The sequence below is a fragment of the Ailuropoda melanoleuca genome, chromosome 5 (genome assembly GCF_002007445.2).
Source record: "Ailuropoda melanoleuca isolate Jingjing chromosome 5, ASM200744v2, whole genome shotgun sequence".
NCBI lineage: Eukaryota > Metazoa > Chordata > Mammalia > Carnivora > Ursidae > Ailuropoda > Ailuropoda melanoleuca.
The window spans coordinates 12,591,437-12,692,625 of NC_048222.1; the positions used below are offsets into that span (position 1 = coordinate 12,591,437).

A 101,189-nucleotide genomic window follows, 5' to 3' on the forward strand; every position below is an offset into this window, starting at 1 on the left:
AGGAGCCTGATGTGGGGCTCGATCCCAGAACGCCGGGACCATGCCCTGAGCCGAAGGCAGACGCTTAACCGCTGTGCCACCCAGGCGCCCCGATTATATCTAAGTCTTTGATGGAATCCGCTCTCTCTCTCTCTCTCTCTCTCTCTCACACACACACACACACACACACACACACACACACACACACACCAGCCCAGATGAGAGTCTCAATAGATTCATTCATCACACTCTATCATATACATTAAAAAGAAGAATCAGGGTATTGGTCAAGAGTTTCAGTCTCTTAAGCCAGAATTCGAACCTTCATTCAGATTATAAATCTGCTGCTGCTGATGATGATAGTTTTTAGAAGGTTTTGGAACAAAAACAGAAATTTTCATTAAAATGCCCTTCAAGGGGCTCCTGGGTGGCTCAGTTGGCTAAGTGTCCAGCTCTCGGCTTCAGCTCAGGTCATGATCTCTGGGTCGTGGGATGAAGCCCTGCCTCCTGCTCTGGGGAGTCAGCTTAAGGTTCTCTCTCCCTCTGCCCCTCCCCTTGCTCACTTTCTCGCTCCCTCTCAAATCAATAAATCTTTTTAAAAAAGTGAAAAATGCACTTTAAAATAATTTTCCCTTTGAAAGAGAATCCTGGTCATACTTGTTCTAAAACCCGACACCCCATTTCTCAGGAAGAGGGTCATGCTAATTAGATCTGAGCCCCTTGGTTTGACAATAATTAGTTACCATTAAAAACAAATTTCATTAAGTCCTTCTCCAAAGTTCTGAACCCTCATTTCTATTAGTTAGTTAATGATTGTACACGGTATTAGGGACCCACTTGGAAACGCCAGAGGGAATGTGAGAGTCATTTGGCTCATGCTCACTTGGCTTCTGCAGTGAGTCGCTGGGAGGCACCTAGGCCCCAGGTTCAAGCCCCGTGGCTCCTGCAGGTAACTCCCTCAGCGGGCAGCACGAGCCCATTGATTCCTCCGCCCCTGCCCCTCTCCACTTCAGGGCAAACGTTACCCCCATATCCTGGGGCTGTGTCACCCTTGTTTCCATGCCAGGCTTCACCTCACATACTCAGCCTGCCCCTGGCCCATGAGGCAAACCGCCCATGCCCACAAAGCCCGCTTGCTTTGGAGCTGGCTACCCGGAACGGCTAAGCCAACATCAGCCATTCCCTTGTTCATGAGTGAATCCAAAGCCCTCTAAAAATAAAAAGGAATGGAAATCCTGTGGAAAACCAGAAGGCATGAGAAGGATCGGTTGTAAGTGGTGAGAGAATGACAAGTAATCATAACCAAGTGTTGTGTCTCAGGATTTTTTTTAAAGATTTTATTTATTTATTTGACACACAGAGAGAGAAAACAAGTGGGTAGAGGGGCAGAAGGAGAAGCAGGCTGCCCGCTGAGCAGAGAGCCTGACGTTGGACTCGATCCCAGGACCCCAGGATCATAACCTGAGCCGAAGGCAGACGCTTAACCGACTGAGCCACCGAGGTGCCCCATGTCTCAAGATTTAGAATCCAAGAATCTCAGGACTGGGTGGAACCTTAAAGGTTATCATGTTAGGTAAGGTAACTACAAGCTGCTAAAACAAACCCAGAAATCTCAATAATTTCAAAGAAGAGTAAATGCACACGGGAGGTAGGGAAAGGTGGTTCGGTGGATATCTAGGAAGAAGAGAAAACAGACCGATAAGCCACCAGCCAAGCTGGACGATCGTTCCCTGGGACACTTTCATTCGTCCCCATAATCACCTATAAGCGGATGGCATACCTGTCTTTGAACTCCTGCAGGCAGGGGCGCCTCATCCCTACCTGGAAACCAGGGAGTATGCTCAGGGCCCAAACGAGCAAGTGAAGGATATGACAGTAGGGCAGGTCCCGCCTGTGGCTGGATAGCTTTCCACACCCTGTAGCAGAAGAGAGAGAGATTCACCGACCGGGTTTCATTCTGACCTGACCGAGTATTGTCAGAATGGCAGGCTCCGCAATTTTAACTTTGAAAGCCAGTCCAGTTTTCTTCTGGAAGGTGCAACAGAATCAAGACGTAAAGACCTAGAGCACTTTTCGAGTATTTAAGGCTGAGTGAATAACCCCAGATCCTTGGTAAAAATCACTGCATAATCAATTCCTGGGTACTCCGTTGTTTGCAGGAATGCTGGGATGCTTTGTAACCTGTAAAGGTCTAGACGCAGGTCAACAATGGCTACTGCTAATTTGTATCAACAGGTAAGTATTCATTCAGATTGCTCGTGTAATAGGTTTACTAGTGAATTCACTATTCCTTGAGAAGACTGAAGAGAAAATCGCGAGTGCGCACACACATACACACACACACACGCACACACACACTAGCATGAACTGCCTATTCACGTCCACATCTGTAGACACAGACTTCTCCTCCGGGCTCCCAAACGCTGTGCAGCAGCCCTAAGCTCATGGACCCTGATTCCCCGTACAGGTGACTGTAACTAAATGTGATTCTCTTGCAACACCTGTCACCTTCTTGCGGACTGATGTGCAATGCGGGACCTGCTCATTCCTGCCACCGACTCTTGCATGCTGAAGACAGGGGAACCCGAGGAAGTGGGGTGGGGGGAGTGTTAACCATGGTGAGCAGCAGGATATAAAAATGCAGCAAAGGGCTTCGGGGTAAAGAAGGAAGAGGGTGTCTGAGCATCACCTGCACTCATAACATGCTTTTTCAGTCCTACGTCAGGGGAAGCCTCTAAATCTCATGGCAGAGAGCCCATTTTCTAGAGGGCATTCGTAGCCAGCCGTCATGGGGCAGAGGGCCACAGCAGTGCATATATGAGAGCAGAGTCGGGTCTCTGACTTCCCTGCGTGCCGCAAACGTGCACAGAGGCTTAACAGAGACAGGCGTAGTGAGGACTTCGGAAATACAGCAGAGGCAGCACTGGGGTGGGGGGTGGGCATTACAGAAAGGGCAGCAGAAGTGGGAGCCCCCCAGGGCTGTGACCTCTGTGGCAAGCGAGACTGGGTGTGCTGCAAGCTTGGGGCTGTGTCTCCCAGAGGCCACCAGTGGGAAGGGAGAGCGCTGAGAGCAGGTGCAGGAAAAGACCCGAGGCTGTCATGCTCCAGGTTGGTCTCTGCTGTCTCCTGTAGGACTTAAAGAAAGGTGCCACACTAGGGAAAGGTAACGGTCTTAATGGGGATTTCAGTGAAGCAACTTACTCTCAATGATGGGGATGTGTCCGTTTGCAGCACACTACTGAGAGATTTTTCTCCCCTTAAAAACAACAACGGGGGCGTCTGGGTGACTCAGTCAGTTAAGCCTCCGGCTCTTGGTTTCAGCTCAGGTCATGATCTCAGGTTTCTGGGATCGAGCCCCACATGGGGCTCTGTGCTCAGCAGCGGGGGGCGGGGGATCTGCTTGAGGTTCTCCCTCTCCTTCTGCCCCTCCCCCCACTTATTCTATCTCTCTCACTCTCTCTCTAACAAATACATAAATCTTTATAAACAATAACAACAATAAACTTGACTCCAGCATTTATTTCTCTAGCTTGCCATGTGGTATATTTCATACGACCAGAAACACCTTTGCATGCTCTCCGAGGCTAAAGACTGCTTCAAAGATCTCAGTAATATTGAATACAACTAAATGAGGGAATGCATTTTTTTTTTTGCCCACAAGAATTTGTACAACAGGAAAGCAGAAAAAAATTTTTTAATGAGTTCAGAGCATTTTAACACATTCCGGGTAAACTACTAACAGCTTTATGCCATAGGGCAGGTAGAAACCAACATGCCCATTTTACAAATGGGAAACAAAAAACCCAGAAAAGACTTTCCCAAAGCCAAATGGCACAGTGTGCAGGAGAAATGAGGTGACAGGTAGCCCAGAGCCCGCTGCAGACAAGACCTCAAAATGTTTTCTGATGATGATAGGAAATTAAGGGGCCTCTGAATCAAGGCTGAAAAAATTGTCAACTCCCCTAACTTTCTTTATTGACTCTCTAGACACTGACTTTATCTCAGAGAGATGCTTCAGAGCACAAGAAAGGACTTGCTGACCAGCAATGAAATTGAATCAGTAACCAAAAAATTCCCCAAAAACAGAAGTCCAGGACCAGATGGCTTCACGGGTGAATGCTACCAAACATTTAAAGAAGAGTTAATAACCATTCTTCTTAAACTATTCCAAAAAATGTAAGAGGAAGGAAAACTTCCAAATTCATTCTATGAGACCAGTCTCACCCTGAAACCAAAGTCAGATAAAGACACCACAAAAAAAGAAAACCACAGGCTAATATCTCTGATGAATATAGATGAAAAATCCTCAACAAAATATTAGCAAGGTTAATCCAACAATATATTTAAAAATCATACACCACAATCAAGTGGGATTTATCCCTTGGATGCAAGCGTGGTTCAATATTTACAAAACAATCAACACGATACGTCACGTCAATAAGAAAAAGGATAAAAGCCATATGTTCACTTCAGTAGATGCAGAAAAGCATTTGACAAAGTACAACATTCATTCATGATAAAAACCCTCAACAAAGTAGGTCTAGAGGGAATATACCACAACATAATAAAGGCCTTGTAAGAAAAACCCACAGCCAACATCATCCTCAATGGTGAAAAACTGAGAGCTCTTCCCCTACGATCAGGAACAAGACAAGGATGCCCACTCTCACCACTTTTATTCAACATGGTACTGGGAGTCCTAGCCACAGCAATCAGACAAGAAAAAGAAACAAAGACCATCTAAATTGGTAAGGAAGAAGTAAAACTCACTATTTGCAGATGACATGATACTCTATATAGAACACCCTAAAGACACTAGCAAAAGACTTCTAGAACTGATGAATGAATTCAGTAAAGTTGCAGGATACAAAATCAATGTACAGAAATATGTTGCATTCCTGTCTCTCGGAACATCTCAGAAAGTGAAATTAAGACAACGATCCCATTTACAATTGCACCAAAAAAAATATCTAGGAATAAACTTAACCAAAGAGGTGAAAGTCTTGCACTCTGAAAATTTTAAAACACTGAAGTTCAAGACGATGCAAAGAAAGGGAAAGACATTCCACGCTTACAGGTTAGAAGAGCAAATATTGTTAAAATACCCATAACACTCAAAACAACGTACAGATGTAATGCAATCCCTATCAAAACACCAACAGAATTTTTCACAGAAATAGAACAATCCTAAAATTTGTATGGAACCACAAAAGACCCCAAATAGCCAAAGCAATCTTGAAAAAGAAAAACAAAACTAGAGGAATCACAATTCCAGATATCAAGTTATATTACAAAGTGGTAGGAATTAAAACAGTATGGTACTGGCATAAAAACGGACACATAGATCAATGGAATAGAGGAGAAAACCCAGAAATAAACCCACAGTTATATGGTCAATTAATGTTCGACAAAGGAGGATTGATTATCCAATGGGAAAAAGACAGTGTCCTCAACAAACGGTGTTGGGAAAACTGGACAGCCTCATGCAAATGAATGAAACTTGCCCACATTCCCACACCACACACAAAAATAAACTCACCATGCATTAAAGACCTAAATATGAGACCTGAAACCATAAAAATCCTAGAAGAGAGCCCAGGCAGAAATGTCTTGGACATCAGCCGTAGCCACAGTTTTCTAGATATGTCTCCTGAGGCAATGGAAACAAAAACAAAGATACACTTTGGGGACTACATCAAAATAAAATACTTCTGCACAGGGAAGGAAACAATAAAACTAAAGGGCAATTTACTGAATGGGAGCAGATATTTGCAAATGACATATTGAGTAAAGAGTTAGTTTCTAAAATATACAAAGAACTGATACAGCTCAACACCCAAGAAACAAATGAAGACATTTCTCCAGAGAAGACATCCAGATGGCCAAAGGCATATGAAAAGATGCTCCATGTCACTCATCATCAGGAAAATGCACTCAAAACTACGATGAGGTAGCACCTCACACCTGCCAGCACGGCTAAAATCAGCAATGCGAGCAACAACAGGTGTTGGCGAGGATGTGGAGAGAAAGGAACCCTCTCGTGCTGTTGGTGGGAGTGCGAACTGAAGCAGTCATTGTGGAAAACAGTATGGAGTTTCCTCAAGAAGTTAAAGATAGAGCTGCCCTACCATCCCGTAATCACACTAGTGGGTATTTACCCAAAAAGTGCAAAAATACTAATTCAAAGGGATACATGCAGTCTGATGTTTATGGCAGCATTATCTACAAGAGCCAAGATATGGAAGCAGCCCAAGGGTCCATTGATAGATGAATGGGCAAAGAAGATGATAAATATAGATTTAGTTATATAAAGATTTAGATATACACACACACAATTTTCTTACACAGTACATATATACATATATACACACTGATGTATATGTAATATTTATATATGTACATATGTATATATAAATCATTGTCCACAATAGATAAATTGTGGAAGGAGCCGAGATGCCCTTCAGCAGATGACTGGATTAAGAAGATGTGGTCCATATATACAATGGAATAATACTCAGCCATCAGAAAGAAAGATTACCCAGCATTTGCAGCAACATGGACAGGACTGAGGAGATTATGCTAAATGAAATAAGTCAAGCTGAGAAAGACAATTATCATATGGTTTCACTCATTTATGGAACATAAGAAATAACAGGGAGATCGGTAGGAGACGGAAGGGAAGAATGAAGGAGGGGGTAAACAGAAGGGGGAATGAACCACGAGAGACTATGGACTCTGGGAAGCAAACTGAGAGGTTCAGAGGGAAGGGGGTGGGGATTGGGATAGGCCGGTGATGGGTAGTAAGGAGGGCACGTATTGCATGGAGCACTGGGTGTTATATGCAAATAATGAATCATGGAACTTTACATTAAAAACTACGGATATACTGTATGGTGACTAACATAACATAATAAAAAATTATTATTAAAAAAAACAGTGTTTCTGAAGATATCTAAAATTTGTTATTTTAAATGTTTATTAATAATCAATACATTAATAATAAAAATAAATTAAAAAATAAATCAAATTATATGTATAAATCAAATTATATATATAATTTGACATTTTGGTTTCTAAATATGTATATATGTATACATAAATATAAACACACATATATAAATATATACAATTTTCTTACACAAACACTATATATATATACACATTATATATAAATACATATAATAATATATAAAAACATATAATATATGTATATAGAATACATTTATATAAATATATATAATATATATAAATATTATTCAGCCATAAAAAAAGAATGAAATCTTGCCATTTGCAAGAATATAGATGAAGCTAGAGTATAATGCTAAGTGAAATAAATCAGTCAGAGAAAGACAAATACCATATGATTTCACTCATACGTGGAATTTAAGAAACAAAACAAATGAGCAAAGGGGAAAAAAGAGAGAGAGAGGCAAACCAAGAAACAGACTCTTTAGAGAACAACTTGATAGTTACAGCAGGGAGGTGGGTGGGGGATGGTGAACGTAGGTGATGGGGATTAAGGAAGGCATTTGTCATGATGAAATAATAAATAAAATAAAATAAAATAAAACAAAACAAAATAAAATAAGAAAGACTTGCTATTACGTAAAAAATGAGCATGGCGCTAACATGCACTTAGAAAGGGACCTTTGAGTGGGAAGGATGGGGTGGCTGGGTGATGGACATTGGGGAGGGTATGTGTTGAAAAGAAAAAAAAAGGGACCTTTCTGATTATTTTACAGATAGAGAGACTGAGGCAGAGAAGGCGAATGGCCGCTTCTGCACACAGCAGCAGCATGTGGCAGAGCCAGACAGGACCTCGGCTCTGATTCCTCCCCCAACCCCTCACCCCCACCTCCGCCCAGGTGGAGGGACTCAGAGCTGAACCCATCCTCGAAGCCCCGCATTTTCGACAGAAAACAGACAGGCAGGACTAATGGCTGTTTTGGTTAACATCCGTGTCATATCTGCTCACACTCCGCTAGGAGATCGTCTCACTGACGTTTTGATTTCTAAAATGTCAAAACATGTAAAGGATCGTGAAGTTCAAATTAAATCTCAGGCGAGTTGGAGAAAATTGTCAGTTTTAAAAAGAGAAGACAGAAAGAAATAAGGAGATAAAAAAAAACCCACCCCACTTAGTGCCACTCACATGTGACAGCAGGAACCACCATGGGCAGGGCTCTGTGTTCGGTGACAAGATCGGGAAGTCCCCCCCCAAAAAAGGCCTCCAGTCGCCCCCAGCCACCACCCAAGCACTGGTGAAGAAAATTACCAACGAGGCTCTGGGAAAGGTTTGTACAGGATGTGGGGAAGGAGAGTCCTGGAAATGACATCTGTATCATGGGAACATTCGGGAACATTCAAGTGAGGGTGTAAGACAAGGTGGGGATAACTCTCCTTCCCAAAGTTTCTTCTTTGCTTGTTTTTGCTTTGCGGGGTCCGGCGAAGGCACACCAAAAAGGAGAGATGAGAATCCCAGAGAACAAATCCGTAAATCTTTTGTGTATTGAAAAAAACTAATAGACTAACAAGAAGAATGTGGACACTCTGTGATCAGGGTGTGTGTTCAGCTCTGTTTCCGCAGAGAGCACGGCATCTTCTCTTTCAAGAGCACAAAAGGCCGATCAGGGTGTGGAGCTGATGGCCCCTTGGTGGCAGGAGAAGACCAATGGGGTGACCAGTGGGGGTGCCTCCCAAAGTGGGGGAGGGCACAGGAGGTGACTTGTCTAAAGACGGTGGGCAGGGCCGCTGCGGACTTCTACCCGTCTTCCATTCTCAGGTCAGTTTGAAGCTAGAAATGGGTCCTTTTCTGCCTGAAAAAGAAAACAGGTATGGGGAGTAAAATCTCAACAAAATGCAAGATCTGGGATACAGAGAGTCCCCCGTTCTAAGGTGCAAATTACTTCCTCTGCTCTGGGCGTCCCTTTGTCTCCCGTGGAGTCACCGTGGGATCCGCCTTTTATGTGGGACAAAGAGCAATTCCTGTGATGAGTTACAAGAGCCTTGAAATTCTACTGATGAGTCCTTATGGGAGCAAAAAGAAGACACCAAATTTCTACTGACGGTGCGTCCCTCAAATTTAGGGATGTCTGTGGTCCTTATTTCTATGCTGCGTAAAAAGAAGCATCAGGGAGAGCAAGCAACACGGCTATGGGCCCGTGACCATGGATGGACACACCCGAGGCATTCTCTTAGCGCTGCCCTGACACCTTAACTTCTAGAGTTCTCTGGGCTGCACACCTACACTCACTTTGAAAGTAGCCCGGAGTCCTCTGTTCAGGTTATCACACTGGAATCTTAATAAGAGGATTTTCTTTTCTTTTTTTTTTTTCTTTAATGATTTCATCTATGTATTTGATACAGAGAAAGAACACAAGCAGGGGGAGCAGGAGAGGGAGAGAGACAAGCACACTCCCCGCTGAGCTGGGCGCCCGATGGGGGACTCAATCCCAGGACCCTGAGATCATGACCTGAGCCAAAGACAGACGCCCACTGAGCCACCCAGGTGTGCCGTAAGAGGATTTTTCATTTCACTCGTGTTCAGAACACTTTATCATGGAGTTAGTCACTGGGGCAAGAACAGCAGGTTTTTCTGAGAAAAGTCTCAGCAGCTGGGCAGTGTTTCTTACAACGGTCAATGGTGCCTCTCCATTCCTACCTGGGAGGCCTGGCATTCTCCGTTGCTATGGAGATTTGCAGTGGGGTTACGCAAGTGCCCCAGCTTGTGCTTTCACTCTGGAATTTGAAATAAGACTCTGTATTCTGATCTAGGCCTTGGATGTCACACAGCTCTACATAAATGAAGAGAAGTGGTAAGCTGGGCGCCTAGGCTTATTCCTCAGATCTTTCCATTCACGTTCCCCCAGCTCATTGATTTCCAGCAACAAAATCCACAAGTTTCTTTGATCAGGATGATTCAGAAGACAGCAACATGAGTAACTGGCCTCCGTCACTAGCAGGTTACGGGATAATTCCCTGCCTTCAACCTGAACTCCCATTTTCATCCAAACTTGGGCTCCTAAGCACAACTTCATGATGACCATGGCATATGATCTGCACCGGAAGTGTCATGGGATAAGAAATGAGAAAACAGGGGCGCCTGGGCGGCTCAGTCGCGGAAGTGTCTGCCTTTGGCTCAGGTTATGATCTCAGGGTCCTGGGATCAAGCCCCGTGTCTGGCTCCCTGCTCATCGAGGAGCCTGCTTCTCCCTCTCCCTCTGCTTGCTGCTCCCCCTGCTTGTGCTCTCTGTCTCTCTCTCTCTCTGTCAAATAAAATCTTTAAAAAAAAAAGAAAGAAATGAGAAAACAGGGCTCCCCTACACTATTTCTCACACAAAGCTCCGCAGCCCAAAGCATCTGTCTTCATAGTTACTCAACTAATACCGAGTGAATGGCTTCAACTGGCAGAGAACCAAGTCCAATAGGTTATGTGACTCACAGCTCAGCCTTAGAGAAGCAGGAGCTCATATCCTTGTGCCTCAATTAACAAAAGAAAGATACAGGATGAAAGAAACACAAGCTATCTGAAACACATTTGGAAAATACTGACAGGTATAAAGCAAAGCAATTAAAATTACCTTACTCTAAGATCTGTCAGTACCGGTGAACATCTACTCGAACTTATCCACTCGAACTCTCTTTCTGATTCCCCCCCAGCAGTTGAAATTGTACTGAATACATAAATTTATTTCTTATTTCCTTTTAACATTATAAGAAGAATATTCCCTCTATTACCAGAGAAACGCTGTGGGCACGACATTTTTCTCATTCATCGTTTTGCCTTCGTCCTCCTGTGATAGATTCATTCACCACAGTTTAAATGCTTTTGTTTCAAAGTTTCATTAGGTTCTGATTAAGTAAAGTGATGCTCTGGGCTTGCTGAGTTTCATGCGAGTTTGTTTTAAAATCTTATGAATAAGATGGATGGGAAAGGACCATACACACACACACACACACACACACACACACACACACACACACACACACGGGAGGTTCAAAGGGCAAGCAGCTGACTTTGACAGGGAAGAATCCTCCCTTCTGACTGGAAAAAGTGCCAGAATGTCGGGCTGGCAAACACAGAGCCAAAGAGACCGTGGAGGGATTATTGAGAAAATCAAATTTACTGCTGATCTAGAGGCCAGATTATACGTCTACTACGTATAATCAGGTCCAGGAATCTCTAGTTAGAGGTAAGCACGGTCGGGAGGCGGTTAGTCCTCTGTGTTGCTAAAGAAACCCAGGAAAGTGAAAGGATTTCTGAAATTCAAGGTTAACACAAGCCCGTGTTCCCTCCAAGCCCAGACATGGGGAGTAACGGGGTTAGATGTACAATTGCTAACAGTGTAAATGGTTAGTAAGTTTAATTAGACTTTTCTATTTCTTGAATTCTGATCGAATCACTGAGTCAGAAGTTGTTATGGGTTGAATCGTGTTCACCCCAAATTCACATTGACATCCTAGCTCCCGGACCTCAGAATGTGACTGTATTTGGAGATAGGGCTGTTGCAGACGTCTTTAGTTAAGATGAGGTTATACGGGCGAGGGTGGGTCCTGACCACTATGACCCGGGGTCTTCATGAAAAGCGGAAATTTGGACACAGAAACAGATGCACAGGGAAGCAGCAGGTGCAGATCGGAGTTACATAGTCACAAGTCCGAGAACACGCTAGAAGCTGGGGGAGCCTGGAATGCACACTTCCCTGGTACCCCAGAGGGAGCATGGCCCTTCTGACACCTTGATTTCAGACACCCGGCTTCCAAAACTGTTGTCGCATCCGCTGTTTGTGGTCCTTTGTCACGGAGCCCCAGGAATACTGAAGGAATCCTGAAAGTGACTTCATTCACCCAGCTTCCTATTGAATGCGGATCTCCCTCCCCGTATGCATAGACACTCACTTCAGCAGGCCTCCACGGGACACTAGGAGGGATGCGGAGGCCACCGTTCTTCCTCGGGGCAACACATTCAGTTACTGAAAAGTTGCAATTATGTCATCGTGCAGGATAGCATGCTTTTGCACCATAATTATCAGCAAGACAGCTGACATTCAGTTGTGCCTTTTCTATTTCTTACATAAAGTTCTTCTTAACAGTCGATACGAGGGTGATTTATAGAAAAGTGTGTATGAATCTACAGCTTAGCCTATAACCCAGGCACCCTCATTTGCTCAGAGGCCACAAAAGTACTAGGGCTTTCGATGGAGGCTCTGGCATCCCTAATACAAACTAAAAAAGGCTAGAGCTCACTTCCCACTCTCCGCTGGGGCTCGCAGAGCCTGCTGCCCGACGCAGTGCCCACGAAGAACAAATCAATGGTAACAGGCTGGCCGACTGAGTCAGAAAGCACAGCGCATGAGGCAGGGCACAGCATCTTCCTCTCTGGCTACAAAAGAACAGGCAAGGAAACAGCGCTGTGAGTCATAGAGGAACGCCAGCAATGGAAAAATCCCCCTGAAGTGGTCAAGGGGAATGGTGATACGTTCCATGACAGTCTTTATTTCCAACCAGCCACATTTCTGAAAGGATTGAGAGCTAGACTCCTGCCATCTCCCCTTCAAGCCTTTGGACAGCAGCATTGTTGAGTTCACACCAGCCGCCCCAGGGAGAAACAGCTGGAGCCATGGGGCGGACCAACTCTTAGAGCTAAGAGTCGGTGCCTGGAGGCTGCATGACTCATGATCTGAGATCAATGCTTTAGGAAGAAGTGGCAAGCAGATTTCATTTCCAGAATGCCTGGCTCGGGTTGCTGATGAGAAATCCTGTCACTACTCTGTAATATGGCCTCCCGCCAATACCCAGTGACGAAATCAAGCCACCTCCTAGTGGGAAGCAAGTCGGGCCTATTAAGGATGTCCCAAGCCCCTCTCCCCTGGGTGCGCCCAGACCCCTTGTCTCACACACACACCTTCAGTATAATTCAGCAAATGTTTCACTGAGTGGTGTCCACTCTGGGTAAACCCCATGCTAGGAGCTGTAGACGCTACGAAAAGAAGACCCAATGCCCTGAAGGAGCTCGGGGGGTGGGGTGCGGGGGGAGCAAGACAATTACTCCATCTTCACTTGCTGACGTCACTCATCAGTTCATAGGCTGACATTTCTAATTCTCCTTCGTAGGGGAGGCAGAGGGACCCGAGTTCAGACCTGGTACCAGTGTTTGCTTGCTGCGGAACACAAGGCCAAATTCCAGGAGGGATTTCGCCCAATTTGACAAACTGATTTGGAAATTCCTAAGAAAAGCAAAGGATCAGGACTGGCTGAGACAACTGGAAAGGGGACAGCCAAGGTTAGGGGTCTTTACTGCAAGATATCAGATTAATGGCTGTGTAGAGCTGTCGTGATTAACACAAAGTGGTCAAGGGGGTATCACAGCAGAACTGAATGAGTAGAACAGCGATGCCCGAGAGAAATCCAGCCAGAAACACACAGCAGTGTGAGAGCTTGTGATGGGACAGACGTGGCATTACCAACCAATCGGAAATCACGGACTCTTTGAAAAACTGGTGGTCCAAGAAAAAAACTAATTTCATCCCCCAAATACTGCAGTTTTTTCTCCTTTGAGCCCAGGAGGGGGTTGCACTTCCCTGTCTCCTCGGAAGTTAGACCCAGGCACGTAGCTTGCTTTGGCTACTGAAATGTGATCAGAAGACATTTGTGTCACCTTCAAGCACGGCCCTAAGTGCCGCATTCACCCCCTTCCTGCAGGGATCCCAGAGGCCCCTGTCTAGATAAGCCCCCATCAGCCTGGGTCCCTGAGCAGCTGTAATGAGCAGAGACTCTGCCCATCTGCAGTGGACAACAGGGTAAATGAGACATAAATTTGGGATTATACCTCTGGAATTTGGGATTGTTTCTTTAGCATAACCTAGCCTCTCCTAATACAAAAATAAACCCAAAATTAAACTCATGGTGATTAGGGGCACCCGGGTGGCTCAGTGGATTAAGCAGCTGACTCTTGATTTCAGCTCAGGTCATGATCTCAGGGTTGTGAGATCGAGCCCCGTGTTGGGCTCCATGCTCAGTGGGAGTCTGCTGGAGATTCTCGTTCTCTCTCTCTCCCTCGCCCCCCAACTCACTCTCTCTCTCTCTCTCTCAAATAAATAAATACATCTCTTAAAAGAAAAAAAAACCCTCGTAGGGATTAAATGCCTGGATGTGGAAATTTTCAATTTTTTAGAAAAGGATACAGGCAAAGATCTTTGCGATCACAGAGTATAGGAAGACTGTGTTAAAGTTTTTGAGAATTATAAACCATCAAGGAAAAGATCAATGTATTTGACTGCATCCAATTCAAAATCCTCTGTTCACCAATAAACACCACACACTGAACAGATGAGCCGCAGACTGGAAAGGATACTTGCCGTGTGTGTAACTGCTGAAAGATGAGTGTGGAACATATATAAAAACAGCCTGAAGATCAATAAAGAAAAGACAAACAAGCCAGCAGAGAAAAAATGGGCAAAAATATGGAAAGACAAGAAACACAGGAGAACTGCCGAAATCATTTAATCCTTGAAGAAATGCACAATGACGCGATTTAAACCGTTTCACACAGTCGGTTTAGCAGAAATTAAAATCTTGCAAATACCTAGGGCTGTCAAGGATGTAAGGAAAAGCTGCACTGAAGAGCAATTTGGACAAATCTAGTGACGCTGAGGACATGCATAGTTTTCAAAACAAGAATGATCATTGTCCTCAGCGCACTTCCTAGGAACCCTTGCACTTTTGCGCAAGGTGAAATGTAGTGGGGAACATGCTTTGCAAGCTTGTTTTTAATGAGCAATTAGAAACGATTCGAATACCCACCATCAGTGGAGTAGATGAGTAATATGTAATACATAGGATGAAATATACACCGCTACTTGCATCCATGTGCATAAAACTCAAAACCACAACTTGAAACAACAGAAACAGTTAAGTCGCCAAAAGTCACGTGGCGTGTGTGCCATTTATACAAAGTGTGAAAATAGGTGCACTTAAATAGATATGTATGCAAGTAACACGTGGTAAGGATGTGGAAACCTGCATGGGGGTGATGACTGTAGTCAGAGAGAGCAGGTAATGGGGTCAGGAACATAGGTTTCTGATGCACACGTATTGTTTTAATTATTAAGGAAAATTGAAACTAATACAGCACAAATTTAGACTGGGTTGAGATTGGATTGAGTTGGAAGGGGGTTACAGATGATCATCGTGCTGTTCTCTATTTTTCCCCTGATGGAACACTTTTTTTTCCCCATGACTTCCCAAGACCTCCTATGAGCAAATGACAAGATAAACCTCGGAACGCTGTTTTACTCACCACCCCACACTCATGTTAATAAGCTTAATATTGGTAAATCCTAATTCTAACATTTCTGTACCTCTTTTGAATAAGCCAGTCTCTTAAGACAGAGGTTCTCAGGGACACCTGGGTGGCACAGCGGTTAAGCGTCTGCCTTCGGCTCAGGCCGTGATCCCAGCTCCCACATCAGGCTCCTCCGCTATGAGCCTGCTTCTTCCTCTCCCACTCTCCCTGCTTGTGTTCCCTCTCTTGCTGGCTGTCTCTATCTCTGTTGAATAAATGAATAGAAAATCTTTAAAAAAAAAAAAAAAGACAGAGGTTCTCAAAGGTGGCTACACGTGGGAATCTTTGGGGTCCCTGGGTCCCAAACCCGGAGGTTCTGATCACAAGCATACCTTGGAGATACTGCAGATTCAGTTCCAGAACAGCCTCCCCCCCAAGTAAAACGAATTTCACAATAAAGAGAATCAAATGAATTTTCTGGTTCCCCAGTGCATATAAAAGTCATTTACACTCTACGGCAGATTATTAAGTGTGCAAGAGCATGATGCTAAGAAATGCTAACCATCCTCTGTGCTTTCAGCAAGTTGCAATCTTTCTGCTGACGGAAGGTCTTGCGTACATGTTGCTGGCTGCTGACCGGTCAGGGTGATTGTTGCTGAAGGTGGGGGTTGCTGCTAACCAGACCACATCCTGTCTTTAAGACAATCATGAAGTTTGCCTCATCAATTAACTCTGACCTTCATGAATGATTTCTCTGTAGCTTGTGATGCTGTTTGATAGCATTTTACCCAGAGTAGAACTTCTTTCAGAATCGGAGTCAATTCTCTCAAACCCTGCCACTGCTCGATCAACTGAGTTTATGTCATATTCTAAATCCGTCGTTGTCATTCCAACAGTCTTCACGGCATCATCACCAGGAGTAGCTCCCATCTCAGGAAGCCACTTTCTTTTCTCATCCATAACAAGCCTTTTCTCGTGAAGTTTGAACATGCGAGGGCAGCAGCTCAGTCCCATCTCCAGGCTCCACTTCTGACTCTAGTTCTCTTGCTGTTTCCACTTCCTCCATTGACATCCTGAAACCCTCAAAGTCATCCGTGAGGGTGGGAATCAACTTCTTCCAAACTCCTGTTCATGTTGATATTTTGACCTCTTCTCATAAATCACAAATGCTCTTACTGGCATCTAGAATGGCAAATGCTTTCCAGAAAGTTTTCAATTGACTTCCCCCAGATCCATCAGAGGAATCGCTGTCTATGGTAGCTGTAGCCTTATGAAATGAATTTCTTAAATAATGAGACTTGAAGGTTGAAATGACTCTTGATCCGTGGGCTGCAGAATGGATGTTGTGTCAGCAGGCATGAGAACAACATTCATCTTGGTGTTCATCTCTATGAGAGCTCTTGGTGACCAGGTGCATTGTAGATGAGCAGTCATATTTTGAAAGGAGTCTTTTTTCCTGAGGTAGGTCTCAACAGTGGGCTTAAAAGAGTCAACCATGTTGTAAATAGATGTGCTGTCATCAGGCTTTGTTGTTCCATTTACAGAGCACAGACAGGGTTGATCTAGCTTCGTTCTTAAGGGCCCGAGGATTTTCAGAATAGTGAATGAGCATTGGCTTCAGCTTTAAGTCAGCATCTGCGTTAGCCCGTTAACAAGAGAGTCAGCCTGTCCTTTGACGCCAGGCATTGACGTCTCCTCTCCAGCTATGGAAGTCCTATGTGGCATCTTCCAATAGAAGGCTGTTTCATCTACATTGAAAATCTGCTGTTTAGTGCAGCTACCTTCATGAACTCTCTCAGCTCGATCTTCTGGAGAACCTGCTGCAGCTTCCCATCAGCACTTGCTGCCTCACCTTCACTTGGTATTATAGAGATGCTTTCTTTCCTTATACCTCATGAACCACCTCTGCCAGCTTCAGGCTTTCCTTCTGCAGCCTCCTCACCTCTCTCAGCCTTCAGAGAACTGAAGAGAGTCAGCCTGGCTCTGGATTAGACTTTGGCTTAAGGGAAGGCTGTGGCTGGTTTGATCTTCTGTCCAGACCGCTCAAACCATCTCCATATCAACAGTAGGCCTGTTTTGCTTTCTTACCATGTGTGTGTTCACTGGAGTAGTGCTTATAATTTCCTTCAAGAACCTTTCCTCTGCATTCACAGCTTGGCTAACTGTTTGACACAAGAGGCCTAGCTTCCAGCCCATCCTGGCTTTTGACATGCCTTCCTCGTTGAGCTTAACCATTTCTAGCTTTTGACTTAAAGGAAGAAACATGCAACATTTCCTTTCACTTGAACATTTAGAGCCAATGTACAGTTATTAACTGGCCTCATTTCAATATTGTTGTGTCTCAGGGACTAGGGAGGCCCAAGGAGGGAGAGAGACAGGAAACAGAGGAGCAGTCAGAACATACGCAACATTAATCGATTCAGTTTGCCATCTTACATGGGTGTGCTTTGTGGCTCCCCGAAACACTTACAATAGTAACATCAAAGATGACTAATCACAGATCATTATAATGGATATAATCATGGGACATGAGACATGACCCAGAGATATGAAGTGAGCAAATGCTGTTCAGATATGGTGCTAATAGTCTTGCTGGATACAGGGAGGACACAAACTTTGAATTTGTGAAAGACACAGTATTTTCAAAGCGCAGTAAAGTGAAGCACAATAGAATGAGGAATGCTTGTAAACTGACCTGGGGTGTGGCCAGGGGATTAAGAGAGTTCAAAGCTTCCAGGTGATTCTAAGTGCAACCAATGTGGAGAACACGTGCTTTAGGAGAAATGGTGGGAAGAACTCAGGTTCTAGAATCCGTGAGGTTCTCCAGAACAATGCAGATAATAACACTTATTTTGAGGGGCTGTTAGAAGAATTAAAGAAGCATGATGTGTATAAATTACCCAGCACAGTACTGGATTTATAGCAGTAGTAAGTAGTTTTTCTCCTTAAGATTGACAAAATTCTGATGCATTTTTTGGAACTGAAAATTTGTTACTGTCCTGGTTGATCTTACAAGAAATGAACACCAAGCAGATTGCTCAGATCCCTGGAGTGGGCTGAGCGTCTTAACACCATCCTCCGCCCTGTGCCCTAGTCTTCCCTCTCTCCTCCTCCTCCTTCCCCCTGACTACGCTGTGAAACAGCCTGTAATCCTGCGGCTCTCTCAGCCTATCTTACCCAAGCGTGCTCGGAATTTTGAAAAGCCACAATTGCATGTTTATACTCAAAAAATAGCCCTTCAGCCAACCACTTGGTCTGCTGGACTCCCAATATTTCTTCTTAACTGGTATCATTATCTCAATGTGACAAATAACACCATGGAAGCAATGAAAGGAAAACGCTTTTTTCTTTCTTCTTTTTTTACGTCTTTTACAATAGAGGGAAGGATGCCATATTACAAAGCCGCAATCTTTTAAACTACCTTGCTCATGGATGAGACTTTTCTTGACTTCAGAAGATGGGACTCTATTTTGAAGGCCTACTGTTACTCGTTCGGCATACCATGTATTACAAAAACAATATTATACACTGACTATTTTCAAAACTCCTTATTTTCTCAAATCCCTTCTTGTATATATGTGAGAAGAGACAGATGAGGAGTCTAGAGATCTGAGTGATAAGGAACTATACACACAGTAGCTCTCAGGCGGTTTTGCTGACCAGACCACATTCTGTGCCTCCAGCAAATGTTTAGTGTGTCTACCATACTCTTGATGTGTTGGAGATAAAGCAGTGCATAAGGCATAGCCTCTATTCACAAGACACTTAAAAGACATTTTTGAAGAATAAATATAGGCTTAAAAAGATAATTCATGGGACGCCTGGGTGGTGGAGTCAGTTGAGTGTTCAAGTCTTGGTTTCTGCTCAAGTCATGATCTCAGTGTCCTGAGATNGGAGCCCTGCAGCGGGCTCGGCACTCAGCATGGAGTCTGCTTGAAATTCTCTCTCCCTCTCTCTCTGCCCCTCCTGCTTGTGCTCTCTCTCTCTCAAATAATAACTAAGTCTTAAAAAAAAAAGACATCTCATAATACAAGACAGTTAAAGTTGATCACCTGGAGAGATGATACCTGTGAGAATCCTGTGGAAAGAGAGATCAAGCTGCATGGTGGACTGAGGAGATCATTGGGGCAGGGAACAGCGCTTGATCTGGACATTAAAGGATGGATGGTCTGGCAGCCCAGAGGTTTGGCTCCAAAGCCATTCATCCCTTCCTCATTGCTTCTAGATCCCTGATTATGTTTGGACCGCAATGTGCCCATTCTGGAAAATAAGTCATGCCTTACGGTAATCCTGTTGTCTTTGCAGTTGATGGATCTAGGGATGGGTTTAGGGTACAGTTTTGCTCCAATTCTGGGAAATATCATGTTGCTGTCTGCCCCACTCCCTTTCTTGCTTGCTTGGATCCCTGTCCTATGAAGACACGATTCTGAAAGCTGAATCAGCCCTCTTGTGAACATTATTGGGGGCATCACCAAGACAATGAAGGTAGTAGAATTCAAGGATGAATAAGTCTGGGTCACTGGTGATGTTACAGAGCCCTTCTGTCAACTTTGGGACTGCTCACCTCCAAATTTTCCCTTATGTGAAATAATTCTGCCTTTATTACTTAAAATGCTTTAGTTGGCTACTCTATTACCCATAGAGGAGGCTCAGGAATTGCAAGGCAAAAAACAAGAGCTATTAGCATGTTTGGGAGATGATGAACCAACAAATTTGACCAGGTAAACTACAGAGCTTGATAAAAGCAATAAACACTCAAATCTAGTGAGAAAAAGCATGAGATTCAGAACCAGATAGACCTGGGGTCCAATCCTGGCTTCATCATTTATGATCTATGTGACCATAGCAAGTTCTCCCACTTCTCTGCATCTAGAGTTCACATCTGTAAAATGGACATACTTATTTATACCTTTCAGTGAGTGTTATTGGGTTAAACACTTATAAATAGCAGGGACTCTATAAATGCTAACATCATTATTATTAGAAGAAAAAAATTGAAAAGTTAGGTTGAAGCCAAAATATGGAAGGCTTTGACTGCCAGGCTGAAGGAAACNCTTTCAGTGAGTGTTATTGGGTTAAACACTTATAAATAGCAGGGACTCTATAAATGCTAACATCATTATTATAAGAAAAAAATTGAAAAGTTAGGTTGAAGCCAAAATATGGAAGGCTTTGACTGCCAGGCTGAAGGAAATCCTTTACTGATAATAGGAAATACTTGAAGGCTTGCATTTTATACATAAGTATATTAAAATATGTATTTATTTTTAGTATTAATGCTAGCCAGATTAATTTGTCCTCACACTGAAGGCCTATGGACCACAGTTCCTAGTATACAATACAAAATGTCCAGTTTTCAACAGAACTGCCAAAATTCACATGCAGAGAAATAGATATTTGAATGCCTCTGTATCTATTAAAGAAATTGAATCGATAATGAATAACCTTCCAAAAACAGAAGGCACCAGGCTTATATGGTTTTCTGGTTATTCTACCAAACATTTTAAAAAGAAATTATACCAACTATCCACAATCCCATCCAGAAAACAGAAGCAGAAGGCATATTTCTTCACTCTTTCTATGAGGCCAACACTGCTCTAATGCCAAAACCAGATAAAAGGTATTATGAGAAAGAAAAACTACAGACTAATAACTCTCATGAACATAGCTGCAAAAATCCTCAACAAAATATTAATAAATCAAATCCAATGATGTATACAACTATATACCACAACCAAGTGGGATTTATTGCAAGTATACAAGGTTGGTTCAACAACCTTGAAAAATCAATCAGTGTAATCCACCACATCAACGAGCTAAAGAAGAAAAAACATATGACCATATCAACTGATTCTGAAAATGCATTTGACAAGATCCAATACCCATTCATGATAAAAACTCAGCAAAGTAGGAAAGGGGAGAATTACCTCAAGTTGATGGGGACCATCTATTAAACTCTTCATAGCAACATACCTAATGTTGAAAGACTGAATGCCTTCTCCCAGAAATGAAGAACCATAAACATAGTCAACTCATCTTTGACAAAGGAGCAAAGGCAATTCAATAGAGAAAGTCTTCAACAAATGGTTCTGAAATAAATAGATGTCCATCTACAAAAAAAACCCCAAAACAAACAAACAAACAAAAAAACTACCTAGAGACCTTAAAACTTTCACAAAAAGTAACTTAAAATGGGTCATAGGTCTCAATGTAAACCACTAAACTGTAAAATTTCTTGAAGCAAACAAAGAAGAAAAATCTAGGTGATCTTGGATTTGGTGGTGAGTTTTTAGATACAATACCAAAACCACAATCTATGAAAGAAGCCATTGACAAATTGTGCTTTGTTCAAATTAAAACCTTAAGCTCTGAAAAAGACAAGCCACAATCTGGGAGAAAGTATTTGCAAAACACATGTGTGATAAAGGGCATGTATCCAAAATATAGAAAGCAGTTCAAACCTATGCAGTTCAAACCCATGTTGTTCAAGGGCCAAGAGTGACATTATTGTGTTATAAATATCTGAAACACCCTCTCAGAAGAAGGTGGCAGAGGGAAAGATGGCAACATAAGATACTTAGGAAACAGCGTCAGTAAGAATAAACCGAAAGGGGGACGCCTGGGTGACACAATCGGTTAAGCTGCTTGCTCTTGATTTTGGCTCAGGTCATAATCTCAGGGTCCTGGAATCAAGTCCCCTGTCAAGCTCTATGCTCTGCAGGGAGCCTGCTTAAGGATTCTCTCTCTCCCTCTGCCCCTCCCCCAGCTCTCTAATAAATAAATACATAAATCTTTTAAAAAAAGAAAAGAATAAAGCAAAAGGAACTGTGCAAGATTAAGGTATGTGGTTAATTCATGAAGTTATACCCCACNAGGGAGCCTGCTTAAGGATTCTCTCTCTCCCTCTGCCCCTCCCCCAGCTCTCTAATAAATAAATACATAAATCTTTTAAAAAAAGAAAAGAATAAAGCAAAAGGAACTGTGCAAGATTAAGGTATGTGGTTAATTCATGAAGTTATACCCCATGGGGATATGGATTAACCATTCGGATACTGATACACATGTGTACTAGAACTGAACAATGAAGCACAGGGATGGTGGATGGTGGTGGCCAGATTTCTAACCCCTGAAATGGGATTTCAGTGTTGAGCAAAGAAAGGAGACCGGAATGACCCCCGTGGTGATGGATTGGCGTTGGAGACTACAGTATGAGTTCGTGTTTAACTTAATGTACAGATGGTTACATATAGAAATATTTATAGATTTGTGTATATAGAAAGGTTAGTATACCTACATGTATTTCCTTGCTCTGTCAGCTGAGGGGGCTTAGACGCTAACAACACCCCAGTCACGATACCATGGTTAGTACTTCTGGCTTGGTTTCCAGTATCAGTCTCCAGTAAAAAGAAACCAGGTTCTCTGGAGAACGGTTGATGTTAGGACTGGGACAGGAAATAGCCAAGATGAGCCTGGACCATCTTGTAAGGCCAGGAAGTAAGGAAGTGCTCAAAAGCCAAACCAACCAAAAATCCACAATGAAGGGGGTATGTCAAAGGGAAACAGGAGCCAACTCAAAGGATTCCCAACAGCCGAAAATGGAGCAATTTGAGAAACTAAATAAATAAAGTTGCATTGGATTATAACCCAAATTATAAAATACACATCCACAAGTCCATACTGAAATAACTAAATGATTGGATAAACAAATGAAGAAGAGACAGATCTCCCACAAAGAAAAAAACTCAAATAATTGATGTAGATATTCCACCCTACAGGCGCCAGAGCCCAACTCCTGCTCCTTGAGTGCGAGCTGCCCCGAGTACTGCCTTCCAAACAGGACAACAAGGAAAGAAGGAAAAAGAGTAACTGTACAGCTGAGAAATCCGACACAGAAATCTCAGCTATGTAATCAAGGTTAATATCAGCTAGGATAAGTCATATTGAAAGTATGTACCACTATGTGACGTGGTGACGATGGCACTTTCTCTCCGTGGTCTTCCACCCAAATGCCCATAACCCCAAGTCTAATCGTGAGGGAAACATCAGACAAATCCCAGTTGAAGGACATTGTACAAAACCGCTCAAACTCTTAAAACTGTCGAGGTCTCCTTAACACTACAAATGACCCTCACACAATACGAGGGTTAGGAACACCAATCCCCTGCATTGACAGAAGTCTGCGTATAGCTTTTGACTCCCCCAAAACTTAAGTGCTAATAGCCTACTGTTGACCAGAAGCCCTATCAATAATATAAACAACCAGTTAATACATATTTTGAAGATTTGGTTTATTTATAATATTTGAGAGAGAGGGTGTGTGTGAGCTGGGGGAGGGGCAGAGGCAGAGGGAGAGAAAGAATCTTAAGAAGACTCCACGCTGAGTGCGGAGCCTGACTTGGGGCCCGATCTCACAACCTGAGATCATGATCTGAGCAGAAATTAAGAGTCAGTTGCTTGACTGAGCTCTCCAGGCGCCCCAACACATATTTTGTATGTTATATATACTAGATACCGTATTCTCAATGAAGTAAGCTGGAGAAAAGAAAATGTTGTGAAGAAAACCATAAGGAGGAGGGACGCCTAGCTGGCCCAGGCAGTAGAGCATGCGACTCTTGATCTCAGGGTCATGAGTTCAAGCTCCACGTTGGGCATGGAGCTTAGTTTTTTAAAAAAGAAAAGAAAAAAAAGGAGAGGAAAGAAAACCACATGTAAGAGAAAATACATTTAGAGTAATGTACCATATTTATCGGAAAAAAATCCACATGTAAGTGTACCTGCATGGTTCAGACCTGAATGATTGGTTCAAGGCTCAACTGTATTTGTCAGTCTCCTTCAAATTGTCACGGTCATCAAAAACAAAGAAATTCTGAGGACCTGCCACAGCCAGCAGACACCTACGGAGACGTGACCACTGACTGCACTAATTTGAATGGGTTTCTGGAAGAGGAAAAGGACATTAGGGTCAAACTAAAGAATATTACTAAAGAATTAGGGCAAAAGTAAATGCACATGAATTGTAGTTAATAATAAGATAGCAATACTGGCTCATTAATTGTAACAAGTATACCATATTAACATTAGATATGAAGAGAGGAACCTGGGTGTAGTGTATATGGGAATTCTCTAGATTAAATCATTTACATTTTTCTGTAAATTTAAAGCTCTTCTAAAATAAAAAAAGTTGATTTAAGAAGTATTTACTTGGGAAGCCTGGGTAGCTCAGTAGGTTAAGCATCTGCCTTCAGCTCAGGTCATGATCTCAGGGTCCTGGGATCGAGTCCCACATCAGGCTCCTTGCTCAGCAGGGAGCCTGCTTCTCCCTCTCCCTTTCTCTCTGCACCTCCACCCAGACCATTCTCACTCTCTCTCTCTCAAATAAATAAATAAAATCTTAAAAAAGAGAGAAATACTAACTTACTGCTGTTTGAAAGCATGGCAATACACATCTCTCAGAGTCTCCATCCCAAATCAACAAAAAGCTAGATTCTAAGGACCAGAGGTCAGCCAGTCATAGAGAAATAAGGTTAGGAGTTGAAGTGCACTATTTAAGTTATTAACATAATCAACAGAAAAATCACCAAAAGCATAACAAAGAAAACTGGAGAGAGATCAAGTGAAACGTTATGTGAGTTAAATACTTCCCCTCTTAGAGAAGGGAATCAAGTACTGTGTAAGGGAGATTTTTTTTTTNTGAAGTGCACTATTTAAGTTATTAACATAATCAACAGAAAAATCACCAAAAGCATAACAAAGAAAACTGGAGAGAGATCAAGTGAAACATTATGTGAGTTAAATACTTCCCCTCTTAGAGAAGGGAATCAAGTACTGTGTAAGGGAGATTTTTTTTAAATTTTTTAATAGTTAAAAGGCAATACTTCTAGAGAGTAGAGCTGAGTTCTGGAAGAGAAAACATTTATTTTTCACGTTGTAGCACCTCGCAGTTAGCCGCTAGCTGAGGATAATCGGGTTGCTGTTTACAACTGGCTGAAATAACGCACTGAAGGCAGTTTGCCCCAAGTGTGGCACACGGCGCAGGCTCAGTAAATCCCACACGGGCTTGGCATCGCGGGGCTTCCAGAAACGTAGGCTACAGGAGGAGGCACCGGGGCTCAGAGTCCGTAGGGACTTTAATTCACAAGCACAAGGTAACTTAAGAAGTGCAGGAAACAACTTTATTGCTCCATAGACTACACCTCTTCACCTTTAGCACCGCGTGACGCGGAGCATGTTATAATTCCCCAACCCAAGGGGAAGCTGAATTGGCTGGTGTCAGTGTCACTGTCAGATACTTTCAGAGGCAACAGACTCCAGTCTCACATTTACCTGCATAATTGAAAGCAAATGATGCCTGACAAATGCTTAATTATTTCTGAATTTTATATGAGAACAATGTCAGCCTCGTGCAAAACAGAGTTTGACGAATAACTTGGCCATGGCGAACCTTTGAAAAGAAAAATACTGGCTTTGATGATCTGAGATTTTCAGATTATGAGGTCATTCATCATCGCATGTTATGTCTCATTTCTGCCAGAGAGTTATTTTATACCCTTAGGGCCGTAACATGTTTATTAGACTGAAGTTTAAAAAGAAAATGATTTCTGCTCATAGCGATTCAAATTTTATTGAAAATAATTTCTAAATCAGCAATCATTTTTCCTTCTCTCCATTAAATATAAGAAAGAGGAGGCTTTCAAAACAAAAACCCAGCCGGGCTATCCTGCACATTTTCCACGTTCTAATATAGAGAGAGTAACACCCACTGATAAAGAATCTTTCCCTTTGGTGGGATTGCTAGTGAGGATGGGTGTGTCTCTTGTGATTCTGGACTCCAAGTGAACCCACCCAAGCATCAGGCAGAATCAGTCCCGGGTACCGTGTGTGTTTTTGAAATGTTTTAACCCTCGTTGTGTGATATATACACTTCGACCGCATTCTAAGAGAAAGTTCTCAAATTTCTAGAACCCGTAAGAGCTCTTTTGCCATCACCTCAGCTAACAAATACGGTGAGCATTCATTTTATCAAAAGCTGCCCTTAAGCCTGCAGTAGGGCCAAGTGGCAGAAGCAGCAAGGAGAAGAAGGAATGTCAAAAAGAAACAAGTTTGGGGCCCCTGGGTGGCTCAGTCGGTTAAGCATCTGTCTTTGGCTCAGGTCATGATCTCAGGGTCCTGGGATGGAGCCCCGCATCCAGCTCCCTGCTCCGTGGGGAGTCTGCTTCTCCCTCTGCCTGCCACTCCCCCTGCTTGTGCTCTCTCTCTCTCTGTCAAATAAATAAATAAAATTAAAAAAGAAGAAGAAGGAGAAGCAAGTTCATTCATTTAACAGAAGCTGGGAAAGGCTTGAGAATTAGAGGCACCAGCTACCTCTGGAGATGGGGGTACAGACTGGTTGAACATTGGCACAGAGGATATTAGCCTCCGGGACACTCCTGTCTCTTCTCCTGGCCCACCAAAGGCCAGAGGCTCACTTTCTAGAGGGCTTGCAACAGAGAGGGCCTGTCCCCAGAGACACCAGGAGTCCCCGAGGGTAGAGATGGGGAGTCCTACTGAAAACAGAGGGATGAAATAAGTGATAGGTTCTATACTGAAAAGGAAGTCTGACACCCTCGTCCCCTAGCTTGGCTTCCAAATCACAGGCAGCCAGGATCATCCTCTGTGGAGAAACTCATTAACATAAAAGACCCACCGAGAGTGAGAACTGAACACTGGCCAGTAAAACAGAAGAACTTTCCCCAGAGGCCCATCAGTGACAAGCCCCAGCCATGCATACAATTTCCAACCAGCTCCTCGAGCTCCTCACTAACCTGAAAAGACAGTTGAGGAAGGTTCTCCACAAAGACAGAGTCCAGAATAAACTGACGAAATTAACACGAAAGAAACAAGACAATGCAGGGGAGCAAAGGCAGACATAAAAACTCTAGAATTAAGATTCTCACTAAAGTAAGATAAGATCCTGTGTTTGTGAAGTGAGAAGAGAATATTACTTAAAACATTCAGAGAACAAGAAAGCACTCTAAGAAATTTAAAATGATGGCAGATACTATAAAATTAAAGAGAAAAGCTGATACGTAAAATTGAGGACGATTCTCGGGAATCAGATCAAAACTGAAAGAGACAAGAAATAGGAAAGAATAAGCAAATCAGAAGAACTGCCAAGAAGATTCCGCAGGAGTTCAAAAAACCAGAAGAGAAAAATGAAGGGGAGGATATTTCATTAAATACAATTCAAGAGCAAGGCACCTGGGTGGCTCAGTCGGTTAAGTGTCTGCCTCTGGCTCAGGTCATGATCCCAGGGTCCTGGGATGGAGCCCCGCATCGGGCTCCCTGCTCAGCAGGAAGCCTGCTTCTCCTTCTTCCTCTGCTGCTCCCCCTGCTTGCTCTCTCTCTCTCTGACAAATAAATAAATAAAACTCTTTAAAATTAAAAATAAATAAATAAATAAATAAATGATTCAAGGGCATTTCTGGAACCAAAGAAATGAATTTCTATGTGGAAAAGGCCTACTGAGCACCCAGCACAATGAATGGAAAGAAGCCGTGTAACAGTTGTTCATGGTGAAATTTCAGAACAGGACAAAATGAAGATCCTAACAGTTTCCACAACGGAAACTGTTAAGATCGCATACAAAGACTCCGAGACTAGAATGCTGTAGAACTTCTCCATAGAAAACTGGGGGTTACAAGGTGCAGAAGCAATGAGGGAAAATGATTTCTTTTTTTTTTTTTTAATTTAAATCCAAGTTAGTTAACATATAGTGTATGTTTGGTTTCAGAAGTAGAATTCAGTGATTCATCACTTACATACAACACCCAGGGCTCATGGGACAAGTGCCCATCATTAGGGCCCATCCCCCTTCTAGCCCCTCCTCCATCCACCTCCTCTCCAGCAACTCTCAGTTTGTTCTCTTAACTATAGAGTCTCTTGTGGTTTGCCTCCCTCTCTGTTTTTATCTCATTTTATTTTGAGGGAGAATGATTTCTAAACAAGTTGTGAATCAAGCCTACAGCTAGAATAGAGAGATTTTTCAAACACACAAGGTCTTAAGATTTTTACCTCTTATGCTTTTTTTTTTTTCTCCTGCAAGCTGCTGGAGAATGTGCTCCCCCCACTCCAAAATAAATAAAGCGAGAAAAAGATGGCATGCAATTCAGAAACAGAGAATCCCCAGGATGAAAGCAAGTCCCTGCAGATGAGCTGGGCAGAAAACAACCAATCGGGATTGCATGGAGACGACGAAGGGCTCCAGGAGGGCAAACTGGAAAATTAGGTGCCATGTTTGATGGGAAGGAAAGGTCTTTCCTGAGTCAGAGACTCTCGGGATGATTCAGTGGTAAGTACAGAGAAATGGAAGTAAGTTCTTAAATGAGGCAATTAACTCCAGGGAAAATTAAAATAAGAAAATTAGAGGCCTGCGTGGTTCAGTCGGCTGAGCGGCTCAGGTCATGATCCCAGGGTCTTGGGATCGAGTCCCACGTCAGGCTTCTTGCTCAGTGGGGAGTCTGCTTTTCCCTTTCTCTCTCCCTCTGTCTCTCCCCCTGCATGTGTGCTCACTCTCTCTCAAATAAATAAATAAAATCTTCTAAAAAATTAAAATAAGAAAGAAAATGGTGGTGGTTGACAGGGGCTGAGAGGTGGGGGAAACAGGCAGTTGGTGTTCAATGGGCATAAAGTTCCAGTTCTATAGGATGGGTAAGTGCTGGAGATCCACTGTACAACATGAGGCCTGTCGCTCACAACTCAGTATCATTAGGAGTAGATCTCATGTCAAGTAAGGAGGGGACAGATATGTTTATTAGCTGGAGCGTGGAGATGGTTTCACAGGTATACACACATCTCCAAATTCACCCAACTGCATTTATTAAATATGTCCAGGGTTTTTTTTACATATCAGTTATACTTCAAGAAAAGCTGTTAAAAAGAGAAAATGTATTCACAATACACTAGAACCTCAGCTATGAATAATACTGTGCAGTCATTCACAATCTAAGCCCTGAATATTTATTTTACCAAAACTTGCGATAGAACTACATTGAGAAGTAAAGAGTGGGTGTGTGTGTGTGTGTGTGTGTGGTGGTGGTGGTGGTGGTGGAGGGTAAATAATAAGAAACGAAATCCTCACTTTCCACGACAGAAAATGAGTAAAATTGAAAAAAATAAAGAATTATCATATAAGTACAGTTTTCCGAAATATGGAAGTAAAGAGTTAAAGAGATTTTTGAGTAGGAAGTGTTTGCCCTTCAAGGATCAGGAAGGATGGGTCTGGGGCATCTGTTTCTTGTTATATGACCTTAAGCATTTAGCTTTTGATGCCATGAACATGTTTAACTGATAAAAACAGAAGTTTTTTTTTTTTTAAAGTTATCAGTCCCTTTGAGAAAACAGCTCCATCACAGTCACAGTGGTAAAAGCCAAATGTGTGAGATTTGATGTGAGCAAGAGGATGATGGGTGGTGAGGACGTGGGAATGGGGAGGGGGAAGAGAACCAATCATGGGACTTGAGGTCCAGGCACAGCAGGACCAGGGCATCAGAAGAGCATCTCCTCGGATCTAAGAATGATTCCAGATCCTGAGGACGTCGGACCACAGAGTATCCCTATACAACATGCCTCCAAGACTATTGCAACTATCCAGGTAAGGGGGTAAATGAAGGTGGTGCGTATTTACAAAGACTGTCTCCATGGTCTGTCTTTAATTAGGCTCCTCTGAGCCCTCTGCTCAACTCAGCCCCACTTGGGATTTCCTCTCGGTCTTTGTAGAATCCATTTGGAACAAGAAAAATCACCTACCTTTGGTGTCTGTCCAGCTTTATTATCTTATCACTCTGGCCTGCTTTCAGCAAGAATTATTTTGAGCAGGTCTAACAAGAATCCCCTTTACCACTGATGTCTCCTCTAAGTAACTTTCTATCCACTGACCCCCATCCGGCTCCTTGGATAGAAATCCCCACTTGTACTTGTGGAGCCAGAGTTGAGGTCAGCGTATCTCCCCCACTACAAGACCCCATTCCATGGGTCCTTCCCCCATCCAGGGGCTCCCCCCACTTGATCATGTTTGAACAAGTGTCATTGAATAATTTTTTCCTTAACAGTTAGAAAAATATTTTTTCGGGGCGCCTGGGTGGCGCAGTCGTTAAGCGTCTGCCTTCGGCTCAGGGCGTGATCCCAGCGTTCTGGGATCGAGCCCCCACATCAGGCTCCTGTGCTAGGAGCCTGCTTTCCTCTCCCACTCGCCCTGCTTGTGTTCCCTCTCTCGCTGGCTGTCTCTCTCTCTGTCGAATAAATAAATAAAATCTTTAAAAAATATATTTTTTCTGTAAGAATGTGGAAAGAAAAAATCAATGTAAGAGTCTGCAGATTCTGATGATTTATCACACACGTACTGACCTCTTCCCTTAATACCCTCTTCCTTTTCCTAAAGACGACTGCTGTCTGCTTGTGTGTGATAAGGCTCTTAGTGTTTGTTGTATGGATAAGTTGGCAGTACTCACTCCACTGCTTTGATCTTTCTGCTCCAGAACAAAGAAGGATGTTGAATAATTCCGATGATCATCTCCTATCTTCATGACAAATTTTTGCAGCTAGACGTAGCTTCTAGGAATACAATAAGCTCCATCCAGCTGTGTATATTTTTGCCCATAATTTGATAATGCATATGGAAAAAAGAAGTTGACTGATACTGACTATCAGAAAGTGTAGGGTAAAAAGCAAGCTTAGACCTCAAACACCTTGCTTGGAACACGGCTCCAGCACTTGTGATGGGACTCCTTCGATCACTTCTCAGGCCGTACGTTTTACTATCTGTAAAATAAGGCAGCTGGACTGTGTGATCTCCAAAATCTTTGCAGCCCTAACATTCAATGATCAAAAACTGAAATCTGGTATGTGTTTTTCAAAATTTGGAACAGTGAGTTCCATTCTTTGAGAATTAACTATGGAAGTTTCGTAGGCTCAAAAAATAGCCAGTAGTTCATTATTCTGCTGGGGACCTCCTTCTGCATATATTTCGATATTTCCCTACTTGTAATATAAAGATTGATGCTGACAGAGGGCATAGAGCCAGAGTTTCAATGTGTCTTTCCACACAACTCTGATAAGAATATAAATTGCTTAATTTGGAAACCAGTGGTATTATCAACATTTTACTGTGTCTGCTACTTGAAGCCTGTTCCTTTCCTCCTGTGCATTTTGGCATCCCACTTGGACCCACTGCCAAATTATGACTTTCTTCTCGACTGTCTTTTTAATTCACACACTGGCTCAGTGATTTACATCTGCAGTCAGATTCCACATGACTGTTTTATCAGTTCTCTAGTGAAAATTTCATAAAATGTGCCCCCACAAAATACTAATTCCATGAAATATTAATCGATGTTTGAGAAAAGGGTTGATGGTTTCTTAAGTTTGAGAAAACATTGGATTAAACCACTAAACAGGCTTCTTTAACGGGCTGTCTTACCGGAACTTTACTGTGCTGATGCTCAGCGAGGATCTTTAGGAGGAAGACAGAGTCCACGCGGCTGAAACACACACAGCCACGAAGCCATCTCTTCTTGAGCCATCTACTCGGACTTGTTCCACATCATGCATTCTGGAATTCACAGCTTTAATATGATACTCTATCCAAACGCCGTGATTGTCTGTATATTTTTTCACTGAAGCATGACATGCATGGACTCTGTCGAAGAGTCAAGGAATATCTATTCTACGCATACTAGGTAGTCAACGATATCAGTTAAATAATGAGTCTAAGTATTGGATCAAAAAATCCGACAACATTCCCACTTGGAATATAAAGCTATAGGTAAGGAAGAGGACTAAGTCATTGGCAGCGTGGTCTTCCTCCTTGGCTCCGAGGACAGAAGTTAGTATTCTTGGCCTTCTGGTGCCATTCACTCTACCCTCCCCCACAACAGCAGAAAAAGCCACAAGATTATAGTACGTTTTGCTCCCTTTCAACTGGTGGTTAGAGTTTGTCAAATTACAGGCTGGAAATAGTTTTATAATTTTAAAAACTCTAACCAAAGATAAAACTTGTAATAACAACAAATTTAACCACAGAAATGCATTGCTGTAGCTGAAACATCTTGAAAAAACCACAGCAAACAGAAGCATGGTCAACAATCCGTCCTTTGTGAAGCTCCAGTAATCTGCTGCTTAGTAAGGGTAAGCACTGTGAAGGAGGAACCAATCATCTCCAAGACAAGCAGCTGAATCCATTATTGTATGAGAAGTCAGAAATGGAGTTTGTTAGAGGTCACAAAAATATTTTGAAACAGTTCTTAAATGGGTAATTACCAACAGGCAAAAGACTGATGTGGTTCTCCTTCATAAATCTGTTTCATAAAATGTGAAGACTCGGGGTGTGTGTGTGTGTGTGGTCTACACGCACATGCACACATGCAGGAGGTGTGGACGATGACAGTGGGGAGCACTACGTTCTTCCATAAGTGGCATTAAAGGAATCAAAGAAAATAAGAAAGAAGGAAGAGTGCTGGAGGTTCTGGCTCAGGACATAACAAAAACAGATGTTCGTTTGTTGACTAGAGATGTTATTTAGCATGAAAAATAATATTTCATAGCTAGAGTGTCATTTGATCCAATTAAAATTCCATGTTGGGAGATAAGTTTTCTTATCTATAAATACAGAACAATAAAAATCTTCATTTATGCTAAACTATGGAGAAAGAATTTGAGATGAAGCCGGCTTTCGGAATTACCTTGCCATAGTCCAGTACACATCTGTTAGCCGGGGTAATTCACGACTGGCTCAACCAAACTGGAATTGTATTGGCAAGGATTAAGGCGAGATGTTAAGTTTAGAATCACGCAGCACACATTTTACTTAAGAATAATGCTTATTAAAAGCTTTGCAAATATATCTAAAGACTACAGAATTTATTACGTGGGCTGACGGAAGCCCTGGGTGCATTCCACTTGCCACTCAAGGGATGGAAAACTCTAAAAACGGGAGGGCGCATACAGAAAAGTTCCAAAATAGTATCATGACTAGGAAAATACTGTGAACTTTGTGGAAGAATCCACTGCCTGGAAAGGATTTTAGAAGCGAGGAAATGGTCAGACAATAAACGAGAGGTATTCTGGCCAAACAGGATGACTCTGAAGATAAACTGAGGAGTGCACTAATTCTTAGAAAAACAAGAAAATAGAGCTAGCTGAAATGAAGCGGTCAAGAAGATCTGACGAAGACTGAGGCAAAGGACTATGGAGTCTTAAGGGAAATGATAAGTAGGCCCAACATGATTGGAAGATAACCAGAGAGTTGGTGAAGTAACTTAAGCCAGAGAGTTATCATGTGTTTCTGACAAGTAGTTAAATATCCAGGTGGTATCTTGAAGGTTTGAGGCTAGTCAAGCACATTATTTACAAGTTTTCCAAAACATTACTTCACAGAAGATTTGGGTTTCTTCCTTCTCTGAGATTATAGAAAGTATCTCAGGAGATGAAAGATTGTTATCCATTTCAGTGTATTTTATTTCTTCAATAATCGAAGGACTCATGATGCCTTCCAACCTTAAGATTCGCTGAAGCTTTAGACACGTATGCGCTCCTATGTGTCTAAGTCCTCCACAGCATACTTACCAACAGGCAACTGGACCACCCCCTCCTGAAATCTTCCAGTGAGCGAGAAGTTAGTTCTCACAGAATAACACATTCTAAATCTTTGGGAAATGAAATAACCAATTCAAGCAAGGATCATCCTTGGATGCTAAGACCATCAGGTAGAAATTGTCAAGGAAGATGATATTTGCACGATGCCCAAGTATCCCCCGCCCCCACAGATAAGGGGGAAATGAGAGGCCTGGATGTCACCACCTTAACTGACTGACCAGACAGCACTTCGAATGGTGGAGCGGACTTTCAATCACACCTCCCAATATGATGTAATACCAAGTACACAGCACCACCTAAGAAAAATCCTTGCCCCAAATCTGAATGCAATCAAAATCCTCTATCTAACTTCTGGTTTACAGGAAATACAAGGGACAGAAGAAGAATGTCTGACCATTTCCTCACCACCATGCGGAAACAGACATCCAGAACGTGGGATATTGTACAAGCTAACGGGCCTCCTTTCTTCAAGCAGTCAACATCACGGGGAAAATGAAGTGGGGAGACTGTTCCAGCATAAAAAGGAGTAAAATACATAATAACCAAATACAACGTGTGAATCTTGATTAGCGCCTGGCTTGTGTTTTGTGCTTTGAGCTATAAAAGATATTTTGGGACTAGAAAAATTTAATGAGACTGCATATTAAACAATCAGAGAAGTATTTTTGTCTTAGATATGAGAATGATATTTTAGTCAAATAAGAGGACGTCTCTTATTTTTAGTGGGAGAGAGAAAAAAATATGGCAGAAGGTTAAGTGCCAACTCGAAGAGGTGAGCGTACTAGTGATAATTATGCAATTCTCTGAACTTTTTCTTCCTGAGCAAAGCCTGACAAGCCTTTTTTTCAATAGAGTAATCTTCATCTGCTTCTGTCTGTGTTCATCTAACCATGCTAATGCCACCTTCCAGCTCTCGGCTCTGTGAACACACATCCTCCAATGTCTGCGGCTCTCTTTCCTGGGGCTTTGGCTGCACCAGTGCAGTCCCTTTGCTGACTCCTCTACCACTAATTCAAAGTTAGAACTTCACCGAGCTCAACCTTGAACCTCTGCTCTCTCCCACTCTCCATTTCTCCACTTTCTTGGCTTCTGTTTGCTATTGAAACACCAAAGACTCTCAAACGTAGGTGTTCTGGCTAGACACTGATCTGTGGGAAATGGATCTGAACACTGCAAAACAAAACAAAACAAAACAAAACAAAACTTTCTTACCCAAAGCACTAAACTTCATGGGAAAACCAAGATCTGACATGACCCACGAAGTCACAGCACACTCTTCTCTCTTATAAAATTCCCACCATCTCAGTTTAAGGGAAAATGTTAATATGGTGCAAATCTAATAAACTGGCTGATTAAAAATGCTTGTCGAGTGATTGTTCCAGGTAAGTGAATGTTTTCATTAAATCAAGCTTCAACCACTTTTAAAAATACATTCCCACATAGCCCTACTTAGTATACACCGTGTGCAGGGCATAATTTAACTTCTGATTTTTTTTTTTATTCCTAAAGTTAAAGCACCTTCATGGCAAAAGCCATAAATATCTGTCTACTGAGCATTCCTGAGATTTAGGTTTTACCACAAATTTACGGGACATAAGCAATTGAGTGGCATCTGTATTGCCTCTAGGACTCACTTGGAATTCATACAAACTTCAACATCCAGCTATCCACATACTTCTTTTTAAAAAAAAAAATCTTTTACACAAAAGTAAACCTGTCAGGGTGGACCCAATTCTAAGCTCCCCCACAGAAGAGTAAAAATTCATAAATCGTTAAGAGGCCGAGAAGTAAACACCTAACCAGCAGAGATGTGGAAAATACCACAAACTCAGGCTTCAAGAGCCAATGGTGAAACTTTTTCCCTTGTTCCCTTCCTTGTTTTGTTTTTGTTTTTGTTTTTGTTTTTAAGCGTAAGGCCTTTCAGAGGTGGGATGGGTTAGATCAACTTTGTCGGAAAGTTCTGGAATCTTCACGTGTATGATTTAAAAAAAGGCACTAGCTTCATCAGTGATTCTGAAAGCTCAGGTTTGCAATTATCTAACATTAACAGAAATCCAAAGTAATAACTGAATCACAACAGTGAGTCAGAGAAATCAAACTTCTGGTGTCGAAACAATAATTTAATGGACAAACAAAATATTATCACAGTGAATAAAATTTTGAAGCATTGTCCTGTTTTCATTCAACAGCATAAAGAGTTTTCTGTTGTCTTACATTTAGAACTCTTTAAAACCAAATTAATTTACTGGCAACTAAAAAAAAAAGACTATCACGATATACAAAGAAACACAAATTTAGCACTGCAGACATTATACAAATAAGCAAAATACACAGTACCCACATCCAGAGCTTTCTAGAAATCTCATCATATAACTCACCAATTCATTTGATGTTACATGTCAGACAAAATGAACATTTTTTTAAAAACCTTATAAATATATAAACTCAAACCACAAAACACCTCCTAAACATTATATTTACTCTAAGTACAAATGGATTTTTGGAAACTGCATTCACAATGCTATCTAACCTAGATTTGATGAAATTATAAATGTATTTAGCTCTAACTTGGGGCTTACATTCATCGGACCACACCCCAGGTATGGTTTCCCATCATACTCACCTTGGGCGTACATATTCTCCAAGTCAGGAGTTATACGATTACAGTCAAACTGCTATTCTAAAAATAAGCGTCAATTCTTCCTGAAGAAAGAGATCAGGCTGGTCCACAGCTGTGTCACACAACAAATGTTTCATCACAAACGAGTTGAAGTCATCTTGGTAATGCCCTCTTCTAAGGGTAATAAATATTTTAATGTTAATCATCAGTAATGGGTTTTAGGAACTGAAAAGCTATTTTTTTTTTTTGGCCCAGTTTCTGTGGACATTCTATTCCCTCAAACCTAAAATTTGCTAAACAATTTCTTCTCGTAAATATATACATTCAACTTCCCCTACATCATGAAAAGGAGTTCATTAACTCAAGTCACATAGCTTATGCTTTTATTTGAAATAAATTATGTAAGAATGTGAATCCATGCCACAAGGGACTTAAAAACAAGAGGAAGAGCAACAGGTCGAGTTGAGCTCTGCCACCTCTGTCTGACTGCCCCAGAGGGTCCTCTCAAGCAGCACATTGGCTCTGTGTGTCTCTTGCCCATCGCTCTGTTGGGCCAAATGTGACCCCATTTTGCATAGAAGCCTAAACCGTTCCGTTCTGGTACGATTCAGTACAGTACAGCAAGAATACTTAGGTTCTTAGCACTTCCATCTGTGAGCTAGAACATCTCAATAATTGTTTCTGGGTTTCCACTGCCACGATTTACCCCAAACTGTTACAGGATTAAGTTAAATAAGTCCCTAGTAGAATCTGAAATACAATGGGGGAAAAAAATCCTCATATGTTTCTAACAACTAATTGAAGAAAAACCTCATTCAGGATAAGGGGTGGGGCTTGTTGAACAAGGTGGTTAATGAAACTCAACTGAACTGTTTTAGGGCAAGACTCAAATGAAGATTTCCATGAACTGTAACTGCTCTGTGAGAATTTCAAAGATGGAGGAGAGAAGAAAATAAATATGGAGGAAATGGTCTCAAAGACAAGTGGCCATATTCTGTCATGAAGTTTGCTTTGATGCACATTCCACAGTATGTTTAATTCTCTTTAGAAATGTGGCAAAATGGGTATTTAATTGAAACCACACAAGGGCATGAGGCCGAGCTTCCTCTTGGTGAAGGAGCATGTGTGGAGGGAAGAAGCACCTCACTTGGGCAGCAGACCACAGACAGTGGCGTTAACTTGCGAGAGAACACCTGAAGAGGATTCAGGGGAGAGCCAACAACGGGGTATGGGAGGGGGCGCAGGATGAGTGTATGAGGGGGTGTGGGAGGGGGTGCAGGGATGAGGGTATGGGGGTGTGGGAGGAGGATGTGGGGGGGATGTGGGAGGGGGTGCAGGGAACGGGCAGGTCACACTTTTCAAGATGTGTCTTGGAACAGCTTTCCCCTTGTGTCCACCCTCCATCATAGATTACCAAGGATTAGAGGAACCAGTTCACCCCTAACCTTCCACAAAGGCCCCTACCACAACCCACCCACCCCCTGGAGCCTGTGCAGCAGGGTTAAGTGAAAGCCCTTTCTGTGGGAAGACTCACAGGAACAGCATTTTTGCACCTTTGCTAACACCTAAGTAGAAATGGACATTTTTTCTGTCCAGCGTACAGGAAAACCAATTGAGTCAAAATCTTGATGGAAAACAGACCACAAACATTTGGCCAATCGGCTTTGCTCATGTCATGGACCCTAGTCACGGAGAATATAAAATAAGTAAACGATAAATCACCTAACTTCAAAGACGGTAATGTGTGTCAAATTTCTTAGTCTGCATATTAATTAAGAAGAAGGTGCCACACAGTCTAGAAATTCGTGACAAACGCACTGGCAGAAACCATACACCATGAGGATAACGAGGCTCGAAGGGACGAGGCTGACAAAGACGACCCCAAGGGTGACTTTCTTAGACACCAGTAAGTAGATCCCTAAGGGCAAGGAGCTGAAGTACAGCAAACCTAGCAGCCAAACCAACACGCGGATAGACGTCTGAAAGAGCAGGGACGTGCACTTCCACACGGTCCAGTTGTGCGACACGGTGGTAACAGAGTCGAAACTCGCGGGCCGATAAAATTCCACCACGGGAGTGGAGCTCAGGGACGGGGAGCTCTCCCTCTGCACCTCCATGATGGTTATGACCAGGCAGTTGGACGAAGTGTGAGAAGGACTGACGAGAGACGCCAGCCTCTTGGGGGTCAGCAGCAGCTCGGTAGGGTTTTCCGGCAGGCCCTTCTTGCCTTTGCCCCCACAAGTCAAGTTCACCAGGATGTTGCTGTCATCGGGCAGGCTACTGACTTCCTCATCCGGCAGGCAGGTCTCAAACCTGCAGAAAGGACAGACGATGACGCCTTGCGGGGAGTCCCCAAAGTCAATGATCTTGTAGAGGCATTTGGCACAAACCCTGTGACAACACTCCAGCACTTTGGGCTTCCTCTGTTTCAGATTATACCGGTTGTAACAGATCTTACACTCGAGTTCGTCGGACACCTGAGCCTCGGCCGCCTCGTCTGGTGACTGGCTGGCCATCGTGAGTCGCGTCCAAGGCCTCCCACCACAGGCGACTCGCTGAAGAACGACTTCGATTAAGGCGTCCCTCTGAATATCACATCATCCAAATCGGGCGGTGAGGCAAAAAGGCAGGACAGGGAGTGACAGAAACCAGAGATCTTCCAGGCATTTTCAGCTTCTACATTGACTCCGTCTCAAACACATGTTTAAAAAGGCCACCGGAAGGGTCTGCAAAGGAAAAAAGAGATTCTAATATCGTGAACAGTTCACGGAAATGTGCTTCATGGAATTTTCTGAGCTCCAGGGGTTAGAAGCAATAGGTTTAAAGGTGAGAGGCCCAGGATGGAAAAGGGTTGTCTCCACGCTTAGCTTTCTCAATCCACAAATATGATAGTAAAGGAGGAATGAAGATTCCTACTGGTGTGAACGCATTCTAGAGCACCACGAGTAGGACTAGATATAGAGACTTTCTCTCTGAGACTGGTAACGAATTCTGGCCTCTTTGAAAACAGAATGGGTCACATATCAGAAACAGATACATTTGCAATCAAATTCCATTCAACATAGACTGATTAATTCAGATTATCAACAGTGTAAATATCAGTTAGCTAAATACCCCAATTCCTTAGGAATACAGAAAAGAAGGAAAATGTTAAGGATAAGGAAGAAGAAGGAAGCAGATGACACCTGACAGCCAAGTCTAACTCTCAACAAACAGAAGTGAACACACACAACACGCGCACAGTCACGTCTCCAAGCACGAAGAATCGCGCATGCATGCCTATCAGGTAGGGGCACTGCAAGTTCACCTACTTGCCTACTTGATTTCCTGTAAACTCTCTCTCTGCAGTGAACGGAAAGCATAATACAGTCAACAGCACTTCCTGTTGCCATCAGGTGTCGTCACTGGCTTTGCTCCAAAGGCTGAGGGTTGATTCCAGGGGCATGGTCCATCCCCAGTTATTAGTACTAATGAAGGGGGAGCACAGTATGGGATATCTCCACATCATCTGTATTTGGCCTTGATGTGGATTTTTTAGTAATAGATTTGTCTTAAATTATGCTTTGCTTGGGAAAATATTAAAATGTATTTGAATTTCTGAGCGCAGCCCCAAGCACTGCAGCAGAAGGCTGCCACGGCAGCTCTGAGAAGTACAGCATAACAGTGCTGGGGTCAACTTTGCTGTGGGTCATCCTGTGTAACAGGGAAGAGGCAGTGGGTGGCTCAATGTGAAATATTGGAAATTATGAATATCTGGCTTGGGGACTTCAGCTGATTTTTTAATTGACTTCATATACTACAAGAATGCATAATGGGTATCAGTTGCAAAACATTGCTGGGGGGAAAAGGAAGTTAATCAATAAATAGAATCTCTAGTGTCAACCAAAACATGTAGATAGAGTTTTTGAAAATAGAGTGTATTGGGGCACCTGGGTGGCTCAGTCAGTTCGGAGTCTGCCTTCAGCTCAGGTCATGATCCTGGGACCCTGGGATGGAGCCCCGCATCAGGCTCCCTGCTCAGCGGGGAGCCTGCTTCTCCCTCTCCCTCTGCCTCTGCCTGCCGCTCTGCCTACTTGTGCTCTCTCTTTGTCAAATAAATAAGTAAAATCTTTTAAAAAAATAAAATAGGTTAATTATATATGAATGCATGTATTTCAGAACTGCTATCATAAGGCCAATTTCTGTATATCTGCTCTTACACACCCAAAAAGGATATACAGACATGGACATCAACTCTTCTGTGCCTTTTCCTTCCATGTGCCCCAAATGTTTTCTTCATTCCTGATCCTGTTCATGAAACATGTGCCCATATGGCCACAAAATGTGACTGTATCTTGCCCACAGTCCTACAAAGCTGACTTCTTATTCTCCTGTGGGATGAACATCTATCTCCAGGAGGTGAGTCACGGACCAAGAAGGGGTTCTATCCCTGCCTCCAATCCCAGTCCACGCCACCTTCCCAGAATGGGCCTGGGCCCTGGGCGGGTTACTGCACACCCACTTCCTGGACAGCTCCCACTCCTCAGGCCCCTGGTGGTCACGCGCAGACCCAAGACGCATCCAAACGGAATGTTCTGTTCTCTTTGCAGCTACCCTCCCACCCAGTCTTAACGCCTAGTCAAATCCAGACATCCTGAAACTGATGGGAAGGGTAGAATTCACAGCAGCAATCGCCTCTACTGCCTGCCATCAAAAGGATGGGTGTACGTGAAGGTGTGTGAAAAAGGAAAAGACAGTATGTGAACATATCCATAAAGACATCCAGAAAAGAGAGAGTAAAATATGCACAGAAGATAAATAAGCAAAATTATATCAGAAGCATAGAAAGTTAGAATATGCATCTAGAAACACCAACAGAAGGCTTATGTGTAGGGGCGCCTGGGTGGCTCAGTCGGTTAAGTGTCCAACTCTTGATTTCAGCTCAGGTCATGACCTTGGGGTTGTGGGATTGAGCCCTGTGTTGGGCTCTGTGCTCAGCAGTGAGTCTGCCCGAGATTCTTTCCCTCTGCCCCTCCCCACATGCGTGCACATGCACGCACGCACACTCTTTCTCCAATAAATAAATAAATCTTGAAAAAAAAAAGACCCCTACTTTAATTCTAAGACTAACTCCAGCAAACCCACTCCACCAGCTTGAAATACTTCAAGTCCTGCCTGTGAGAGAGGCCCTTCTGGACAGGACTGACTGACAGCCTTGAGCTTTGGTACATCCCTAGAAATGCAGCCAGCACAAGTGTTTCTTCCTGGAATGGCATAAAACAGCACGGTGATTGTTCCTCTCGGGAAGGCTGGGTACCAACTGCGAGAGTTCTTAAAAAATAGATACTTCATCTGTCTCATTGTGACTCTTAAGGTCCCTCAAAGGACTCAATTAATAACCTAAAATCTATAACTTCATAGGGTTGCCATGAGTCAGAGTTATCTGGTCCTCTAAACGCTGTGTGTTCCCACCCTCCCTTCATTCCTAACAAAAGCCCTGGACAACAACTGTGATGCGGAGTAAATGAAACAAGACCCAAAAGAGCACATACGCAATGATTCCCCACCTGGAAAGCTCAAAATCCAGGGAAAACTAAGCTGTGCAGATGTGAGTTTAGGTAGTGAAACTAAGGTGAAAACCCAGGAAGTTAGTACCATAAAAGTTGGGATCGCTGATGACTTTGAGGTCGTGGGGCAAGCAGGGTGGGGAGGGCACTGGCTGACAGACCAACGGCGCTCTGCTGCCTGACCTGGACCGTACTCAGGAGTGTTAGGGTTGTGATATACCACAGGGCGATATGTTTTTCTGTGTTATCTACCACAGTAAAAAAAAAAAATTGTTTAAAGTGTTATCTATCACAGTAAAAAATAAAAAAAGAAGGGAATGACAGGGGAGAGGAGGATTTAGGAGTGGAGGGGAGGGAAAGTCGAGGGGACAGGAAGGGAGGGAAAAGAAATCTCTGGCTAAATATTTTAGGTATTTTTTATAGCCTGAATTTTTCTGTCAGGTATTTTGGATCAACTTATCTTTTCCGCTATGGTCTGTAATTCCATTAATTTTTTTTTCCTACAGAATAGAAGTGTCACTTATTAATCACCTAAATATCCAGGCACTACTGTAAGTCAGTATTAAATGGATGGAATCTTTAAGATGAGGGCATCTGGCACATGCATTCCTTGATGAGAGCAACTGCTAAAGGTCCGTCTCAGCGGGCACAGGGGATAAATCTGGCACGTTAAAACTGCCTCCAAAATAAATATGTGTGATTACCTGAGACAATGGATGTGTTAACTGTTACTGTGGTAAACGTTTTGCAATATATCCAGGTATTGAATCACGTTGTCCACCTTAAACTTACACAATGTTAGAAGTCAATTACATTTCAATAAAGCTGGGGGAAAATATAAAAGGTTTTCTTTTCCTAGAAAAACCCATGTTCAAATATATGAAGTTGATATTCCTTATTCATCACACTTAACAGGTGTTCATCCTCTTGTGAAACATCTGGGGTAAGACTAGACGCGTAAATAATTACCTATTATAAATCTTGGCAATATCGGACAAATGTTTACTTTCCCTGCCCTAAATGTACGGTACTTACTGTTTGACTCAAATCCATTTCCTTCACTACTTAATTCCTTTGATATTAAAGACGCAAACTTGGCTTGTACTTGAAGCAAAGCCCTCCAGTGGACACCTGTTGTTTTTGTCTACCTAGGATCTTTTGTTTCACCTTGAGACCCAACTGCTCCCCCTTCTGCCACCACGTCTCTGGGGAAGTGTTCTCCCACTCACTCAAGCCATGCAACTGTGCTTGCATTGTCTACCAGCCGCAGTACCCCCCCCTTCTCTCCAAAGGTGTGACTCTGTGACCCAGGCCTGACTCATCCCAGTATGCCATCAATCCCCTGCTCACGGGGATTAGTCAGGGTGGGCAGGTGACTCAGACCAGAGTCAACGCTCTTCCCTAGGACTTTGTTATGTGAAACCAAGGGAGGAAAGAACATGCCAGGAGCCAAGGAGCACAGACCAGAAAAAGATGTTTCAAGGAACTGTCATGCCATCAAGAGAGAGAATAAAGCCAAAAATAAAAAGAGACATACAGGAAAGCAGAAAGCAGAGATACAGACAGACACCTGCTCATCGCTGCCCTGGACCTGTGTGAAGGCTCCCGGAAGCCAATAAATACCCTTTTTTGCTTATGCTAATTTTTTGGTTGGATTTCTGCTACTTACTCACAACCCAAAGAGCCCTGGACACAGTTACTATGCTATATTTGATTTGAGAATTTATGGTTTTAGATTGAGGTTCCTCCTTACTAGTACAGAAATTATAAATAGTAAAATCGAATAAATGTACTTTTAAAATTTCGTGTGTGTGTGTGTACATGCACATATACATATTCAAATTAATAAATATGCAAATGTCATCATAACTATCATTGTTTATTTATCAGTAGCACGTGTGTGTATGTGTGTGTGTGTTTATTTGGTTAATGTCTCCACCTCACTCCCTCCACCAATACCAGCCTTAATGCTGCCCTCTTCCCCCAGCACCACATAGTAACTACCTGGTATGTTTCTTCCATATGTATTTCCATGGACACTCCATGTGATTACATGTACATGTAATTACATAGAGGGGCGCCTGGGTGGCTCAGTCATTAAGCGTCTGCCTTCGGCTCAGGTCATGATCCCAGGGTCCTGGGATTGAGCCCCACATCAGGCTCCCTGCTAAGCAGGAAGTCTGCTTCTCCCTCTCCCACTCCCCCCGCTGGTGTTCTGTTTCTCACTGTGTCTCTCTCTGTCCAATAAATTAAAAAATCTTTTAAAAAAAAAGGCACATAGAAGCACAATTTTCCATTGTTTTCTGACTACTATTGAATACCCAAGTTTTCTGCATCTTGCCTTTCCCATTCAACAGTGGCTCATGGCAAGCTCTCAATTCAACTAATAAGAGCCTTAAATTCCTTATTCAATGAACGCATATCTCACCATTTGGATATATTGTAATACAGCCAACCATTCCTCTCTTAGCAAATATTCATTTATCCCCATTTCTCCCCAACACAAACATCACGGCAGAGTACAACCTTGCGACACCCTTACATATGGGTGTTTTTATTTCTTTAAGAGACAAGGAGTGGAATTCCAGAGTCAGACAGATATTATCCTGATTTATGTTGCCAGACTGCTCTCCAACCGGGGTATAACACAGACTTTGATCTGTAGTAATAAGAGGACTTTTTTCCCCCAACAGCAATGGATGTTAGTGGACTATAAAGTTTTGCCCATCTGACAGGTGACAAACCATGGTTTGGACTCGAGTACCTTCTCACGGATCGGCTTTCTGTGTTTGCTCCTCTCTGAACTACACTTTCTTATTTTTTTTCTGCTTATTTTTTCTACTGGATTGCTGGGCTTTTCTGGTCAATTCGTAAATGTTCTTTGTCACAAGACATACTAAACTCTGTCCTCTGTATTGCAAACACTTCCTCAAATGTTTCCATTTATTGGCTTTGTTTAATATCTTCTGAAATGCAGAATATCTTACTCTTTGGACAGTCATATGTTTATCCTTCTCTTGTAGTTTCTAGGTCTCCAATCTTAATATTGCTCCTAATATTATGCGTGCGGTTATTTTCTTACAAAGTTTGTCTTGCTTTATTTTTAACTTGTTTTCAGCTTTATATACGGTTTCAGATACAATCCTAATTTTATTTTCTTCCAAATTTGGACATTTATCTTTGGCAAGGAAATAACCCATTTCTTCTGGTTTTTCAAGTTTGTTGCCATAGCGTTGAATACAGTTATCTCTGCTGTCTTTTTTGATCCGTTCCTGCCTCTCTGATTACATGTTTATTCTTATTTCTGGTCTCGTAAATTTTTTACTCTTTATTTCCTAATCAAACACATAAATCTTTGTATCTATTTTGTTGTTTCAAGGAACTATTATATGTATTTGTCCTTTACATTATTTTTTGTTTTATTAACTTTGGCTTTTATCTTTATTATTCCCTCTTTCTAATTTATGTTTAGTTTTGTCATTCTTTTTTCTCACTTCATAATAAGGGTATACTTTGTCTTTATTCTTTTTTTTTTTTTACTCTTAAATAATGAAAACATCTAAGGGCTGTAAAATTTCCACTAGCAGCAACTTTCACTGTATTCCACGGCTTTTACAATAAATTGTGTTCCTTTGATTGATTTCTAGATATCTTGTAAATTGACTTTTGTTTTCTCCTTTGATGCTAAGGTTGCAAAGAATGTTTTTAAGTTTCCAAATAGTAAAGGTTCATTTTACTACCTTCTGTTAATTATTTCTAATATTACTGGATTAGGATCAGAGAATAGGATCTATTAAAATCCCTTTTCCTTTTAAACTGCTAAGGTCTTCTTTGTGGTCAAGTATATGGTAAGTTTTGTAAGTGACCCAGAAAATGAATATTCTGTATTGAAGGGATCTAAAGTGTCACATATCCATTGAATCCAATTCTTTTTATTTGTTCAATTTCTCCATCTTAGGGTTCTATACAAGGTTAATACAGGTTGAGACAAGCAAGAGATGTTTATTAAATTGTCTCACCATAACAATATTTGCATTTCTAATACTTTTGCTTTCTAGATTCAGTGGCTATGTTATCCTATATACACAGGTTTATTTACCTCCCTCAAACTGTGCCTTTTGAAAAGTATTATGTAATGTCTTTCCTTATCCTATTTATGCCTTAACTTACACCTGTCTAACCTTCATATTGCCAGTTCTTCTGTCTCTGTCTTTGCCTGGGATCTTTGTCCATCCTTTCATGTTGGCGTGTAAGTATATCATTTTGTTTCAAGTGCTCTTTAGAAACACCACATAACTGGGTTTTGCTTATTAACTCAGTCTAACAGTATCAAATGTTTCATGGGGGAAATTTTAGTTCATTTTCATTTAATGCCAAGACTGTTATATTTGAACTTATCCTTTCCTTCCCACTTGCGTTAGTTGATTCATTTAGAAAAATTTCCTCTGCTATTATCTCCCCTCGCCTTGTGGTGTTTATGATGAACTTCTTGTCTGGATGCTTTTTGTTTGATACTCTTTCTTGAGTATTTTGATTAGAGAATAGGTGATGGCGGTTCTGATTCTAATAGAGCAGCAAATTTCTTTTACCCTGACAGGGAAACGGCAGCTTGGGTATGTACGTGGCTTTCAGGCCGCTGACTTTTTGTCTCCATGGTCTACAGAAGTTACTCTACCATTTCTAGCACCTGTGTCATCCCTGAGAAATCTGGGGCTGATCTGATACTGCTTAATGGTAGGCAATTTGTTCTCTCTGCCGGGAAGCTTCTAAGATTTTGCTTTTTATTCTTAAGAGTACAAGCACTTCCTCAGTATCTACGGAGATGTCTTTTTTCATAAATCTTGGCCGGAACTTGACGAGCCATTTGAATTTATAGACTCAAGTCCTGATTCGTAAGTTCAGAAAATTTGTTTCTTATATTTATTTAATTATTGCCTTTCCTCCATCCCTTTCTTTTCCTCCTTCTGGCTTTCCTGTTTTTCACCTGTTCCATTTCCTAGATCCCTTTTCTCTTGTGATTCCCATCCCTTAATATTTTTGTTCCGTGCTTTCAGATTCTTTCACTTGACTGACCAGGCTACTAATTCAAGTCTCAGGATTGATCATCACCTCCTTTAATTCACTGACTGAAACACTGGATTGAAAAATCATGCATTTCATCTCTAGGAAGTCTTTTTGTGCTGCATTTAAAACTCCTTTTTTTTTTTTTTAAACTCTCATTATTTTTTGTCAGGTTGTCATCTGTCTTCAGCTTCTGCTCTATCCCATTAACCATGTGTTCCCTCTGTTCTCGCGGACTGTCTTCTCTTTGGCTGTGGTGCCATTACCGGAGCCATTACTTCTCTTTGTCCTATCCCTGGGGCTCGGGTCTGATTGTTGGAGGACCCATGTGGCTGCACTTCTATAAGCAGTGGGAGCAAGGGGGTCTCTATTCCTGTACAGCCACTCCTGTAGCAGTATGACAGGAGGCAGGCACCAGGGCCCTGCCAAGGCACCGGGAGGGAGGACTTTATGCTCCTGAGTCCCCTCATACCCTCCCAGCCTCCCAAACAGGGAGGACTTAGCCCAAGTGTTGGTTTTCTCCTTGGTCTCTTATGGGACACACACACACAGTCACACACATACAACGGAGTGAGGGAGATCTTCCATCTTCTCCCAGGAGTCCCTCAGCCTCTGTAGATCAAGCTCTATATCGTACCCCAAGCATTCTGATTCTCCCTCAGGACTCATCAGATGCCCGTCGTTATTGCCAGCCTAGCCCAGGCCAGGAAGGAAGCCCCCACCTGTCCCCTTTCACCCTCAACTTCCACACAGCTCAGGGCTCCACCTGTACTGAGAGCTGAGCTGGCTCCAGGAATGGTCTGGGTCAGGAGAGGCGGAGTAGAATCGAGAATGGCAGGATAGTGGCCATTTTACCTTGCTATCTCCCCAGAATCCTCGACCAACTACAACTCCTGGATTTCTTTTTCAAATACTTATCCAGTTGGGAAATGTGGGGAATTTGTGATAAAAGCTTAATTGGGGGGAAACATGGCAGTCCTCATCACGTTCGGCGACTACTATGTAAAGATACTATCAAACTGACATTCATCTCTAAGTTCGTAACTATTTTTTAAATTCAGTTTTTTAAAAAAACTTCTCCCTTCTGCATATTCTTTTGTTTTCTTTCATCTCTAGCAAACTGCCTTACCCCAAGAACACATACACTTGACAGCCAAGAGTATCAGAATCCTTTTACTTTTTCCTTGGCTGTCCTGCCTAAATAATACCGTTCAAGTTCTACTTTTTATTTCAGAGAGTTGTATTAGCACATGCCAGTTATATCAAAAAGCTACTAGATAAGAATTCTTCATATTTTTCTATTTCAAATATTCACATATACTTTCAAAAACTTAAGAAGACTGTTTGTGGTCTTTACTGTTTGGGTCTTGGACTATTTTCGGTCTTCTTTCCCAACTTGTAATGATATAACACTTCCATTTCAATTTTAAATTTATTAGTAGACCATTTTACCTGACTATCCTTTGCCCCTCCCCCACCACGTGTAGTAGATTGTTTGCACGCAAATAGGGCTGTAATTATTCTCCACAGCCCTTTGCAATGTAACGTTTCCTTCATCCCATCAACAGGTGGAGGAAGCTGCTTCCCTACCCCTGAAATCTAGGCTGGCCTTATGATTTGCTTTGACTAACAAAATAAAGTTGAGTGACTTTGTGAGAGTTCTGAACCCTGACCTCGGGGCACCTTGTGGCTTCTGCTCTTGCCCTCTTGGAACCGGCATGGCTGCGTGAAGAAGTCCAGGCGAGTCTCCCCGAAGAGGGGAAGCCCAGACAAAAGCCAACACCAACACCAACACCAACATCAGTCATGTGAGTGAGACCATCATGGAGCAACCAGCCTCTGTTGAACTACCAGGGATTAGAGCCATGTGCATGACTGACCCAAGACAGATCAGCCGAAGAATCATCCCTACTGACCCCAGCAGAATATACTGGTCCACGGAATCATGAGCAAGTAAAATGGCTGGTATATTAAGCCACCATGTTTTGAAGTGGTTTGCTTCACACTAATAGATAACCAACATGTCATGCGAAACTATCCCTTTCTGACCTAATTCAGAACTGATCTCTGTCCAAAGAAATGATCTTCCTCCTTTATCGTGACCATCACTCCTACCTAGAAGATTTACTTTTTCACGTGATCCAAAGCTCCCTAACCTGTGGCTCTTGCAGTTTTTGTTTGTGTTCAAAAACTCTTGGTCAAAATACAGTTCTTATGTTTTTTCTATATATAAACTTTTATAATTGTTATTATCAGAGTTTCCGGTTATTAGTATATGTGCTGCGGAAGCGAGTGCATAGTTTCTGCTAATTGAAAGAATCTCTCTAAGAAGCTTAAAAATTTTAGAAATATTGCATAACCTTTCTAACAGTGAAGGACAATGATAATTCCCATTTAATAGATGTGCAATTGCCCATCGAAGTTAAGTGTTTTTTCCAAGATTCCATTAAGTCAGGACAAAGGAAGCTCAGAAAACAAGTTGTCACTGTGACCCTATTTTTTGCCTATCCAGGGCTTTGTCCTGTGTATCACTCTACTGTCTGTACGAGTTACTTTTCCATGGCTCAGGGTGAGCTTAGGTTCTTCAAAGTGTTTCTCACACGGGTCTCATTTAGCCTAATCACGCTCCCAGAGTCCATCAACCATTTTAATTTGGCACCAACAGGACAGGTTATATTTTTTCCCCTTATGAAACAGAAACAACTGCCAAGTTTCAACTCTCATTTCCTGGATTCTCCTCCCATCCTGGAAAATAAATATTATTAACATTGCTTTCTACATGATGAGTCGAGATATTTTCAAGGGCTCTCTAACAAAAACAAAACAAAACAAAACAAAAAAAAACTGATACAATCTAAGGGATCCTCCTTTCCATGATATGGTTTCTGTTTTTAGAGTTGGTGCTAACGATTTCCTTCCGCCTTTAATTTCTTCTTTTGCAAATTGAGCCTCACTCTTCAAACATTGTCACTTCATGAGCATTGCTTCTTATGACAGCCTAATAATTCTATCCCAAACATATAGGAAAGATTTGGGCACTAGAACAACATTCTTCTTTGTGAATGATCAAGGGAGAAACATTGGGGGTTTTTTTTAATATATATTTATTTATTTGAGAGAGAGAGACCGAGAGGGGGAAACAAACAGACTTGCCGATGAGCGCAGAGCCTGACACGGGGCTCCATCCCAGGACCCTGAGATCATGACCTGAGCCAAAATCAGGAGTTGGACGCTTAACCAACTGAGCCACCCAGGTGCCCCCAAAGCATTGGTTTTTAAGCTCAGGTAATGACAAATGACACACCCTTGCCATCTCTCTAATACCAAATCTCTCATTCACAAAAACCCAATCTTAGTGTCTGTGGTACTTGAATCTCGAATTAAGCTGAAACGACACATGCAGCATCTACCCTCAAGAAAGTCCAGCTTTGGGGTGTCTGGGTGGCTCAGTCAGTTAAGCAACTGCCTTCGGCTCAGGTCATGATTCCAGGGTCCTGGGATTGAGCCCCAGGTGGGGCTCCCTGCTCAGTGGGGAGCCCGCTTCTCCTTCTCCATCTACCACTCCCCCTGTTGTGCTCTCTCTCAAATAAATTAAAGAAAAACTTTAAAAAAAAGTCCAGTTTTTTCATCTAGAGATTTGTAACTTGGCTTCCAATTAAAGTTTGAAAAACTCTCATTACCATTAATAATTATGAATCACCAATATGTTGGTCTCAGCCCCAGTTATAGTTCTCCCTTGGGAAACATTAGCAATATTTGAACTTTCTTATTATAGCATAATAGTCTCAGAGTTCAGGTTTTTGCTATTACGCCTTTTCATTAAAAACAATCTTTATTGTTGTAATAAAAGGCTATAACTTAGAAAACTCTACAAGAATAAGCTCAACAGATGGTAAGCATTCATTCTTAAAGGACCAACAGCTGACTCTAAATGAATTTAACCTGCAACACCAATAACACTTAATGGTTGTTTGGCGGCATACCGAGAATTCCAGAAACTTCCCTCAAAGTTTAAAACTCTTATTTTACCCCTCCTCCAAGACCAAGCCATTTAATTTGACAGGGAATCATAATCTAATATGATACAGCCAAATTAACGATCTAGAATTCCAGGCTATGAATTTTGTATCAGAAGCCACTATTTATACATATGGAGAGATTAATGATGCATTCTTTGATGCTTACGATCTTACGATGCTAGGCTTTCAAACCAATGAATGTCCAGCAACAAGGGGGAAACACAGGTACTCCCCAGCCCATGCATAGTTATCTACGTCTGCAACCTCAGGGCCCTGGATGTGTAGGAAGGAGCATGACCATCACTCTCAGGCAGTCTGAAATGGAAACACATAGGAATCTGGAAGCAGGAGACCTGGGTCTGTGGGCTGGCCCTGATATTGATTGGTTATGTGATCTCGGGCTAAGAGATCACGAACACTGCCTCACAGGGTTTTCATGAGGATTCAATGAAATCATAGAGGCGTAAATATTTTGCGTAAATAAGCACCATATGGATGCTATTAGAAATTGAGAAACAATGTATCAATTGATATTTTTAAAGTACTTCAGTTTTCTAAACTGGTCATACGTAAAAGACTCTCCATTGAATGCAGTACCAAAAGGTACACAGGTTTTCAGCCTCTAGATAGAGCAAACTGCAAGTAAAGCATAATCTTTTGCAATTTTGCAATTCATAATATTCTCCACTACCTGATGAATTGCGAGAGAAATCTCATTACATTTTCCTTATTTCTTCTATCTACATGGGGCATTAACAGATAATGAATAAGTCTTATAAGTTTAGATTGTTTGCTTTGTACCTTCCTCTTCACTTGGAAGGACCAAAGAGATTATTTAAGAAGATCAAGGGTTATTAAGAATACAGGCTGCAAATTACATTATTAAAAGTGACTGAATCCTCTCCCATTAAACAGATCTCTTTGCTATTAATGCTTTCCTCCATAATTTCCATTGGCTAAGGCTTAGTAAAACTCTCTAACCATATCAAGAAAGAATAAAATGTCTAAAGAAACTGACATAGGTGATTTGTACCATTTCTACAATTTCAAACTTAGGTGGAAGTAGCTTCATTATTGTGAAACCAATTCCACCAAATGAAACTAATATCTCACACACACACACACACACACACACTCAGCAAATATCCCCTCTTCTTCCAAACCAATGTAACTACCTTTTATATATCTACTTGTCAAAAAGCAGTACAGTTATACTCCTGAAACCATTCTGAAAATCAAAGACTTCCGATTTATTTTTATCAGTGTATTAGTCATTGATGGAAAAGTTGTATCAACTGCTATGGAAACTCACTCAAAGGAGCAACAGTTGGATTTAATTCTTGACAGACTCATGATCTAGCTCCTTTCGTCACTATCTCTTTCATTTAATCATTCAACAAGTGTTCTCCTAATGCCTATTTTGTGTCAGGCAGGTTGCTGGATGCTGGGGATCCAAAGACAAATACGATGAGATTTCTGAAAACAGAAGCTGATTATAAAGGTAAATGGATCCTTTTCTGCCATCTTGTTTCACCTCTCAAGAGCTTTCTGCCCAAAAGACCACCCTTTTCCTCCTGAAACCCTCTCCTCTCGTTGCTTCAGCGATGTAGTGCCGTTCCAGCTCTTTCTCAATGTTCTCTGCCAGCTCCTCTTCTGTCAAATCTCTAAATGCTGGAGCATCCTAGCACTTGGCCTTGAGCCACTGTTCCTTCTCTGTTTGCAATCTTTCCCTTGGATTGTCTCATCTACTCCAACGCTTTAAATACCATCTGACAACTCCCCCAGTTTTGTATCTGCAGCTCATACCTTTCTTCTGAGTTCCAGACTGCCTACTGGACAGTATTCTTATATTGTATTCTTATAAATACTTCAAATTTGGGGCACTTGGGTACTCCAGTCAGTTAAGCATCTAACTCTTGATTTCAGCCCAGGTGCTCATCTCAGGGTCATGAGATCACGCCCCAAGTGGGGCTCCACACTCAGCATGGAAGCTACTTGACTTTCTCCCTCTTCCACTGTACCCCACCCCCGCTTTCACACTCTCTCTCTCTAAAATAAATAAATAAATAAATATTTAAAAAATATATTTCAAATTTAATGTAAGTCTAAGACCAGTCTTAGTCTTCACCTCTGGCTCCCACCCAACACAGTTTCCCCATCATAACAATGGCACCACCATTCTCTTAGTTTTCCAGGCCAAAAATAACTCCCAGCTAGGAGTCATTTTGATTCTACACTGTGTCTCACCCTCACATCCAATCCATTAGCAAGTCAAGTCAACTCTGCTTCTAAAGTGTGCCTCTAATCTTCCACCTGCATTTGACCTTTGACCTTGTCCACTACAAAACTGCCTCTTAACTAATCTTCTCACCTCTAAGCTTGCCCCACTTCAAACCCTTTTCTTCGCAATAGCCAAAGTGAGCTTCTAAAAATATAAGTTAGAGGGATACCTGGGTGTCTCCATCAGGTAAGCAGCTGCCTTCGGCTCAGGTCATGATCTCAGGGTCCTGGGGTTGAGCCCCGCATCAGGCTCCCTGCTCAGTGGGGAGTCTGTTTCTCCCTCTCCTTCTGCCCCTCCCCCTGCTTGTGCATTCTCTCTCTCTCTCAAATAAATAAAATCTTTAAATATATATATATACATAAATTAGGTTATATCTGTTGCCTGTTCGATAGTTTTCTGTTAAGTACAGATTAAAATCCAAACTCCATATAGCAAGGCACTATGGTGTGGCCTCGGCCTTCCATCCAGTCCCTCCTTGAACCACTGTCCACACTGCCTTCTTATCACATATGCCTTTGTTAAGTTCCGTGAACAGCTCAAGCTTTTTCCTGCTTTAGGCTATGTCCTTGATGTGCAATGTCCTTGACAAGCTCATTCTCTCTTACAGATCTCAACTTCAGTATAGTCTTCAAGGAGCACCTCCCTATTTACCTCATTTTTAAAATTCCTTACCATTTATTTTCTATTATAGCACTGTTTTCTTTCTTCGACAATCTTCCACAAGCCCAATTTAACTAATTAATTTGTTTGTCTGCCCTCAATCTCTATTACTGGAATATAATTTCTAAGAATACAAGAGTCTTTGATACGTTGTTTACCACTATAGCACAAGCACCTATCAGAAGCCAGCACAGAGTCACTACTTGCCAAATAAATAAATAATGCTGAATGATCTCCAAGATTCCTCCACTCTCCATCCACCCGTGATAGTGCACCACACCCTGCGAGGGTGTGACAAAGTCAGCACTTTGTCTGATATTCTTGAATGCTATACATTTTTAATCTAGATTTTTAAATTATAAATCTAATACCCCATCATTTCCATAAAGAAATATTGAATCTGATCAGCTGAATTTCCCAAAAAAATCTTTAACTATAAAATATGTATGTCAAAATATTCATAAACCATTGCATCTGGGGAGCCCTTAAAATATGTTGAACGAACGAATGAATTCTTCTCTTTTTCTTCATCACTGAAAATCTGCAGTTTTCATATCTATTTGGTTACTATCAGCTTCAGGTGTAGGCTCATCAAAGATATGCATAAACACAATCTATAGAATACAATTCCTTTAGGATTGTTTCTCTGTAAATGTCTAGACATCAACCTGAGAAGGTATACGTTGTTTTTAAGACTTTATAATTTTCTCTAAATGTATCCTTATATACTTAGCAAAATAGTCATCACTACTATATCTAAATATAGCTTTCTCAAAATTATTATAGACACAAGAAAACTCAGAAAGATGTTATTTTCATAATATTACTTTAAAATAAAAACAAAGCGACGAAAATATTTTTCCTTTTCATCTCCCCCCACAGTGTTTTGCTCACTTCCCATAACTCTAAAGAATGTACCATCTCTTCCTCAATATTAAGAAAAACGTTTACAATATCTCCTAAAAGGGAATATATTTATAGTTACCGAAGTCCAAGCTCTGACTCAGCAAAATGAGAACAATCCAAGTAATGAAATGCTTCAAATAATAATGGGCAAAAAGGTTTATAAAGGGGGAAAAAATCACTTTCTAAATCCTACCACATTTACTATATGTCTTAATCCAAGATTGACAAGGAGAAACTGAACCATAGTTAGATTTTATTGCATTTATTTGCCCTGAATGGCTTTTCTCAAGAGGCCTTTCAGACTCAATCTTAATGAACGTGTCACTCTGCAACACGGCTGCATAATGCAGCATTACGGACTGACATACACTCGATGGTGGAGATTAGGGTACAGTGCAAACCTGCAATGTTTTTTTAATGACATAAAAGTGATAGTTGTACAGGAAAAGCAGCACACTGTTAGGGAAGATAGTTTTATATTTATTACATATTAAGGTTAAGCTTTTGTCTTGTGTGACTGACATATAAAACACTCATATTCTCGAAAGGCAAACCCAGAAGAGCTCTGTTTTCTTTCTTATCAGCCCAGAAAATAATTGGCTTAGGGAAGCTTTTAAGTTATGAAAAAAATAAATTCCTCTTAATTTTATGGTTGAGAGAAAAATATAGTTCAGCTGCTGATGTCCCTGAAGGTAGTCAGAATTAAGTCTGGAAAATCTTCATGGAAAGGAGGGAAAGGGGTAGTGGGACAAGATATGTCAAAGACAGAAGTAATGTCATAGAGTAGTCTAAAGCAAAGGACAGCCAGTAGAGAGTGGGCCAGAGCAGACGGGATGTACTGTAAGATGAAAATAAATAGCTATTAACAACAAGAGTGAAGAGGGGAAGCAAAAAGAAGCAAGGATGTATGCAACCATGAAGTGAATGCTTAGTCTCAGAGACGAGAGGCTCAAAGAAAAGGACAGATTAAAACCTCTAAAAAGAAAGAAAAGAAAGATCCCAGCACACTCAAGGAAAGAGAAGTTCCCCAACATCCGTCCTACTCATTCCTCCAATATAACACACAGCCGGGCCACCTTAGCACAACCTGGCTGATACTAACTTTATCAACTTTTCCAATAAAGCCAAACTCGACAGTCGAAGATGGACTGTCTGTATGTCAAGTGTATCCCTTATATAACTGACTGTGTAATGGCTGAAAATGAGAAACTGGGGCAGAAGTATCGAGCGACTCTAAGGATTGCAAAGGAGTACCGAGTACACACAAAGGAAGCAGATGACTGCTTGGTACAGAGAGAAACTCAACACAAGTGATACACTGTGGCCACAGTTGCCCCGGACCTTACGGGAAGGATCCAGAAGATCCCTGGCTTTCCCATCATGGACATTTCTAACCATAGGTAGAACACTGAGCAAATGCTAGTTGATTAAGGAGCCCCTCGGTTCTAATTCTTAATAGCATACCTCTGCCTTCTTTTACCAACTTTCCCTATTCTGCTTCCTACAGCAATATGCTATAGCATGAATTATTATTCCACTTACTTGTTTGATTTGTTATGAGCTGAGTATGCTTAAATATACTCACTTTCTGATGTTGTCTTGAAATTAATATTTCATATCATTTTAAAATTTGTTGCATCTTTTTATAAATCAGATGACTGCTCACAAATTAAATTAAATTAAAATAAATAGCCACTGAAATAACTTTCAGAAAGCTTTAAACTGTCTTCAAATCAAGAAATCAATCCTTTCTGCACCTGTACCAAAAACAATAAGATACCTAGGAATAAATCTAACTAGAGAGATAAAAGATCTGTACTCTGAAAACTATAGAACACTTATGAAAGAAATTGAACACAAAGAAATTGAAAAGCATTCCATGCTCATGGATTAGAAAAACAAACACTGGCCATCAGGGAAATTCAAATCAAAACCACACTGAGATACCACCTTACGCCAGTTTACAATGGCAAAAATAGACAAGGCAAGAAACAACAATTGTTGGAGAGGATGTGGAGAAAGGGGATCCCTCCTACATTGTTGGTGGGAATGCAAGTTGGTACAGCCACTCCAGAAAACAGTGTGGAGGTCCCTTAAAAAGCTAAAAATTGAGCTACCCTATGACCTAGCCATTGCACTACTGGGTGTTTACCCCAAAGATACAGACGTAGTGAAAAGAAGGGCCATATGCACCCCAATGTTCATAGCAGCAATGTCCACAATAGCTAAATCGTGGAAGAAGCCGAGATGCCCTTCAACAGATGACTGGATTAAGAAATTGTGGTCCATATATACAATGGAATATTACTCAGCTATCAGAAAGAACGAATTCTCAACATTTGCTGCAACATGGACGGCACTGGAGGAGATAATGCTAAGTGAAATAAGTCAAGCAGAGAAAAACAATTATCATATGATTTCTCTCATCTATGGAATATAAGAACTAGGAAGATTGGTAGGGGAAGAAAGGGATAAAGAAAGGGGGGTAATCAGAAGGGGGAATGAAGCATGAGAGACTATGGACTCTGAGAAACAAACTGAGGGCTTCAGAGGGGAAGGGGGTGGGGGAATGGGATAGACTAGTGATGGGTAGTAAGGAGGGCACGTATTGCATGGTGCACTGGGTGTTATACGCAACTAATGAAGCATCGAACTTTACATCGGAAACCGGGGATGTACTGTATGGTGACTAACATAATATAATAAAAAAACATTAAAAAAAAGAAAAAAAAGAAAAACAAACACTGGTAAAATATCTGTACTACCCAAAGCAATCTACACTTTTAATGCAATCCCTATCAAAATACCACCAGCATTTTTCACAGAGCAAGCAAACAATCCTAAAATTTGTATGGAACCGCAGAAGACCCCAAAGAGCCAAAGCAATCTTGAAAAAGAAAAACAAAACTGGAGGCATCACAATTCCAGACTTCAAGTTATATTACAAAGCTGTAGTCATCAAGACAATATGGTACTGGCACAAAACAGACACATAGATCAATGGAACAGAATAGAGAACTCAGAAATGGACCCACAACTCTATGGTCAACTAATCTTTGACAAAGTAGCAAAGAATATTCAACAGAAAAAAGACAGTCTCTTCAACAAATGGTGTTGGGAAAACCAGATAGCAACAAGCAGAAGAATGAAACTGGACCACTTTCTTACACCATACACAAGAATAAATTCAAAATCGATGAAAGACCAAAATGTGACAAAGGAAACCATCAAAATCCTAGAGGAAAACAAAGGCAGGAAGTAAACTGTGTTCTAAGATCTCAGCCATAGCAACTTCTTACTAGATATGTCATCAGAGGCATGGGAAACAAAAGCAAAAATGAAACATTGGGACTTCATAAGATAAAAAGCTTCTGCGCAGTGAAGGAAACAATCGACAAAACTAAAAGGCAGCCTATGGAATGTGAGAATATAAATACAAATGACATATATGATAAAAAGTTAGTATCAAAACATATGAAGAACTTATCGAACTCAACACCCAAAAAATAAATAATCCAGTTAAGAAATGGGCAGAAGACAGGAATAGATACTTTTCCGAAAAAGACATCTAGGTGACTAACAGACATGTGAAAAATGCTCAACATCACCCATCATCAGAGAAATACAAATCAAAACCACAATAAGATATCACCTCATACCTGTCAGAATGGCTGAAATTAACACACAAGAAACAACAGGTGTTGGTAAGGATGCAGAGAAAGGGGAACCCTCTTACACTGTTGGTGGGAATGCAAACTGGTGCCGCCACTCTGGAGACCAGTATGGAGGTTCCCCAAAAAGTTAAAAAATAGAACTACCCTACGATCCAGCAATTGCACTGCTAGGTATTTACCCAAAGAAGACAAAAATATTAATTCAAAGGGATATATGCACCCTGATGATTACAGCAACATTATCAACTATAGCCAAACTATGGAGAGAGCCCAAACATCCATCAAATGATGAATAAATAAATAACATTTTGTATATACACGACGGATTATCACTCAGCCATCAAAAAGAATGAAATCTTGCCATTTACAGTGATGTGGGTGGAGCTAGAGGGTATGATGCTAAGTGAAATAAGCCAGTCAGAGAAAAACAAATACCATATGATCTCACTCATATGCAGAATTTAAGAAAGAAAACAGAAGAACATATGGGAGGTGGGGAAGGAGAGAAGGAAATAAACCATAAGAGACTCTTAACAATACAGAACAAACTGAGGGTTAAAGGAAGTGGGTAGGGGATGGGCCAGCTGGGCGATGGGCATTAGGGAGGGCACTTGTGATGAGCACTGGGTGTTGTATGTAAGTGATGAATCACTGAATTCTACTCCAGAAATCAATATTGCACTGTATGTTAACCACCTAAAATATAAATTAAAAAAAAAAACAAATATAAAATAAAGCCATCTTCAAAATCTTTTCACTAATCAACCAGCAGCCAGGGGCTCCATGAGTAACACAAGTACATTTAAAAAGTATCTCAAGAACATGATGTGCTTTCTTCCCTTGGATTTTATTTTTATTTATTAGAAAAAGTCAAAGCTTGGGGCGCCTGGGTGGCACAGCGGTTAAGCGTCTGCCTTCGGCTCAGGGCGTGATCCCGGCGTTATGGGATCGAGCCCCACATCAGGCTCCTCCGCTGGAAGCCTGCTTCTTCCTCTCCCACTCCCCCTGCTTGTGTTCCCTCTCTCGCTGGCTGTCTCTATCTCTGTCAAATAAATAAATAAAATCTTTAAAAAAAAAAAAAAAGAAAGAAAAAGTCAAAGCTGAAGCATCTTATATTCCACAATAAATACAGAAATAGAAACATCAGAGCTCAGAATGAGACGCTGGAGTCTAAAAGTCATCTGCATGTGGGGAGTAACTGAACTCATGAAAATAAGACGGGCAAACCATGAGCTTCCCAAGGAAGTTAGGGTAACTTAGAAAGAGAAAAATGCTGAGAATATATAAACAAGATCTGGGAACATTGTTATCGGGCTAGGAAAAGAGAAGAGACAAAAAGAATCATGAAGAAGATGAGAAGAAAAAAAGGCCATCTGTAAATCCAAGGAAAGAAAGGGAGAAGGGAAGCATCAAAGCAGCAAGGCTGCCAATTGGACAAATGCTTAGAGGAGACCACACATGAACATAAACATCGAAGAAGACAGGCTACGGTGGGTCTGCGGTGGAAGTATGGCCAGGTCACACAGAGAAAGCATGGATAATGAATTTGAAGAGCTCAAGTAACGGAGAAAAGAAGCAAGGAAGAACATTATCAGAGCCAATTGAGCTGAGTGAAATATGGATAATAAATCAGGAGAGAGTTTTTTGGTATGTACCAAAACTTAAGCTTTTCAAATATGTCCTTTTGTCCCCTACTTGGCACTAATGAGAAAACATATGGTATTAAATTCAATTTCACATTGTAGGCTAATGAAATAATGTTGCTTTTTGAACTTTTAAATGTCGATCTGGCTCAACAACAGTGACCTAGTCATGATAAAAACAAGTACGTTAACCTAGATAAAAATATGTAAAACTGCACAAAAGAATCTCATTTTTGAGTTTAAAACACATTCAATGTTTTCCTTACCTAATAAAACTGAAAACTGTAACATCCTGGATTTTACAGCGGCAGAAAGAGGCCACTGTGCACGCACAGTGCACGCACGTGCACAGACGGGGCTCTCGCTGCACTGCTGAAGCCTGTGGGCGCACACAGATAAGACATCTGCCCACTGCCCTTCTGAAGTGAGCATGCCCCACCCCCTACACTCCAGCTGCCTTGCTAAAGCCAGCAGGCATGTGCAATCCACACAGCAGCCACCTCCCGTGCACCTAGCCCTGGAGGCCAAGAGGGCTGGTGTTCCAGAGCTCCACAGCAATGTAACAATTGGACAGATGGACAGACGGCTCTTGGCAGGCCACCCCCTCCAGGCACTACTACACAGATGACAGAAGGAAACACGACCCCAATCTTCCTGAGAAAAAAAGGCCTATTTAATCAGCCTGGAGCTTCAGCCTGAGGGACAGGCTTCAAGCTTCCCAAACATCTAGAGGCTAAGCATACACAGGGAGCGTAAGCCGGGAGACACCATCCTTGCACACACCTTTGGCCTTGCTACGGCTATGATTATGGCCCCACAGCACTGTATGTACTTCCAACTGTAAGAGCTGCTGTCTGAGGGTCTGGCTTCTAGTCAGCCTGAAACTAGGTGTTAAACAAGATTCCTCCCCTTGGATCTCTGGCAGGTCTTGGCACATCCACATCAATGAGGCCAAACCAGGCCGTTTAGACAGTCACAAAGGTTTGAAAGACAACCAGGAGCTAGGGCAGGTTTGAACAAGAAGGCCACTCCTTCAAGACTGGGAGAGGAAGCTGTTACACCTAATACATAGAAACAAACACAGAGAGTCAAGCAAAATGAAAAGATAGAGAAACATGTTCCAAACTAAAAAACAAGACAAAACCTCAGAAAAAGACCTAAATGATACAGAGATCAGAAATCTATTCCTGATAATTCAAAATGATGGTCATAAAGATGCTTGCTGAACTTGGGAGAAGAATGGATGAACACAATAAGAACTTCAACGAAAAGACAGAAAGCATAAGAAAGTACCAAACGGAGGTCACAGAGCTGAAGAATACAGTAACTGAACTGAAAAATACATCAGACAGGTTCAACAGAAGGCTGGATGAAGCAGAAAATGGATCAGTGAGCTGGAAGATAAAGCAATGGAACTTACCCAGATAAAGCACCCAAAAGAAAAAAAGAATTTTCAAAAATGAAGATAACTTAAGGGATCTCTGCAACATCAAGTGGAATAATAGTCACATATCAGGGTCCCAGAAAAAGAAAATGGGGGAGTAAACTTATGTGAAGAAATAATGATGGAAAATTCCCCTAACCCAGGGTAGGAAACAGACCTCCAGATCCAAGAATCCCAAAGAGTTCCAAATAAGAGAAACCCAAAGAGAGCCACACCAAGACATACCATAACTCGAATATCAGAAGTTAAAGATAAAGAGAGAATCTTAGGGGTGCCTGGGTAGCACAGTCGTTAAGCATCTGCCTTCGGCTCAGGGTGTGATCCCAGTGTTCTGGGATCGAGCCCCACATCAGGCTCCTCCGCTAAGAGCCTGCTTCTTCCTCTCCCACTCCCCCTGCTTGTGTTCCCTCTCTCGCTGGCTGTCTCTGTCAAATAAATAAATAAAATCTTAAAAAAAAAAAAAGCGAGAGAGAATCTTAAAAGCAGTAAGAGAAAGAAAAATTGTTATGTACAAGGAAAACCCCATAAGGCTATCAGGAGATGTTTCCACAGAAACTTTGCAGGCCAGAAAAGGGTGGCATGACAGATTCAAAGTGCAAAATGAATACATTTCCAACCAAGAATATGCTAACCAGCAGGGCTCTCATTCAGATTTGAAGGAGAGGAAGAGTTTTCCAGACAAGCAAGAGCTAAAGGAGTTCATCACTACTAACCCAGCCTTACAAGAAATATTAAAGGGACTTCTTTATGCTAAAAAGAAATGACACTAATTAATAACAAGAAAACATACAAAGGTAAAAATCTCACTGGAAAAGGTAAATATATAGTAAAGGTAGTATATTAATTAAATAAGTATAATCCACTAAATAAATTAAGTAAGTATAATTAACTAAAACTACAATAATTAGTTAAGGGTTCCATAAAATAAAAATATGTAAAAAATGACATCAAAAGCATAAGACATACTGGGGGGACTAAAATGTAGTGTTTGGGGGTGTTCAAATTTCAGTTGAACTCAAAACAGACTGTTATATACCTAGGAAGTTATAAGTGAACTTTACTGTAAACCACAAAGCAAAAACTTATAGTAAATACACAAAAGAAAAAATGGGAAAGAAATTGAAATGTAATACCAAAGGAAGTCATCAAACCACAAAGGAAGAGAGGAGACAGGAACAGAGAAGAACTACGCAAACAGCCAGAAAACAATTAACAAAATGGCAATAAGTATATACCTATCAATAATTACCTTAGATGAAATGGACTAAATTCTCCAATCAAAAAACATGGAATGGCTAAATGAAAGATAAAACTAGATCTGTCTATATTCTGCCTACGAGAGACTTACTTCAGAAGGACACACAAAGACTGAAAGTGAAGGCATTAAAAAAAAAAATACACCACAAAAATGGAAATGAAATGAGCCCTATATAGCTACATTCATATCAGACAAAATAAACTTTAAAGCAAAGACTGTAACAAAAGACAAAGAAGGGCACTTCATAATGTTAAAGGGATCAATCCAGCAAGAAGATACAACATTTATAAATATATACGCACCCAACATAGAAGCACCAAAATGTATAAAATATATAAAGCAAATATTAAAAGGTAATAAAGAATATTAGGAAATTTTAACACCATCTTACTACATCAATGGGTAGATCATCCAGACATAAAATCAATAAGGAAACTATGGCTTTGAATGACATATTAGACCAGATGGACTTAACAGATAATATACAGAACATTCAACCAAAGCAGAAGAATGCACATTCTTCTCAAATGCACATGGAACATTCTCTAGGATAGCGCACATGTTAGACCATATTACAAGTCTCAATAAATTCAAGAAGATTGAAATCAGATCAAGCATCTTTTCTCATCACAATGGTATGAACCTAGAAATCAATTATAAGAAGAAAACTGGAAAAACTACAAATACGTGGAGATTAAACAACATTTTATAGAACAACTACTAGGTCATAGAAGAAATCAAAGGAGAAATCAAAAAATACCTAGAGACAAATGAAAAAGAAATACAACATACCAAAATCGATGGGATGCTGCAAAAGTGGTTCTCAGCAGGAAGTTCATAGCAATACAAGACTGCCTCAAGAGACAATAGAAGTCTCAACAATTTACCCTTACACCTAAAAAATATCAAAAAATAAGAAAAGATAATGCTCAAAGTTAGTAAATGGGGGGAAATAAATAAAAATACAGATCAAAACAGAAATAAATAAAGACTAAAAAAAAAAATAGAACAGATCACTGAAGCTAAGAACTGGTTCTTTGAAAAGATTAACAAATTTAACAAACCTTTAGCTACACTCACCAAGAAAAAAAGAGGATTCAAATAAATAAAATGAGAAATGAAAAAGATGTTACAACTCACACACAAAAATATAAAGGATCATAAGAGACCTGTGAAAAAACAATTATATACCAGAAAACTGAACAGCCTAGAAGAAATAGATAAATTCCTAGATTTACAATCTTCCACGACTAATTCATGAAGAAACAAAAAAATCTGAATAGACCAATTACTAGTAAGGAGATTGAATCAGTAATCAAAAAACCTCAAAAGCAAAAGTCCAAGGCCAGATGGCTTCAGTAATGAATTCTACTAATCATTCAAAGATTTAATACCTATCCTTCTCAAACTCTTCCAAAAAACTGATGAGGAGGGAAAGCTTCCAAACTCATTTTATGAGGTCAGGATACCAAAACCAGACAAGGACACCACGCATGTGCACACAGACATATACACACACACAGACACACACACACACACACTTACAGGCCAATATCCCTAATGAACATACATGTAAAACTTCTCAACAAAATACCATCCAACTGAATTCAACAATACATTATTAGGATCATATACCATAATCAAGTGGGATTTACTCCAGCAATGCAAGGATGGTTCAACATCTGCAAATCAATGGGATATGCCACATTAACAAAATTAAAGATAAGTATCATATAATCATCTCAATAGATACAAAAAAAAGCACTTGACAAAGTTTAACATTGATTTACAATAAAAACTCTCAACAAAATGGGTATAGAAGGAAAATGCCTAAAGTCATAAATGACAGAACCACAGTTAGTATCACACTCAATAGTGAAAAGTTGAAAGTTTTCCTCTAAGATTATGAATAAAACAAGGATACCCATTACCCCCACTGTTATTCACCATGGTGTTCAAAGTCTTAGCCACAACAATTAGGCAAGAAAAAGAAATAAAAGGCATAGAAATTGTAAAGGAAGAAGTAAAACTGTCACTATTTGTAGTGATGACATGGCACTATAGATAGAAAACGCTATAGACTCCATCAAAAAAAACTGTTAGAATAAATGAATTCAGTAAGTTTGCAGGATACAAAATTAATATACAAATATGTACTGCATTTCTATACACTAATAATGAACTATCAGAAAAAGAAGTCAAGAAAACAATCCCATTTATAATCACATCAAAAAGAATAGAGAGCCCATAAATAAACCCACGCTTATGTGGACAATTAATTTATGACAAAGAAGGCAAGAATATACAATATGTAAAGCACAGTGTCTTCAACAAATGATGTTAGGAAAACCAGACCACCACATGCAAAAGAATGAAACTGGGCCACTATATTACACTATACATACAAAAATCAACTCAAATATAGATTAAAGACGGGAATGTAAGACCTGAAACCATAAAATTCCTAGAATAAAACCTAGGCAGAAAGCTCCTTGATATTGGTCTTATGATGTTTGGAGATCTGACTCCAAAGGCAAGAAAAAGGCAAGCAAACATAAATTAGACTACATCAAACTAAAAAACTTCTGCATGGTGAAGGAAACCATCAAAAAATGAAAAGGCAACCTACTGAATGAGAGAAGATATTTGCAAATCACGTATCTGATAAGGGGTTAATACCCAAAATATATTAAAAAAACTCATATGACCTAATAGTAAAAGAAAACAAAAAAGCCCAAAGAATCCAATTTAAAAATGGGCAGAAGATATGAATAGACATTTTCCCAAAGAAGACATATGGCCAACAGACACATGAAAAGATGCTCAGTATCACCCATCATCAGGGAAAGGCAAATCAAAACCACAATGAGACATCACCTCACACCTGTCAAAATGGCTGATATCATAAAGACAAGAAATACCAAGTGTTGGTGAGGATGTGGAGAAAATGGAATACTTGCACACTGTTGGTGGGAATGCAAACTGGTGCAGTCACTATGGAAACAGTATGGAGGTTCTTCAAAAAATTAAAAATAGAGCTACCATAGGATCCAGCAATTTCACTGCTGGATATCTAGCTGAAAAAAAATGAAAACACTAATTCAAAAAGATACATGCACTCCTATGTTCACTGTAGCATGATTTACAATAGCTAAGATATGGAAACAATCTATGTGCCTGTCCATGGATGAATGAATAAAGATGTGATATATACATATACAGTGTAATACTACTCAGCTATAAAAAAGAATGAGATGTTACCATTTGTGACATCATGGATGGACCTTGAGGGAATTTGCTAAGTGAAATAAGACAGACAAATACCACATGATTTCACTTATATTGGACTTAACAAAGGAAACAAATAAAACAAAACAAAACCCAGACTCATAGATACAGAGATAGGTGGCTGCCAGAGGGGAAAGGTGTTGAGGATGTGGGTGAACTGGGTGAAGGGGATTAAGAAGTACAAACTTTCAGTTATGGAATAAATAAGTCATGCGGATGTAATGGACAGCATGGGGAATATAGTCAATAACACTGTTATTAGCTTGAAAAGTGACAGACGGTAACAAGACTCATTGTAATGACAATTTTTGCAATGGACACAAATGTCAAATCACTATGTTATACACCTGAAACTAACATAGTATTTTAATTATACTCCAATTAAAAAAAAAAAAAAAACTACAACTGAGACGTGGTTCTCCTGTGTGTCTACAGGGCCTAAGTCTAGGAAGACTGAAATATCAAATACGTTTAATATCCATAATTTCACGACGATACTTAAACCAAAATGATCACCTCTGGAAGATGCTGAGAAACCAACTCCTTATTCCGAAAAAGATAATAAATAAAGGGAAAGACTCGAGCATTTATCCTGCCTTTCCTTTACAAACAGTTCCTTAGAGTAATCAATAATTGATGAGGTGAAATTCTTCTTTATGGAAGCACTTCAATTAATAAACAAAGAATGATAGAATTGTTATATTATTTTGCAACCCCTAATAAAGTAATTGGTGTAGGTCAGGAGTTGGCAAATAATGGCTAGCAGGCCAAATGTAAGATGGTAAATAAAGTTTTATAGGAACACAGCCATGCCCATCATTTACATTTGCCTAAAGCTGCTGGCCCACTCCAATGACATAGACCATATGGTCTGCAAAGCTGAAAACAGTCACTACCCACCCCTTTCCAGAAAAAGTCTGCTAATGCCTGATCTTGACAAGAGTTATCAATGGTGGCTAAAACCACTAGGCAAGATGCAGATGAGAACATTTATAATGGAGGGATCGGGCTGACAACACCTGTGCTCACTGGTCAAACTTTACCCCACAAAGGTGGGGGACAAGGTATTATGTGCCCCTGATGCCATGCATTAGAAAGCGCATGCCCCACCCTCTGAAGTCTTCTTGACAAAAAATTAAAGATCCGATCAAAACTCTGGTTCTAATTACCAGTTTATAGGAAATATAGCAAATAGAAAAACAAATTAAACTACACCGTGGGGATACAATTAGTAAAAATTCACACTGCGGGAAATTCTACAGGCAAAAGATCTGGCTGCTTCAATAAATAAACTGCGAGGAAGAGTAAGAGGTGAACCGAAAGATTAAGACGTCCTGAGAGATCTGAACCCACAACTGTACAGTCAATTCATCTTTGACAAAGCAGGAAAGAATAGCTAAAGGAAAAAAGACAGTCTCTTCAACAAATGGTGTTGGGAAAACCAGACACCAACATGCAGAAGAATGAAACTGGAACACTTTCTTACACCATACACAAAAATAGATTCAAAGTGGATTATAGACCCTGAACGTGAGACATAAAACCATAAAAAAATCCTAGAGGAAAACATAGGCAGTAACCTCTTTGACATCAGCCATAGCAACTTCTTTCTAGATATGTGTCCTGAGGCAAGGGAAATAAAAGCAAAAATAAACTATTGGGACTACATCAAAATAAAAAGCTTCTGCACAGTGAAGGAAACAATCAACAAAACTAAAAGGCAGCCTATGGAATGGGAGAATATATTTGCAAATGACATATCTGATAAAGTGTTAGTATCCAAAACATATAAAGAACTTAAGAAAACTCTCAACACTCCAAGAACAAATAATCCAATTAAAAAATGAGACGACATGAATGGACATTTTTCCAAAGAAGCCAACAGACACATGAAAAGATGCTCAACATCACTCAGCATCAGGGAAATACAAACCAAAACCACAGTGAGACATCACCTCACACCTGTCAGAATGGCTAAAATAAACATAAGAAACAACAGGTGTTGGCGAGGATGTGGAGAAAGTGAACCCTCTTGCATGGTGGGTGGGAGTGCAGGCTGGTGCAGCCACTCCGGAGAACAGAATGGAGGTTCCCCAAAATGTTAAAAATAGAGCTACCCTAGTATCCAGCAACTGTACTACTAGGAATTTACTCAAAGGATGCAAAAATACTAATTCAAAGGGGTACATGCACCCCCATGTTTACCCCAGCATTATCTGCAAGAGCCAAACTATGGAAACAGCCCAAGTGTCCAACGACTGATGAACAGATAAAGAAGATGTGGTGTATACACACAATGGAATACTGCTCAGCCATCAAAAGGAATGAAATCTTGCCGTTTGCAGCAACACGGATGGAGTGAGAGAGTATAATGCTAAGTGAAATAAGCCAGTCAAAGAAAGACAAATACCTTATGCTTGCACTCATATGTGGAATTTAAGAAACAAAACAAACGAGCAAAGGGGATAAAAGAGAGAGGGGCAAACCAAGAAACAGACTCTTAACTCTAGAGAACAACCTGATGGTTACCAGAAGGGGGTGGGTGGGGGGAAGGGCTAAGCAGGTGATGGGGATTAAGGAACGCACTTGTGATGAGCACGGGGTGATGTATGGAAGCGTTGGATCACTACATTGTACACCTGAAACTAATAATACACTGTATGTTAACTAACTGGAATTTAAATAAAAACTTAAAAAGAGAGGTGCCTGGGTGGCTTAAGCATCTGCCTTTGGCTCAGGTCATGATCTCAGCATCCTGGGATCAAGCCCCTGCATTGGGCTCCCTGCTCTGTGGGGAGTCTGCTTCTCCCTCTGCCTCTGTTCCTCCCTGCAGCTTGTTCTCTCTCTCTCTCTCTCTCTCTGTCTCTCATACATGTGCACACATGCTCACTCTTTCTCCAATAAATAAAAATCTTAAAAAAAAAAAACTTAAAAGAAAAAAAAAGTCCTAAGAGATTTATCAACTAAATCATGTACAGCCCTTATCTGGATTCCGATTCTATCATACCAACTGGACAAAAAATTTACAAGACAATGAAAAATCTGAATACTAATCCGATATTTGATAGCAATGGGAACTACTACACTGCTTCCTGGTGTGTTAACAGTGTTGTGATTAGACTTTTTTAAAAGGCAGTTCTCTTTACTGTTTTAAAGACACATACTGATGTACTCGGAGATGAAATAATATGACACCTGGGCTTTGTGTAAAACAATCCAGTGGGGGAAGGGACATATAAATGAAGCAAGATTGACCATATGTTCATCATTGTTAAGGCTGAGTAATTAGCAAAAAGGGATTCATTCTGCCATTTTTTCTACTTTTGAATATGTTTAAACTTTTTCATAATAAAAAGATAAATTAATACAATTAACAAAGCTTTCTGTTTTTACTTCCAACATATGTGTTCATGGGTGTTTCGTTTCTCCCCTTGTCCATCTGCCATGTAGATCTGTTCATACCAAATAGTTACTGAATACTTACTATATCATGGCCCCTGTGTTAGGTGCTGGCAATGGTCTTCCCTTCAAGGGATCTACAATGGAGAGATGGAGCCACTCAGCTACCACACTACTGAGGATAAATGCTGCAAGAGAAGGACCCAAAGTATTCTAAGAGAACAAGGCAAAGGAAGAGACCTACACATTTCTGTGTTCCTCATTCTTACCCCTAAATATTATCTGGTAATAGTCTATCCTGATTTTCTACTTTCCTCGCCTAAGGAATAAACTGCCCTTCTCTGAGTGGCCCTGACTTACCCCATCCTATAACCCAGAGGTTTTGAACCCTATTCCATGACTCCGTGAAAGCTAAAGGCTGGATTCTACCTCCACCCCGTTCCCTGTAGGCCCTTTATATCTGTGGTGATGGACTCTCACGACCCTAAACTCCTCTCTCTGCTCACTGCTGTCCTAACTCAGTCCTGCTCACTGGTCACTGACAACCACACACACACACACACACACACACACTCATACACTCACACCCAGTGCAATGCTAACCCCTCTTTCCACATCTTCACTACTAACTCACCTGCCCGCTGGGTGATTGAGCGGCATGAAGAGTCCCCCAAGGTTTCTACATCTCCCCTGGTATCACCAGAACGAAAGCAACACCAGAAGAGCAAAGGAAAAAGTGGGACTACGTCAAACTGAAAAGCTTCCCCACAGCAAAAGAGACAACAGAGTGAAAGGCAACCTACAGGTTGAGTGACAATGTTGGCCAACCGTGTACCCGATAAGGAGTTAATATATAAAACACATGGGGAATTCCTGACTCGATAGCAAAAACTAATAACCTGACCAAAAAATCAGCTAAGGAGTTGAACAGAGACATGCCCAAAGAAGACATACAAACGAACAACAGGTATAGGAAAAAATGTTCAATGTTATTAACCAAGGAAAAGCAAATTAAAACCACAATGAGATATCACTTCACCCCTGTCAGGTTGGCTAGGAGCAAAAATCAGAAAACATCCAGTGCTGATGAGGATGTGAAGAAATTAGAAGCCCTGCGCACCACTGGATGGAATGCAAAATGGTGCGGCCACTATGGAAAACATTACGGAGGCTCCTCAGAAGGTTAAAAATAGAACTGCCCAGATGACATAGCCGGTGAAACACCCAACTCTTGGTTTCAGCCCAGGTCATGATCTTGGGGTTGTGAGAGTGAACCCCACTTGGGGCTCCACGCTCACCAGAGTCTGCTTGGGATTCCCTTTCTCCCTCTGCCCTTCCCGCTCATGCATGTGCGTTCTCTCTCCCGCTCTCTAAAATAAATAAATAGACCTTAAAAAAAAAAACAAACAGAATTACCATATTATCCAGCAATCCCACTTCTGGGAATTCATCCAGATTGAAATCAAGATCTTGAAGAGCTATTAGCACCCTCTGTTCACTGCAGTACTATTCACAGTAGCCAAGATACCGAAACAACCTAAATGTCTATCGACAGATGAATGGATGAAGAAGAGGCATATACACAGAGAGAGGGGAATACTATTCAGCCACCTAAAAAAGGAAATTCTACCATTTTCAACAACACGGATGAACCTGCAGGACACAAAGTGAAATAAACCACATTATACTATGTGAAACAAACCAAACACAGAAAGGCAAATTCTGCATGATTCCACTTAAATGAAGTATCTGAGATAGTCAATTTCATAGAATCAGAGTGGAAGAGTAGGGAGAGGGAAGTGAGGAGTCACTAGTCAACAGGCACATGTTAGATAAGTAAGTTCTGGAGATCTGAACAACACTGAACCGACAGTCAACAATATGGCACTACACAGTTAAGAAGTCGTAAAGAGGGTAGAACTCGTGTCAAGTGTTCTTACTACAATTTTTCTAAAGGGTTATTTTAGCACCAAAAAAAAGCAGAGGAAAATTGTCAAGATGAATTTCAGGCACAACAATGAGAGGGAAAACAATGAGAGAAAAATAAAACCAATTTACCGTTTAATACCCCAAACAGCATAAATTAATGTTTTGACAGAAGTAAGAGAAGGGCTATTACTTCAATCTTTGAAATTTTTAAAACACTATAATGGACATATTTAGGCAAAAAGTTTGTAAAGGTTTTTTTTTTTTTTTTTTTAGATCTGTGTTGTTTTGTTATCACTGTCATATAGCTGTTACTTTATTTTTGCCAAAACTAGTGTGGGGGTGGGGGTTACTCAAAAGAGACTTAGCGGATTCAGGCAGAAGAGTCTCACACCGAGAGCTCTGCTAAGTCACATGAAGGAGCAGCAGGGACACTGCTGAGTCACTGTCCCCTCCACCTACAGGCAATTTCGCCTCCTGAGGCTATTTTCTAAGAGAACGCAGTGGCAACAGTGTGCCAGTTTGACCTTGGATAAACACATTCTGTGATCAGGACATCTTGGGGTAAATCCCCAAATTGGGCCACAATCATTTTTGGTTAAGCCAATCTCAGCTTTCTCTAACAAGCAAGCTCTGGGATCTTGAGTAAATCACTTGGGGAAATCACTTAACCTTTTCTGGGTCATGGCTTGTTGATCTGAGAAATTAAGATTCGGGGCTGGACGGCTATAGAGACCGCTTCTGTTGCAGCACTACTGGGGTCTGTGATTAGGGGCAGCCTTTCCATATGCATTGGGGTGTTAGCAGTAATTCCAACGACTACTGAGCATTTATATCCCGGCAAAGCAAAGCATTAGTAACCCTCCTACTTTCTCACTCAATGGTGATCAAGCCTTGCTAAATGTTCTTCTTAGTATCTGGTACGCAGTAAACAGCTCATCAATGCTAGCTGTTATTAATGTAAATTATTGCTAAGAAAAGCAAGTTGCTATATAAAACTAAAATACACACTGATAAGCACATACTATAATGTATTGGCACTTTGAAGTCAAATGACTCTGGGTCTGAACACCAACTCCAGCAATCACTAATGACATGACCTTGATCGTGCTACCTAACATGTCTGAGCCTCTGTCTCGTGATTTAATATGGAGACACTACTGACCTCACAGGGTTATTAGAAGGATTAAGTAAAAATAACAGATGTCACGTGCCTGGTTAAACAAACATTAGTTCCTTCTCCCCTAGCTAACAAACATTAGTTCCTTCTCTCCCTAGCTAGAATTCAAAGTCCCCTGGACTTTGAATTCTAGGTATCCCTGATTTCTACCTCATTTTAGGTTTCATCTTACATTCCCGTTTATAAAACACCCTTGTTGCCCTGTGTTATTGACAAAGACTCTCTTTGACCAAGCTTTGTTCAGGCTCCTCTAAGCCCTCAATCAGGCCTCAACCGGTCTATGAAAACTGCAACTTTCAGCACAAATGATGTCATCCCCCACCCTAGGAGACTTAAACAATCACTAGCAAAGTTTCTCCCAGCCCAAGGCTGTGTTCCTAGAATGAGGACCTCGGGTCCCTAAATCATCTGCCTGAGAAAGCTCACTGAGAGAATTTACTGTTTCTTCTGGCCAAAGCCTGATCATAGACCACTGACCACCCCTTCCTTAGAGCCCTTACTTTAAAAAAGCTTGCAATTGTAAATCCCTGTACTGCCCCCCTGTGAGATGTTAATCTCCTACCACCTGAAATGTCTCCTTGAAATCCTCTTTGAAATGCAAACATCCAGGGAGGTAGCTCCCGTCCCCCAGTTTCTGCAGGAGGGTAGCAGCCTAACCGGAATGGGCACCTTCCATCCAATTTGCAAAACTACTTCCTGTCCTAAAGAGATGAGAAATTTGTTCCTCCTCCAGATAAGGGCCAGTGAACAAATCCAGATGGCCTAACTATACAGACCAACCCCTCTTAAAGACCTTTTGGTACCTTTTCTTTGGCGCACCGCAGGATGGAAAAGGCCTCTCCCCTTTTGTTTCAGTGGTGTTGAGCTCAGTGGGCACTGAAGTCTCTCTCCCCCACTGCAGTAGAACTGACTAAAACCTGTCCCTGCCGTTTTTAACAGGTGTCTGGTACAAAATTTTTCTTGGACATGATTTACTTAGCCAGTGTTTATGGAATACCTCCCACGTGCCAGGTACAGTATGTCTAACAATGAGCACCATGTTGTCACCTTCCTCCTAGGGCTCACAATCTACTGGCAGGGACAGAAATACATGCAAAATACAGCAGTTTGGAGGCAGTGAGAGAAGTGAGGACACTGTACCCATCTCCTGCCATCTCCATATTCATTTATCTCATAGTATAACTTAGTGCCTGTAAAACGTTCTGTTTCTGTGTCTCCATCAAAGAACCATGGGCTTGTTTTTTGGAGAATTTGACTAATTCTAAGGATTTCCAAAAAAAACCGAGAACAGGGAAAGGTTTTCATACGTTCCTAGGAAGTCACTGATTTATCTCTTTTTTACTCTCCAGTGTACTATACGTATCCATAAACTTAATACCTTGAACAACAAAAACAACAAAATTTATTTTAAAATGTTATAGCCTCAACTTTTGAGCTTCTGCTAATTCAAAACCAACAGCTACCAAAACACATCCTTAAGATCATTAGAGTTCATCATTATATTGGTTGTTTACTATAGGGGTATATAGAAAAACAGCAACTAACGTATTTAGGTTGTTAATTTAGAGTTAATAATTAAAGTGTATCTAGCACTACACGAGCGTAACACTGGTACACCAGAGTAGGTAAATGTAATTTCTGTGGATCTAGTAATTATTTTTTGAAAACTTTATATTTTTTTAGAGCAGTTTAAGGGTCAGAGAGAAAATGAGAGGAAGGTACAGAGATTTCCCATATACTCCCTGCCCCTACACATGCACAGACCCCACGTTATCAACATCCCCCACCACAGTGGTATATTTGATACAATTAATGAATCTTACCTAATAATTTTTAAAGCTATTATCAAGACTGATTTTTATAATGTAAGGGAAAGTATTAAATCCTAAAGAAATCGGAATTTAAAATTAAGCACTCTATAGCATTTCACTAGAAAACTAAAAAAAAAAAAACTGACATTAATGAGTTAAGTTAAATATTTGTGTTTTCCTAATAATAAATTCAAATATAGTTGGTCTTAATATTCCACAAATTACAAAGATCTACACCAAAAGCCACTATCAAGGGGCGCCTGGGTGGCTCAGTCGGTTGAGCATCTGCCTTAGGTTCAGGTCATGATCTCAAGGTCCTGGGATCAAGTCCTGCATCGGGCTCCTTGCTCAGTGAGGAGCCTGCTTCTCCCTCTGCCTGCCACTCCCCCTGCATACGTGCCCTCTCTCTCTCTCTGTGAAATAAATAAATAAAATCTTTTTTTTTAAGTCATTATCAAATTTTTGTAAAATTGCTTTATATATTTAATTGACTTTACTGTAAGAAATAATAAAAAATTCATTGGTTCAAGAGAAATTCTTCAAAAGACCAATAATGACACTGTAAGTCAGTTTATCCTTTTATGCAAAAAAAGTTTAGTCTCTTAGCTATTAATCGATATTGAATAGTTCCCTAGTTCAAATTTTACAAGATAATTTTTTAACCTTTCTGCCTACTTTTTGTATCTTGAAGAGACACTCTTCGATGATTCTAAGGAAAGACCCTAATCTAGAGAAAAAAATTGCAATGATCACGTCTCTTTGTCAACTTAGGTCAAATAAAGTAATGATGCTAAAAAATGCTTTTGGAGATCCACCTCCATTAAGGAAGTTGTTTATATCAGACCAATCCTCTGTGAAGAAAAGCCGAATAAAATTTACAAAATCAAGAAACTTCAAGTTTTCCGACAGCAACCAAAGCAACAAGGACTTGACAGAATGAGACCCTGGAGAGAAGAGAAATGCACTGAGGTGAGCTTGACTTTCTCTGCTACTTTCGATCATCAAGACCTTTGCCAATTGCTTTGCACATTCAGGGGCCAGGAGGCCAGGAAGAAAGCAGCACCTCAAAAATTCTGGCTTACTGAGCTATGCTTAGAAATAAAAGTTCAGGGGCGCCTGGTGGCACAGAGGTTAAGCGTCTGCCTTCGGCTCAGGGTGTGATCCTGGCGTTATAGGATCGAGCCCCACATCAGGCTCCTCCGCTAGGAGCCTGCTTCTTCCTCTCCCATTCCGCCTGCTTGTGTTCCCTCTCTCGCTGGCTGTCTATATCTCTGTCAAATAAATAAATAAAATCTTAAAAAAAAAAAAAAAACTTTAAAAAAAAAAGGAAAGAAAGAAAGAAAAGTTCAGCTTTACCAAAGCAGGTGGGACTGGAGAAGCCAAGATCCCCCAAAAAAGGCAAGTGCAGAGAACAAAGCCAACATTCTACATAACATGTCCCTTCAAGTTTCCATAACTATATACGAGAAGCCAGAAAACCAATGAGAAAGTGGCACGCACAAAGTTAAAACACTAAGCAGGGTTTCTGGTAGATTTGTAGGGTCCAGGAAAAAGAAAGTGGAGCTCAGGGTCACCAAAAAGGAAGGCCACATTAAACACCTCAGGTTTGCAGTTGGGATCTCTAAAAGGCTATGCCCTTGGAATGAAGGAAAGACAAGAGTAAAACATTCCTCAAAGGGAATCAAACTCAGAATGAGATTTTTTTCAGTCCCCGACTCAATGAAAATAGGCTACCCCAACCCTGTCTTCCAGAAGAAAAAGAGCATCATCCAGGGTTTCCACAATGTTTTCAAATACACTGTCTGGTGTTCTATCCCAAATATCACACGTGTTAGAGGATGAGACCAAATGCCTAAAACCCGGGGTGGGAGGGGACAAGAGAACGTATGACCCACTGGTGTTTCAAATACTGAAGTTCTCAGATATGGACATGATGAATATGTTTGAGAAAAGAGATGACAAGTGAAGAATCTCACCAGAGAACAATGATCTGTTTTAAACGGGGGAAAAAGAGAGTAAGAATCAAATAAAGATCAAAGATACAGTAACTAGAACGGACTGACCTCGGCAGGGCGGAGTGAGGAGGCTGACACATCCTCTCCCCACAAAGCAACCATAAAGCTGCTCAAAACTGTCGAAGGCAATCGTGTCAGCACTCTGGACATTTCAGCCCATGACACACTGAGAAGCATTTACCCGTGACAACAAGTGACCTTAGCTGAAATTACCATATGTACGGTAGCCCTCTTGCCGGGGGCCGCTCCCCTCAGGCAGCATCCCTCTTCAGCCAGGGCCGTACCCAGCTGTGAGACACGGAGCTGCACTGCTACTGTCCAGGACGCTCACCTGGTATGAAACTGCTGTTTAAAGTGGCCACTTTAGTCACAAGCAAACAGGGAGACAACGGCTTCACTAGCCTGAGACCACAGATCTGTTTGGAGCCCATAAACGGGCAGACTAGCCAGATACGGCGTTTGAGCAGGGAAGACAGCCAAAGGAGACTTGAAAAACTTTCCATGCGGCCTGGGTTGACCAGAGGCCGAGCACACCCACGGCAGAGACGACAGTTTAACACACTAACACATTCATGACCAACAGAGCCTGGACACATGCACAGAGGAGACCTCAGAGTGTGCCCAGTGGAAGGAGAAACTGAGGCAAACTTCAAAGCTGTCTGAACTTTGAATGGACTCCCCAGCCCACATGCAGATTCGTCTGTACAGAGTGGATGCCGTGCTGACTTGAGATATTCGAGCACAACCTCTGACTAAGCTTTGGCTGTAACTTCAGCTATTAGAGGCAGGAAAGATCCCTAGGAAGCCAGGCTTTAAAAAATAAAAGACGAGGGGCGCCTGGCTGGCTCAGTCAGTTAAGCATCTGCCTCCAGCTCAGGTCATGATCTCAGGGTCCTGGAATCGAGCCCTGCATTGGGCTCCCTGTTCAGTGGGAAGCCTGCTTCTCCCTCTCCATCGCCCCCCCATTTGTGCTCTCTCGCTCACTTTCTCTCAAATAGATAAAATCTTTTAAAATTAATAAATAGTAAAAAATAAAAGATGAGAAAAAGAACTGAACAGAGACATCAGCTGCATGTTATAGGGAGAAGACAGATTTCACAAATTTAGGCCAGTTACGTTACTAATCGCAAACAAAATAAAGCAACCACCACCAGCATGACCCTCAAGGAGAAGTAAATCACAATCCACAATTGCTATAACACGTTATTCAAAATGCCTAGTACACAACAAAAAATTTTAAGATATGCAAAGAAACAAGAAAGTATGACCTATAGTCAGGGGGGAAAAAAGCAATCAATAAAAACGGTCTCTGAGCGACCTCAAGTGTTACATAGAGCAAAGACCTCATGCCACTATTACAAAAACATCTATAGAACTTTTTCTTAAAAGTTCAAAGAATTAAAGAAAAGTATGACAACAGTGGCTAAACAAACAGATTCTCAATAAAAAGATATCATTTTTAAAGAACCAAATAGAAACTTGGGAGTTGAAAATTATAATAACTGAAATGAAAAATTCAGCAGAGGGAGTCAATGGCACATTTGAAGTGGCCAAAAAAAAATCAGTAATATTAAGATAAAGGGATATTATCCAATCTGAAGAACAGAGAGAAAAATGTTCAACAGCAAATAGAGCCTCAGGGACATGTGGGACAACATAAGTACACCAATATACATGTAATGGGGGAATCAAATGGTAAGGAGGTAGAGAAAGGAACAGACAAAAAGTATTTGAAGATACACAGGCCCAAAAATTTTCTAAATTTGATGTAAAAATTAATCTACAGGAAGACCTGTGTGGCTCAGTCGGTTAAGCATCTGCCTTTGACTTAGGTCATGATCCCAGGGTCCTGGGATCAAGTTCCCTCTCGGACTCCTTGCTCAGCAGAGAGCCTGCTTCTCCCTCTGCCTGCCTCTCCCCCTGCTTGTGCTCTCTCTCTGACAAATAAATAACAATAAAATCTTTGAAAAAAAAAATTAACCTACAAATCTAAAAGCTCAATGAATCCCAGCTAAGATAAGTACAGCGATCCACACAAGGACACATCTCAGTCAAACTGTTGAAAGACAAATAGAATGATTAAATCTTGAAAGCAACAAGAGAAAAAACATTCATCATGTACAAAAGAACAATGAGATTAACAGCTTATTTCTCAAGAGAGATAACAGAGGCCAGAAGTCAGCAGATAACATATTAAAAGTGTTGAGAAGAAAAAAACTGTCAACCAACTAAGCAAAACTATCTTACAAAAATGAAGATGAAAAGGGCGCTTGGCTGACTCAGTCAGAGGAACATGTTACTCTTGATCTCAGGGTCATGAGTTGAAGTGTAGAGATTACTTACAGAAATAAATAAAACCTTTTAAATTAAAAAAAAATGAATATATTCCCAGAAAAAGACTGATTTTGTCTTAGCGGAGACCTGTCTTACAAGAAATACTACAGGAAATCCTTCAAGTTGGAAGAGAATGAGATCAGACGTGGACTTGAATTGGCAAGAAAAAATGAAAAGTGTTCCAAATGCTAAGTATGTAGGTAAATGCAAAATGTATTATAAATATATTTTTCTCAGGGCACCTGGGTGGCACAGTCGGTTAAGCATCTGACTCTTGGTTTCAGCTCAGGTCACAATCTCAGGGTTGTGAGATCAAGCCCTGTGTCGGGCTCCTTGCTCAATGCAGAGCCTGCTTAAAAGTCTCTCCCCCTCTGCCTCCCCCAACACTCGGGCACTCTCTATTGCTCTCTCTCTCTGAAATAAATCTTTAAAAAAGTCTTTTCTCATTTTTTTCTCTTATCTTCTTTAAAACACAGAAAATTGTATAAAGTAATAATTATAACATTGCTGGGTTTGAAGTATTTAGAGATGCCATTGTTTGGTTCTTAATATATGCAGACATAATACATATCACAATAAGAACCCCAAGGAAGGGAGAGGAAAAGGAGAACCAAAGTTTCTATATTTTACTGGAATTAAGTTACTATTAATCCGAAGTACAGTTATCAATTAACACACATATTGCAATCCCACTAAGATAATAACAACAGGGGGAAAAAACAAGCATAATTTAAAAATCAACAGACAAAACAACTGACTAAAAAGCAGTTAGTGCAAAAGCAAGTCAAGGAGGAAGAGAGATATGAAATAGGAGATATATAGAACACCAATAGCAGAAAGGCAGACGTGAAACCATATTACGAACAGCATTAAATATAAATGGACTAAACATTTCACTCAAAGTGTAGAGACTGTTGGACGAAATGGAAAAGCACAACTGAATTAGATGCTACCTACAAGGGACACACCTAACATACAAATAGATTGGAAATCAAAGTAGAGAAAGAGGGGCGCCTGGGTGGCTCAGCTAGTTAAGTGTCTGCCTTCAGCTCAGGTCATCCGAGTCCCTGCATTGGGCTCCCTGCTCAGCGGGGAGCCTGCTTCTCCCTCTGCCTGCTGCTCCCCCCGCTTGTGCTCTCTATCTCTCTCTCTGATAAAATGAACAAATAAAATCTTTAAAAAAAAGAAGTAGAGAAAGATATCATGTTAACAGCAAACATAAGTGAGCTGAAATGGTTATAATGTCAAATAAAACAGACTATAATGCAAGAAATATTGCTAGTGTCAAAGAGAGACATTTCATAATAATAAACTTAATACATCAGGAAGACATAACAATTATAAATGTACATACAACAAATAATAGAACCCCCAAACTCAGAAAGCACAATCTGACAGTCATGAGAGGAAAAACAGGCAATTCAACAACAACTGGAGATTTCAAAACACACCATCGCTAATTGATAGAACATCTAGACCGAAAATCAGCAATGATAGCCGACACATAAATAAAACTGTCAACTAACTTAACCTAACTAATATTAGTAGAAAACTCTATTCAGTGACTACAGAATACTCACTCCTTTCAAGCACACATGGAATATTCTCCAGGATAAATCACAGCCTGGGCCACAAAACAAGACTCAAGAAATTAAAAATTAAAATCAACAAAGTATACGCCCTGATCACAATGGAATTATATCTGAGATCCACAACAAAAATAAATAAGGGAAAATCCCAAATATCTGGAAATTAGTAACACATTTGGATCAAGAAAATCAAAAGAGAACTATAAAAATATTTTGAGCTAAATGAAAATGAAAGCACAACACACCAAACTGAAACAGATGTACTGAAAGTAAAGCTTAGACTTATAGCTTCAAATGTCTATATCAGCGCAGAAGAAAGGTCTTAATAACCTAAGCTCCCACCTCAAGAAACTAGGTAAAAATAAACCACGCAAGGTAGATGGAAGGAAGGAAATAATAAAGAATAGAAAGAAAATCAATGAACCAGAAAACAGAAAATAATAGTGAAAACCACTGAAACCAAGTGTTGATTTGTAAAGAAGAAATAAAATTGACAAGCCAACTAAGTTACTTACACTATTCCTAGTAGACAGAAGACATAAATTACCAAATTATCAAAATAAATAGACAAAATCACTACTGACCCTATAGAAATTGAAAGGCTTATAAAGAATATTACAAACAACTATATGTTCATAGACCAATACAAGGAAAAAAAATTGAATTGGTAAATTAAAATCCTCCCACAAAGAAAAGCCCCAGCCCGGATGGCTTCCCTGATGAACTCTATCAGAAATTTAAAGACAAAACAAAGTCCACTCCTCACAAACTCATTCAGAAAATAAAGGAAAGAACACTTTCCAACTCATTCTATGAGGCCAATATTGCCTTGATTCCAAGGCCAGATAAGGATATCACAAGAAAACTATGGTTTTCTTACACCTCATTAATAGAGACACAAAAATCCGCTTAAAAAGTACCAGCAGGCTGAACTCAACAATACAGGAAAAGACAGCTAACACAAGTGAGATTTAACCCTGAAAGCAAAGTTCATTTCAAATTCAAAAACAAATTAATGTAATAGACTATATTTGTAAACACAATTTTAATAAGAGCGAAATTAATATTAATTAAGGGGGAAAATGCATGATCATCTCAATACATGCAGAAAAATATTTAACAAAATCAAACACTCATTTATAATTGTTTAGAACTCTCAAACTCAGTATTGAAAGGGTCTTCCTCAACCCAACAAAGGGCATCTATAAAAAAAAAAAAAAACTAGAGTTAACACCATATATAATATTGTAAGACTGAATGCATTCACCCCTAAGTTTAAGAACAAAGCAAGGATGTCTGCTTTTGCCACTAAACAAGGCAAGGTTGTCCCCTTTTGCTACAATATTGTAGAAGAAATTCTAGGTACTATAATAAGAAGAAAAGATGTAGAGAAGGAAGGAAGAAAAGAAGGAAAAGAAGGAAGGAGAAATAAAAAAAGGAGGAAAGAAAGGCATTCCGATTTAAAGGAAAAATAACAACTTTTTTATTTGCAGATTATGCAGTCCTATATGTAGAATATAATATGGAATCCACAAACAATTCCTGGAACAAGTAAGTGAATTTGGCAAGACTGCAATACACAAGAACAAACACAAGAATCAATTATATTTCTTCCTATCAGCTATAAACCAGTTAATATGCTACATTACCAGCAACAAACAATCTAAAAAATGAAATTAACAAAACAACTTCATTCATAATAACATCAAAAGGAATAAAATACTTAGGAATAATTTTAACAAAAGGAATGCAAGACATACACACTGAAAACTACACAACATTTCTGAAGGAAATTGAAGAACTAAGTGAACGGAGACATTGCATATTCATGAATTGAAAGACTCGTTGTTAAGATGGAAATTCTTCCAAAATTGAGCTACAGATTCAAAACAATCTCTAACAAAATCCCAGTAGGCGGGGGTGTTTTTGGTTTTTGGCTTTTGGTTTTTTTGTTTTAGAAACTGGCAAACATAAAATGTGTATAGGCATGCATAGAATTTCAATTAACCAAAACAATTTTGTAGAAAGAAAAAGAAAGAAAGAAAGAAAGAAAGAAAGAAAGAAAGAAAGAAAGAAAGAAAGAAGGAAAGTTGGAAGATGACTTATACTATTTGATTTCAAAATTTGATGTAAGTCCACAGTGTGATACAGGTGGGTAAGGACAGATGATAAGACAGATGATAGCACAGAATTAAAAGTTCAGAAATAAACCCTTACATTTACTATCAGTTGACCTTTGACAAGGATGCTAATTCAATAAGGAAATTATAGTCTTTTCAGCAAATGGTGCTGGTAAAAGATTAGACATCTAAATGCAAAATATAAATAAATGCAAAAAATTAATTCAAAATGGATCATAAGCCTTAACTGTAATAAAATTTCAAATCTTCTGGAATAAAATATAGAAAATCACTGTATCTCATAAAAATCTAGAAAACCTCAGATTAGGCAAAAAGTTCTTAGGTACAATAAAAGCATGTCCTAGAGGACAATATTAATAAACTGGACTTCATCAAAATTAAAATATTTTTGCACTTCAAAAGAAGAAACCGTTAAGAAAATGACAACATTAGTCACAGATTTGGGGAAAATATTCGCAAATCATATATCCAATAAAAGGCCTGTATCTAAAATGCATAAAACACTCTTACAAATCAATAAGAAGACAACCCCATTTTAAAAATGGGCAAGAGAACTGAACAGGCATTTCACCAAACAAAAATTACACGTGGCTAATAAGCCCATAACAATGTGCTCAACATCATTAATCATTAGGAAAACGCAAACTAAATCACAAATTAAACTCAACACATCCACCATAATGACTATAACCAATAACTACTGGACAATGATGTGAAGAAACTGAAACCATCATACACTGCGGGAATATAAAATGTTACAGCCACTTTGGAAAACAGTTCGTTAGTTTCCTAAAAACTTAACATACAGGGCGCCTGGGTGGCTCCGTCGGTTAAGCATCTGCCTTTGGCTCAGGTCATGATCCCAGGCTTCTGGGATCGAGCCTCACGTCAGGCTCTCTGCTCAGCAGGAAGTCTGCTTCTCCCCCTCCCTCTGCCTGCCACTCCCCCTGCTTGTGCGCTTGCTCTCTCTCTCTCTCTCTCTCTCTCTGTCAAATAGATAAATAAAATCTTAGAAAAAAAAAAAGTTAAACATACATACACCATACGGTCCAGAAATTCTACTCTACTTCTCTTACCCAAGAGAAATGAAAGCACAGGTTTACACAAAGACTTACATGAATTGTCATGGCAGCATTTTTCAGAGTAGCCAATACCTCGAAACAACCCAAATTTTCATTAACTGATGAATGGATAAATAGACCAAAGTATATCCATACAATATAAATCTACTCAGCAATAAAAAGGAATAAAATACCAATCAATGCATGTAACAATATGGAGAAAACTTTAGTAAGTTTCAAAAACATTATGCTAAGTGAAAGAAGCCAGATACAAAGACCATATTTGTATGATTCAATTTATATTAAATGCATAGAAAAGGCAAATTTATAGAAACAGTGGTTGCCCCACAGCAAAGGAAATGTTCAACAAAACTGAAAGGTAGCCTACAGAACGGGAGATGATATTTGCAAATGACATACCTGATAAAGGTTTAGTATCCAATATCTACAAAGAACTTATCAAACTCAATACCCAAGAAACAAATAACCCAGTTAGGAAATGGGCAGAAGTCATGAACAGGCACTTTTCCAAAAAAGATATTCAGGTGGCTAACAGACACATGAAACGATGCTCAACATCACTCATCATCAGGAAAATAAATCAAAACCACAATGAGACATCACTTCACACCTGTCAGAATGGCTTCAAACCAACAACACAAGAAACAACAGGTTCTGGCAAGGATACAAAGAAAGGGGAACCCTCTTGCACTGTTGGTGGGAATGCAAACTGGTGCAGCCACTCTGGAAATAGTATGGAGGTTCCTCAAAATGTTAAAAATAGAGCTACCCTACGAAAGAGCAATTGCACTACTAGGTATTTACCCAAAGGATACCAACATACAGATTCAAAGGGGCACATGAAGCCCAATGTTTATCATTGGGCATTATCAACAATAGCCAAACTATGAAAAGAGCCCAAATGTCCATCCACTGATGAATGGATAAAGAAGATAAAGAAGATGTGATATATATATATATATATATATATCCAATAATTATAACCAATAGTTATATATATATATCACACATATATGTTATATATATATCACATCTATATATATCACATATATCACATATATACATATATGTATATATATCACATGTCACATATATCACATATCATATATCACATATATCACATATATATATATAAAACATGATCTCACTCATGTGTGGAATTTAAGAAGAATTTAAGAAAGAAAACAGAGGAACATATGGGAAGGGGGAAAAGAAAAAAGAAAGAGAAACAAACCATAAGAGACTCTTAATGATAGAGAACAAACTGAGTTGTTGGAGGGAGGGAGGTGGGGGATGGGCTAGATGGGTGATGGGCATTAGGGAGGGCACTTGTGATGAGCACTGGGTGTTGTATGTAAGTGATGAATCACTGAATTCTACTCCAGAAACCAATATTGCACTGTATGTTAACTACCTAAAATTTAAGTTTAAAAATAAATAATGCATGGTGCACTGGGTGTTATACGCAACTAATGAAGCATCAAACTTTACATCGGAATCTGGGGATGTACTGTATGGTGATTAACATAATATAATAAAATAAAATTTAAAAAAAATTAAAAATAAATAAAAATAAATAAACAAAAATAAAATAAAACCCTATTAAGTAAATTTAATTAAAAGCTTGTACAAAATACCATCATTATTTTTGAACTAAATGTAAAATTAAATATTAAAAAGGAAAAGAAACAGTGGTTGCCTGGGGTTAGGACTGGGAGTACAGATTACAAATGGGCTCAAGACAATTTTGGGGGTAGACAAAATATTCTAAAACTCGATTTGGTAATGGTTGCAGAACTCTATAAATTCAACTCACATCACTGAATTGTACACTTACAAAGAGTGAATTTTATGGCATGTAAATTATACCTCAATAAAGCTATAACAATAAAAACTCAATAGATGTTTTTTATTTTTTTTCTAAAGATTTTATTTATTTATTTGACAGAGATAGAGACAGCCAGCGAGAGAGGGAACACAAGCAGGGGGAGTGGGAGAGGAAGAAGCAGGCTCCCAGTGGAGGAGCCTGATGTGGGGCTCGATCCCATAACGCCGGGATCACGCCCTGAGCCGAAGGCAGACGCTCAACCGCTGTGCCACCCAGGCGCCCCTCAATAGATGTTTTTTAAGAGCAGATTAAACATTAAGAAGAAAGCATTAGTGTATTGGAAGATAGATCATTAGAAAATTTCCAAATTAAACCAAAAAGGGAAAAACAGACAATGGAAAATACAGAAAGTAGTTTAATCAAATCAGACATAGTGAACAGGTCTACTATATATAAAACTGCACTTTCAGGAAAAGAGAGAGATTGGACCAGAAGAAGTAATATCTAACGAGATAATTATCAAAAATATTCTAAAACTGATTTAAGAAGCTCTATGATCTTCAAGCAGTATAACTAGTAAGAAAAACATGCCTAGGCACATTATAATAGAACTCCTCAATATCAAAGAAATAGAAAACAAAATTTAAAACAGAGAAAAAAGCACATCATCTTCAAAGGACAACAAGGAGACTGACAGCTGATTTCTTAAACAAAAATAACAGAAGACAGAGGATGATGAAATTATATCTTTAAAGCACTGGGGGGAAAAAAGTGACAACCTAGAATTCTACATGCAACAAAAATACACTTCCAGAATTAAGAGAAAATGTTGAAAGTTTCCAACAAAAACACAAAGAAATGCTCAAGAGAGGTCTTCCAACAGAAGGAAAATAATCCCAGAGGGAAACAGACTCACTTACATGAAGGAATAAAAAGAAATAGTAAACACAAGTAGATACTAACTGCCCAAAGCATCAATAATAGTATGTTGTGTGGTTTTATTCATACGTGAAATTAAAATAAATGACAGTAACAATAGAGAAGGGAACATGGGCTCTTACAGAGTTAGAGTATTCTTGGAATCCTGCACGGTGAGGGAAGTAAAGTGCTGAGAGTAAATTCCTAAGTAGGATGGATGATTCTACAGATAAACTATTAAGACTTAGAAGTCAGTGTAGCAAAATCCTTGGAATCCAAGTCAATACACCAAAATCTATTATATTTTATATACAGAGACAACATCAAATTAAGAGGTGAAACTTTAAAGATGGCATTTGCAATAACAACTAGAAGAGTCAACCTAATGAAAGATGTGCAAGAATGCTACAGAGAGAACTTGAAAACATCTTTGAGGAATTAAAGACAACCTAATTAGATAGAGAGCTATACTGTGTTCATTGATTAGAAGGCTCAATAGTGTTAAGATGTCAACTCTCCCAAATTGATCTCCAGATTCAATGCAATTCCAGTCAAAATCTCAGCCAGTGTCTTTGTAAAAATTGTAAGGGTGATTCTAGAGTTTATATGTAAATGCTAAATGCCAAGAGGAAATCAAGAAGAAAAACAAAATTGAAAGATTTAGGCTACCTGGTATTAGGACTACAATAATTTAAGGTATTTTGTTCGACAAATAGCCCAATAGGACAGAATACAGAAAGTCTAGAAACAGATTCACAAACACAATTACTTGATTTAGGATAAATGTGCCATTGTGATTCAGTGGAGAAAGGGCAATCTTTACAATAAGTAATGCTAGGTCAACAGGATAATGACATAGATAAAAATCATCTTGACTCCTACCTCACACCACACACAAAATACAATTCCAAGAGGGTTATAGATCTAAATGCGAAAGGTAACACAGTAAGACTTCTTGAGAGCCCACGTGAATATCTTCATGACCTTGAGGCAAACAAAAATTTCTTAAGACACAAAGAGCAAAAACGTAAAGGAAAGATTTATAAATTGGAATTCTTTCAAATTAAAATTTTCTGTTCATCAGAGACACGACATTACAAGATTAAAAAGCAAGCCCATCCAGATAGGAGAACATCACTTACTGTGAAAGTACAAATGAAAACCACAATAAGGTATCACTTTTTACCCACCACTATGACTTCTGTTACCAAGTGTGAGCAAAAATGAGAAACAACTGGAACTTTCATACACTGGTGTTGGGAATGTGAACTGCTACAACCACTGGAGGCAAATGTGTGGCAGTTATCAGTGGTAACTCATACACATAAACCCAGGCCCATCCCAATCCTAGGTCTACACTCCACAGAAATGCTCACATACACACCTATGATCCTGTTCGTGGCATTACTGTTTGTAATGGAGAAAAATCAAAAATGATCTAAATGGCTATCAACAATACATGGATGAAAAAAATGTGGAATATACAAAAATAAAATACCAAAGCATGGGAGAAGATAAACCAAATATTACTACGTCCAGCAGCATGGGTGAACATCACAAAGAAATGCTTAGTGAGCAAAAAAAGTACATATTGCATGTTTCATTTGTATAAAGGATTCCATTTGTTTTAAGTCATTCCATTTCTTTTAAAATAGGCAAAACTAATCAGTAGTGATAGAATTCAGGCTAATGGTCACCCTGTGGGTACAGGTAATGACTGAAAGCAAGCAACGAACGGATTCTAGGAGAACGATAATATTTTACGTTTTGATGTGAGCAGTGATTACAAAGGTGGCTTACTTCTAGAAAATGCAAAGAGCTATCACCTGATGACTTGTGCACTCTTCTGTGTATGCATGTTACTCTTCAATGACAAAGTTTACTTAAAAATAAAAATGATGCTGGGGCGCCGGGGTGGCTCAGTAGGTTAAGCATCCAACTCCTGATATCACCTCAGGTCTCAAGCTCAGGGTTGTGAGTTCAAACCCCATATTGGGCTTCCAGCATGAAGCCTACTTGCCTGCCTACTTATTTACTTACTAAATAAATCAACAAACAAACAAACAAAAAATGATGCCTCCTTATATGTTTACATGATACATATAACATAAAACAGGTAAAAGAATGCTGTGATTTTGAAAAGTCTACACGCAGCCCCAGAGAGATTTTCCTAGAACTCAAATCTGATCATTTTACTCTCCTGCTGAAAAGAGTTGAAGGTCTTCCTAATCTGGCCTTGCTGGGGCATCCTTCATTCAGCATAGATACTAATTATTCCCAAATCGTGTTTGGATGCCTCCCCTCCGTGCTTCCCCAGGCATCATATGCCCTTCACACCACACTCCGGTGTAACGACCAGTCACTACACTGTCAGTTCCAGCAAGGTGGGTCAGGAGTGCCCGGCACAGTGCCTTCCATGTGGTGGATACTCAGTAAGTACTTACTGAGAAAATTTAGTAAAGTCAGCAGAATCCTTAATGCACTTACCAAAGAAATTCCTCCTTTCTACCATGCAAGAGTTTTACACGGGCTGTCTGAATTTTCTCCTCTTTTAAGTTGACTTTGGCAGAAAAATCTATCATTTATTGACCAATCGACCGTGACCTAGAGGTTAATAATCTAACCATTTAAATTTACTGCAGAACAAAGAATAATTGGATCTCAGTCCAAATATAAATTAGAGCTCTAAAATGCTTTAAGCTCTTCCTAATTATGTGTCCCACCGTCTGAGTAAAATTGTTTAAAGATTTCAAACTCTTCCATCATTGTCTATAAAGACAGGAGAAGAGAAAACATTTAATCTGTTATGTTGCTAGCTCCATACCCTTACTACGTAAATCAGAATGATGGCTCATTTCGAATGCCCATTATAGTAAGTGAGGTTGGTCTTACATAAATCACAGTCCTATGTCTGATTTTTTTCCAATTAAATGTTTTAAAACATCTTTGGTATATACTCAACGTAAGATACCCAAGTAACTTTTGTACTCATAAAATACCACAATGAAGAGATCGTTAACAATCTCAGTAGTTTCAGTGACATCATGTGGTTATAACTCACATGCTATTATTTTTGACTACCAAATGTTCTCAGAGACTTCTTGTGAGAATACATTTCACTCACTAACACGTGGCTTGTCGCAGTTCTACGACCAAAGTCAGAGTGAAGGAGGCAACACAATCTGAAGATGTGAATAAAGACCTTGATCATACGACTTCACGGGGTTTTTTCCTGCTAGCTGTAATAATTTCCTTGGCCATGACGCATACCTCGATCTTCTATGCATAATCGGAACAACACTGAATAGATAGTTACACCAAATTTAGGGATTACATCTTATTCACTGTTTCTCATAATCCTTATCTCGTTACTCAAGTCCTAGGACACTGAGTGCCCAGATGTTGCCTGGCTCTGAAAGAAACACTGGGAACAAACTTTAAGACAAAAAAAGAAAAGAAAAGAAAAGAAAAGAAAAGAAAAGAAAAGAAAAGAAAAGAAAAGAAAAAAATTGCCTCTTTCCTCATGGAGCTTCCAGTCTAGTGAGGGCAATATCAACCAAATAAGCACATAAATAAATGAAAAATTACGTTTTGTAATTATAATACGTACACCGCATCTCACCTGGACTAGTGCAAGAGGCCGCTAATAATCCTGCCTGCTACCACTCTTGTTCACCCGTGATCCAACCTCTACGTGCAAGAATATTTCTAAATGTAAACCAAATTATTCTCATTTCCCCAACTGCTACCTCCGCAAAAAGCCCTGTAATTGTTTCCCATGGCACATGGAATAAAACCCAGTCCTTGCCACAAATTACAAAACCTTGAGCAATCTGGCCACTCCTTCCCTCTCTGACATCATCTCATACCACTGTCCTGCCTTCTCTCTACCTCAGCGCCTTTGTACTTGTTCCTTCTGTCTAAGATTCCTCTGCTCCTGATAAAGGCTCCCCTTGTCACTCAGATCACAGCTTAAATGGTACTGGCCTCCTAATCTAAGGTAGCATCCTCTCACTTGCCTCAGTTCAGTTATCTGTGTTGTATTTGTCCCTGCTAGTTTTTTTATTTGGATTTTTTATTTGGAATTCTGTGTGTGTGTGTGTGTGTGTGTGTGTGTGCAAAAAAGGAAACTTTTCTATTGATTTTCCCAAAGCTCAGAGCTCTGCTGGCCCACTGTGGCCATTCAATAAATATTTGTTGAATGAGTACAAGTGTCTGACCTGGTCAAGAATGTAAGGGAAATTTTCCCTAAGCAAGTAACATCTGACAAACGAGCAGGAGTTACTAAGTGAAGAGAGAAGAGAAAAACATCCACACAGAAGGAGTAGCCAGTGCAAACGGCCAGGGGTAGAAGAGAGCATTGCACCAATGAGAGACTAAAAGAAGCCCCATGAGGCACCTGGCTGGCTTAGTCCGTGGAGCATGCAACTCTTGATCTTAGGGTTGTGAGTTCAAGCCCCACACTGGTGTAGAGATTACTTAAAAAATAAAATCTTTAAAAAAAGAAAAAGAAAAAAAGAAGCCCCATGAGATGAGTTCAGAGTACAAAAAACTAAGATGTTAAAACTGTTAGCTGTATAAAGAATACAAAGGCAAATATTACACTGAAATTAATATGCTTATCAGGTTTGAGCAAAAACAAAAGCCAAATGTAAAAGAAAAAAAAATCACGGGGCACCTGGGTGACTCAGTCATTAACCGTCTGCCGTTGGCTCAGGTCATGATCTCAGGGTACTGGGACTGGGCCCCGCATCAGGCTCCCTGCTCATTGGGAAACCTGCTTCTCCCTCTCTCACTCCCCCTGCTTGTGTTCCCTCTCTCGCTGCCAATCTCTCTGTCAAATAAATAAATAAAATCTTTTTAAAAAATCACTAAAGAATTATTTCATAATAATAAAATCAAATAAGGTATAAAAATGTAATCAATTAGTAATAATTTTATTTTTGAAAGGTTTTATTTATTTATTTGAGAGAGAAAGACAGTAAGCACCAGCAGGGGGAGGGGTAGAGGGAGAGGAAGAAGCAGGCTCCCGGCTGAGCAGAGAGCCTGGCATGGGTCTCCATCCCAGGACCCTGGGATCACAACCTGAGCCAAAGGCAGATGCTTAACGACTGAGCCACCCAGGTGCCCCCAGTTAGTAATAATTTTAGAAAAGGAGCTACCATAACATTTAACCTAAATGCCACAATTTAATCCTATGTGTTCTTATTTTTCTGTCCTGATTTCAGTAGATTGCTCCATCTAAAAACAAAAACAAAACAAAACCTGCTATACGAAAAATGTTCTATAATGCACATTAATTGATGAAAATCTATTTGTATATTTAGTTTAATAAGAAATCCTTATTCTATTCATTAAAATATTACTGACAGTATAATATGTCTGACATCTTAATACGTTACATTATTAAATGGCTTTTTTTGTTGTTTTAAGATTTTACTTTGTCAGAGAGAGAGAGAGAGCACAAGCAGGGGGAGCGAGAGGCAGAGAGAGAAGCGGGCTCCCCAGCGACCAGGGAGCCCCACGGGGGACTGGATCCCAGGACCCTGGATCATGACCTGAGCCAAAGGCAGACACTTAACCAGCGGAGTCACCCAGGTCCTCCTAAATTTTTTTATTTTTAAGTAGACTTACAATGTAGTTTTAAAATTATAGAGGACTCTATATTGGACCACAGCTGTAGAGAACTTGAGAAAAGAAAAAGGTAAAATGCCAGGATTATTTTTTTTGATGAAATGATTTAAAGTGATCTTCAAGTACTAGCCTCCACCTCTTAAGGAAAAAGGCAGAAATGAGAGGACATAGGATGGAGGGAAAAGACACCAAACAGCATCGGGCTACCTTTATTAAGTGTTTTTTATCCGTCATCCATGTGGTGTACCTTTCATGCAGCCATCGGTCCGTCATGTGTCCTAGGTAGAATTAAATCTAATGACTTCCCACCCACAGACTGGTACCAGTTGCAAGACGCGAAGGGCAAAGGCAGGGTTCCAGCCCGGATCTGACTACCGGGAAGCCCGGGTTCCTCGTGTCCCTGCCACGGAGGCACGGTGCACCGGCAAGTCAGACCCCGCACCAATGAATAACTCTTGATTTCATTTCCATCTTTACCTCCTAAGAGCTGACTTAATGATCTTCACTAAGTCTATTCGCTTTCTCAGCAGCGTGGATACAAGCTCAAAAGGAAAACGTTCATAAGTGACTAAGACGCACCAGATACAACAAATAGCAGAATTTCTTAAATCCCAGGGTATGGGGAAGTGTTTTGTAGTTTTTCTAGTCCTGTCCCTTTGTCACTGATGAAGAGACACTGAAAAGCTTTGCTAAAGCACAACTTTGCAACCCTCCTCCCAAAATACACTTTCTTCGGTTGAAAAAAAAATAGGTAAATCAGAAACCTGTTAGACTGACTTGATTTTTTTTTTTAAGATTTTATTTATTTATTTGACAGAGAGAGACAGCCAGCAAGAGCAGGAACATAGGCAGGGGGAGTGGGAGAGGAAGAAGCAGGCTCCCAGGGGAGGAGCCTGATGTGGGGCTTGATCCCAGGACTCCGGAATCACGCTCTGAGCCGAAGGCAGATGCTTAACGACTAAGCCACCCAGGCGCCCCTAGAATGACTTGATTTTGCAGCGTCCAGCTCTTGGGACGCCCTGTCTTTTAAAATGCTCATCATTATCATTAGTATTTGAATATCTATAAGAAAACTGCTAATTCAAGCTTAGAGAGCAGTGGGCTTTCTGTGTTTTCCTTTTATTTCTAAATTTATGCTTAAATTTATGTGCACTACAATTGCACATAAGAAATTCTAATTCATGTTAACATTAGCAAGGGTTCAAAAATTATCTCCAAATGGTTCATATTCATTTTTACAAACCCTCTGAGAACAGAAGGGAACTATACAGTACACTTTTCTAAGACTTAACAGAACAATTCAAATATAAAGGTATTATTAAAAGCTCTCCACCGATTTGAAAAAGTCTCTGCCATGGAAATGTTCATGTCTGTGATTATAGAGGTCTCAAGTTTAAAATCAATAATTCAGATCTGCTTACTAGAATAGAGGATGGCATTTTCTGTGCTCTTCTCTGGGATCACTTAATAAGCTACAGAGACAACCATTTGACCACACCAAGCAGACAGAGATCTTATTCCAGGGTTTTCCTAAAACTAGTCCCCTCTGCTGGAAACAGGCATCATACAAAATTATTTTATTATTATTTATTTATTTATTATTTTATTCACTCAAGAAGGGTTTATTGAGCACTTACTATGTTCCAGACATCATTCTAGAGGCTAAGAATACAGTAGCAAAAAATAAAAAATAAAAAATTAATTTAAAAATTTACCAAAAAAAAAAAAAAAGAACACGGTTTTTATGGAATTTGACATAATGGAAGAGTAAGACAAACAGAAACTTACTTTTTGTTAATTTACATGATGTGCCAGGTGGGTAACAGTGTTGTGGGAAAGAACAGGTAATGGAGAGAGAGAGTACTGGAGACAAAGACCACAATTTGCACAGAGTGCTTAGGGGCGGGCACTCTGGCAACATCAGAGTTCAGACCTGAAAGAAACAAGGGAGTGAGGCACAGGACTGCTTGGAGAGAGAGCAGTCCCAGCAAAGAGGACAGCAGTGCTAAGGTCTGGCAACCCAAGCAGGCTTGGTAAGTTCAAAGATCAAGGCTTCTAACTTCATCCGGACCTCCAGCATCCGAGGACAAGGTCCTCTCCCTATGTGACAAAGAACATGTTGCTCTGACCCTCTGAGGTGTCTACCCTGGGGTATACGACGTGTGCAGAGTGACTTTTTTCATTTCATAAGATAAAACAAAATAAATTCAGGGGATAGACAATAACTCCACTTAATTTTGTTTTTAATTCTAAAAATAGATTGAGGGGCGCCTGGGTAGCGCAGTCGTTAAGCATCTGCCTTCTGCTCAGGGTGTGATCCCGGCGTTCCGGGATCGAGTCCCACATCGGGCTCCTCGGCTGGGAGCCTGCTTCTTCCTCTCCCACTCTCCTGCTGTGTTCCCTCTCTCGCTGGCTGTCTCTCTGTCAAATAAATAAATAAAATCTTTTAAAAATAAATAAATAAATAAATAAATAATAGATTGAAAGAGAGCATTCACCCCTTCTTCTACCCCAAACCCCACCTGGTGTCTACAACGGTAAGCATAAGCAAGGATGTATTGTTCTTGGTTTTCTCCTGAGAACTCCCTCCTTCCTCCAATGGGCCACACCCACCGTTCAGAAGCGGGCTGCCCAGGCAGTCCTCAATGGCCTTTCTTCCCAAAGCACCAGCGCGGGGAAGAGCATCTTCAGGGCAGCAGGAACCGGTCTTTGTCTGCCCATCATCTGCCCTCCTCGACAACTTCAGATTGTGATTTATTCACACGAATCATGTTTTTAAATCTACCAACTCTATGCAACCCTGGATTAGCTATTTACTAGCATCTTATAAATGAGGAAACAAGAGTGACTGTGAAAATCAAAAGAGATTGCTGGTGTAGCATACTTTATAGATTACCTGGCCCCAAGTAAGTGCTCAATAAATGGGAGCCACTACAATATTTATTAAAAGAACATACAGAATTCTGCTTCATGACTTGCTTTTATGGACACCTGTCCTTTAATCTTACTTTTCATGTAGCTTAAATAAGAAAAGACCACTGAGGGGCACCTGGGAGGCTCAGTGGGTTAAGCATCTGCCTTCAGCTCAGGTCATAATCCCAGGGTCCTGGGATTGAGCACCCCCCCCACCCCCGCCCTTTTGGGCTCCCTGCTCAGCAGGGAGTCGGCCTGTCCCTCTCCCTCTGCTCCTCCAACTTCTCATGCTCTCACTCTCTCTCTCTCTCTCAAATAGATAAATAAAATCTTAAAAAAAAAAAAAGACCACTGCAGTCTTGATCACTTTAAATGGAGTGGGGGAAGGGCACTATGAGGCAAAACACTGAAATTATTGGAAGAACAAATGTAAATGATTTTCAAAGATCCATTTTTTTGCTCTTTGACCAGAATAATCAAAAGTTTATTCATAATTGCTAGAATAAAATCAAGCCAGCTACTATTTTTTGTTTTTATTTGCATTCCAGTTAGTTAACATACAGTATTATGTTAGTTTCGGGTGTACAATTTAGTGATTCCATACTTACATACAAACCCGGTACTCATACAACAAGCTATCTACTATTTTTTATGCTTTTTATATGTAACCTTTTGAGCCATGAACATCAGAAATCCAAGTAAGCTGAAACAGAACTGTGATATGTGATTTCTAATGTTGTATTTCAAAAAACTAAAAGTACAAATTAATTTTATAGTGCCTTAATGATACATTAAACTTGGGTCAGTTTCCTAAGGCCCTAAAATTGATTGATTTTGGAAGTAGAGCAAAATGTAATAATTTTATATCACATAAAAAATCTTTTAAGTATTCAATTAAGAAAAGCATACTTGCACCTACCTTATCTCTAGAAATGAGTAAGACATAGTTCTTGTTCTTCAGAAGCTTACGGTCTAGCATGAAAAAAAAGATATATGTATTTTTCAACACAACATGATAACCTGTTTTGGTTTTGGTTTTTTTTTTAAAGTATACACAGAATTCTCTTGGAAGAGAGTAAAAAAAGGAGCATCTCTTCTTAGTCCTTAGGGCAAGAAGTTAGCTAAGGAATAAACAGGTGAGCTCAGATTGAGGCTAACCCACAAAAGGCAATGCAAAATAGACAACCATTCAAAGATATATTTACGTATATACACCAAGTTAACACCATAGGAAATACGTATTCTGTTAATATTAAACACAAATAATAAGTGAAGGGACAACTATCTTCAGAAAGTATCTTTTTTGGAAATCAATCTATTCTCTTTTTTTTTTTTTTAAGATTTTATTTTTAAGTAATCTCTCCACCCAATGTGGGGCTGGAACTCACAACCCCAAGATCAAAAGTCACGTACTCTGCTGACTGAGCCAGCCAGGTATAACCTATTGTACTTTCTATATACAGAAAAGAACACCATACATGTCACAATACGCTATGAAGAAATCCCTCTTGTCTCATGACTTTACGCTTTGTTTCTCATCATTAAAATGAGAAAAAAAGCCCAAGTGCCATAACAATGAGTGCCATTATTTCTACACTTCATACAAACATATATATACACACACATCAGTGAACTGAATAAAAGCAAAACTTCCAGCTCTCCTTCACATTAAAAAAAAAAAAAATGAAGCTAGGCTTCTGGTATGTTTTGTGTACCTTTAAGTTAGTGACAGAGAGCGATCACATCGGTTTTCTCCATCTCAAACTGGAGATCATTAAAGTACCTCCCTCATAGGGTTCTTGTGAGGATTAAATAAGCTAATAGTTGTGCGGTGCAAAGGAAAGCACCTGGCTCACAGGAAGCTCTAGTGAGGGTCTGGTTGGTTGACAGAAGAAAGATGCAACTGGAATCATACTAAACAAGGGCTGAGGAAACCATATGTAACAAGAAGAAATGCCAGATAAGACCACACAGAAACCTTTTATTGTAGATTTACTATTCAAGAGTTTGAGTAAGCAGCTGTTCTTCAATATAATTATGTCTGACAAGTCACAGAATGATAAATTGTGTAAAATGCCATGTCTCCTTTCAATGACTATGGTTATCAGAAAGGGAAGAAGATTCATAATGGACTGATCCTTAGAAACACAGTTTCTCATGTAAATACATCAAATATGTTAGACAAACACGTATTGTTATAGTTCCATTACTGTCTTGACTATCTAACTGGTCTACCTGACCAATGAGCTTACATAATACACCCATGCAGAAAACCTTTACTCTCGTACCTTCGTTTGTGGTTTATAATATTCAAAGTGCACTTAGCCAGAGTTCAAGGGAGTCACTTTTAGGTTAGTCAGGAGAGAAGGTGGGGGTAAGTGACCAGGATCGGTCTCTCTGGTGTAGGAGTGGCCAGCCTCTGAAAACCACGGAAACAGCCCTCCGGTAATCTCTTCAGGAGTTTGGACCATAAAGTGATAAAGAGATTATTAACGCCATCAGAGTCTTTTTCCCCTCCCTTCCGCTGGAGCACCAAACCCTGCAGCCTTTCAGTATGTATTCAACTCCTTTTTTAACATCTTTTAACTCACTGAAGACTCCACCTCATGGTCCTTTGGTTTTCACTTCAACTGATTATAAGGTGAAGAAGCAGGGATCTAATGTAAGACAATTAGGGAAATGCACAATTCATCACCCTACAGAACCCCAAATTTTCCTATTCACCATACAACTCTATAAATATCCAAAATGTGAGATTACAACATGTGTTGGGTTGTTGTTGTTTTTTTTTAATGCACACTATTATAAACTAAGTTTCCAATATTCTTCTGGGTAAATAACAAATTAACCAAATCATATTTTTTTAACTCTGGGGATATAAAGTTATTTAAGAAGATCAAGGAATTAACTTTTCCCCGTAAGAAAAAAGAAGGCTGAAAACTAGGCCAAAGGAGAATATTCGGATTTTGTACATCACGATTTAGAGAAAAATACCAGAAATAATCACTATAGTTGGAAACAAGTAATTCCTTACCCTTAGAGCTCAGATGACTTTGATCAAACAGTACAGAATATACAGAAGGAAACATCAGATAAACATTTGTTGACTAATGTCTAAAAGTGTACTATACAATTTCTTCCGATAACTGACAGGGAAGGAAATCAATCATTGACCTTGAACTGTATTTGTAACACTCCCATCAAGTGCCAGACAGTATAAATGTATATATTTTCCCCCAAACACTTCTGGTTTACCAAATGGTTATGACATCTTATCGTCATTTTAATTGGGAGCACAAAAAAATGAAACATAGGCCCAACAAACATTTCTCAATCTCCATCAATCTCTATTAATAATCCACGTCACAAAACACCACTTCCTGTCACCACCGCCATGCGCCTCTCCTGGCTTGTCTCAGCACCATCGTTATGATCAATACACCCTGCACAGCAGGTCCGTTAACCTTATATTTATAGCATTTCTTCCTCCAGGTCTCAGGGCCCATATTCCTCTCCCCAGCCACGAATCCGAGCCTAAGTGTTTTGGTAATGAAGCAGTCATGAAAACATTATCATCCTTCACAAATGTACCTTTGTAAATGCCACAACACACGGTACTCAATGCCAATGTACCAACCAGGCAGCATGTTAGCACAGGGCAACTAGAAACGGCAAGAGAACACTGACCCAGAAACAGCCAATGAAGGCTTCAGTGGTCTTCTGCTGCCTGTGCCGGCTCGCTAACACGGTTACAAAGCAACTGACTTTCAATAGCACGAGTGTACCGTTAATCCGAAATTGACCGAGAATGTTTCTTGGCTCGTTTTCCATCTGTGGACGGGCTTGATGCGTAAAGTTACAGGATTCTTCAGGTAGAATAATGGCTGTGATTACAATGATCAGACTATATTTTACAACTCAGCCCAAAAGCGAGGACCAGTTTTACTTGATAGAAGTAAGGGTCTTGAGCCTAGACATGCAGGAGAGTCGCGCTACTGTGAAAAGGCGAGGGTGACAACTAGGAGTTTTTACACCTGAGGATGCGCTGTGCTGGCCCTTACTTCCACCAGGGGGCTCGTGTAACTCAAAGCCATAAAGCACACTTTTCCTTCGCATTTCCTAGGGAGATACTGCGGAGATGACAGGTACTTTTTTTTCTTTCCTTATCGGGGTATGCACATACCCGGGATATGCTCCACTTCATGCCTCAGAGCTTGAGTAAATAAACCACTACAAGGCCGTGCCTGCAGTCCATGACTGTTTATTCCTAATGTTTACCGACTTTATTTTTTGGCAGAAAGAGAGACAGCTTTAAAAATACCAAACGCTCTTGAATCGTGTGCCTTGGGTTGAGTGAGCAAAGGCAAAACATGAGGGAGTCCTTATTGTGCTGAGTTAACACTGGATACCGCCACCCTTCAGAATACAAACAAGCACCATAACGTAAATGCTTAGGCCAGAACCCAGAGCGAGGGTTCCATCCGGCTGAAAAGCAGGCCCAGAGTCCTTGCACCTGAACGCTGGATTTGCTAACAACTATCTGAACAAAGCTGGATTCTTGGTGCCTTTGAGCACAAAATAATTATTTGTACTACAAGACTTGGAACGACATTCTGTGTCTATATAATATGCCTAGGCTTCAATATTCTGATCGCCTTTCATGCTTAAATGAGGAAACGCTTCTTTTCTCTTCTGGTTACCTTCTCAAACAGATCTACTTCATTTTAATCAATGTACTGTGTCATTACCGCCATCAAAGAGTATTTAGCAGAGCATCTGTGAATCACTCCACAGGTAAGAGCAGTTTAAAAACAAACCCGATTGTGAAATAATCTGCAAATTGTTGTTGCAACTTAATCCTTTAGTTTTCAATACCATCTTCTAATAAAGTAGCATTACTTAAAATTGCCAGCAAGTACAAACTGACTTAGAAACCTAGTAATCAGGAGGCTAGCAGGTGTAGAAATCCCAAAAGAGAGAAGAGAACTGTTAGATAATCACTTTATGCCTGACACCTCAAGTAGCTTTAATAATCATAATTCTGATCAACTTAACTGCAATTCAAAATGATCCGTGCCATTGGTTTCTTTTCACGAACTACCTTTTAGCAAACATGATTTCTCACATTCCATTTAATGTTCTCTGGCTGATCTATTCCAACTTATATATTATTTTACTCAATTGGGAATACAATTTAATTAGTTGAATCATTTTCCAGTTACCAACCGACATCTCTCCCCAATTAAAACAAATAATATTATTCTATTATTTCCTTCAGGATTGATGAGCTCTGTTTCTGAAAATGAACACTGTCTTTCACATGATCACACATGTTATGGAAGTCGCCACAAAACAGTCTTTACAATTGTATTCATTCTTTGTGTTTGCAACAAACAGTCTCATGAAATGATGGCAAGGCTTGGGGCCGTTGAGAAAGGACGGATGCACCCAGAACTTGAGCAATTCCCCAGCCAGTACCCCTACGCCCTTGGCAACAGCTTCTTAACCCTCTCCCTGCCCTCAAAACACAGGTGCAAACACCGCCCAGCTACCTGCCTCCAGAGGTGCTCTGGACTGCTTCCTTATACAGAAACACGCAAGGCATTTTGCAGTTCCTTAAAGCATGAACACAATACCTTCCAGAAACAATATCAATGACACCCGTGCCAAGCACCTAAGCCACAAAGTACTAGTCCTGCTATTAACTCTGGTATTGCTGGATGGGAAACCCGGGCTACCTCTCCCATTCCGTTACAGGTGTAACTACACCTAACAAAGATAAAGGTCGTTGTGCCCAAAATCCACACGAACTTCAGAAGCACCCGAATGCTTCGGTCACAGGCACCTAAGTCCGCGCTCACTTTCCAGAGACTGTAAAAAATATCTCTCTTCTTCCCCCTGCGAGCCTCACCATTCCCTCCTCCTAGAGGAACAACTAGGAAACAGGCGAGTCCGAAGGGAAACACCGTCCTATCGTGCTCCCCACCCCGCGCCCACCAAAAGCCTGGCGAAGGCGCCAAACAAAACCAGAGGACAGCCCCGCGGTGGGCGCCACCAGCCCTCCGCGCACCGCCGCTCGGGGAAGCCCCGCGCCGCGCACCCCGTCGAAGCCCCGGCCGTGCGCCCGCCC

At 40.5% G+C, this 101,189-nt stretch overlaps 1 protein-coding gene and 1 pseudogene across 4 annotated transcripts; one reads left to right on the forward strand and one right to left on the reverse strand.

Moving 5' to 3' along the window:
- Window positions 1-8,726: 8,726 nt before the first annotated feature.
- Window positions 8,727-63,881, reverse strand: RNF182 (ring finger protein 182). 4 transcript variants are annotated; one of them, XR_004625377.1, is made up of 3 exons: window positions 63,794-63,881; window positions 36,513-39,235; window positions 8,727-8,795 (listed from the first exon to the last, which is right to left on the reverse strand). XR_004625377.1 is itself a non-coding variant. In XM_002917602.4 (3 exons), exon 2 carries the CDS (start codon window positions 39,023-39,025, stop codon window positions 38,282-38,284), a length of 744 nt encoding a protein of 247 aa, XP_002917648.1. In that variant the 5' UTR covers window positions 39,026-39,235; window positions 63,794-63,881; the 3' UTR covers window positions 36,002-36,683; window positions 38,237-38,281. The 4 variants fall into 4 exon arrangements, 2 of the variants coding, with proteins under 2 accessions (XP_002917648.1, XP_034516194.1); XR_004625378.1 differs by lacking the exon at window positions 8,727-8,795 and adding an exon at window positions 24,073-24,199; XM_002917602.4 differs by lacking the exon at window positions 8,727-8,795 and having other exon boundaries at window positions 36,002-36,683; window positions 38,237-39,235.
- Window positions 55,871-56,431, forward strand: LOC100471427 (annotated as a pseudogene).
- Window positions 63,882-101,189: the final 37,308 nt, after the last annotated feature.

Coding starts and splice junctions, on each gene's coding strand:
- RNF182 (XM_002917602.4), bottom strand. CDS start 39,025: ATGGCCAGCCAGTCACCAGACGAGGCGGCCGAGGCTCAGGTGTCCGAC.